At 34.2% G+C, this 123183-nt stretch overlaps 22 protein-coding genes, 1 long non-coding RNA gene and 1 pseudogene across 33 annotated transcripts; 11 read left to right on the top strand and 13 right to left on the bottom strand.

Annotated features, from left to right (window-relative positions):
• Positions 1–3552: 3552 nt before the first annotated feature.
• LOC112764056 (uncharacterized) lies at positions 3553–7373 on the bottom strand. The gene is made up of 3 exons (XM_072223055.1): positions 7235–7373; positions 5289–6959; positions 3553–4084 (listed from the first exon to the last, which is right to left on the bottom strand). The coding sequence occupies exon 2, from the start codon at positions 6938–6940 to the stop codon at positions 5291–5293; it is 1650 nt and encodes a 549-aa protein (XP_072079156.1). The 5' UTR covers positions 6941–6959; positions 7235–7373; the 3' UTR covers positions 3553–4084; positions 5289–5290.
• On the top strand, positions 3561–4715 carry LOC112764058 (glucan endo-1,3-beta-glucosidase 4-like). The gene is made up of 3 exons (XM_025809585.3): positions 3561–3743; positions 3848–4111; positions 4579–4715. The coding sequence occupies exons 1-3, from the start codon at positions 3677–3679 to the stop codon at positions 4611–4613; spliced, it is 366 nt and encodes a 121-aa protein (XP_025665370.1). The 5' UTR covers positions 3561–3676; the 3' UTR covers positions 4614–4715.
• Positions 7374–9820: 2447 nt separating the features above from the next.
• Positions 9821–10712, top strand: LOC140180985 (uncharacterized). The gene is made up of 2 exons (XR_011875405.1): positions 9821–9944; positions 10054–10712. It is a non-coding gene; the product is annotated as an uncharacterized lncRNA (long non-coding RNA).
• LOC112764053 (pentatricopeptide repeat-containing protein At2g01390-like) lies at positions 9887–13922 on the bottom strand. 3 transcript variants are annotated; one of them, XM_072223054.1, is made up of 3 exons: positions 13094–13922; positions 11489–12923; positions 9887–10305 (listed from the first exon to the last, which is right to left on the bottom strand). In XM_072223054.1, exons 1-2 carry the CDS (start codon positions 13827–13829, stop codon positions 11932–11934), a joined length of 1728 nt encoding a protein of 575 aa, XP_072079155.1. In that variant the 5' UTR covers positions 13830–13922; the 3' UTR covers positions 9887–10305; positions 11489–11931. The 3 variants fall into 3 exon arrangements, with proteins under 3 accessions (XP_072079155.1, XP_072079154.1, XP_025665365.1); XM_072223053.1 differs by having other exon boundaries at positions 9887–10281; positions 13094–13906; XM_025809580.3 differs by lacking the exon at positions 9887–10305 and having other exon boundaries at positions 11182–12923; positions 13094–13906.
• A 10717-nt stretch (positions 13923–24639) lies between these two features.
• LOC112764299 (scarecrow-like transcription factor PAT1) lies at positions 24640–28028 on the top strand. Of its 2 annotated transcripts, none has more exons than XM_025809862.3 (2): positions 24640–25290; positions 26017–28028. In XM_025809862.3, exon 2 carries the CDS (start codon positions 26181–26183, stop codon positions 27804–27806), a length of 1626 nt encoding a protein of 541 aa, XP_025665647.1. In that variant the 5' UTR covers positions 24640–25290; positions 26017–26180; the 3' UTR covers positions 27807–28028. The 2 variants fall into 2 exon arrangements, with proteins under 2 accessions (XP_025665647.1, XP_029150352.1); XM_029294519.2 differs by having other exon boundaries at positions 25129–25428.
• A 625-nt stretch (positions 28029–28653) lies between these two features.
• LOC112766106 (WRKY transcription factor 1) lies at positions 28654–32573 on the bottom strand. 3 transcript variants are annotated; one of them, XM_025811964.3, is made up of 5 exons: positions 32165–32573; positions 30524–31168; positions 30268–30439; positions 30023–30181; positions 28654–29498 (listed from the first exon to the last, which is right to left on the bottom strand). In XM_025811964.3, the coding sequence occupies exons 2-5, from the start codon at positions 31152–31154 to the stop codon at positions 28949–28951; spliced, it is 1512 nt and encodes a 503-aa protein (XP_025667749.1). In that variant the 5' UTR covers positions 31155–31168; positions 32165–32573; the 3' UTR covers positions 28654–28948. The 3 variants fall into 3 exon arrangements, with proteins under 3 accessions (XP_025667749.1, XP_025667750.1, XP_072079153.1); XM_025811965.3 differs by having other exon boundaries at positions 30524–31144; positions 32165–32569; XM_072223052.1 differs by having other exon boundaries at positions 30524–31411; positions 32165–32533.
• A 442-nt stretch (positions 32574–33015) lies between these two features.
• LOC112766105 (uncharacterized) lies at positions 33016–35558 on the top strand. Its single transcript, XM_025811962.3, has one exon. The coding sequence runs from the start codon at positions 33938–33940 to the stop codon at positions 35483–35485; it is 1548 nt and encodes a 515-aa protein (XP_025667747.1). The 5' UTR covers positions 33016–33937; the 3' UTR covers positions 35486–35558.
• A 2824-nt stretch (positions 35559–38382) lies between these two features.
• Positions 38383–44469, top strand: LOC114924009 (pentatricopeptide repeat-containing protein At4g19191, mitochondrial). 2 transcript variants are annotated; one of them, XM_072223050.1, is made up of 3 exons: positions 38387–40757; positions 42643–43172; positions 43815–44469. In XM_072223050.1, exons 1-2 carry the CDS (start codon positions 38937–38939, stop codon positions 42658–42660), a joined length of 1839 nt encoding a protein of 612 aa, XP_072079151.1. In that variant the 5' UTR covers positions 38387–38936; the 3' UTR covers positions 42661–43172; positions 43815–44469. The 2 variants fall into 2 exon arrangements, with proteins under 2 accessions (XP_072079152.1, XP_072079151.1); XM_072223051.1 differs by lacking the exons at positions 42643–43172; positions 43815–44469 and having other exon boundaries at positions 38383–39777; positions 40051–41214.
• On the top strand, positions 42663–44189 carry LOC112765138 (probable serine/threonine-protein kinase WNK11). Its single transcript, XM_025811008.3, has 2 exons — positions 42663–43172; positions 43815–44189. The coding sequence occupies exons 1-2, from the start codon at positions 42663–42665 to the stop codon at positions 44187–44189; spliced, it is 885 nt and encodes a 294-aa protein (XP_025666793.1).
• A 4226-nt stretch (positions 44470–48695) lies between the features above and the next one.
• Positions 48696–51604, top strand: LOC112767272 (BTB/POZ domain-containing protein At5g48130-like). Its single transcript, XM_025813147.3, has 4 exons — positions 48696–49082; positions 49176–49245; positions 49321–50457; positions 50560–51604. The coding sequence occupies exons 1-4, from the start codon at positions 48856–48858 to the stop codon at positions 51193–51195; spliced, it is 2070 nt and encodes a 689-aa protein (XP_025668932.1). The 5' UTR covers positions 48696–48855; the 3' UTR covers positions 51196–51604.
• Positions 51605–55420: 3816 nt separating this feature from the next.
• On the top strand, positions 55421–59676 carry LOC112764101 (heterogeneous nuclear ribonucleoprotein 1-like; annotated as a pseudogene).
• A 1196-nt stretch (positions 59677–60872) lies between these two features.
• LOC112766582 (cytochrome b561 and DOMON domain-containing protein At2g04850) lies at positions 60873–62770 on the bottom strand. The gene has a single exon (XM_025812476.3). The coding sequence runs from the start codon at positions 62421–62423 to the stop codon at positions 61227–61229; it is 1197 nt and encodes a 398-aa protein (XP_025668261.1). The 5' UTR covers positions 62424–62770; the 3' UTR covers positions 60873–61226.
• A 529-nt stretch (positions 62771–63299) lies between these two features.
• On the bottom strand, positions 63300–66251 carry LOC112765455 (large ribosomal subunit protein uL3m). Its single transcript, XM_025811351.2, has 6 exons — positions 66020–66251; positions 65578–65911; positions 65054–65263; positions 64488–64592; positions 64186–64299; positions 63300–63831 (listed from the first exon to the last, which is right to left on the bottom strand). The coding sequence occupies exons 2-6, from the start codon at positions 65902–65904 to the stop codon at positions 63658–63660; spliced, it is 930 nt and encodes a 309-aa protein (XP_025667136.1). The 5' UTR covers positions 65905–65911; positions 66020–66251; the 3' UTR covers positions 63300–63657.
• A 781-nt stretch (positions 66252–67032) lies between these two features.
• On the bottom strand, positions 67033–70767 carry LOC112767009 (putative MO25-like protein At5g47540). The gene is made up of 11 exons (XM_025812894.3): positions 70466–70767; positions 70221–70385; positions 69719–69837; positions 69552–69629; positions 69353–69446; positions 69105–69164; positions 68940–69008; positions 68714–68812; positions 68564–68608; positions 68355–68457; positions 67033–67510 (listed from the first exon to the last, which is right to left on the bottom strand). The coding sequence occupies exons 1-11, from the start codon at positions 70580–70582 to the stop codon at positions 67401–67403; spliced, it is 1059 nt and encodes a 352-aa protein (XP_025668679.1). The 5' UTR covers positions 70583–70767; the 3' UTR covers positions 67033–67400.
• Positions 70768–71024: 257 nt separating this feature from the next.
• On the top strand, positions 71025–72872 carry LOC112766393 (uncharacterized). Its single transcript, XM_025812286.2, has 2 exons — positions 71025–71163; positions 72319–72872. Exon 2 carries the CDS (start codon positions 72321–72323, stop codon positions 72663–72665), a length of 345 nt encoding a protein of 114 aa, XP_025668071.1. The 5' UTR covers positions 71025–71163; positions 72319–72320; the 3' UTR covers positions 72666–72872.
• A 1516-nt stretch (positions 72873–74388) lies between these two features.
• On the top strand, positions 74389–76403 carry LOC112766511 (polygalacturonase-like). The gene is made up of 3 exons (XM_025812402.3): positions 74389–74921; positions 75120–75638; positions 75720–76403. Exons 1-3 carry the CDS (start codon positions 74484–74486, stop codon positions 75942–75944), a joined length of 1182 nt encoding a protein of 393 aa, XP_025668187.1. The 5' UTR covers positions 74389–74483; the 3' UTR covers positions 75945–76403.
• Positions 76404–80416: 4013 nt separating this feature from the next.
• Positions 80417–84166, bottom strand: LOC112766512 (uncharacterized). Its single transcript, XM_025812403.2, has 16 exons — positions 83903–84166; positions 83640–83824; positions 83379–83458; positions 83198–83296; positions 82977–83097; positions 82721–82779; positions 82553–82618; positions 82406–82476; positions 82171–82267; positions 81815–81889; positions 81507–81605; positions 81253–81396; positions 81142–81171; positions 80984–81046; positions 80793–80870; positions 80417–80705 (listed from the first exon to the last, which is right to left on the bottom strand). Exons 1-16 carry the CDS (start codon positions 84016–84018, stop codon positions 80631–80633), a joined length of 1458 nt encoding a protein of 485 aa, XP_025668188.1. The 5' UTR covers positions 84019–84166; the 3' UTR covers positions 80417–80630.
• Positions 84167–86353: 2187 nt separating this feature from the next.
• On the top strand, positions 86354–94872 carry LOC112764641 (nuclear pore complex protein NUP96). Of its 5 annotated transcripts, none has more exons than XM_025810347.3 (7): positions 86370–86751; positions 89737–89855; positions 90349–92916; positions 93275–93398; positions 93599–93747; positions 94009–94106; positions 94479–94872. In XM_025810347.3, exons 3-7 carry the CDS (start codon positions 90409–90411, stop codon positions 94672–94674), a joined length of 3075 nt encoding a protein of 1024 aa, XP_025666132.1. In that variant the 5' UTR covers positions 86370–86751; positions 89737–89855; positions 90349–90408; the 3' UTR covers positions 94675–94872. The 5 variants fall into 5 exon arrangements, with proteins under 5 accessions (XP_025666131.1, XP_025666133.1, XP_025666132.1 ...); XM_072223049.1 differs by having other exon boundaries at positions 86413–86751; positions 90401–92916; XM_025810346.3 differs by lacking the exon at positions 89737–89855 and having other exon boundaries at positions 86354–86751.
• Positions 94873–95122: 250 nt separating this feature from the next.
• On the bottom strand, positions 95123–96794 carry LOC112764643 (NAD(P)H-dependent 6'-deoxychalcone synthase). Its single transcript, XM_025810350.3, has 4 exons — positions 96127–96794; positions 95805–96048; positions 95543–95722; positions 95123–95434 (listed from the first exon to the last, which is right to left on the bottom strand). The coding sequence occupies exons 1-4, from the start codon at positions 96447–96449 to the stop codon at positions 95225–95227; spliced, it is 957 nt and encodes a 318-aa protein (XP_025666135.1). The 5' UTR covers positions 96450–96794; the 3' UTR covers positions 95123–95224.
• A 478-nt stretch (positions 96795–97272) lies between these two features.
• Positions 97273–98862, bottom strand: LOC112764078 (NAD(P)H-dependent 6'-deoxychalcone synthase). The gene is made up of 4 exons (XM_025809602.2): positions 98355–98862; positions 98029–98275; positions 97768–97947; positions 97273–97686 (listed from the first exon to the last, which is right to left on the bottom strand). The coding sequence occupies exons 1-4, from the start codon at positions 98678–98680 to the stop codon at positions 97480–97482; spliced, it is 960 nt and encodes a 319-aa protein (XP_025665387.1). The 5' UTR covers positions 98681–98862; the 3' UTR covers positions 97273–97479.
• A 2074-nt stretch (positions 98863–100936) lies between these two features.
• LOC112764079 (NAD(P)H-dependent 6'-deoxychalcone synthase-like) lies at positions 100937–102770 on the bottom strand. Its single transcript, XM_025809603.3, has 4 exons — positions 102356–102770; positions 101756–102002; positions 101476–101655; positions 100937–101331 (listed from the first exon to the last, which is right to left on the bottom strand). Exons 1-4 carry the CDS (start codon positions 102676–102678, stop codon positions 101125–101127), a joined length of 957 nt encoding a protein of 318 aa, XP_025665388.1. The 5' UTR covers positions 102679–102770; the 3' UTR covers positions 100937–101124.
• Positions 102771–103823: 1053 nt separating this feature from the next.
• On the bottom strand, positions 103824–105065 carry LOC112765647 (probable F-box protein At4g22165). Its single transcript, XM_025811528.1, has one exon. The coding sequence runs from the start codon at positions 105063–105065 to the stop codon at positions 103824–103826; it is 1242 nt and encodes a 413-aa protein (XP_025667313.1).
• Positions 105066–108500: 3435 nt separating this feature from the next.
• On the bottom strand, positions 108501–110059 carry LOC112764077 (NAD(P)H-dependent 6'-deoxychalcone synthase). Its single transcript, XM_025809601.3, has 4 exons — positions 109703–110059; positions 109349–109592; positions 109069–109248; positions 108501–108943 (listed from the first exon to the last, which is right to left on the bottom strand). Exons 1-4 carry the CDS (start codon positions 110032–110034, stop codon positions 108737–108739), a joined length of 963 nt encoding a protein of 320 aa, XP_025665386.1. The 5' UTR covers positions 110035–110059; the 3' UTR covers positions 108501–108736.
• Positions 110060–113118: 3059 nt separating this feature from the next.
• Positions 113119–115349, bottom strand: LOC112764075 (NAD(P)H-dependent 6'-deoxychalcone synthase). The gene is made up of 4 exons (XM_025809600.2): positions 114959–115349; positions 114029–114272; positions 113746–113925; positions 113119–113624 (listed from the first exon to the last, which is right to left on the bottom strand). The coding sequence occupies exons 1-4, from the start codon at positions 115276–115278 to the stop codon at positions 113418–113420; spliced, it is 951 nt and encodes a 316-aa protein (XP_025665385.1). The 5' UTR covers positions 115279–115349; the 3' UTR covers positions 113119–113417.
• Positions 115350–123183: the final 7834 nt, after the last annotated feature.

Genomic DNA, 123183 nt, shown 5'->3' with positions numbered 1-123183 from the left:
TAGATGTTTATTACATTTAATGAGTTATTTATAGAAATTAAAAAATTAATTATTGGGGTTATAAAAATTTATTGTATTATTTATAACGATAAGATATAATAAATATAAGAATTTTGTACCCTAATTTACATATATTTCTATTACTTGTATATTTTATTTTATTTGTTTTGCTGATTTGGAAATAATAGTTTATTTGAAAAAGATTGAGTAGTTAATTCTAAAGTTTTGCTAAATAAACGATATTGTTGACATGACATTAGTACGATAAGAAAGAAGTCTTAAAAATAATGTGGGTAAATTTATCCATTTACTTGTATATATTAAGAATAGATAAATAGATAGATAGATAGATTGAAAGATGTTCCCAAAATCAAAATATTGAGCTTTAGTCATGAGCACTATACCTCACAATCTCACATCACTTGTAGTACATGTAGAACTTGAACAATACTAGCTAACGCGATGTTGTATGAATACTATAACAAGAAATGAGTAGGTTCAAAACCTTCATGTTTCTTGGATTATTTATAGATGTCACAAAATGTGCAGGCCATGTTGCACAATTAAAGCAGAATTTATCTAACAGTTGCAGAAATACCTTTTCTTTCGCAATTTCAGCAGCTTCTTCCTTGGTGACCACATTTCTTGGTGATTTACTTTTGGCAGCAATATCAACCTGCTTTTGGAGTGTGTCCAGTAGAAAGCAATCATTACCATGCCGAGCTATCAAGGACACCGAAACAGGACACTTTTGGTAAATTCCTAATGGTATTGTGACATGAAAAGACAATCAGCAGAATGTGGATGAGAAAATAATCACAAGGGTGTGTATTTTTGCAATGCTACTCACAATCCACCCAAAGTAGCTTTTATTTAGCCACCAGTGGGATGAAATGATTATGTTGCTGTTAAGCCCATAACCATAACTCTTAAAGCACCAAACACAACCATGCAAAATCCCAGCAGAAGCAAATCACTTTGCTCTCTGATTCAACACATTCAATTGTGAGAATATTAAGTTTGTTTAAATTTCTCTCCCTCATTTGTGACTTGTGAGGATAGTGTGTATTATAATGTATTTGGGATTTGGGTTTGAGTGAAGTGTTGCTATTTACCACTTTGTATCTCAATTGGAAATTTGACTCGGCTAGTGTGGTTGTCCAAATTGTCTCTCTTTTTAAGTGTCACCTATCTTCTATCCTCTTCATATTTCATTGCAAAATTCATTGTTGTTGCCTTTGTTGGTGGACGTACACCATTTGTTTTTAGACTGGAGAGCTCTTTCAAAGTAGGAACACTAGAACCTAAATAGTCCGCCAGAGAACGCAAGAAAATAACTAAGCAGGAGGAATGTCCGTTATGGAAGAAGGTAGTTTGTTCCCGTAATAATTTGAATCCAGTTGTGCCTTTGTCCACCCAAGAATTACCTGTGCGGGGGGTCTGTGGAGGGATATTTGTCAGTTACAATTCACAAATCAAATACTAAGGCAGAAGATGATCAATGGGTTATCTATGGAGGTCGGAGACGGACGAGCTACTCGCTTCTGGGAGGATGTCTGGCTCCTTGGAGGTTTATTGAAAGATCGTTTTCCTAAACTCTACTCTGTTTCAAACCAAATAGAATCAGTGATAGGAGATTGTGGATTTTGGGATAGTTTAGAGTGGATATGGAACTTCCAGTGGAGACGACAACTGTTCCAATGGGAGTTGGATCTAGTGAACCAGCTACTTGATACGTTAAGGCTGGTTAGACTTGCATATGACAGACAGGATAGAGTTGTGTGAAAATATGATAAACAAGATGTTTTTTTAACTAACTCATTTATGCAGGTAATACAGGCGGAAATGGCCCCGAAGGATATCACAAGCTATAGCTTTACTAGTACTATCTGGAAAGGACTTGTTCCACCAAGAGTGGAGGTGTTTGTTTGGTTTGCCTTGACTGGCAGAATCAGTACGGATGAGAGACTGAGTCGGCTTGGGGTTATTAACCAACAAGATACTTTATGTGTATTATGTAATAACTGTGTTGAGTCTGGTCACCACTTGTTTATAGGCTGTAGTTTCTCTTGGCAGGTTTGGTGTTCATAGTTATCATATGTTGGTAGAACATGGTCTTGTTCGGGTACGTTGAAGGAGCATTTCCTAAGTTGGATTGAGAATTCAGATAGAAAGGCGGAATGTAAGGTTTGGATGGTGAGCTTTTGCGCGATTATTTGGAATTTGTGGTTGGAAAGGAATAGAAGACTGTTTAAGAATAAAAGAAAAGGAGTGGAGGAGATTATCAACATGTTCTCTCTGAGTTACACGGAGTGGCTAGGTGCGAACCCCTTTAGTTGTTGATGGCAATGCCGGAGATGACATGGGGATATAATTTACTGCTTGATTGCTGTTTTGCTTTTTATTTTATTCCGTGTTGACTACGCTCCACTTCATGTGTTGAGCTCTACTTTCAAAAAAAAAATAACTAAGTAATATTCATTTACAAAAGAAAAGAATAATTAAAAAATACAGAAAGAAAAAGGACATGTTAACAATGACCTCAAGATGAAAAATATTGGAGTAATAGAACATACTTCCAAAGAGCTTCTCAGCAGACATTTAGTTGCTGAAAACAATCATCAGCTACGGATTGCGTTGAAATATATATGGTACTTGCATAAGTATATGCCCAAAATATTAGGATCCCTTGCAAACCAGCCTGCAAAAGCCATTTCATTGTTAAAGTTAAAAAGAACTTCAACAATATGCATTTGATGACATAATATTAGCTTCCACAGAAAAATCATGATAAAGGAACTCTGTGCCATTTGGGATAACGCTATCATCACTGATCTTTTAGACTGAAGAAGTATACTAGTCAATAAAACAAATCACTTATTGTTTGTTTAACAACCTAACCGAAAAAAGATCTCATGTAAATTTATTAAAAAAAAAACTACAAAAAGGGAATAAATAAAAAAATATTTGGCAACCGGATGGATGTTGCTCCCAAAATAACTATGGTCTCTCAGGAAAAGTAATAAAGAAAAAAAAACTAGTTGTACAACAAATTAACAACTCCATTATTTGCTCATGATCTCATTGTTGCTCGTTTACACAGCTACTATTTTTCTACATTGTATTAGGACATGTAACATCTACAAAATTACTTTTATATTAATAAATCCATATTAGGAAGAGCTAAGAATATAATAACGCTTTCTTTGCATGTTGATGAAGCACATGGCTATAGCATGTTTGGGAATATATTATTTGAGGGAAACAATAAGAACTTAATTTTACAAAAATTGTTTCTAGAAGTTTGATTCTTAGCTTAACATCTTTTAATTATTTTTGTGGCAAATCATTTCTAAATCTGAATGTGACCTGTGTAAGCAGCATAATTTGTCACTGATAATTTGATCACATGATCCTTTTCATGTAATTTTTCATCACATTTTCACACCCTTATGGTGGGGCCCACATAAAATCTGATCCTGCTTGGTGCAGAGTGTCCACTTGAAATGGAATATGAACATTCCTTCTTAGCCGTTAGAAGCACACAACACATGCCCATAACTTCCATTTCCAATTAACTTCACTATAAAATATATATGCAACTAAATTTCTAGTTTCTTGGCTATCCTATTCACTATTCAGAATTCTTATCAGCTAGGCCTGTGTCTCCTCCAAAATGGAAACATTAATGGCCAAGTTAATGGTTCTGATTCTTTTCCTATCCATGATTGCAACAAAAAGGGGTAAATACATAAGTGCTCATGAGTTGTTAAAATATCCACCAATGTTTGTATATAAATGTTCATTTTTTCGCCTAATTGCATTATATTATGATCACATGATGCAGTGTTTGCTGAATATGAGCAATGGTGCATAGGCAGCATAGCTGATCCGCAAAGCAGCGACGATGAGTTGCAGGCAGCGCTGAACTGGGCTTGTGGAAGTGGAGGTGCAGATTGTAGCAAAATCCAAGTGAACCAACCATGCTATTATCCAAACACTTTGAAAGACCATGCTTCCTATGCCTTCAACAGCTACTTTCAGAAGTTCAAGCACAGAGGTGGTTCTTGTTTCTTCAGAGGTGCTGCCATTACAACAGAAGCAGATCCTAGTAAGTTCTAAATTAAACTGATTCTAGACAAAATATACATTATAAAATATTATAATAATGCTTATTAAGTAGAACATATGCATGTTCAGATTGGCACAGAGTGCAAAAGCAGATCTAGAAGAATAGAAGGCCATGTGACATTGTAAAAAGTTTAGGAATATTAAAATTGACTAAATGCTTAGTTATATATAACATGTATGCCATCAAAAGGAGGAAAAGGCAAATTAACTTGGCAAACAAGTCAAGGAATCAATCCAAGCTATTAACTGTTACTCCCTCCATTGTTAATTAAAGTGGTATATTAAAATAACCGATGAATCATGAGACAATTTGTCTCTAGATATATCAGTTTTTTCATGTACCATTTTGTTCAAATAAACTACTATTTCAGAACAAAGTATAATGAGTCCTTCTATTGAGAAATTTGTGTAGATGATAACACAATAATATATATCCTTTGATTGCAGGTCATGGTTCTTGCCACTTTGACTTCATTCCCTAATTGGAACTGTCACTGAAGACTCAAAAATAGGTGCAGTAGAATCTACAGCTTAGATTTTATTTTTTCCTTTCTTTTTATTGAGGCTGTGTAATCCCAACAAGCATTGTGCTCTTGCCTCTATTTTTAATTTATTGAGTTTAATCTCAGTCTAAGACTGAGAAAGTTATTAAATCTTATGCAGATTAGTGTCTAATCTCAAAGAGCTTAATGATATGCTGCAAAATAACATTTGAGATTTCATAGCCAGTATGCTGCTGCATGGGAGTTTACTTTAAATATGGGGGAAATGAAAAGATTGAAAGACAATAAGAGTGCAAGGAAGCTTCACAATAACAAGGATTCCCTTTGAATGATGAAAATCAGAACCATTTCAGCTTAGGAATAAATTAACATCAATGCACATATATAATTACAAAAACACAAAAGCAAACAATGATAGATCCGACAAGCCACATATAACAGCCATCTAGTCACCGAAAATGCCGTAAAACAAGCAACGGCAAAGAAAACACTTAGGTGCGGGTAAATCAGAATAAAGAATCACAATCATGTGAATATTTAGAAGCATTAATATGAAATGGAAAGATGATCGGAAAGATGGTAACAAAACACAAGTTAAAAAGAAAGAGATACAAACGGCATTTTGTGATGTCTAACAAGAAGAATCTCACTTACTTTTATCCTTGCAATAGGCTTCTAGATATCATTTCACGAAGAAGTTTCTCCCCGTTATCATTTTCACCTTTTTCAAACAGAGCACGAATGATTATTTCATAAGTCACAGCATTCGGTAAGCAACCATTGTCTTCCATTTTCGACAAGAGAGCCAATGCTTCACGAAGCAGGCCCTCTTTGCAAAGCCCATTGATCATAATGGTGTATGTCTTCACATCTGGACGATAGCCTTTAATGGAAAGATCTTGAAATATCTCTTTTGCATTTTCAAGTCTTCCACTTTTGCACAAGCCATCTATAAGTATGTTGTATGTATATATATTTGGATCAATGCCACTCTCTTTCATTTGATTGAATAACATAAGTGCCTTGTCATGTTTCATACTGAACAAAGCATCCAGCAAGGAATTGTAAGTGAATATATCAGCATGTTGACCTCTATCATGCATCTTTTCAAGAAGCTCCACAGCACAAAGGATTCTCCCTGATTTTCCCAAGCCATCAATTAGAGTATTGTAAGTAAACATGTCGGGAACCAAGTTCTTGCAACGCATCTCTTCAAGGAGATTCAATGCATCATTGACCATTTTACTTTTGCACAAGCCATTAATCATGATATTGTAACTACAAACATCAGGAGACACACTACTTAGGGCCATTGTGTCGAATACATATTTTGCCTTGTTTACTTGATTAACCAAACAATGCCCATCCATTAAGCTGTTATAAGTAACCACATTTGGTTTCACACCATGTTTTGTCATCACAGCCAACACGTTCTTAGCATCTTTGATCTTTCCTTCCTTGCATAGCCCATCGATCAAAATACTATAGGTCCGAACACCTGGAGTAATGTTTTTGAGCATCATATGATTTAGTACATGAATGGCTTCCTTAAATTGACCCACAAGGCACAATCCATAAATCAGAGTAGTGTAAGTGATAACATCGGGAGAAATTCCCATAGCAAGCATTTCAGAGTATAAAAGAAAAGCCTCACTTACAAGTGTATCCTTACAGAGGCTATCAATAATTGCGCTGTACATGACAACATTAGGAACAATCCCATACTGTGGGATCTTTTTCAACACTTGAATAGCAGCTGCTGTGTGTCCGGTCTTACAGAGTCCATTAACCAAGGTCCCATAGGTGACTTGATCAAACTGAAATCCATGAGCCCGCACTATGTCATGGAAGTGCAGTGCTTTTTCAACATTACCACAGAGACAGAGGCCTTTCAGGATTGTTGTGAACGTTATGGTATTAGACTGAAAACCCATCCTGAAAATCTTGGCCAATACAGAGAAAGCAAGCGTCATACGACCCATGCCGCAACAACAATTGATTAAGATGTTCAAAGTAAATAAGTTGGGAGCGATTCCCCTGGCTTGCAATTGCTGAAAAAGGGAAACGGCGGCGTGGAAATGCTTCGTCTTGGCAAGGGATCCCAAAATCCTGTTAAACTGGAAGATGGGAGGAGTACGACGCATAGAGAGCATGCGAGTAAAGGAATCAACAGCATCGTCAACTTCAGCAAGGGATGGAGGCTCAGAATGAAAGTGAAGGCTTGTCCAGGAAGGAGGGAGAGTGGAGAGTGGAACAAAATTAGGGATTTGACGAACAGAAACCCTAAACCTTGTTGCATACAACATTGTTGATTCCTTCTGAATTCTGAATAAGAGAAATTTGGTACTTCGTTATGATGTCTAGATTTTTATTCGTTTATTTTGAGGGTATTATACTTTTAATAAGCTTGCTCACTAGCATAAATCAATACCTCATTAGTCATTACAACCCTACTATGGTCCATTTTCGTTTGTTTATTTCAAGTTTCAAGTTAATTTTCAAATATATCAATTCAAATGATTTTTAAATAGCATGAAATTTAATAGAGATGTCTATAAGATCAAAATTGTAAGATAAAAATTAGGAATTTGAGATCTTACCACAAGGTAGTAAGATACCTTAAGACACCAATCCAGCAGAAGCAAATCATTTTGCTCTCTGATTCAACACATTCAATTATGAGAATATTAAGTTTGTTTAAGTTTCTCTTCCTCATTTGTGACTTATGAGGATAGTGTGTATTATATTGTATTTGGGATTTGGGTTTGAGTGAAGTGTTGCTATTTAAATACACCATTTGATTTTAGACTGGAGAGCTCTTTCAAAGTAGGAACACTAGAACCTAAATAGACCGTCTAGAGAACACAAGAAAATAACCAAGTAATATTCATTTACAAAAGAAAAGAGCAATTAAAAATAAGAAAGAAAAAGGACATGTTAACAATGACCTCAAGATGACATAATGTAAATTTAGCACATAGCAACACAACATACTTCCAAAAAGCTTCTCAGCAGAGATTTAGTTGCTGAAAACAATCATCAGCTATAATAAATATATATGGTACTTGCATAAGTAAATGGCCAAAATATTAGGATCGCTTGCAAACCAACAAAAGCCATTTCATTGTTGAAGTTAAAAAGAACTTCAACAATATGCATTTTATGACATAATATTAGCTTCCACGGAAAAATCATGCCATTTGGGATAACGGTAGGGGTGTTATCGGTTCGGTTTGGTTCGGTTTTAGACCAAAAACCAATCGAACCGATCTGTTCGGTTTTCACATAATACTAATCAATTAGTTTGTTGTTTGCGCAACAACCGAATCGAACCGAACCGAACCGAATCAAAAGCAGTTTGATTCGGTCGGTTTTTTCGGTTTTTTAAATCCTAACTAATAGAAAATTAATCTTAGTAAAATGATGTTCAAAACAATCAATAAACTGAAACAATATTATATTACATTTAAATTCAACACAATTTCAACTCATTCCAACAACTAAACATAAAACAAACACATTTGTTAAGTCTAAAATTTCCATTTCAATGTATTACTAAACCACTTATGCGGTTCGGTTCGGTTTCTGTCGAGCCAATCGAAAACCGAACCGAATCGATCGGTTTATTTCGGAAAAAACCGATTTTTTTCGGTTTTTATTCGGTTGTTGTAATTTCGGTTCAGTTTTGCGGTAAATTTAGGTTTGGTTCGGTAACTTACACCCCTAGATAACGGTATCATCACTGATCTTTTAGACTGAAGAAGTATACTAGTCAATAAAACAAATCACAAATCAAATCATGCATACCAATAATGTAGAGGCTTTTTGAAACAGGTATGCTTCCAACATGAGAGACTGCCCCATATATTTTGGTTATTGATGATGTATATATATACTTGTAGTTTGGTTGATCTGGTTATGTTGTAAAGTGGCCCTGTTTATTTATTCTCAGATAACTTATTGTTTGTTCAACAACCTAAGCGAAAAAAACTCATGTAAATTTATAAAAAAGAAAAAAAAAACACTACAAAAAAGGAATAAATAGAAAAATGTTCGGCAACCGGATGGGTGTTGCTCCCAAAATAACTATGGTCTCTCAGGAAAAGTAATAAAGAAAAGAAGACTAGTTGTAGAACAAGTTAACAACTCCATTTATTTGCTCATGATCTCATTGTTGCTCGTTTACAGTTATTATTTTCTACAAACATTGTCGTTTCGAGGGTTACTTGAAACGTGGATTTGGGCCTGAACATGAGGTTCAAGTCCCTTTGAGAGGCAGTGTCCTACTTGTCGGTGACGAGGTGCTGCATGTCCGAATTCCTCGTGAAAAGGTGGGGGTGATACCTGCAAGAGACTCCGATACTTAAGTTAGCAAGATTAACGTATTTATAGTAGAGTTTGATGACCGCCTTTGTTGGAGTAGTTCCATCTTTTTTGATGGATTAGCGTTCCTTTTATCCTGAAAATTTGTTGGGATCCACCTTCTAGATGAGGTAGAGGTAGAGGTAGTAGAAGAGATTTTTCCAATCAGTTATTTGTTAAATCAACTAATCAAGTAAGGCTGGACTCTTATTGATGTCCAACCTCTTTAAAAAGGTCGGGTTTATAATAAGGTCCACCTTTTCTGGTGAACCTTTTGCTGTTTTTTAGACCTGGCCCGTTGGACCAGAATATGAATAATTGTTTTAGAACATGTAACATTTACAAAATTGCTTTTAATATTAGTAAATCCTTGTTGAGTTGGAAGAGCATTGACATTAGGAAGAGCTAAGAATATAATAACGCTTTCTTTGCCTATTGATGAAGCACATGGCTATAGCATGTTTGGGAATATATTATTTTAGGGAAACAATAAGCACTTAATTTTACAAAAATTGTTTCTAGAAGTTTGATTCTTAGCTTAACATCTTTTAATTATTTTTGTGGCAAATTATTTCTAAATCTGAATGTGACCTGTGTAAGCAGCATAATTTGTCACTGATAATTTGACCACATGATCCTTTTCATGTAATTTTTCATCACATTTTCACACCCTGATGGTGAGGCCCACATAAAATCTGATCCTGCTTGGTGCAGAGTGTCCACTTGAAATGGAATATGAACATTCCTTCTTAGCCGTTAGAAGCACACAACACATGACCATAACTTCCATTTTCCATTAACTTCATTATATAATATATATGCAACTAAATTTCTAGTTTCTTGGCTATCCTATTCACTATTCAGGGTTCTTCTCCTCCAAAATGGAAACATTAATGGCCAAGTTAATGGTTCTGATTCTTTTCCTATCCATGATTGCACCAAAAAGGGGTAATCATATACATAAGTGTTCATGTGTTGTTAAAACATCCACCAATATTTGTGTACAAATGTTCATTTTTTTTACCTAATTGCATTATATTATGATCACATGATGCAGTGTTTGCTGAATATGAGCAATGGTGCATAGCTGATCCGCAAAGCAGCGACGATGAGTTGCAGGCAGCGCTGAATTGGGCTTGTGGAAGTGGAGGTGCAGATTGTAGCAAAATCCAAGTGAACCAACCATGCTATTATCCAAACACTTTGAAAGACCATGCTTCCTATGCCTTCAACAGCTATTTTCAGAAGTTCAAGCACAGAGGTGGTTCTTGTTTCTTCAGAGGTGCTGCCATTACAACAGAAGCAGATCCTAGAAAGTTCTAAATTAAACTGATTCTAGATAACATATACATTATACAATATTATAATAATGCTTTTTAAGTAGAACATATGCATGTTCACATTGGCACAGAGTGCAAAAGCAGATCTAGAAGAATAGAAGGCCATGTGACATTGTAAAAAGTTTAGGAATATTAAAATTGACTAAATGCTTAGTTATATATAACATGTATGCCATCAAAAGGAGGAAAAGGCAAATTAACTTGGCAAACAAGTCAAGGAATCAATCCAAGCTAGTAACTGTTACTCCCTCCATTGTTAATTAAAATGGTATATTAAAATAACTGATGAATCACGAGACAATTTGTCTCTGGATATATTGGTTTTTTCATGTACCACTTTGTTCGAATAAACTACTATTTCAGAACAAAGTATAACGAGTCCTTCTATTGAGAAATTTGTGTAGATGATAAATATATATCGTTTGATTGCAGGTCATGGTTCTTGCCACTTTGACTTCATTCCCTAAATATTGGAACTGTCACTGAAGACTCAAAAATAGCTGCAGCAGAATCTACAGCTTAGATTTTATTTTTTCCTTTCTTTTTATTGAGGCTGTGTAAATTGTAATCCCCATCAAGCATTGTGCTCTTGACTCTATTCTTAATTAATTGAGTTTAATCTCAGTCTAAGACTGAGAAAGTTATTAAATCTTATGCAGATTAGTGTCCAATATCAAAGAGCTAAATGATATGCTGCAAAATCATTTGAGATTTCATAGCCAGTATGCTGCTGCATGGGAATTTACTTTAAATATGGGGGAAATGAAAAGATTGAAAGACAATAAGTGTGCAGGGAAGCTTCACAACTAACAAGGATTCCCTTTGAATGATGAAAATCAGAACCATTTCAGCTTAGGAATAAATTAACATCAATGCACATGTATAATTACAAAAACAAAAAAGGAAACAATGATAGATCCGACAAGCCACATATAACAGCCATCTAGTCACCGAAAATGCCCTAAAACAAGCAACGGCAAAGAAAACACTTAGGTGCGGGTAAATCAGAATAAAGAATCACAATCATGTGAATATTTAAAAGCATTAATATTAAATGGAAAGATGATCGGGAAGATGGTAACAAAACACAAGTTAAAAAGAAAGAGATACAAACGACATTTTGTGATGTCTGGCAAGAAGAATCTCACTTACTTTTATCCTTGCAATAGGCCTCTAGATATCATTTCACGAAGAAGTTTCTCCGCGTTATCATTTTCACCTTTTTCAAACAGAGCACCAATGATTATTTCATAAGTCACAGCATCCGGTAAGCAACCATTGTCTTCCATTTTCGACAAGAAAGCCAATGCTTCATGAAGCAGGCCCTCTTTGCAAAGCCCATTGATCATAATGGTGTATGTCTTCACATCTGGACGATAGCCTTTAATGGAAAGATCTTCAAATATCTCTTTTGCATTTTTAAGTCTTCCACTTTTGCACAAGCCATCTATAATTATGCTGTATGTATGTATATTTGGATCAATGCCACTCTCTTTCATTTGATTGAATAACATAAGTGCCTTGTCATGTTGTTTCATACTGAACAAAGCATCCAGCAAGGAATTGTAAGTGAATATATCGGAAGGTTGGCATCTCTAATGAACTAGATCCACAGCAAACAGAAGGTTGCATATCTTTTCCTCTATGCAAACCCTTTCCTCAGAACCAGCATTAGTATGAAGGCACTTCTTCTTAGCTTTTCTATAAAATTCTGCTTCAGAATTTCTACCGTTTCTTTCCAAACCAGCAACCAGTACATTGTAAGTTCCTAAAGCAGTCAGAAACCCTTTTGCGCACATACTTTTGTGTATATCAAGTGCCTTGTTAACTCTTCTAGAGGCGAAATAAGCGCTAATTAAAGCAGTATAGGTAGCAGTGCACTTATGGTTATCAGGTAACAAGTTGAAAATCGTCACAGCATAAGCAGGCTTCTTAGCGCAACCAAGCCTATAGATCAAAATTGAAGCCAGGTAGATTCCAAGAGAATGACCGGCTCTAGACATTTCCTCAACGGTTTCGACTAGCTGCGAAAACATATTTGATCTGATCAACAAGCCTATCAAGGAAAGATATCCTTGTCTCTCCATGTATATGCCCATTTTTACGCTATACGTGAATGCTAACAAAGCACCTTCAGGTCTGGAATGGGAACAATTTACCTCTATAATGGATGAGATACCCTTATGATCTAAAGGTATTTTCTTATCCATCATTCCAGCAAGTAAATGATCAATAGCAACCAGATTTCTCTTTCTCAAGAGAACAAATAGAAGCTCTTTATCTACATCAACTGTGAAACAGTCATTATCCTTTCTAATGGTGCCAGAATCAATATAAAATTGAGGATTGACTTGCCTTATGAGCGCATCACTTTCCCCAGCAACTTTAAAAGCTTTCAATGCTTCGACAAAAACAGGGTAACGAAGAACAAGGCGGTTTTCTTTCATATACCGCAGGATATGGGTCATGAACATAATCCCTCCAATTTTAGCACACCTCTCAATCAAAATATTGCATGCAGCTTTGTCAGGTTGCACCCCAGCCTCCTGCATCTTTTCAAATATTTCAAGGGCATCTTTGCATTTTCCTAAAATACAAACACACAAAAAAATAATAACCATTACTGACAAAACAGAAGGCAATAACAAATTTCTGAGAGCAATTGAATTGAACTAAGCAAAAGAGAAACGCTCTGAACTTTGAATACCCTCTTAGGCAACATAACAAACACATGGAAGGCAAGAAAGAAACACTAACCAGAGCCAACAAGGTACTCCATTAGAATGGTATAAGTGTAGCAATTAGGAGCACAACCAGATTCAATCATCTCCTTGTAAACACAAGTAGCCTCCTTAACCCTACCATGATCAAATAGAATCTTGATATAAGCAGTGTAAGAAACAACAGTAGGGTAACAACAATCCTTCGACTTCATCTCCTTCCACAACTCCATGGCTGCATCAATGTCCCCAGAATTCGAAAGCCAATGCATCATGCAAGTGTAGGTAATAGAATCAATGTTAACATCATTGTCTTGCATTTGCTTGAAAACGTGCTTCATGGAAGAGATTCTACCAGCTTCTCCAAAGATATCAATCATGGTGGTGTAAGTGTACTGATCATGCTTGAAGCCTGTGAGTTTGGAAGCCCAGTTGAAGAACAACCATGCTTTCTCCATTGGAGGGTGGGATTTTAGGACTTGGTTTACAGTGTAAGAGTCCCATGGCAATGGAAGGTTCTCGAGCTCTTTCTGAGCTGAATCCCAAGTTGAATACTTTAGAGTCTTGTATATGTTTCCAATGACGTTTCTCATGTACTCTTTGGGATCACAGTGAGAATCTTCTTCCTTCTTGTTCGTGTTCTTGTTCTTCTTCTTCTCCTTCTTGTTTTGTTGAAGCTGGTGAAGAGAGTGCATATAAATATAATTTGCGGAAGGAGCGAACTTTCTGATGAGAAATCCATGGAGATTCCATGTTCTGAGCATTGATAGCATCTCCGGTGGATGAGGAACAGACCAACGACGGCAGCTCTTCCGGCGGTGCTCACATCCACGCCTAGCAAGACAAAGGAAGCCAGGCAGAGGGTGGCCCAGTGGGCTTCGAAAATATTCACTATATTTGGGCCTAGGCCCAGTTGTTAACCAAAAAACGGAAAGAAGGTCAAGCCCAAAAAAAGGGTAAATTATTAGAAGTGAAGCTTACTACTCATGATCTGACAAAAAAAAAAAAAGGTTACTACTCATGAGAAGTTGTTTTATGAAAAGATGAAAATTAAAAATTGCTAAATAATTTAATATATTTGATTAAATTTTTATTTAATAATTTTTAATTATTATTTTTATATAAAGACAACTTTTATGTGAATAGTGATCTGAATTTGAATTTGAATTCCATTTTTTTACATGACTTAACCCCTTTTTTTAACCTCAAAAGGTAGTAATTATAAGCTTGATACAACGTTAGCATTCTTGTTTTGATTTTCTTACTTGACTTCCATTGGTTTCTCCAATAGTTTAGGAAGGAATTAAAGTTGAGAAGGCTTTGCAAGCTATAAGTTGAGTCAACTAGTACATAATTTCGTTGGCCAAGTATTCTACATACTCACTGTTTATAATTTAGAAATTACAACTAACTGAATATTTCCATCAAAGTCAAACCAATTGACTAATGAACCCAACATTCTGATTAAGACATCATATACAACCAAAAGTCTACATTAATTGAGGAGTTATTCTATTTCTAACCACATATATTGTCTCTTGATTGAGGAATTATTAATTCTAGTCTAGAACCTCAGGAGAACAAAGAAAAATTATATATTTTTTGAATTTTTTCATATTCTTTTTTTTTTTTTGTTCACGGTATCCCCAAGCCCGACAAGTTAAGGACTAATCTGTTGCGGATCAGAACTCCATTTAAGGGTCTGTCACTGACTAATGAGTTGCTGCATGTATAAGGTGGGATTCGAATCTCCAACACTTGCTTAAGCGGACGAGTGAGCTGACCACTCGACAAACCCAAGTTGGTTAATTTTTTCATATTCTATATATGGAATATAATATAAGATTATTATTATTATTTCATCTTTGAAAATAACTCTACCCACATTTGTAAGAGATCATAATTTCTTTTAGGTCAAGCGTATACCTTTGAACATTGATGAGCATAAAATATGGGACATAGACTATAAACACAGCTTGGCTTACAAGTTAAAATAATTTTGTATTATTACGTTTAAGAAGAGAGTTAACTGTTGGCCCAAATAAGTGAATAACTATAAAATTGGTAATGAAATAGTATCATATTCTAAATTTATTCTTTTCCGTAGAAAATGGTTATTATCAACCAAAGTTTTAAGCATATATACATGGTTCCAATTTTGAAAAAAATAATAATGAAGCATAGCATTACATAGCTAATGTATGTGTAAACAATATGTCACATGCAAAAACTATATATATAATATATCCCCCAAAAAGCTTGTTTGATCACAATTTTTTATCTTATTAAAGAATTGCATGCACATGTGTAACCGCATGCATCATCAACTTGCAATTATAACTTATTAAAAAATAAAATAAAATAAAAAAGAGACCACTTCAATAAAAATGTTTAAAATGTCTTTTTTTTAAAGGTATTTTTTTATTAATTAAAATTTAATATATATAATCGATTAGATTATATTATTTTTGTCAAAATTAGATGAGACAAATTAATTTGGCCAAAAAATCGGTAAACCAAACTTTAAATCGATCTAAATTAATATTTTTTTATAGAAAATGACTCTTATTATATATATTATTTAATTTTAAAAATCCTAAATTCTAACCCTATAACGACACAGAAAAAAGAAAAAAAAAAGAAAAAGATTAAAATTTAGGGTTCTCAATAAATATATATATATATATATATATATATATAATAAAAATATTTTAGTCATTCTTTATAATAGGAATATTGTAAGTATTTTTTATAAAAAAATATTAATTTAGATCGATTTAAGATATAATTTATCGATTTTTTGGCCAAATCAATTTATCTGATCTAATTTTAATAAAAATAACATAATTTAATAAATTATATATATTAAATTTTAATTATTTAAAAATACCTTTAAAAAAAGAAACGTCTTTCTCTAAGTTACTCCAAAATAAAAAACTATAGACATCAATTAGACAAATACGGATTGGCATGATATGTATGGAAATTGAAAAAAGGCAAACAATGTTATCCTTAAATCAGATATGAAACCTGAAGAGATGTAAACTCATTGTCACAGTTCCCAATTTGCATATTACCGCGTTATCAACAAATGAATACATACCCTAAAATGTTGAGCAAAGAATTTGTTCCAAAAACAAACAAAATTAAAGATGGGGCACATGTGCTAAGAGGGTCCCATATGTTACCCTAAATGCATGGCAGCACAACATGATGAAACCCTTCATTTTACAAAGTCTGAAACTTTGGTAATTGATAGGAATAAGGACAAATTCTTGTTCTCGCAGATTAAAAAGACACAACATTGTGCTATCTATCTTACCCTAAAGCCCTAACATGGGCGGTGTGGTGACATGAAAAATTTGGATACAAAAGTCAAACTTGTCATCATGGCTTTTTTTGGTTTTGTAATATGCTCTTCAGCTCCTAGGACTTGGTAACATATGTTAGAATAGATGCAATTGAACCATGCATAACCATGAAATATACAAAGGAAATTTTTTCAATTGTACCAATACACAATATATAAGAGTAAACACTCAACTCGGTCCCTGTCCATATTAAATTAGGACAACGCGATCTCTTACAAAAAAAGTAACACACGTCAGTCCTTGTTTATGTATAAAATAACTCATCGCGCTCCCTCCCATGTATTCCCGTCCATGGACAGGGACCGGCGTGGGTTACTTTTTTGGTGAGGGATCGCGTTGTCCTAATTTAAAATGGACAGGGACCGGGTTGGATGTTTACTAAAAAAATATTAAAATTAGTAGTGTCAAAAAATATTACAAATTTTTTATTTTTTATTAAGATATAATTAGTTAAAAATATGACACTTATATATGTTGAATATATTTTAAATATAATACTGCTCGATATTCATCCGATATACTAAATCAGTAAAAGTGTTCGCATGTCATAATTGATATAACATGGAAAAAAATATGTATTAAAATATTGAATCATTTGTTATATTGACACATTGTGTAATAAATACAAATAATGCAACATAAGTGTTAAAGATATAAAAGATAAGAGAAGATTGACGGAAAAGAATGACACATAAGTAAAAAAATTGATAATACACAATAAAATTAGTGAATATTACCTTGGTCATAAGATGTTTCACGTTGGCTATGTGAAAAGATGTTGGTAAAAAGAATTGGTAAAATATCTATTATACCCTTAGTAATGAACTAGTTATATTCGAAATTTCCTATTAACTTCTTTATTTTTTCACTGGCGAACAGCCACGAAGCAAAGTTAGGTTCTATACTTTCCAAAGAAAACAAAATCTGATATAAGAGAATAATAAATTTGTCAATAATAAAAAAATTAATTTTTTCATAACAAAAAAAGTATTTTTTTATGAATATTAAACTTATTTTGATATGGTGATTAATTTTTTGTGTTAAGTTAATATAATTGTATAAAATAAGTTCTATATCTACATTATTAAAATCTTTTAACTTTTTGAATTTATTGAAAAATTAATATGTTTAGGTTAATTTTTTCTAATATATTAATTTTAATAAATTGAATAAGAATTAATTTAAAAATGAAAAAATATCATGGCTTAATTTTTTTCTATAAAAAAAAATTTGGATATTTTTGTTGAAAATTGACCTTTTATTGAAAAAATTTGGATATTGCTGTAAGTGGAACAGGGCTAATATATAAGGTGGATCATAAGTCATAACTAAAACACAAAATAAGTGTTGAACACTATATGTGTGTCATGCTTGGACGAATCTTTGACGATGTTGTAGTAACATCCCTTGCGTATCCAATTATCAAATATCAATATTAGACAAAACACCACTTTTATTTCTATACTTACTAAAAATAATTTCTAAAATATCAACTGTAGTAAAATTTTAAAAATTAGTCAACTAGTCTTTATATAATTTTTTTTATAATATTAAATTTTTTTTTAGTAAACACCCAATCCGGTCCCTGTCCATTTTAAATTAGGACAACGCGATTCCTCACAAAAAAGTAACCCACACCGGTCCCTGTCCATGGACGGGAATACATGAGAGGGGGCGCGATGAGTTATTTTATGCATAGATAGGGATCGGCGTGGGTTACTTTTTTTGTGAGGGATCGTGTTGTCCTAATTTGATATGGACAGAGACCAGGTTAAGTGTTTACTCAATATATATATATATATATATGAATAATCACATTTAAATATATATGGTAGACAAATTTATTTTCTTTCCTTCAAAGATATTTGATATTATTTCTTAGTAAACCTATCTACTAATTAAGAAACAGAATGATGATAAATCTAATATTCTTGTATGTACTTATAAATGGGTAAGTCTGCATAAATATGATTTGTTTATTTTCTGGAATATAATAATGTTGGAAATTGAGGAGAGACAAAGGTGTATGAGGGAAGGCCTACATATTCACTCTATAAGGCATGCAATTTGGTTTACAAAGAGTTTGCAGTCTTTGCACCCAAAAGTACTACAATAGCTAGAAGGCATGCAAGGAGGGACAACCTTTTTGGCTTTTGCTACTCTTCAATCAAGAATATTAGAACTCCTCTAATCTTGATTATTATGCAATTAGGTTAATCATTAAGCTAAGGTTACAAATATATAGGGAATTGAACTTCATAAAGGGTTAATCAATATTATAATAAGTAAAGCACTAGCTAGGTCATTCTTTTGGAAATTATGCCTTTTTTCCAATTTTATATAGCTTAAAAAAATTAATCTCCCATCAATACAATAAATTCATGGTAGAAACTTAGGTGCAATCGACTTTACGTGAAGTTGATACCTGAAAGTCGTTAGATAATTTGACTGATTTGACTAAATTTTCATCTAACAACTCTTAGGTATCAACTTCACGTGAAGTCAACTTCATCTGAGTTTTCACCTAAATTCATAAATTAGCTTCCAGCTTATAAATTAGCACAACAACTCAAGTGATAGAAGAAATTAATTAACCTAGTTAATTAAAATTGAAGATTGGATTAGTCAATTTATAGAGAAGTGCTACGTGGAGAAATTTAATGAATTTGGAGGGTGAATGGTGTAACAAATAGGTGACGTGCCTAATGAAAAAGAAGTAAAGAACTCAACTATGTCCATTGAATTGAATCATTTGGTCGGTTTCTCATCAACTTAATTTGTCTCTTCCTTTAGCACGGTTCAATAGTTATGAAAGGACATATATCCCCTCATAATTCAGATCTCTCTATTTGTGCATATAGAATCTCTCATCATCTTTGCTTTCTATGCTTAGAGTGGTACATCCTTTTATTTTACTAATAAAAGCAATTACAAAAAAAGTTTAATTACTCTACTAGTTTCTATAGTTTTGCAAAATTTTCAATTAGGTCTCTATACTTTTTTTCTTTTAATTGAGTTCTTGCACTAATTTTTTTTTTAATTGGGTATCTACACTTTTTTTTCCTTTTATTTAGGTCTCTGTACCAATTTTATTTTTTTAATTGGGTCTCTATAAAATTAAGCTAATTATTACTAAGAGGGACTTAATTGAAAAAAAAACTTTGGTGCAGGGACCCAATTAAAAAGAAAAAAAGTATAGGGACCTAATTGAAAATTTCACGAAATTATAAGGGCTAATAGAGTAATTAAACCTTACAAAAAATATTAATTTAAAAAAAAATTAATTTCTTAATTAAAAAATATATCATGTACATAAAGTTATGCATATATCACAATTCAAAAAAAAAAAAAATTATCTGTTTTGTGTTTTAAAGATACATATCAAATTTATAAATTAAAATTTTTGTTAAAAATATAAAAAAAAAATTAAATTTTTAATACATTTATTTTATATTTGTTAAATAAAAATATTTAAAATTTTTTACTAAAAATAAACTTATTATAAGATATAATGGGATGAGTTAAATAGGTTGAAAAGGATATTTAATTAAGTTGAAGTTAAAACTTCAATTGAGGCAGGGTTAATATCTTTGCATTAGATTAAGTCACTTTATTAATATACACATACATGAAGTGCAATAATTGGAAAAAGGTTAACACGGTGGTAATGTTATACCTTTGACTCTTTCAACTGTATTATAACTTAGAAGCATGAGTCTCCATTTAAAAGTTGAAAAAACCCATAATATTCAAGTTGAAATTCAATCGGAGTCCATAAATTGAATTAATCAACGATGATAATAAAGTAGCTAGTTTATATTAGGTCCTTTTCAACTCGGTTCTATTTTTTTTTTTCCGGTCCAAGTGGCCTGGGTGGATCTTAGATGTAAATTAAAAGCTTAAAATAATTATAGTCATAGAAGCAATATTTAATCATGGAGGTCATCTTCACTAAAGTTTTTTTAAAAATAAAATGTAAAAAAATTTAAAAAAAATTGAATATCAATTATCAAAATAAGAATATATCTCCAAATTAATCTTTTATTAAACATTTATAAAAGCATTTACAAATTGTCATTGCTATTTTGACTAAATTCGTCACTAATTACATATGAAAAAAAACTGTCGCTAAAATCCATCGACAATTTAAAAGATTTTAGTAGTGATCAAAACTATATTTTTATATTAATAGCAAACTCAAATCCTTAAAAAATTGGAGCCTAACTCTTACCAAGTATATATCCCAACCTTACCTTCTTCACTTGTTGAGCTAGAAGGTAAATTAAGTACAAAATCCAAAATATTTAATATTTGCCAATCTTGAACACAATCTGTGGCGCATAGAAGAATAAACATGGAAATAGATTTTTTTAATTTTTTTAATTGTTTAATAAAATGTGATATCTCACTTTATATTATTTAAGTAGGACCAAAATATATATATATGTAAAAATATATTGAATAATAAAAAATTATACTTTACTAAATTGATTAAAAAAAATTAGAAAATTTACTTCCGGAATAAACATAATTAGGGGTGTTCAAATCTAAACCTAATTCAAATTAAACCGCTCATCCAATTCAATCCAAACCGAAAACCGATTAATACCGCACTAATTCGGATTTGATTGGATTCTATTTTTTGCAAACCGCTAGATTGGATCAGATTTCGAATCTACTTCATAACCGATCGAATCCAATCCAATCCAAACCGTACAAATTGCTATAATATTATTATTTTATTATTATATTTACAATTATACTTATAACATGTTCAATTTGTTATACATTTTTCTATTATTCATGTATTATTATTATTTAATAAATATTTTATGTTCAAAATGTTATTTATTTATTTATTTATTTTAACTAGTCTATAATTTTATTTCTATTGTTATTTATCGTTGACTTTTTAAAATATTGTTAAGACTTGTTATGTCATTATTGATTATTTAAAATTTGATATTAAGACTTGTTATATGTATTTAATTTTTTTAATTTACAAAATTATAAATCCAATTCAATCCAAACTGCTTGAAATTGAATCGATTTTTTTTTTAAATCATCCAATCCAAACTACACCGCAAATAAAATTAATTTTTGAATCAAATGAATTTTTGACTCAAAATCGATCCAAACCGCACCACGAACACCCCTAAACACGACTCCAAATTGGAGCAACTGGCGAATAAAATAAAGGCCTAAAGGGTATATTGAAGATAAGAAGTGTGGGCCATTATGTACACTCACTTGGGAGTTTTAAGAGGACAAAGTATTAACAAGATTCCCCCCTTTTTCCCCTTTAGTTTATGGTTCTTTGTTATATTTGATTCCACAAAGCATATTTAAGGGGTAAAATTACTTGCTAAATCACATCAATAGGAGGGAAATGATTTTCAATAATGGACGTGTAATAGTTTAAATTATAACATAGCAAACCCTTCAATGTTTTTTAATCTTTAATTTTAAGTTTTTTTTTTTAATAGAGAAATAATATATTAGGCTTTTGTGCAATGGATATCTTTCAAAATTTGATTCAATAAGAACATGATAATATAGCAATCTCATAAGAGCACGCGTATAAAGTTGTGATATATGGTGGACCTAAATAAATAATAATAATAATAATAGTGGTAGTAAGGCCAAGTAGCAATAATAAAAAACCATAGTCATGAGTTGATCTTTGCTTTAATTTGTCTTTTATATTTTAGTTTAATTTATATTTGTTTTCTTTAAAAACGGTCAGTTTATTTTAAGTGTGAGATTATAATAATAGTGTAAAAACGTGGATTCAAAGTCAGTTATTCAGAAAAACAATGCGTTTGTTTATTCTTTCTTTCAAAAAGTTAATATTTTTTTATTCCTATTCTAGAATGTATATATTATGTATATATATATAAAAAAATCTATTATATAGAGTTAGCTGTTTCTAAAATTTTATAGGATTAAATGATTAATCAAAATTGTATTATGGCAAATCTACTATGTTTGGCATTAACGTAAAAACAATTATTAAGAAAATGGTTGAAACATAATTATCACGGATTGTTTATTACTAATAACACTTTACCTACCTTCATGTGTTATCTACCAATCTTTTTGTGATAAGTAAAAGACGAAATTATTAAGAAAGATTTCATGTAGCTAGGAATGTGCACTCTCCAATAATGTTAGTTAGTAACTTTCCATGGACTACATCATAATTACTTGAGTGGATTAGGATAAGACATTTTGCACGTAATTATATTAGAGAAGATGTGCTAACATATACATGATATTTTTGAGATAAGTTCAATGGATTATGAAAAGAGAATAAGTGCCAAAAGCAAAATAGTGTATGATATATGTTACGGAGCAAGTCCAGTCCAATTAGCCGCTGGGTTGGGGTACCACTTTTGATCCAGGCTTAAACTATTCTCCATCAGGAAAATTTAACGGGTCGATTTTCAATATCCGACCCAGTCGACATCCGGCTTCGCCACTTGTGCAATCCAACACACTACACCCAGTAACCTGGTCGGGTCGGTTTTTTCGGGGTCACATCCGAAGTTTCGATCCGGAGTTCAGGACGACCAACTCTTCCCACATAGACAGGGACAACTCATAAGCATTCTGACCAGTAGGTTAGATCATTTTTGGGTCCGCCCATCACAGTATATAAGGGGAGAGGTCAACACTCCCTCTAAGGTACACATAATCTTATCCAATTTGACTATCCTCTCGTATGGACACTGACTTGATCGTCGGAGTATCCTTGCAGGTGGCCATTCCCCCTCGTTCGTTCTACCACCGCTCCCGTCGACCTTCGACCCTGAACCAAAGGTCCGCTCCGAGTTACTTCAGGGTCTCGCCATCTCATCCCTTCACCGTCACCCGACCTATCAGATACCCGAAAACCCCAGATAACGAACAATATAACATAATAAAATAAATATGCAAGTTTATCATAAAGATTATTAACTAGAATTACAATATAATTTAGAATAAAAAAATGTTCAAGTGCATGTTGATGTTAGCTGAAGTGTAAGACACTACTTCCTAGTTCCTACGTCATAGTATATATATATATAAGGTTCTCTCTCTTCTAAGATCTAACTCAACTCAACTGAACCCAATTCAAGCGTGTGGGTCATTATCTCAGATTACAACACCCCACCTTTTCATAAATTCAATCACAACCTTTTGTACAGGATTTTTTTTCCCAAATAAATAAATTAAATGTTTTATTTATTTAAATATGTAATTTAGATAGTATTTATCAATTCGTATCGTATTATTTATTTTGTTTACAATATAAATAAGATAAGTCAATTTTTTTTAAGCCATATCTTAGATGTAAATATGTGTAAAAATTTTAATTAGACTTATGTTATTTGCAGTAAAAATAAGATACATGTATATTATACAATAAACGAGATATAAGAGAGTGGTCGAATAATAATAATTTAAAGAATAAAGTATATTTTTTGTTCCTAAAATTTGGCAAAAATTTTAAAAATACTCATAAATTTTATTTTATTTCAATTTTGTCTCAAAAATTTTCGATTTGCATCAAATATATTTTCGACAGCTAAATTTTCAAAAAATTTAGGACCAATCTAACAATAATACATGAAAATTATGCTTGATTTACTTGTGTTGAGGGGTTGTTTTTATGAAATTGTTGTTGAATCGGTCTTAAATTTTTTGAAAAATTAGCTGTCAGAGATATATTTGATACAAATCAAAAACTTTTGGGACAAAATTGAAATAAAATAAAACTTGGGAATATTTTTAAAACTTTTGTCAAATTTTAGGGACAAAAAATATACTTTACCCTAATTTAAAAATTATTACTAAACACGGTTAAGGTATTTTAATTCATTCATAGATTGCATGTTTCTGACCTTCTAGTATTAGTAAAATTTGGCAAAACTTATTCATGTTAGATACATTCTTTTTCTTTAATCACAAAAGGCCAATTTAGAGGTAGATAAAGTGTGGTGCATACATATAATTGTTATTATATACACTCAAATTTTAAATTTATCAATGGTTAGGGGTCAAATGACAAAGCAATTTCCTAGTCAGCTTTCAAATGAAGATTAAGACTTAAATAAAACTAGAGTTACACACTTACATCACACATGTTTTTACACAAAACAATATACATTTAATTATTAAAACACATAATCTTGCATATAAGATTATGACATCTTTAGTCACTAAAATTGGCATCATGATTAAAGCAATCCTTTTAGCACTTGTGTTACTACAAAATACTCCTTAACTAAGGTTTGTACATCCAACTCAAAATCTTACGGTGTCATTTTAATGAATTTCTCATCTTATAAACTCCTCACTCTTTTTTATTTTCTTTGATGTGGGACTAACTTCAACACTCCTCACACTTGCAACTCTAACAGTATGTTTGTCTTATACATGGAGAAATTAAATAACTAGAAGGGTCCATAACCATAAGGGCTGTAACAATAGATAAGAAAAATAGGACTGAAAAATAATTAAGGGAAATTGACATGAATCTGCTCATGATTGTGACACATGAGTCACAGAAATGTAAAGCTGCATTAATGTATGTATTTGACCAAAGTTACACCATTATTAAGAAGGGGTATTTTGGTCATAACAGTGAAACAAATTTGCCAGATGAGCATGATATCTATGGAGCAAATGGTTGATATGTAGTTTCTATAAAAATGGATGGGCAATTTCCCATACATTATTTTTATATTGCCACTGCTAAATTCCTAAGCCTTTTTTTCTTCATTGTAATAGGAAATAGTCTTCTTTCTCTCTCTTGAGCCTATGCTTTGAGATTCTACTCCACTCTGGTTTTCCAACCTTGGAATTTCTTCAAAGCAAGGTAAGAAACAAACAAACAAACAAACTGGTTTAATGTTCAACAATTAAAACAGTTTGTTTCCCTCATTTAGAGTATGTTAAGTTCATTATTCTTGCTTGTGGATTTTCTAAGTTCTAAATTTTTGGCATTTACTGAAATGTAAGTGTCTGTGTTCTTGTATTTAGCTTTTTTCTTCACCAGTTCATGCAATGAGGTGTTTGGATTTGAGTTTTAACATGCATTTTGTATTGAATCTATTATTTACTGGTCAAATTTTTCAATGATATTGCATTTGAGTACTGTTATAGGAGAGGTTTATATGATTACCTTTGTTATTCCCATTTCCTTTCTATTTGTCTCTTATCTTTGCTTAATTCTGGAAATAACTTAATATTTCCTATATCTTTTTTATTTTCTTTTTCTGGCCAAGGAAAACCAATCATTTGCACAATTGGTTTAATTTTTGCAGTTTCTTTGAAACTTTCACAGATTGATTCCATTTAATTCTTTATCTGTTATTAAGAAAGAGAAGGAAAAAACTTAGGAAAAGACAAGTGATTGACTTGGTAAGAGAGTCAAGTTGCTGGTAATACACGGTAGTTGAAGAACAAAATTGACTAATCTTTTCCAAAAGGATGAATATTTCAATTTCAGCTGTGGATTTTCTGTCTCTTTCTATGCATTGATGTTGAATGAAATTCGAAAGATAGCACTGATGCTGTGAATTGTTCTGCTTGTTCAATGCAGACAACAGGTTATGTAAATTATGTGGTTTACCTCCTCTTGGAAGACTTATCCTTAATCAATTCCAGGACTAAATACAATTGATTCTGCGAAAGGAAATTCGATTACTCTCGAAGTATAACCTTCTAGAAGTGGCAAACTGAAGCTAGTCTGTTATCAATTCTGGAATGCAGGCATCAGAGCATCATAGAAGTTCAAGTATGTACTATCAACCAATGCAGCAGGTTGAGGCATACTGCATGCCGCAATATCAAGCTCTGAATCATCATCAGTATTACAATGATGGAGGCCATGGTATTGGAAGCAGATTCTCTAATCAAAGTTCTTCTGAAATTTACTGCACATTGGAGTCATCATCTGCAACCGGCAGTTTTAATGTTTACAATTCTCCTTCAACTGTTAGTTTCTCACCAAATGGTAGCCCGGTTTCTCTTCAAGATTCTCAATCTCAGTCATATCCACCTGACAATAACTATGGATCTCCTATGAGTGGTTCGTGCATAACTGACGATTTAAGTACCTTCAAGCACAAGCTGAGAGAGTTGGAGAGTGTGATGTTTGGTCCTGATTGTGATAATCTTGATAGTTATGACAGTTCATTCAAGGATGCAACTGATTTCATGTCATCCGAGATGGACAGCTGGAGACAAACAATGGTGGCAATTTCTTGCAAGAACTTAAAGCATGTACTCGTCGTGTGTGCGAAAGCAATTGCAGAGAATGATCTGCTAATGGCACAAAGGTTGATGGATGAACTGAGGCAGATGGTGTCTGTATCTGGCGAACCGATTCAAAGGTTGGGAGCATACATGTTGGAAGGCCTAGTTGCACGGCTGTCTTCCTCCGGGAGTTCAATCTACAGAGCCTTGAGATGCAAGGAACCAGAAAGTGCTGAGCTCCTCTCCTATATGCACATACTCTATGAGGTTTGCCCCTACTTCAAATTCGGATACATGTCTGCGAATGGAGCAATCGCAGAAGCTATGAAGGATGAAGACAGAGTTCACATAATTGATTTTCAAATTTCTCAAGGGAGCCAGTGGATCACTTTGATTCAAGCTTTTGCAGCTAGGCCTGGAGGACCACCACACATCCGAATTACAGGTATTGATGATTCAACATCGGCTTATGCGCGCGGTGGTGGGCTGCACATTGTGGGAAAGAGGTTGTCCAAGCTTGCAGAGCATTTTAAAGTGCCATTTGAATTTCATGCTGCAGCTATATCTGGTTGTGATGTTCAGCTGCATAATCTTGGTGTTCGACCGGGCGAGGCATTAGCTGTGAATTTTGCATTCATGCTACATCACATGCCAGATGAAAGTGTCAGCACCCTGAATCATAGGGATAGGCTCTTGAGGCTGGTCAAGAGCCTATCCCCGAAAGTGGTGACATTGGTGGAGCAGGAATCCAACACCAACACAGCTGCATTCTTTCCACGTTTCCTCGAAACTATGGACTACTACACAGCCATGTTCGAGTCGATAGACGTGACTCTTCCGAGGGAACATAAAGAGAGGATCAATGTGGAGCAGCATTGCTTGGCAAGGGATTTGGTTAACATCATAGCATGTGAAGGGGTTGAGAGAGTGGAAAGACATGAAGTGCTTGGGAAATGGAGGTCAAGGTTTGCAATGGCTGGTTTCAGTCCTTACCCTTTGAGTTCATTGGTGAATGGTACCATCAAGAAACTGCTTGATAACTACAGTGATAGATATAGGCTTGAAGAGAGAGATGGAGCATTGTATCTTGGTTGGATGAATAGAGATTTGGTTGCCTCTTGTGCATGGAAATGAGAACTGGGAATTGTGTGTTGGGGGAGGACAAAGCAGAACCTCCTTGTTCTTGTTCTTGTTCTTATTCTGTTCTTATTCTAGTTCCATTAGGTTGTAGAAGCTAAATGGGAAAAGGGTATACTTGAATCCAATCTGAATCTGCACTTTCTTTGTTCAAGAATTTTAACAAGAAATGTTGCTATAGCATTTTCTTATCAGCAATATTGATCTTCCTTTTCATAATCTTTTCTATTCTCCTTATCTCCCATCACAACAATGATTTACTTGAAATCTGATTAACTTTTTATGTTCCTGTTGTTCATAAGATAGAATTACAATTGGTGTGCGTACTTAAGGGGTTGTACTGATGTTACTTCTAGTGATGGAACAAGTTGACTAGCTGGAACTTGACTTGTTTCGGTTGACTTTGACAAAAGAATACTAGTGACAGAATTCGGAAGATGCATATATGACACTGTTAAAAAAAGCTAGCATGAATGTTGTTCCAATTAAACCAAAAACCAAAAACCAGTTATTAAATTAGTCGCTGTATAAAATATATATTGGAGTATAAATACACATTAAAAATATATCAAACAAAATATGTGAATATACTAAAATATGTAGTGATTAATTTGATAACTGATTTTTAGTGTGCGCATGATAAATTTTTTATAAACAATTCTATACCACTTCCAATGATTATTTATTTTCCTCTATTAATATGAACAATGTGGTTTATCATGTACTTGAACAATACATAAGAGAAGCAGCACAGAATCATTGTTTTATCCAAAGGCCACAATTCTGCAAGTCATTGTACAAACCACTACTTACATTAAGAAAGAAAGGGCAATAAGAAAGCACAAAACAAGAATTACTTCTGAGGAGTATATTACAAGCATAGAACGTTTTATACATGTATATGAAAATGTACAGTTTCCTTATTTTACTAACAAAATAGTATACAAGTGATGATAATTGATATCTAATCCGGTAAGAATCATTATTTGCATATTTAGTCAGTCTGCAAATACCCAAATATGAAAGGAGAAGTTAGAGTAGAAATAGGAAACATATTCCCATAAATATTTGTGTGTAACCTATGTCATTGCCTACTCGCTTCAGTCACTAGCTGCAAAAATAACACTGCAAATTTAGCTCTAGACAGCTTCTGCATCAGATGCTGATTGCTTCTTGAGTTGACCTTCTTGACCAGGAGTATCATGAACAACAACCACATTAGGGGATCCGTTCTTTCCTTCTGATTTAGTTTCTACGTCATCTTTCGGCTGTTCGTTTGATTTTGATCGACATGGATCTTCAGAATTTGATTGGCATGTGATGTTAGCACCAACATAATCCTGTTTGGCAACTGCATTTTCATTTTTTTGTTGTTGTTGCCCATTTAATTTACTTTCAGGACTCTTACCAGCCTCTGATTTAGTAATTGAGTTGCCATTTACTTTCTCATTTGATCTGCTTCCTCTTGTATCTGTAGAAACAGGATTTGATACAGAATTGGTTCCTGGCTTGCCATTAATGGTTGTTGTTTGAGCATTTGTAGCTGCATTATGAGTGACAGTCCTTCCAGGCGGGATTTCATGATCATGTTGTCCCTCATAGGTAGTTATTACAACTTTTGAATCATGAGAGGCCCTTTCCACATGCTTTTTGACAGGGCATCCGGGACTAGAGCATCGATAATAACTTCTGGTGAAGTGGAGAAAAATGGAGAACACATTAAATTAAAACCTACTGGATGAATGCATGCATACTTCCGAAGTTCAAACAGAATCGAAGAGACAGAAATCAAACAAGCGTTAAAAACATTTGTGGCCAACAGGTAGTAAAGATGAAAAGTCTAACCATTATGAACATACTCAAAGGAGAAGACGAAGCAGCTAGATTAACTTGGCCATGAATCCACAAACATAGCAATTCAGAACAATAGGATTATTGGCAAAAAATTGTAATTGAACATGTTCTAGCATAAAGTGCAGGTAGAACACAATTTGAAAAGCTATTAAACGAACTACCATAACCGGATTCTGTTGCTTTCAAGAAAGGAAATAGACAGCAACTGCAATCAATTTATTGTGATGAGCTTTCACCTTTCAGGCTGGCCCATAGCTATAAACGCATTTACCATATTCAACTAAACTTCAAAATGCCTATAACAACACAGGTAAAAATGGATGTACAGTTACATCATAGACATGAAAGCTAACTTGTACCTGGGATTTGCATTTCCTTTAACTAGTTTCTGACCATATTTGCGCCAACGGTACCCATCATTTACAAAATCAACCTCACTTGAAGTTTGAACGACAACACGAGACGCACAAGTTGACTTGTCAGCTACACTGACTTCAATATTACTATCGTCTATCCTCCTATTACAAATCGGCAGATAAAATAAAAGGTTAGCTATCACACATATTACAAGCCAAGCATTTTTCACAATGGTCAAATAACGTACTGCCGTTTTGAGTCAGGATAGTCATTGTTGTGAACCTCGTCATTTGCTGTGGTCAGTTGTGAATGTGCAGCTTTCATCAGATCAGCTGCAGGAACATTTGTAATCTGAAGCGAGTGTGAAAACTTCATCTGTTGAGGTACACTTGCATGCTCATTCAATGATTTGTCTTCAACTGTGACGCCATAAATATATTTATAAATAACCTTTTTGTGGAAGGACATTAATGACTAAAACACTAAATAAATCGAAGTCTCACCTTCTACATTGGCAACACGGGGCTTGTCTAGTCCTTCTTCAAGAACAGGAAGAACAGGACCAACAGGCTTTGTGATGTTGGATTGAGGCCTAGGATGATTATGCTGACCAATGCAAATGGAATCTGTGATCTGGCCATCGTTTGACTGCTCTAGCTGTTTCTTTGCCTGGCAGTTCGGATGCGTACACTTGTAATAGCTCCTTATAAATTCATTCCCTTTAACATTTTTCTGGCCATATTTTCGCCAGTTATACCCATCTTTTGATACCCTTTCACGTATTATTGAGGGACTGTCATGACCAGATTGTGATGGATGACGTTTTTCACGGAAAGGTGTATCAGGGCTCTGCACAAGTTTTTCAACTGATGCTGCAATGTGTGTGCTTCGTTGTCGATCTGATTGCAATGCAGAAGCAGTAACATCAGAATCCTTCACTTTGTTTTGAGCCACAGCAGAAGGAATACTTGTTTCTTCCTTTTGCTTGGACGAAGAGGTTTCAGCTCCATGAATCCCTTGTGATTCTGTAATATCACTATGAGGACTTGCTCTCTGCAGTGGTATAGCATAAGGAACATTGTGATCTGCAGTTTCTTCTGAGGAAACCATGGGAACAACTGTCACTGCTTCCATGAATGTATTGAAATCTATTAGCAAATAAATATTCAATAGCCTATTGTCAAGTGCATAAATTTGGGTGCACTGGTATCAGAAATAAGAAATACTATTAAACCAGCTATCATATGGAAAAGGAGGAAAAATTCTAGATACATATATCACAATATGCTAGTGGGGTTGATAAATAACTTGTTTTTCATAAACTATTGAAACTTGGTCACTCGCCACCACACGCTAGCTGCAAAATCATTGATAATAATGCTCCCAGAATCCTGTGTCAAGTTAAATTGTAATGTGTTTTTTGCTTTTTGGCAAAAAAAGCTAAATGTTATGTTATGAGTTAAAATTATTGGAGTGACCAAATTATTGGCTGTGTGATTGAGATTCACTATTAAATAGAAATAATAATAGTCCTGTGATGGTGGGGAAATGAGATAGCTTTTTCCCCCATCAAGTGTATCAGATATGTTGAAAAACAAAGGGGTGAGTGGGGTAGAGCTGAAATTTTGTCCCTTTTTGATGAATCAACGATAATTGACATTAAACAGGAGAGGAGATAGTCCTTAAGGACAAGATTAGAAGAGACGGCGATTATTATTTATCATTTACTATTTATATTATTCTTATGATTATTATATGTGTGTTACACTAAACAGTAAACAGAAACTCACTATAAACATCTGAAATCATTATCACTCTAAACTAGGTCAAATAGCAGAGCTGCTAGCTGCTGCTGCTACATATTGTAAGCGTTAAAAGGAGTTATGAAGTCTGAATTCCAGATTTCAATAGATGAAGGTCCAAGTTTGATGTATGAATTTTGAATGATTTCAGTAAAATTTAACATTGTAAGGTGGGAATCAACTAAGGAAGAAAGATTCCATCTGGTTTGGTAAAAGGCAGCAAAGTGAAGACTTTAGTAATTTAGATTAGATTAGATGCGTAGTAATTAATTAATCCTGTTCTGAATAAGGAAAGAAATAGTGAAATTGAAAGGAAGATTAAGAGAGGGAGGGAGACATTACCCGGAGAGGAGAGAGCAGAGTGTGTGGAGAGTGGTGACGGGAGCTGAAAGAAAGAAAGAAAGAAGGAAAGAGGAGCTGAGATGAATGGGTTGGTTTGGTTGGTTGGTTGGTTGAATTGAATGCGCAAAAATGAGAGTGAGAGAGAGAGAGAGAGAGAGAGTCCAATCCAAGTATCCAAGCAACTAAGAATGGTTCTCTTATTTAATTTGACCGCAAAAAACAAAGCAAATGGGGAAGAAAAGAAACCAAAAGTCCACTCTTTTTTCTCTCTATTCTCTATTCTCTATTTCTCTCTCACAAGCCTGGCTTCTCAGACACACACGAGTGAGAGAGAGAATAGCAGAATATGCCTCTCTCCCTCCTTTCCCTGTCAGGACTTGTCCTTTCACCAGTTTTAGTACTCTCTCTTATTTTTTTAGTCGGAACAGTGTTAACTCAGTTGTGTTGTTGCTTTTTTTTTTTACTTTCTACTGGGCTTGGACTCTTTTGGGCTTGGACCTTTTTGGGCTTAGACTTGCATCCATTTTTTCTTTTATTATTCGGCCTCTGGCCTTCCCGACATTTGGGCTCTAAAACAAAACAAATCTATGACTAAATGCTTTAAATTTGAGGCTTTTTGGGCAGACCATGTTGATTATGGTAATGTCATAAGGAGAGGATGGCACAGTGTTTGTAATACTTCCCAATCTCTATCATTAGCAGTGCTGATCTGAGATTTAATAAAGTTTTCACACCAAACATAAACATTAATATGTATATTACTTTTCCAAAAAAGACACAGCTCCTGGACAACTCCCGAAATTTCACACAAAACATATTGTCAAACCTAACTTTCTCCTAATCCTAACATAAGTAAGATTGCTAACTTTAGTTTCCATAAAGAACAAAACGGACGGCTTGAGGGATTTACAAATATTTCTTAGTTCAGATACTGTCGAAGGGGCCGCCATCCCCGACAGTTCCAGCTAACAACAATCATGGCTGCTGGTAGGGCATGATAAGGCCCGCCTCTTCAACCATAACTGTTCCAGCTTCATCTTTAAGCTTCTTACCTGGTTTCTCCATTCTTAGCTGTTTGTCATCCTCCGCCTTGTCTACATATGTCCCTTTTTCTTTGAGTTCAGATCTAACCCCATATCAAAAGCCAGCTCCAACACACATTGATTGTCATTCCTCTGTTCTGACACAGCAGCAAGCTCCTCATCCATGTCTTGCTTCTCCTAAGCTAGTTCGACGTAATATTCCTCCCCATTCTCCATGAGTTGAATCATGGTTCTACCAGCTGCAGTAATGACTCTCTTCATTTTTTGTTTTTCCCTGTAGCTCCACAACTGACCTGAGCCATGCTTAACGATTCGTGTCTCCATCTCTAAGTGCTTATTGATTGCCATATTTCCATGTTGATTAGTCTGGGCCTCTTTCTTGCCAAAAAGCTTCTCCAATTCTTCCCTAATTGTTATGTGCAGGGTTGATTTTTTGTTGGGCTGGGCTTCTGTTTTTGGGTCTGGGCCTTTTTGGCCTGGATCCCTGACCAAAAAAAAAAGCTTTAAAATTATATATGAAATAATTTTTTTTAGATACATATAAATCTATTATAACGTGTTCAAAATCTGAAAATCCGCGTTGTGTTTTTCTTCTAGTTCCTGGAAAACTCCTACAAATCAATTTTCCTAGCTCCTGATCTGGATTGAGGATTTTAATTTCACCTTTCCTTTCATCAATTTCAATTTCCATTGTTCCCTCTTCTTCATCTCTTCACGCAATTAAGAAAACATGCTTCAATCACCAGGCCACTCGCCCCTCCACCTCTCTTCCCCATCCCCTTCTCCCTCTCTGCAAAACCCTAACCCTAACACTTCAACTTCGTCATCTTCTGCAGCAATCGCACCCAGACTCCCTCCCAAGAACCCCACAGTACTCGATGAAGATACGTACGTTGAAGCCCTCGAGAAGATCATCGAACGCGACTACTTTCCCGACATCTCCAAGCTCCGAGATCGCCTCGATTGGCTCGAAGCCATCAAGACCGGTGATCCAGTCCAAATCCGTGACGCCCAGCTCAAGATCATCGAGCGCCGCCGTGGTGGCTCCGACGTTCCTAAGGTAACCGGTTCTGAATTTAGATCCACTGTCACCCCTGGCTCCACTTTCATGAGAAATTTCACACCTTTTGATGAATTCGATGGTAAAACACCCAAGACCCAACGTTTTGATATTGGTGATGAAGAGAATAATAAGAGCGATGGTGGTGGTGGTGGTGGGGTTGATACTTCTTTGGGGCTTGATCAGTTTTTGTGGAGGTATACGAGTGAGGATAATCACAGCTTCTCGAAGATTCTGGAGAAGGTGAATAGGAAGAGGAAAGAGAGGGTTGGGTATTTGACGGAAGGTGAGAACAAAGACGATGTGGAAGGTATCGAGGATGCTAAGAGAGAGAGGATAACTGACGGGTATGGAACATCTTATCAGCCTCCTAGTACATTGGAGGGATGGAACTATACGGCAAAGAATCTGTTGATGTATCATCCTGCTGATAAGGGTGAGGTTCCATTGACTGAAGAGGAAAGAGCTGTTAGAATTAAGGGCATGACAAAGGAGATAAGTCGTGCAAATACTAGGTTCCATGGTAAAACATTGGATTCTAGGCCAAGAGATGATGGAACTGTTGAGGTGTTGTATACACCTGTTGCCGGTGCTACTCCTGCCCCAATGTCTCTTAGGGAAGGGGACAAGTTAAAGAAGTATGATCTTGAAGATTTGAGGAAGACTCCTAACCCGTTCTATATGGAATCTGCAAAGAAGGCTGAGAATGGCTATAGCTTTGTTAAGACTCCTTCTCCTGCGCCGGGTGTTGATGAATCCCCGTTTATCACTTGGGGAGAGATAGAAGGGACACCGTTGAGGTTGGACCCAGAGGAAACTCCAATTGATATTGGTGGTAGTGCAGATGGACCACATTATAAGATTCCTTCAGCGCCTGCTAGAGATGCAAAAGCGCATTCCCTTTCTAGGGAGGCTGCAAGGAAGATTAGGGAGAGGTCGAAGATGTTTCAAAAACCGCCATTGGCTTCGCCTGTTAGAGGTGGAAGTGCTAGTCCAAGCATGCGGACGCTTTCTCCCGCCGCTCAGAAGTTTGTAAGGAATGCAATTGCAAAGTCCTCAACCTCAGTTGATGAATCGCTTCGCGCAAGTTATCGTGGTTCCAGTCCTGCCTTGGCTACTCCTAGAAGTGTTAGTAGAAGTGTGTCAAGGTTTGGTAGGGATGGGAGTACTGTTTCTAGGTCTCCATCTGTTAGAGAGGGTTCTAATCCTCCTTGGTAATAATGTTGTAACATAGTTTGTTAAAATTTGAAGATAAAGAGCAATATGAGAATGACAGATTTTGCATTATAAAGATTTTGTGTCTTCTTCCTGATTAATTGATACTGGTTATCTAATGTCTATCTGTTGTGATAACTGTGAAGTACTATGTCTGCCTTATGCCTTCTGTGTTACTGTAGTTTTTGCTCGTATTGAAAGTTCATGTTTGTGTGTGTGCTTAAAATAAGTAGGTAGTTTCTGGGTTAAGATGCGTTTATACAGTAATATATAGCTAAAACCCTAAAATTACAAAAACAGATTTTATAAGCCCTACTGGCCCTAATTAAGGCCCCCCAAAAAAACTTTATAAGAAAAGTTTCAAGTGTACTGAGAACAGCTGAGTTTCAGTTATTTTAATCGTTAATTTGAATTATAAAAAAATATATATTAATCAGAGGTGAATTTCTTCTTTTTCTGTCCCTCTCTTAGAGTTTCTACTTTCTACTTTGCTTGTTTCTTCTCTCCTTCTGTGATTTCAAAATGGGATTTTTCAAAATGGTTGAACTGTGAACTTGTTTCTTCAATTGTAATTGCAAGCTTCAGTATTTTCCCCTGTAATATAAATTAACTAACATTATGTTTAATATTGCTTAATTTCAATTAACTGAGTATACGTTATAGCAAAGATAGATAAATTCTAATGAAATCCAAAACTAGGAATGGAAATTAAATGGAAACCTGTGAAAAAGTTTGCTCCGAGATATAAGTTTACTAATGATGTGCAGTTGCCAATAGACTTTGGAATGGTGCCACCAACATTGTTATTTAATATAGAAATATGTTGTAAGGAATGAGCTTGATCACACATCTCTTCAGGAAGTTGACCACCAAAGAAGTTGTTCCGAAGGTTTATTAGTCTTAAAGTGGAGATGTTGAAAGGAGACTGTGGAAGTGAACCTGTCACAAAGCTTCTTGTCTTTTACCATTTTGTTGTTCCATTTCTTTTTTGGGGTTTTTTCTTTTGGTGCTGTAATGTATGTAATGTGTGCAATAGAAGATCTGAAACTGAAAACAGTGTCTTTAATGCTACTCCAAGGAACCCCTGAACCTGGCAGTTGTGGTTGTAGAGTGGAAACTACCTTTTCTTTCCTGTTCATACACTCTTATCTCTTCTCACATTTAATAATTTTGAAGACAAACTTAATGCATGGACATAACACTGTTTATTGTTATTATTATTATTGTTATTATTTATTTTTTCCCACACTTTTTGTAATCAAATAACATGACATGCTCTAAGAGATTAAAATCTTTTTTTCTGGGATTGAATTTGAAGTTGGATTAGATAAGCTCCTTTTTTGTGTTTTAGGTGCAATCTTAATAGTGCCTGTAAAAGTATTTTCTGATGGAAGTTCATGTTCTTTCTCATAATATTCTTATCCAATTCATTTTCTAGCATTCATTTGATTTGGAAGATTGTTTTTTAACTGATTGATTTTAGATTGTTTTTTAATTGATTGATTTTAGATGATGACATTGGTGAAATTCATGAAGAAGAAGTGTCAACGGAGTCGATGCATCCCCCTCTACATTCATGATTTTAGGTGATTTATTTTTGTGTAAACTTTATTTTGAGTGGTGAGTTTGCACTTTTAGTTCATAATTTAAATTTGGTTGGTGTTTTGATTTTCTACTAGAGACATTATTGAAGAGCAAAATAGTGATGAAGGTATTTTCTAGTTTGTATAGAGTTTGATATTTATTTTTCAATTTCGTTATTTCTATATATAAAAAATGATAAAGGGATAGAAGAAGCCAATAACTTTTAATAGGTTTATTGAAAGAGTAAAAAAAAAGGATTTGGTGGCCCGTGGGCTGGCCCTATAAAGTAGGGCCAAGGCCCTATAGGGTCAAGCATATTGACACCACTAGTAAATTGGCTTAAAAGATTGGAGGCTTTGGAGGATGCCATTGAAAGCATTGAAATTATCTTGACAACTTATTTAGGAGATTTTTGAGAACCAAAGTCTCTCTTTTAAACATTATGACTCAATAGATCCTACTTACTCATTCTTATCTCTCTAAATCCTACAAAAGCATTCAAATTTTAAGGATTTTTTGAGGGTTAAAAATTTTGATCTCTTTGATTTGTGCATTTCCAATTAAGTTGGGTGTTGTTCATTTGCTGCATTTTTTATGCCTTCTGTGTTACTGTAGTTTTTTGTTCCTATTGAAAGTTCATGTTTGTGTGTGTGCTTAAAATAAGTAGGCAGTTTCTGGCTTAAGATGCGTATATACAGTAATATATAGCTAAAATCCCACATGTAGTTTTTTTTTTTCGGTTATTCTAATATTCTATATTAATTTTTAGAGTAAAGTAACTATTAGGTCCCTGAAAATTTTGACTTCGGACAAATTAGTCCTTAAAAAAAAAGTACCAATTTGATCCTCAAGGATAGCAAACGGTGGACACATGATGTCCTTCTATCAATTCATCAACTAAAATCTAACGGTGATGCTTATATATACTGTTAATTACTCTGGCATGTCTATCTATGAAAGATAGTCATGTAGATAACTTTTGGAGTGAAACTTCACTTATTTTGATAGAATTTGTGATAAATAGAGAACAGTTGATAAATGAAAACTCAAAAGATAAGTCCAAAACTACATAGTTTTTCTACTCATGTAATAGTAACAAGACATGCACCACTGTAAACCTTCATTGTACACATTGTACGCTTAGGTCATTGGCTCCCTATACTTTCTCTAACGAAATATATAGACAATTCAATTTCGTTTCGCATTATTTATTAACAGAAGGACATAGATGTCCACCGTTTGCTATCTTTGAGGACTTAATTGGTACTTTTTTTTCTTTTGGGATAAATTAGTCCAAAGTCAATATCTTCGAGGATCTAATTGTCACTTCACTCTAATTTTTAATAGTTGATTCATAGATGTGATTTCTGTTATTTTTATTGTTGTTTGATTAATGAATCTGATTAGAATATGACAGAGATTGAACTTGAAATGTTGAAATATTTTTGTTGTTAATTTTATTGTTGAATTGGTTTATGAATTGGGTTTGCTGACTATGAATATGCAGTGATTTTGTTGAATGTTGAATTGGTTTATGAATTGATTTTGCTGATTATGAATATGAAGTGGTTTTGTTCATTGTTGATTGTTGCTGCTGTAATGATGTTGAATTTTTTTAGATGCTCAGACTTTGAAATTACTCGCTTGGGACCCTAGCCAAGTTCTTGCACCTGTAGAATTTTCGGATTCTTTTTTTATTAAATTTTTTCTGCCTTCTTTACTGAATTAATCCCTACTCTCTATGTTAGCAGCAATGAGCGCAGCTGGTTCTGCTTGCAACAAGACCCAATTGACTTCAGTTCAGTTCAGTTCCGTTTTCTTGTTTCTACTCATTGCTTCAAAAGAACAAGTTCAACTTCAAAGATGAGAAATGATCACCTATCCTGTTGCTGTTACTGTTACACCATTTATGAATCGTTTCTCGAATTTCTCAATTCTTTCCTTCTGGAACTCCAATATAAGAGAAGCTGTGAATGGAGGCCATGCACAAAAAGCCCTACTTCTTTTCCGCCAAATGAAGCAAACTGGGGTTACACCCAACGGTTCTACCTTTCCTTTTGTTGCAAAAGCCTGTGCCAGAATTTCCTGTCTCTGGAACTCCCAAATGATCCATGCACATATTGCCAAATCCTGCTTTCAGTCCAATGTTTTTGTGCAAACCGCAATGGTTGATATGTACATGAAATGTGGTCATTTGGAAGATGCACACCATGTGTTTGTTGGAATGCCCACTAGGGATATTGCTTCTTGGAATGCAATGCTTGCAGGTTTTTCTCACAGGAGTTTTGTTGACAGGTTTTTCTGTCTACTGCGTGAGATGAGGTATAGTGGGATGCATCCTGATTCGGTCACTGTCTTGCTCTTGATTCAGTCTGTTTTGGAATTGAAAAACCCAAATTTTGTGAATGCAGTGCATTGTTTTGCGATTCGAATTGGAGTTCATATCGATGTTTCTGTGGCTAACACTTTGATTGCTGTGTATGCTAAATGTGGTGACTTGTGCTCAGCAGAGATAGTATTTGATGAAATTGGCAGTGATGTTAGGTCTGTTATCTCATGGAATTCTATGATTGCAGCATATGCGAATTTTGAAAAGTATGACAAGGCTGTTGACTGTTATACAGGGATGCTTGATTGTGGGCTTTTGCCTGATATTAGTACAATCCTCAATTTGCTTTCAGCATGTGTGCAACCCAAAGCACTATTTCAAGGTCTGCTAATTCATTCTCATGGGATTCAGTTAGGTTGTGATGCTGATTTGTGTGTGGTGAATACTCTTATTTCTATGTATTCCAAGTGTGGGGATGTTCATTCTGCAAGATTATTGTTTGATGGCATGTCTATCAGAACTTGTGTTTCATGGACTGTAATGATTAGTGGGTATGCGGAGAAAGGATATATGGATGAGGCGTTAACCTTGTTTAATACAATGGAAGCAACAGGTGAAAATCCAGATTTAGTTACTGTGCTTGCTTTGATTTCAGGTTGTGGTCAAACAGGATCTCTTGAACTTGGAAAATGGATTGATAATTACTCTATTAACAAAGGGTTGAAAGAAAATATTGTAGTTTGTAATGCACTAATTGACATGTATGCAAAGTGTGGAAGTCTAAACAATGCTAAGGAGCTTTTCTATTCTATGGCTAACAAAACTATCGTCACCTGGACAACCCTGATTACTGCTTGTGCTTTGAATGGAGATGTTAAGGATGCTTTGGACCTGTTTCTTGTGATGGTGCAGATGGGAATGAAACCAAACCACATAACATTTCTTGCTGTTCTCCAAGCTTGTGCTCATGGAGGTTTACTTGAAAGAGGATTGGAGTGCTTCAACATGATGACACAAAAGTATGGTATAAGACCCGGTATAGACCATTATTCATGTATGGTTGATCTCCTTGGTCGTAAAGGACAACTGAGAGAAGCTTTAGGAATTATTGAATGTATGCCGGTTGAACCTGATGCTGGCATATGGAGTGCATTGCTGTCTGCATGCAAACTACATGCTAAGATGGAGATGGGCAAATACGTCTCAGAGCGGCTATTTCAATTGGAGCCCAATGTGGCAGTTCCTTACGTGGAGTTGGCTAACATATATGCATCAGCTGGGATGTGGGATGGAGTTGCAGCTATAAGAAGAAAGATGAAATATCTTCAAGTGAGAAAATGTCCTGGACAAAGCATTATCCAAGTGAGTGGCAAAACTCATATCTTTACAGTTGAAGATAGACATCACCCTGAAACCTTGTATATATATGACATGCTAGATGGCTTGACTTCTCATTCTAGACAAGCCCAACTAACAAATTCATGTCTTAAAATAAGTAGGTAGTTTCTGGCTTAAAATGCGTGTATACAGTAATATATAATTATATAGCTAAAATCCCACATGAAAATGGTGAATGGGTGTTATGGAACCATGAATGTGATGTGCCTGGATATGGAAATAGAATGTGCTAGACCAAATTGTGGGACAGCTTTATGTGAGTGGCAGGAGTTGGAACTCGGATCCTGCGAGTTCTATGTTGGCAAAAATTGCTTAACAAATCGGAGGGTCCGATTTGGCAGGGGCTGAAATTTGAATTTCACAGCATGCAAATCGGACGGTGCGTTTTGTATATATATATATATATGAATTTTTGTATGAATTCGTATTCTTAGCTACAACTTGGACCGTCCGACAAGCTATGAAGAACTCGCATGGTTCGATTTGTGGTGTTCTGACACCACACACAGGTCAAGCACCTCTCTTCTCCATAACCGCGTCCAACCCAACCTTTGCCTCCATATTGAAATTAAAAAGCGGCGCAAGAACACTAGTGCATCATTGAAAAAGCTGGTGAAAAGATTAATTTAACTCTTATCAGATGTATTTTTACTCCAAAATTGGTAATAATCGGACCACAAACATCACCACTCAAGCACCATAGTTTCTGAATAGAGCTCCTCTATTCACCCAAAAATAGTCATGAACCACTTTTTTAGCAACATGCATCCTCCTTTTTTACTACTACTAAATGGTATTATTTGGAAGTTTCCTGAATATATGAGCAATTGATGGATGCAAAGGTGGAAGATTCAGGGTCAAAATTAGGCATTAGAGCACGGGTGTTACCTGAAAACTTTTTGTGTTATATGATGAGTGTAATAATATTTATATTTAATAATGCATCATCCCCCATTCTTCTCGTGAAGTTCAGAATCAGATACACTGCTTCTCATTACATAATTTGATTCATACATTTCGATCCCGCATCAATTATCAAACAGAGGAAACAACACGAAAAAGGGATTGTGACACATGAAAAATCTGCCACGTCACGCAACTCACTCTCCCTTTACCTCTCAACTCTCCACTTCTCTACCAACAAATCAGCGGTAAATAAATGAATCTACGAAACGAAACACACAAAAAAAGAAAGAAAAAAACAGAAAACAAAAAAAGAAAACTAAAGTAACTAATTAGCGCGTCTGTGAAACGACGTCGTTTAGTGAGCTGCCCCGAGATTTGGGAGCACTATAAGAAGCGCAGTCATCGTCTCGATTCATTTGCTGATTTTGCATGCTATGCTCTCATCTTTCCTTCTTACTTATCTCTCAGCTTTGTAAGGCAGGGTTTTCGATTCTCAACTTGAAGTTTCAAAAAAACTCTTAATTTAGCAACCATTCTCCTTTCCCTAGCTGGTAATTAATGCTCTTGTTTTTGCACCTTTCATTCGAATTCCAATTGAAATGATTCACATACTTTCGTGCATGATTGAATACTTCATTTTGATTTTCCTTCGACATTTCCTTCATTTTGATTGAATACTTCTCTTGTTATTGCTTCAGAATTATAATTGCTTATATTGACTCAGCTACATTCGATTGCGTTCGAGATCAGAATTGATTCTCTCCTATAGTTAGCTCAGTATTAAATTGATTTTCTACAGATTCTTAGGTTTCATGACCAGAACAGAGAAAATAAAAGGGCAAAAAGAGTATTCTTTTTATTCCATTCGCAATTTCACTTTTTTCTTTCTTTTTTTATAAAAAAACTAACTTCATTAACAATTATTGTTTATTGCATTGTGTAGCAAACTTTTGGCTATTGAAAATGCCTGCTAGTGCTGGGAACTCAAACACCTATGATAGAGAAGGGGAACCGTTTGTTGAAGTTGATCCAACTGGCCGGTTCGGCCGTTACGAAGATCTGCTTGGTTATGGCGCCGTGAAGAAGGTTTATAGGGCCTTTGATCAAGAAGAAGGCATTGAGGTTGCTTGGAATCAAGTTCGACTGCGGAATTTCAGTGACGATCTTGTTTTGATAAACAGGCTTCACTCTGAGGTTGAGTTGCTTAGAAACTTGAGCAACAAGTATATCATTGTTTGTTATAGTGTTTGGAAAGACAATGATCGCCAGAACATCAATTTCATCACTGAGGTTTGCACTTCTGGCAATTTGAGGGAATACCGGAAGAAGCACCGCCATGTTTCCATTAAGGCGTTGAAGAAGTGGTCGAAACAAGTCCTTGAAGGGCTGGAGTATCTTCATACTCATGATCCCTGCATTATACACAGAGATCTCAATTGTAGCAACATCTTTGTCAATGGGAACATTGGACAGGTAAACAGCACACTTGCTAGTTTGAATTGTGGTAAACTCCCCCTACTTTAACATTGGCATATTTATTGTGATGAAGTTGATGAAGAGAAGAGGAGAGGCCAAATAAAAGCATTACCAATCATCTTTTGTTTCTAGATAGAGCATTAATAACTTAGATTTATCACAATCTGCTAGCAATGCTTGTTTTAGACTTTTTAGCTCATTATGATTAGATAATTGTTGTAACTTTAGAATGCTTTAATTATGCTCCTAAATAATATGACATGATTAGTCATCATCTCTGAATAGACAAGTAGGAAATGGATTCTCTCAATTTTTTTGTGAAGTGTGATCTCTTGCCATATACTCTTTAAGTGGGACCAAGAGAAAACATGTAAGAGAAGATGTTGAATGATGAGAGATTATACTTTACAAAAAAATTTGAGAGAAAAAAATTGAGAGGATCCATTTCCGACAAGTAGACCTTACCATTAAAAATCACTATGATTTTTATAAAGAAATTCTTGTTACAACCTTTTGAAACATAACAAATAACAATGTCATTATTATTATTATTTGTTTTCATATTTAGTTGGTTTTATGTGCCTGGTTATTGTGCCAAACTAAATTCTAAAACAATTTTGCTCTTGTGGCTTTCTATAGGTGAAAATTGGTGATCTAGGATTGGCGGCGATAGTGGGGCGGAGCCATGCAGCGCATTCAATTTTAGGGACACCAGAGTATATGGCACCGGAGCTGTATGAGGAAGATTACACTGAGATGGTGGACATATACTCTTTTGGGCTGTGTGTACTTGAGATGGTTACAATGGAGATACCCTATTGTGAATGTGACAGTGTAGCCAAGATTTACAAAAAGGTTACAATGGGAATTAAGCCTCAATCCTTGAACAAAGTCACAGACCCAGAGATGAAGGCATTCATTGAAAAGTGCATAGCACAGCCAAGGGCAAGGCCTTCAGCCACTGATCTCCTTAAGGACCCTTTCTTTTCTGAACTCAACAATGATGAAGAATAATATACCTATTAACTTTTTTTATTGTTTTTCTCTTTTCCTTCAACTCTTTGCTTCCAAGTGTAATTGCACCTAAGACTAATTGTTATAGCACATGCATTTTCCAATCCAGTTTCACTATACCATTGATGTACTTGTGACTTCAATAGTAGAACGAGACTGAACTAGAGAGTAGAGACAATAATGTTGAAATGAAACTCAACATGATATCCCTTACCCTTCTAATCAAGAAGCATCCCATGCTTACATTTTATTATTTATAATTCATTTTTCATTGTATTTATACACAAGTGTTAATATGTAATTACATATTAGGTGTATATCAAAATCAGCTACCAAAATTAGTCACTAGTATAAAATACATATTGAAATATAATTACACATTGAAAATGAATTAAATAGCAGATGTATTTATACACAAATATATTAGTAGGTTAATTTTAGTGTACAAATAGCATTTTTGTAGATATATTATTAGTGATCTTTTGCCTAAAACATAAATGAACAAATAGACATGCGTTTGCATTCTTGCTAAAACATATTGCTTTGTATGTTTCTAATCGATTGATGATTGGCTAAATATAATTTTTGTCTAATTGTGTTTTTATTTCATGGTATATCCAAGCAAAAAAAGCGTTTATATTTCATTGTATATCCAAACAAAAAAGAGGAGCTCTCATATGGTCTGAACCAAAACAAATGTTTGATTTGTTTGTAATTATGAAATGCAAATTTAAAAAGTTATGCTGTAAATTTAAGCTGTTTTATCATGTTATTAATCATAAAAATTCGTCATACATATTTACAAATTTTGGGAGAAATAAACAAAGAAAATGTTCTCATTTAAGTATTGACAAAAATAATTTTAAAATATCAACACAGCAAAAATTATTCCGAAAATTAAAACGTGACAAAAAAAAAAAAAAAACGAACATATCAAAATGAGTTTTACATGTAACTCATGTTATGAAATTTTGCTAATTGTTTAAAGAGCTTGTCAGCTTGTTGTGATAAACATCATCAACTTATATAACTGAGTTTTCAAGAGTGTATACAATGAAAAATCTTAGATTAGAAAAACATTTAATTTATCTTATGAGATTAGAAAATACTGAACTTATAATATAAACAAGAAAAAATTATATGAAAACAAAAGTTTTCAATAAGTAGTTTTTTTTTTTTTTTCCAAAATGTTTGGAGGCCAAAGATAGTCATAATTTATTTCTTTTGCCTTTGGTTTGTAACTTTGTATTCATTCATTATCGTTAGAATAAATTCATAATATTAAATATAATAAATATGTAATTATAAATTTTTTCTAGTATGTTGTAAGTTTGTTTTTCATATGCGAGAGAAAATTCTTATTTTCAAGTAGTTCAACATATTAAACAAGTTTCTACTGTATAGCCAAAATAATACCTCCTTTTGCCAACAAACTATAACTTAAATGATATAGTCTCCTCATACTTATTTAGAAGTCACGAATTCGAATCTTACTCCTAACTTAAAAAAAAAAAATGATGCCTCCTTTTGAGATCAGAAATAGAATATCTCTGCTTCTGAGATCTTGTTTAGAGATGCAATAACTCAGTTGTGGAGCCAAAGTAAGTTGGAAATTTCGTGTTGATGAGAGCAGATTAAGGTCTTAATTGTCGAAAATGTTTGTAGTGGGCTTTCTATTAATGGTCGAATTATGTTTATACATATATTATAATTGGAATTGAGTTAAAATTGTTTAATTATTTAAACATTTACCTTTTAATCCCACGGGAACTTTGTTGAATACTTTAATGTAAATCTGTTTGAAAAATCGGTGGGTCATGGTTTAAAAGAAAAGAAAGTAAATAATGGTAATATTTTTATTCTTGTTCCTTGATACTTTGTTACTTGCTAAATGGTAATACTTATCTAAGGCAAAGAGTCAACAATGGACACCCTAATATTATGCTCTAATATGTGTATATAGAATTGTAGATGTGCATATGTATATATGTTTATCCCCTTTATTAGTCGTTGCTTGAATTCTAAGAATAGAAAGCTATATAATATAGGAAACATTTCAAGTGCACCGGAGAGTATCGGTGCACCAGTTATTTTAATCGTTGATTTCAATTAATATATATTATATATATTTTTTATAATTCAGATTAACGGTTAAAACAACTGGTGCACCGGTACTCCCGGTACACTTAAAATGTTTCCTATAATATAATCCTGTAGGAATTTGGCTCCGGAGCCAAATCCAATATGTAGCATCTATTTCCAAGCTTACCAACTTTTTTATAATTTTATGTATGACTTAATTATAATAAAAAAACAAAGCCATTAGAGGATTAGAAAAAAGAAAAGCGTATATGTACATGCATGATATATGTGTGTTCTAGTTTCATAAATTTCTCTATATATAGACAAATGCAATTTTTTTTTTTTTGAAAAATGCAAATATACTGATTAAACGATATATGATACATAATATAATATAAATATAATACAGATAAAAAATGTGTTTATTTAAACATATTTTGATATTTTTTTATTTATCCAACAACCAAATATAACAGCTAATGAACTATAACTCAAATAACAGTTTTTTTTATCTTTGGTTAAAAAAAAATAACCACCAAATACAATTTAAAAGAAGAAGGAAAAAAGTCGAAAATTTTATTGAAAAAAATTGTTCATCTAATATTGTTGAATTGAGAGAGATAAAATTTTATAATTTTTTATTTATTGAAAAATAAAGAAAATAAAAAAGATAATTTTTTTGTTAGTATTTATTTTTGTAAGACACTTTAGTTTTTCATAGTAGGTAAAAACTCAGATAAAGTCGACTTCACGTGAAGTTGATACCTGAGAGTCGTTAGATGAAAATTTAGTCAAATCAGTCAAATCATTTAACGGCTCTCAAGTATCAACTTCACGTGAAGTCGACTGCACCTGAGTTTCCACCTTCATAGTATCTTTCAATTTGCCAACTCAAGGATTAATTGGTCATAGATCGGAATTTTATTTAAGGGTTTGTTGGTGGTCAATGTGTTGATACATGCATGTATAAGACAAAATTTAAATTTTTAATATTTACTTAAGTGGATTAATAAGTTAACTACTACACTAACCGATCTCGGTTTTTTTTTGGTTTAAGACACTTAGCAAGGAAAGCGGAAAAGTAAATATTGGGATTGATAGTTGGTGCTGGTTGAAAGCAAGCACAACCCAATAACCAAAGCAACCCCCCCAAAATTTGAGTAGCCGTGCCGTCTTGGGCGTTACCATTTGCTAAAAAAAAAAAAAAAAAGATGCCACAAAACTTCACATGCACTTCATGTTTCCTCTCTTTACCCTATTTTAATCCCCTACCATTTCCTTCTATTGTTTATTTATTACCATGCAATGCATTCCCTATTTCCCAATACACATTTCCTCTTTTTATTTTATTCTATGAAAAATCTAGATCAAATCAAGCGTAACGTCTACTGTAAACTGCTTCTTTGGTCTCTTCATTTTCCCCAAATGCCTCATCAACCATGCATTATGCACTTCACATTCACACATTCAAATTTCAAGATTTGAGCCATAGCTCCAATTTATATCGGTTAAATATTTCAATGCAAGTAATCAACTTGGTTGGTGGAACAATTAGCTCACTTGTCTTTTTAATAAAATGTTAAAAATTCGAATCAAATCGACAATAAATTTTTAAATAGAACTCTCATCTACTGTAAATTAAATATTAATATAAGAGTATCAATATTTTAATTATTATTATTCTCGCATAAAGATATTTGAGTTAATATTCAATTTGGCCTCTGAAATTACACGCGAGTCTTAATTTAGTCCCCGAAATTTTAATTGCCTCTATTTAGTTTCCAAATTTTGTGAACATAACTCATGTTAGTCCTTGAAACAATTTTCAACGTACAAACCTTAACAAAACACCGTCGTGACAGCCGGATGCCACCTAAACTTTGTAAAATGATGTTATTTTGGTTTTGGCAATCAAATAACCTAAAAACAACATCCTAAATGGTGTTTATTAAAATTTTACCTAACAAAATAAGTAATACGATGTCGTTTTTGAGCTATTTAAATATCAAAACCAAAACTGCATCATTTTACAAGTTTTAACGTGACATATAATAGTCTACAACAGCGCTCTATTAATGTTTTTATACTAAAAATGGTCTCAGGGACTAATATGAGCCACGTTTATAAACTTCGGGGACTAAATAGAGGCAATTAAAACCTCAGAGACTAAATTGAGACTCACGTGTAAATTCAGGATCAAATTAAGTATTACTATTATCTCAAGATATTTTAAGTAGACATCGATTATACATATTTTGAAAACAAGTATTAAATATTAAATATGATTCAAATTACATACAAATTTTCTTGTTCTTAAACGTTAGAAATAGTATTATCATGTGCATCATAGAAATTAGAAAATGTGAAGAAATGGGATTTTTATATATACGTGAAGAAACTGTGTTAGGGTGCATGAGAATTGTATATTGTATTCTATTGGCTGAAACCTGAAACCGCCAAGTTGTATGGCAAAGAATTCAACTTCCCAACATTCAAGAAACGTTATTGAAGCCTTAAAACTTGGAGTTCGAGTTTCACTCGTGTGCATGTTGACTTTGACTAAACCAAGGATGAATATACACCAATGTGTTTTGGGGACAAACCTCACCAAATTCAACTTCTTCCAATGCTCCTACTTTCTGCTCTATATACTCCTACAATAATTCAGATTATTCACTTCAGTGACTCAACATTCACATTGATTCTAAGCATGGAAATTGCAAGTTCAAAAGATTGCTCCTCATCAGTGGCTTCTAGTCCTTACTCTTCACCCAACATTGGTGCCTTGCTCAAGATCAAGGTCATTACATGGTGAGAATATGGACCATTCAGTGTTCTTCTATTTCTCTTCTTCTGTAATCAAATCTGTATTTTTGTCCTGAATTGTGAACCTTTTTGTCTTAGGAGCCAAGAAACTGGTTTACCTGTCTCTGTCCGAGTTTGGGTCAAAGATAAGATGTTCAACCTACACAAGGTAAGATCAAAGAATGTTCAACAAAGTTTGTTATTCTTAGTTTAAATGTTATGTTATGTTTTGAAATGGCTGCAGTTTCCTCTGGCTTCAAAGAGTGGATACTTAAAGAGAAGGCTAAAGGATACACATGAGGTTGAGCTGCCAGAGAATTTTCCTGGAGGGCCAGAAACCTTTGAGATGATTGCATTGTTCATTTATGGAACCTCAACACTGATTGACCCTTTTAATGTGGCGGCTCTGCGCTGCGCAGCTGAGTTTCTTGAGATGACTGAGGACTATTGTACAGGAAACCTCTGTGAGAGGTTGGATCTATATCTGAATCAAGTTGTGCTGCAAAGTTGGGATGACACACTGATTTCACTCCAAAGGTGCCAGATTCTGCTTCCTTGGTCTGAAGATCTGCTTATAGTGAGTCGCTGCATCGAGGCTCTGGCCTTTATGGCATGCATGGAGATTCTTGACCCTGAAAGAAGGCGCGACACGCCAGTTGTCACTTTGGATGAATTGGCCTCACAATCCTGGAGCTGTGAGATTGTGAGCCAACAAGATCTATGGATGAAGGATCTGATTGCATTGCCTTTTGATTTCTTCAAAAGGGTCATTGGATCTTTGAGGAGACAAGGGATGAAGGAGAAGTATGTGAGTCCAATCCTTGTTTTCTATGCAAATAAATGGTTGCTATCTAACAAGTCACTTCCATTTTCTGGTGAGAAAAGTAGTGATGATAATGACATTAACAGAACTTCAATGATTCTACAAGGCATCATTGATCTTCTTCCAATGGGGGATAAAGCTAGCAAAGTGATTCCAGTTGGTTTCTATTTTGCTTTGCTTTCAAGATCTCTTGAATATGGTTTGAGGAATGGAAGTAAGGCAAAGTTGCAATCACAGATTACAGCATTGTTGCACTTTGCACAAGTTGAGGATTTTCTTGTTCCTGAAAGTGGAACAACAGCAATGTCCTCTAGTATTGAGTTGGCAACAATGGAAAACATGGTTTCAGCATATGTAGCAGCATCTAACTCACACATGAACCGTCCTCCAGATGCTAGAAATTTCGCAGTTGCAGAACTTTGGGATGCATATCTGTCTAATGTAGCTCCAGATCCTGAAATGGATCCTAAGAGATTCATGGAACTCATTGAAAGGGTGCCACCTTCTTATAGACAGAACCATTACCAACTCTATAGAGCAATCAACACCTTTCTCAAGGTATGCAAAACTAACTTGTTGTATGCAACTTCTTTTAGCTAAGTAACTTGTTGGATTGGTTTTAACAATGATTACTCACTCACATTGTTTTTCTTCATATAGACGCATCCGGATACATCCCAAGATGATAAGGGATTGGTGTGCAAGTACCTTGATTGCCAGAGGCTATCACAAGAGGCATGCATTGAAGCAGTTCAGAATGAACTGATGCCGCTTCGCCTAATTGTGCAAGCTCTATTTGTTCAGCAACTCAACACACACAGAGCCTTCAAAGAATGTTCAGATTCGTTCCGGTATGCGCAGTGTGGAGACTTATCTGGAAGCCTATCAAGCCAGAATCTTGTGGAAAGCCCTTACACAGATGGACCAGAATTGCATAGCAGCAGGCCTTTGAGCATTGTGATGAGGAATTTCAAGTTCTCAACTGCTGAATATGAGTCCACAAGCTTCAGGATTCAGAACCTTGAACAAGAACTCATGTCATTGAAGAGAAGCCTTCAGCTGCACAACATTGTAACAACAAAGAAAGCAGAAGAAACATCACAGAAGCTGAAGCCATGTGGGTTGGAAACAAGATCATTCAGCAAAAAAAGGAACCATATTGGACAAGCAACTAGTTGCATCGGTTCCTTAAACTTTGCTTCACAGAGAAGGTATGCTAGCCGGTTGCTGAAGCTATTTCGCCGCATAACTTTGTTTGGAACTCGGAAGCTCAAGAAAAAACCAGGGAATTCCTAATCAATCTACTTAGAACATAGTTACCTGCAACTCAATATATTCCATTACAGAATGTAAAATATTTTATGTAAAAAGTATACTTATGACTTTCTGGTATGCAGATGAATTTACATGGCAATTAGTGAAAAATTCATGTAACTATGGAACTAATATTATTGTTAGTGTTGCAAGTGTGAGGAGTGTTGAAGTTAGTCTCACATCAAAGAAAGCAAGGAAGAGTGAGGAGTTTATAAGATGAGAGACACGTTAATTTGATATCTTAAGATTTTGAGTTGAATGTGTTAACTTCTCTCTGAAATTCAAGAACTCTCCAATATGAAACAGTGCATCACTACATCACCCAACTCTATCCAAAGTGTTTCTTTGAATAAGCATTTACTTTTTCTATTATTTATTGGACCTTAAGCATTTTCTTTTGTATTATTTGTTATGAAAAGCAAATTTGATACTGTCCTTAAGTTGCAGCATGTATACCGTAGATTTTAGTCAGTAGTTGTTAAGAGCATATTATATAACCTTTTCAATGAATTATTCCTTTTTCGGTTTTTCCAACTTGGTCCACGATTGGCATAAAAAACACCAACTCACATTCCACATGCAACTTTTTTTTCCCCCTTTATGCTTAATGCTTCTGCGACCTGCTAAAATTGGGCCTTATTATCAATCATAATCTCAAATTACGGAAACCAAAAATTATTATAAAAAATGAGTCATGACATGTAATTTAGCCGCTATGAAATGAAACGAATATCATCCATCATTCACAATGCAAGCTAAGGAAGTCAACGGCACTTTCTTTTTTTTTTTCCCTTATAAGCATCATCGACGTATATATTATTCTCAGATTTATTCACAAGATAAACAAATCCAAAATTTATGACACTTCAACTAATTAAAGTTGAGTCTAGTAAAGTCTGTCTATACCCTTGATTATATTTAGAACATGAACATCATACCCTTTTCTCCAATTTACGTTGATAAGTACATGGGAATGTTTTTGAAGAAGTGTAATAAACTAGAGCATAAACAATAACCATAACCAAAAGACAATAGTATAAATTATAAGGAATTTAGATCTCTAAACTGAAGAAATTGAAAAGGTGATAAAATGAGAAGTTAATAATCATTAATTTTGTAATTTTTATGAAATATGCACCTCATTATTTTAATTTAACAGTATTTAACTCCTCATTTTATCACTTTATCAAATTTTTAGCTTTAGAAGATCTTATCCAATTATAAGTTATAAACATGTAAAATATGATGTTCATTTAATTACAATTGAGAAGGGTTAGCTAATATAAATATATAATAGATGATTAATTGTGAACCATTAAATTATACACATCTGGTTAAAGATTAAAATTAAAATAAAGTTATACCAATTTAGATTTTTTTTTTCACTTTATTATATGCAATCACTTATATCACTTAGCAACATTTCTTCTTAGAACTCTAAAAGAGTGAATATTAATATTATCATATTTATTATGCGTTTTTGCAAGAAGATGAAAATGAAAAAGAGGTTTTTTTTTCATCTATACATGTGACACAAGATAATGCCCCTCCCATCCATTGGTCAACTCAAAAGTCACTATATATGTCAATATCTGCCATCTTTTTGGGCTAGTTTCTCACACTATATCTAACTTTGTATACATATGTGTATCAATCTTATCTACCTCCTCCATTAATTAATTAGGAGTAACAAACAGCACTAATGTTTTAGCAGAGTTTTTTCTTTAATCCTACACTATCTATTCCAATATCTATCTTTTCCTATAGTTGTCCACATCTCCTCTATAACATAGGGTTAAGCTTTATGTATATGTAACTGCTCTGTGGAGATCGTTTTAGGAAAATAGATTCTCTCAATTGTTAAAAAAAAATTGAGAGTGTAAAGTATGATTTATAATCTTTATTGCTCTCTCTCATATTTATTTTTTGTCTCACTTATAAAATTAACGGTATGAGATCACATTTTACTCTCTCAATTGTTAAAAAAAAATTGAAAGGATCTATCTTCACCATTTCAAAGGTTGAAGATCAATCCAAATATCATATATTGCACAAATGATTGCAAATATAATTCATCAAAAGCAGTTGTTTCTTTATATATAGTTGGCATGAATTATTTATTATATAACTTTTTAAGCTTTAAATGAGATTTTATAAGAAAATAAATGTGTATGATTTTTATCTAATAACAGAAGAAATAAAATATTCATGAAATGATCGATGTTTCCAAAACATGACCATTATACCGGCCTCAACCAACTTAACACTCATAAAATATATATGCAATATACAAATACTATGAACACTCAAAACCATAAGCTACTCACTCATCAGAAATAGACCTTTGTTGTTTCACTTTTGCATTATTCATCCTTTATAATCCTTCATAAATATTACCTTTAGGAAAAGGAAAGGATTATCAAATATATATCATCAGAGATACAGTAATAATGTTAAAATCACAAACTCTTCTCATGCTTGGGACTAATATTGTTTTATGAATTTCAGTGCTCAACAATGGTTACTCTGCTAACGAATCTGAATTATGTTCCACTTTCAATGGATGTTTTTTTATGTGTCTTGGGCTTGGTCTTATGTTATCTTTAATTAAGAGTTGTCATTGTTGACTTGTAATAGACTCTTAATTTTGTAATCTCTAAAATTAAGAGGAGAGAAGATTGCCCTACGCACTATATATTTGGCACATTTTACGTTGTCCCACTGAATATTAGTAAGGCTTAAATGGTATAATTTGAGTTGTATTAAGTAAACATTAGTCAAATAGTTCAAATGTGTAAAGAAATTACACTTGTTATTATTTTTTAAATTAACAATAAAACAAGCCGATTATTAAGTACTTCTTTATTAAGTGGTATTGTTTTGTTTTGAGAATTCAATGCTACCTTATTTGTTGAGACGTTTTCATTTTTAATATAGCAATATCATTTTTTTTATTTTATTTACAACGGTGAGTGTTTGATGATTTTATATTAAATTATTAATCGATATAAATTATCTTAAAAAATATTGTTATACATATATTAACTATTATAATTCACTTCATTAATGAATAAATGATTTACATTAATATAAATATAAATATGCAACAGATATTTCGAAAAAGGAAAATTCATTTTCATTAATATATATATATATAGACCAAACATGTTCATAATTTATTTTTAAAAATATTGAAATCAAATCTTAACAATTATAATACTGAACAAGCGTCACCAAAAATAATACTGAACAAACATATATTTTATAATATTCATTATGATATTTCAAAAAATACATATTTTTAACTTTAAAATAAGATTTTGATTTTGATACATGATGAATATAAAAAAAATTATGCATTCATAGATTTGTAGGAAAAAAACAAATAAAAAAGAGTGAAATATATGATTGCATAAATATTTTTATAAAAATACAATTTACATATTAAAATCAGCTACTAAAATTAATCATTATATATTTATGTACGAATATATGTGTAGTTTGACTTATTTTTAATTTATATTTTATATTTTAATATATATTTTATATTAATAACTAATTTTAATAGTTAATTCTATTATTTTAATATACACTTAACATGATTAATATTTTTATAGTCATCAAAATTAAAGTTCCAAAACAAATGCCTACTATAAATTAGGAAATCACTTACATATGAGCTTAATTATTATGCTGAGGTCAAAATAATTAATTTAACAATTTTTATTTATATACTAACAATATAAAATTAAAGGTGTGTATAATTTTTTTTCTACTAACAATACCCATAAATTAAATCCTAAACATATTAACTATACCATGTAATGTAGTGATACTTATGTCATCCGTTAATTAACAGTGTGATAGTTAATTGATTTAGAGCTCTATGACAATAAGATTAGTCACTATTATGTATTATCCTAAACAAAAGGTTTTTTTTTAATTAATTAAAAATAGAGCTTAAAAATTTTATGAAAATTAAACCCTTAAAAAAAAAACATGCGGACGAGAAAAGGAAAAAAAAAAAATCTTATGATTTCCGGATTTACTTCCTCCCTATTTTATTACACACCAAAATTTGAAATGAAAGATGTTTTATTTTGTTTTTCCATTTTGTTGAAAGTAAAATAATAAGAAAAAAGGAAATGAAAATCATTTCTACCATTTGCAGAGTCCCCTATATATTGCTCACGCCAGAGATCTCGCAGCTTCTCTCTCGGCTTTCTCCTTACAAAGTTTTATACTTTTATCGGTTTTTTTTTTCATTTTTTTCATTTTTTTTTTGGTGGTGGTTTCTGTGTCTCTGTAGTTTCATATACCAAGAAACATTCGCAATCGGTTTTGGTAACTGGGAATTCGCATTTGGTAAAATCTAATAAACACAAATTGGAAAGAGAAGAAAGCAAGAAAGAGGGTGTTGGGGAGGCATAGAGCAAGATAATGAACCTTGTCCTCTGATTCCTAATCTCATTGTGCCTCCCCTCAGATCTTAAGATTTGCCCATCTGGGTACTATTCAATCGGTGCGTTTCCGCTGAATCTTGATTGAAGTTTTGATCTTTCTTCAATTGGGTCTCCCTTTGGATCTTTGATGATTGAGATTTTTTTTTTAATTTTATTTTTTTATGGGTTTTTCCAGGAGAGTGCTTAGTTTCTGCCTTTGATTTCCACTGCCTGATGAAGGATCCGATGTTTCTTTACTGAATCCGACACAATATTTTGTATTTGCGTCGTTAAGACAGTTTCTCAGTTTTGTTATAATTAAAGGTATTCTTTGTAATGTTTTTTTTTTTTGGCTGTCTCATACATACTTGGGACTATATTGTATTTGAACAATCTGATAAATGATAATGCTGTAAAATTTGATTGTATCCTAGCTGTATTTGCTTGCATTCTATCTGAGACTAGGATTTTTTTTATGTTGTTTTGTGTGGCTCATGTTTTTCTTATTGCAATTAGTTATCTGTAATCAATTGGATCCGCTAGGAAGACACTTATTCGGCTACCTTTCAATTTAGATGCTAGTTTATCCTAAGAAGCTTTGAAAAATCTTTCCCCTTCGTTAAGTTTCTAACTTTCTATTGATGATGGCACTAGCATTTGAAAGTTTTCAAGCTTAATGAATGGATTGTACCTCTTGGTTGTAGATAAAATGCAATCAGATAATGGCAAGTTATTCATTGGGGGATATCATGGGACACGAATGAAGAGCGACTCAGAGAGTATTTCGGTACTTATGGGAGGTTGTGGAAGCAGTGATAATGAAGGATCGCACCACCGGTCGAGCCCGTGGATTTGGTTTTGTTGTTTTTTCGGACCCAGCTGTGGCAGACTTAGTCATAAAAGAGAAGCACAATATAGATGGAAGGATGGTAATTTTCTTTTGTCTCATTTTAATTCTAAGACTTAGTTTTGACATTTAGTTTGTGTTTTTGAATTACATGGCATCGAAATCCTCAGTTCTGAAACAACAGGTTCTGATAATGAATTGTACTTCAGTTTGCAAATCTAGTACGGGTTGGATGGATTGATAGGTCTTTATCATTGTTTTCCTTGATTGTTAGTCAATAATGTTTCATGTTTCACTAGGTGGAGGCAAAGAAGGCTGTTCCCAGGGATGATCAGAATATACTGAGTAGAAACAGTGGCAGCGTCCATGGTTCTCCCGGTCCAGGTCGCACAAGAAAGATATTTGTTGGAGGTTTAGCATCTACGGTGACAGAGAGCGATTTCAAGAAGTACTTTGATCAGTTTGGGACTATAACGGATGTTGTAGTAATGTATGATCACAACACTCAAAGGCCAAGAGGCTTTGGATTTATCACTTATGATTCTGAGGAGGCTGTTGACAAGGTTTTGTTTAAGAATTTCCATGAATTGAATGGTAAAATGGTTGAAGTGAAGCGAGCAGTACCTAAGGAGTTATCGCCAGGACCGAATCGCAGTCCACTTCCTGGATTCAACTATGGTTTGAGTAGGGTCAATAACTTCTTAAATGGATTCACTCAGGGATATACTCCAAGTGCTGTTGGAGGCTATGGACTTCAGGTGGACGGTAGATTCAGTCCAGTTGCGAGTGCTCGAACTGGATTTGCTCCATTTGGATCTGGTTATGGAATGAGCATGAATTTTGAACCTAATTTGGGTGCTGGATTTGGGAGGAGTGCAAATTTCAATAGTAATCTTAGCTATGGTCGGGGTTTAAATCCTCCTTACATTGGCAGCTCCAATAGGCTTGGAAGCCCTATGGGGTATGACAGTGGTAATGGAGGAAGCAATTCTTTTTTCAGCTCCGCTACACGGAATTTGTGGGGGAATGGTGGCCTTAGTTATGGAACTGGTTCTGCAAATTCCAGTGCATACGTTGGATCCGGGAGTGGAAGCGTTGGAGGAAACGCCTTTGGCAATGCTGGTGTCAACTGGGGTACTTCAGCGGTTTCTGCGCAAGGCGGTGGTAACAATGTGCTACAGAATAGTGGCAACCTTGGTTATGGAGGTGGTGACAACACTTATAATTTGGGGACTGGTGGGTATGGAAGAAGCAGTGGTTCTGCTATTGCCCCAACATCTTCATACACTGCTTCAAATGGCGCCGTTGATGGTGCTTTTGCTGATTTTTACAATAATAATAATTCGGTTTATGGGGACGCCACATGGCGTTCTTCAAATTCCGAGCGAGATGGATCTGGTCCCTTCAGTTATGGACTTGGTGGTTCGGCTACAGATGTTTCAGGAAAAAGTTCTCCGGGTTATGTTGGTGGTTATACTATTAATAAGAGGCAGCCAAATAGGGGTAAGAACTAAGTACCAATTCATATTTATCTCAAGGTTTCAATTTCAGTTAGTCTATTCTGCTCCCTGCTTAATAAAATAGTGTGACTTAAGTGATGAGAGCTGGATAAGTATAATTACAAACCTTAAGAATGAGTTCAAATGAAGTTTGATTGTCACAATTTTTGTTGGGACTTTTATGCAATGGATAGATGAATGTTTGTTACCAATGTCGTATCCGTAAGTTTGCTGTTAATATGGAATACTTGTCACTGGTTCTAGTCATGTTCTCAGCTCTTTATTTTTTTTTTTATTTTTAATTGTTTGCTAAGAAGATTTCATTGGATAAGGTCTTAAGTAAATATTTGAGTCCTTAGGTGAAGTTATCCAGGCATATTTTGAAAAGTTTTATTATCTCATCATTGTACAATTTCTTGCCAAAGTTTTATATACTTTTGCTCAAAATTCTTTAACCCCACTTACAAGCCTTTAATAAGAATAACCAAATAGTTTTCATTTATTTTTAAGATTAATTATAAAGATGTCAGATTGTTTTCATTGCATTTCCCCGTTTCATGATTTTAGAAGAGTGATACAACTTACAAGATTTTCTTATTTCATTGTTTCCTTTAGAAAAATCTAAAACCATTTAGCTAAATGAAAACAAGTTGGCATTCTTTAGTAAGAGTGCATATAAGAGAGATATCATTCAATTCAGGTCCTAGAATTCGAAGTACATTACAGTGAATGGTTTTCCTCACATTTATGTGACCTTTCTATCTGATCTTGTATGAAATAATCTAGTTGTGGCTGCGAAAGCTGAGGAAGTCACATATGTACTTAAAACTTAAAAGTAACTTGCATACTTCATTCATGAATATAAACTTAACTTCATGTTATGATTTAAGGGAAATCTCAATGATTATTCAATTATTTGTTGGTGATATGAAATGAGTTGCCTTGCATGCCAAGCTGACAAACTTAAAACTTTGTTTCAGGAATTGCTACATAGGAAGATCGTTATGATGACACGAACTTGTAGGCGAGGATAATCCGGTGAAGCAGGTGAATTGTGAATTTTGCGCACCGCTGCTGTTGTTACTGTATTTCGGTTTAAGACATAAGATGTTTGGTTTATCTAGAGCTAACTGGAGTGCCTGTTTTGAGGATTCAGTCAGATATAGAGATAGAAGTTACATGGGGGAATGTTGAGGTTTGAGTTTTTTGGTCACTGTTTTAGGTTTTGGGGTTTGAAATTTGAGTGAGATGTAAAATCTGATTGCGGGATATAGCGGAAGTGTATCAAATGCATCACATGTGAGGCAGCAATATAAACAAAAAAAAAAGGATGGACAGCATTTCCTTTTTCTTTTTTCCCCTTCTTCTCTTTGTGGGTAGATTTTTTGGCTGTAATGTCTTTGCAAAGCTGTGGGGTTCTGCTCAGGAATTGTTTGTTTCTTCTTTTTTCTTCTTCATCTTCTTCTTCTTCTTGATCATCATGATCCATCATTTTGGTTTGTTCTTTAGCAGAATGTATTTGAGGTTTTTGTTGATTACTAGTGTGAAACATTGAAGGGATACCCATCTAGGGTCCCCATGAATAAGTTACAAATATATTTTGATTCTTTTCGGTAGGGGAATACTATGCTCCACAAATTCAAACTTGTGTTGATAAATGGAATTCTTTCCCCAACTTGCTCTTATTTTATTTCCTTTCAAAATATATGTCCTTTTTGGTATTCATATGTAACTTTATAGTATTTAATTTTAGAGTGTATTATTATTTAAGATTGTTAGGACCTTTGGACCAATGTATTATAAATAAATTAATTTCTCAAAAAGAAAAATACAAATGATTTTTTCATTTAGCAAACATTTGATCTAGCAGTTAGATGATGTTTGACATGACAAAGGCTCATAATAGAGTGCTGCCAAAGCGTTGTTGTCTCCAAAGTTAGACAGCAACCGTTGGCTGGTCTTGTTGGTACGTAGGTTCTGATGTTCTGTCAATAGTTTGGTGGAGTTAGTAAACCAATTACAAGTATGCTTCAGACAGCTAAGTTGAATATCCTTATCTGTTTAATACATAAATCTTGTACTGAGTTTTCTTTTAAAATTAAGATCTGGGGATTATTGATTTGATATTGTTTGGTAGGACTTGTATATAATGCAATAATGCATCTCAATTTTTTCAACAATGTTTCCAAAGATTTTTTTTTTAGAAGTAATCTCAGTTCACGTTACTACTTTAGTTTTAATAATGAAACTGAAGTCAACAGTCAACTGTTCCAAGTGGGCAGAGCGAAGAGAGTAGGGGTAACAATGGATAGGGTAAGGTAGGGTTTGGATCTAATCCTAACCCTACCCGCGGGTTGAGAATATTTCAACTCTAATCTTACCCGTTCTTAACCCGCGGGTACTCGATCCTACCTGCGGATTATATAAAAGATACATTATTATTATATAACTTGATGATAATTCAAAATAAAACTGATTTTTATGTATAAAAAAAATTAAATTATTAATTAATAATTTTTTTTAGTGGCTAAAGATCTTTTGTATTTAGTGAGAGGTTTTTGATTCAACATCCACTTAATACATATTTTTATATAAGTATATAACATATACATATCTAGAATGCGGGTTGGTCGGGTAGGGTTGAGACTCAACCTGCACCCTATCCTACCCGCACGAGAATCCTACTCGCACTCTACCCTATTCGCTGCGGATTGGGTTGGCAACCCTATCCGACCGGGTGGGGTCGGATTGGATACCCGCGGGTAGGGTACATATTGATTATTGCCACCCCTAGAAGAGAGTACAAACTACAGAGAGTTTGAAACCGAAGACAATAAAGCGCAAAACTACAAGGACCCAAAAATGGGGTAATTGCATTTAACACCCTTAAATGTTTATGTTTTATTTGTTGATGGCACGTAAATTTTAAAAATTGCAAACGCATCCTCCTCCAGTCCTCCTCCTTCACATTAATATAGTTCAAGACTTGATGCTTCATTGTATGCATCATTCTTCTATGAATTGAACAATTAGAAGCTAGCCCATGTTCCAAAAACCATTTAAAATTGCACGCAAGCTTTTTCTAATGCATGCACAGCTAGAATAAAAATGAATTAACAGAATATTTGACAGAAATTTCTAACACAGTAGCATTTTTCATGTAAAACCCATTGCTGTATATATTATATGCTTCCAAAATCAAAATCAAAGTTGTGTTATTTGCACTTAATGATGGATGGCACTGCTCCCTTTGTCTGAAACCCCAATGAGGCCTTCCCTTCTCAGCTTCTCTTCCTTGGATTTTCTACAAAACACAACCCAAGAATTCACCTCCAAGGCTATGCAAATTCCAATGAGAGTAGAGAGTCCCAAGCAATAACACAACTTAGCATAAGACCTACTTGCCCCCATCACTTCAAAACCTTGAAACACATTCACAAACCCAAGAACCACACAAGAGTACCCTACAAAATGGTGATAGGACTTCCAATACTTCCTGAACTTGTTCCTTGCATTTGGCCTGAAAAACAATGCAAGTGTCTGCAATGCCCCTAAGCAGAACACAGCGATTCCAAGCTTCCTATGAAGCCCATATTCCACTCCTGGAGAAAGCTGCCCAAGGCGTATTCCAAGTGCAAAACCAGCAGTTCCAAGTGTGAAGGCAAAGAGTTGAATCCCTGCATGTGCATAGAACCATGTAGTTCCTAATGCTTGAATGTGCCTAAGGTAACGAGCACTTATGGCCCCCATTGGCAAAAGAAGACCCCATGAGATTGCATTCAAGGTTCCATGGATGACTCTTAATCCTGTCAGATCACGGTGCTGAGATGCTGAAGATCCTGATAGAACATCAAAGGTTGCAATGGAAGACAAGTCACTAGAAGTTGTTGGGTGAATGGTGGGTGAGTAGCCCTGGACATAGAGTCCACGGTTCCAAACAAGGTGGATTTTCGTTTTGTTCGGTTTGAGTTTGATCGAGGCATAGATTTGGATGGCTGCGCCGTTGTGGACAGTGGCTAATTTTCCGCCATACATTGTGGCAGTGGAGGAGAGGAGGTGGAGGTCAAGGGGCCGAGATAGGAGTGGCGATTTTTGGAGCTTAACGGTTGGATCAAGAATGTAAGGTAGAAGGACTATTTGGCCTGAGTTTGGGTCGGGGAATGCTATTAAGGCGCGTGTCCCTGTCATCTCAGGTGAAGTTGGGTTGATTCCGCAACCAACCCAACCGGAAGGGGAGATGAAGGTTCCGAAGAAGGCTAGTTCCAAGGTGGAGTTGTAAGGGTGGAAAGTCCATGCTATGGAGGCTTGTTGTGTTGGGAGGTTCATGCATTTTTGGAAGGTTTTTGTGTTGGTTTGTGTGGTGCAGTGTGATGAGAATGCTGTGTGTGGAAGGAGGAGTAAAAAGAGGTAAAGAAGCAGCATTGTGATTGTTGTGGAAAGGTTGAGAGTTGTAGATCAGACAAGTGAAGAGATATGAGAAGAGGAAGGATTCAATGGAAAGGTATAGGTTTTGTTGTTGACACTTTGTGTTATGTAATGATGGAATAAGGCATTATGGATGTTGAACATGTAAGTTAAAGAATGAATATGAATATAGTGAGTGCTTAACTTTGAAGGGAAGACAATGGTATGCTTTTGGTGTGTATTAGAAACATTGTGAATATTATTGGTTCAATACATTTAAGATATTGTTGTGCCTAGTGTTGGGTGTGGCTACTCCCTTTTTATGGTATATTGTGATTTATTATTCATGAGATACGGAAGATTGCGCTTGGCTTTGAAGCTATGTCATAATAATTTCAATTCAGATTTTAGAATTTGAGCATCAATTTTAAATTTGAATGAATGATTTATATATACTCACTTTATGTTGGCACACTGAATATTTTGAGAGAGAATAATAATTATTTGGTGCTGGATTAGTGATTCGTCATCCATCAAGAAACAACATTATTAGTACTTATTATTAGTAATAATAACATGCAAAACCACTTTCACCCATTTTCACCTAATTCTTTTATATATATTCGTAGTGGTCTTACCTAATTCTAAGTACTAATGTGAAACTCAACTAAAGATAAACGGCACAACCTTGTTTAACAAAAACGAACCACTTTTAACAAAGGAAAAAAAAAAAAACACTAACCTACCTGTGCTTTGCATATTTACAAAAAGAAACAAGCATGACCACCAAAAAAAAAAAAAAAAAAAAACACAGAAGAAAACTGAAATAATTTTAGATTACAATTTCGAAACATGCACAAAAAAAAATGGAATTAAAAAAAAAATAGAGAAACATTTGTAATAGCAAACAACTCCCGCGAAAAGAAGATTGTATAGCATGTGAAACGTAGAATACTTCACCCGTAATGCTTACACGCTTAATAGTGCATATTCAAATATTTTCTAGAATTTCAAAATCATTTAATTCCAAGTTTCCATACTTATTTGTAGGATTTGCAATCTCAACTTATAGAGTTGATGAATGAACCTAAAACTACGGTAAAAGCCTCAAAACAAGTGAAGAATCTTCCTCGGATGGTTTCCCCAAAATCACTTCTCTTTTCTTTTTGTTTCCCATCTATATTCAAAGAAAACAACATGATTGCAGAAAGTGAGCCTAACATGAACAGAGCAGTTTCTGAATTGCCGCTCTTTAATCTGTAATCATAAATGGATCCACATCCCCAAGATCAGCTACCAAAGGCTTCAAATTTTCTGTATCTTCATCTTCCGGGGGAAAGAAAGTTGGGAATGGAAGTATAGATATGTCCGGTTTTTCATAGACAGCATCTTTTATAAAAACGAAGTTCCCTGTAGCTCCTGGAACCTAATTTTGCACATCATAACAAGGGGGGAAATGAGTCAATGACAAAGCTCAAATTTTAAAATTCGGGTGAAGATCAAGGAAAATTATGAACCAAGAAGTTGCAAATCAATCACCAAAACAAATACCACCCTTGATTTTTGTCAGAGATGGCACTTGTTGCAAGAATGCTTTTGGCTCATATTAAAAATTCCATGATAGTCTATACTATGAATGTGATGTGGATTGGAGGACACCAACTCTAAAAAATTTAGAGCAATCATGCACAAGTGACAGATGTGTACATCAGATATTTTATGCTATTTAGCTCCAATTCACACTTCACTGTGAATAACCAAAAAAGTATTAAGAATCTACCTGGCCTTTCACCCACATCAAATTCCTTGCTGGACAAATTTTGTAGACCCACACATTTTTAACTGTTCTTTGCTCCCCACCCATGCGTCCAGGCATCTTTTTACCTTTAAACACCTGAAATGTGATGGTAAAAACAATTATTTAGAATGATAAATTAATAACAATAAGCAAACAACATTCTTCCAAATAAAATCAGTTTATTCATGGAATAAAAAAAATATTATCACATATGAACATGAAAATACAGAAAGTTGTGTAGTAAGAAAGCATAAAAATGACCAGTTTACAGAATTCTGACTTACCTTTCCAGGAGCGTCCCTTTGACCTGTAGAACCAATGCTTCGATGTGATAATGATGCACCATGGGATGCAGGCATTCCCTTAAATCCATGCCGCTTCATTCCACCCTGGTAAAAAATGAAAAATGGAAATTGAAAATCATATAACTGAGAGATTAAGGTCTATAAGACCAGTAGCAAACAACTGTCCCCTTTGAGTACAAAGAAGGATTCAACACACAAAGGACTATGCACATACATATCCAATGCATAAATAATATTAAAACAGAAAAAGAAGAACTACAAAGACCCTTGATTCGAGATTTGTTGGATTTATTAACTTATTCTTGCAAGTTCAGGACTTAGACAATTGGTAGCATCAAAATCAATATTTGAGCTTAATTGCAATTTGCTATAAGAACTTTCACCATTTTTTAACCAATTGACAATTGGAGGAATGGTAAAAGCATTACTAAAAACAAAAAACAATAAAAAAAAGATGCCATGCACTGTCCTATCATTGTATGAGAATAAATCCAATCACACTATACATATGAGCAGTATTTAACATTAAGATAAGAGATAATCACCTGAAAACCTTTTCCTTTTGTGATTCCCGTTATATCAACATACTGGCCTGGCACAAAATGACGAACATTAAGCGAAGTACCAACAGGAAGAAGTGCATCCTCTGTCACCGGAAACTCCCTTAGCTTCCTCTTCATCGGAACTCCTTGAGCCCGAAAATGACCCACTTCAGGCTTGGTCAAATGCTTCTCCTTCTTCTGCCCACAACCAATCTAACTAGAAACAAAGCAGCAAAAAACTTTATAATTAGATAACACAAACTTAACCCTCATGCAACTTGCCAAGACAAAAGAATACTACTCCAGTGAGAAAAATAAAATTATACATTGAATTTCTGCGAGTTTGAGCTAAATTAACAATAAGGACATCGTCCTTTATTTACACTCTACTCTTCCCTTTGGTGTAAATGACTCTAACCTCAAAATCAAGAACAAAATAATATATGATCTAAACTTTTTACAAGCAGAAACCACCAAAGGAATGCAATTTTGTTTTTAACACACAAAAAAATGACAATGCTACGCACCTGGAGGGCAAAGATTCCTTCCTTCTCAGGAGTCTTAACCTGAGAAACGATATTATCATCGACCCAAAGTACGGTTATTGGAATTCTAGCGCCCCATTTATCCCAGAGTGCACTCATACCACACTTGAGGGCTATAATCCCGGTTCGTTTGGAATTTGGGGTCATCACCCCTGGCTTCGCATCGATAATCCGAGTCTCAGCCGCAACGGCGGCATTGGAGCTGAATCCCCTCAGAAATCGAACAGGGAATGGTGTCGCCGCCACCGCCGCCGCATCGGTTGCGAAGAATTGAAGACGAGAAACGAGGCCTCTCGAAAGGGCCAGCATCGCAGAACTACATAGGAAAAATAGAGAAAAACCAAATTCAGAAAAATCGGAAAATGCGGCATTGGTTCAACATTGAAATAGAAGTTTAGCTTAGCTCAGTTCAGCTGTTACTTACTCACTGAGTTGAAGGTGGAAATGGAAATGGAGATCGCAGTTTCTCACTTCACAGAAATAACGAATTGAAGCGGCAAAGTTTGCGAAGATTGATGATTTTCAGATCGGAACTGCGAAATTTGAGAACCCTAACCCCTTCTGCGGACGTGGCACTACGGAAGTAGCAGAAGGAAGAAGGGGGAGTGAGTCATGGGGTTTAGGGTTTTGATGACACACTCTTTCTCAAATTGAATAATATTTTATTAATTCATTCTTTATTTCGACAAAATGGATTTGTCTCTCTTTCAAGTAATGGTAAAAATAATTTAATTTCAATTTTATTTTACTTTTTACGGTATCTACTAAATTCAATTTACATACATTTATATATTTTAATATTAATAGATTATTTTACACTATTAATATATAAAACTTAAATCAATAATTTATATTGATTCTATTTTTATTGTCGAAATGTATTAATCTAAAATTGCTTAAATTAATTCATTATATTCTATTGTAATTGAAATTCTGAAAATGCTTTATATTTTTTTTACAGGTAAAGATGATTTATTTTGCAATTTTTAGTTTTAAAATAATTGTGAGCGAACAAATATAAAATTTGTTTTTATACTTTGCTTAAAATGGTTGTCATATTTCTTTAACCAAATCAAACTATATTATATTTAATCACAAAAAAAGACTAAATTAAATTTGGATGTTGATCGTTCAATTGATACAAGAAAAAATGGTTTTATCTTATTAACTTAGACAGAATTAATCAATAAGACAAATATATTGAAAATCAACTTTTGAAAAGAAAGAATATGAAAACTGAAAAACCCCTATCTCTTTTATGAGATTTTATTACAGTCAAATTGAATTAGCTAGATTTTTAATAATAAGACCCGTATGCTTGTTATTCTACAAACCCAACTCAATTAAGCTAATTTGGCCGAACTTCCACATTTATTTTTTCTTTTAGTTTGCAATGTAATTCAATAATTATGACATAGTGAAATCTTCAAACTTAAATTTAAGGAATAGAAAATAAATTTTTTATAGCACCAATGGAAACATAATATAACAAAAATTCGTTATATTTACATAGTAAGAAGAGTTGTAATTAATTAACTATTCTCAAAAGTCATCATGACATGTCTCAAAGAAAAAAACCCCATAAGACAACAAAACATGTACCTAAAGAATTTGGATCTTCTTACGTTCAAAATGAATATGATATTCTCATATTCACATCTCCACCATCAATTTGATTATTTAAAAAAAGTACATCCAAAAATAAACAACTAACAATAGAAATGTAAACATGATAATAATGTTTTGTTGGTTTTGAATATGAGAAGATTTTTATCCTATATGTATGTAATGTGTGTAATGAAGTTTCAACATTGAACTTCACAATTGTCCATAGATGTGCCATGGGGATCCTTGTGTCCAAGACTAATTATCTCACTAATTACTTGTTGTTTATCTGCTTGAAATTGCTCATCCGCTACAAAACAAAACAAACCAAATTACCTAAACAAATTAACTTCAAAATGGAAAACATACATATAATATTTGAAAGAAAAATCTTTTATATAAAGTTCATCTTTTATGCAGATATCAGACAATCTTTTATATAGAGTTCATCTTTTATATAAGAGTAAAGTATCGTTTTTGTCCCCAACGTTTTGGGTAAATTCTATTTGTGTCCATAACGTTTAAATCGTCCTATTTGTATCCTTAACGTTTGTAAAAGTGATTCAATGTTATACTGCCGTCAATTACACATCATGAGTGCTTTAGTTTGAGTTTTAAAAACCTCTTCTTGAAGTTAGAATACAAATGTCTGGGAAAGAATCGATGATCTACTCCGAAAAATAGCTCATCAAATGTTGAAACTAATTCCTACAACATTTACATAATTCACTTTTCTAGGAACATAATTGAATCTAAAGACAAATAGTGGGTATAATATTAAAATCGAACACATCCAAGTGAGACTTAATTGAGAATGAATACATCCAAGTGAGAATAATTGAAAAATATAATCTGATTTGTTAGTATAATTGATAGTAGGATAACATTGAATCACTTTTATAAACGTTAAGGATACAAATAGGACGATTTAAACGTTAGGGACACAAATAGGACTTACCCCAAACGTTGGGAACAAAAACGATACTTTATTCTTTATATAATGTTCACAAAAGTATATCACAAAATTCATCACACTCTTTTCTTTTTTCTTTTAAATTGGCATTTGCTGAGCCACAAAAAAATGGTTCAAAAACATTTATCACTATATATATATATATATATATATATATATATATATATATATATATGCATACCTTTCTCAAAGTTGAAGTCACCAAGAAAGTTCAGAAGCTTATTCCTGTTTGTAACAAGTATATTGACAACTTCAGGAGGCTTGTTCTGGTTTGCAACGAACAACTGTCAATGCCAACATTTGAAATAAGCAACATAATATTTTATCAGAATAATGAATCCATAAAAGAAGTTAGACTGAAATAGAGGAATTATATTCATTCATTCCAACCTTAAAAACATGGAAGCTTTCGTACTGAATTGTTTTATTAGAATCCTGCGATTAGAAAACATAAAAGGAGAGCTAGGTGGGTAAACAAAAAAAGTATTTGGTCAAATGTTATGCAAGTCATAAAATAATGTGAGATAATAGAAAGCATACCCTTAGGAGGTTCATGAGGATGACCATGTTACTTACTGAGCTCACATACCGAACCATTGTAGCAGAATTGGAGCGATCCAATAACATATCCGCCAATAACTGATAGCATGTAAAGTTTTAACTATGATCAAGATTAAGAAGATGGCCTTCCAAACATTATATACAGGATTTAATGAATCAACAAAGGTAGATTGTATTCATTCTAGGCAGAAATTTCAGTGTGTACCTTAATGGCAAGTCGTCTAGTGAAATAACTGTTAGATTCTAGCAATCGAGTATTGTACTCTTCAAAAAACTGAAATGAGATAGATAGTAGCATGTTTTAGCTAATGATATGTTAATACATTGATTAAAAGGATAACTTTGCTTTCGTATTCATTGATTCACTTACCCAATCATAATTCTTGGAAAGAAATTCAGAGACGGTGGATTTGTGCCTTGTTAATAGCTCCTGTAATAGATAACAAAACTTCAAGATCTTGGATTCATTGTCAATAATGGATGAATAAAAGATGCAGAGCACTTGAAAACAGATAATACATGACATATTTGTATCCTTTGTTATAATAACATCCACAACATTAAGTTGTAAGGATTTATAAATGGAAATTAAATAGAGGAATGGAATCATGAGTATACTTTAAAAGTTGAAAGAGCATCTGAGGCGATTTCAAAATTCGGCAGTTGAATATAGTCAAAGAACTTCTTCATGTGATCTGATCCCAAGACATGTCTGAAAAACATAAATTAAGCCGGTTGAGATTGTGAGAATGCTTAAGTATGTCAAAAAAAAAATTTATTCTAATTAATCAAGAAACAGATCATTGTAGATGCTTACCTAGCAACACACTGATGGCGTATGCACTCTCTTGCAACCGCACCATAAGTCAAAGCAATGTCACCATCTTGTTCATAACTAATAAAATTAAATCAGCTTGTTAACCAAATGTGTGAAAATGATCAAGCACTTCAAATTTCAACAAACATTCGTCTAAACAGTTTTACCCATTAATTAGCATATCCACGAGATCCAAATTTTTTTCCAGGTATTGGGAAGCTATTATCTGTGAATTGATTCGCTGTCTTTGCAAGTTTGCAATCACATGAGTAGCATCTTGGCGAGCCTACAAAGGAATAAAAATAATGGTTATATTTCTATCACGCTCAAGAGTCTTCTGTATGAATTTTGCAAAGACATTTTTCTCTTTGAGGAGTGCTAGGGGCCAGCAACTTTTGTGTTTTTAATGGTGCGAGATTACATTTAATGGTGGGAGATCACTCACTTTTCTTTTAATGGTTAAATCCTGGCCACAAATACAAAAGTTGCTGGTCCCTAGACTTTCTCTTTCTCTTTTTCATTTGCCTTATATCTTGAAAGCTTTTTAGGATCAACAAAAAACGAATTCTAGACTTTTTCATTGTAGAAATTTTGATGTATCTCATAAAAATGCGTGTTCCAAAAAGTTAAGCCGATATGTAGAAAAATTGTAACAGAATGATTGGTTACCCCAAGCGGTAGATTTAGAAGAAAGAGGACAAGAAGGCGAAATGTGTCCTCCTTGAAGAACTCGTTAGTGACTTGAGAACACGCATCTGGAATTGGCTCTGATTCACCGTTTCCATATAGAACAGTTCTTATGTCCAATATCGTCCTGCTTAGATCTGCAAGATACTGTATATGTATGCATACAAATATAATTAATGAAACTAATATAATTTAGGTAGCTAGGTTGATTGAAGAAATTAAGTAACCTTTTCTTCACGCTTTTGATCGATGTCAGATTTGGAGCTGAGAAGGAGAAGGAGGTGGTGGACATGGCGGACGAGCTCCGCAGGGGTGCGAGGCTTGTTCTTGAAAAGGCCCTTCATGATGATATCATATCCATTGTGGCAATGCAATGCGATTTGAATTGCATGGAGACGGAGAACATCACTGCCAATTAATGATGCTCTTGCTGCACGTAATTAATGCCTTTTTTTGGAAAATCCACAAAACTAATCTGACTTGTTCGCACATCATTGCTTCTATTTTCCCAAACCTGCCGCATCCATTCATTCTTTCCTAATTTTTTCTTCTATGCTTTTAACCAAAAAAAATTAAATATTAGTCTAGTGCAGATTTATTATTTTACTATATTAACTTTGATTATTTTATAGCTAATTATTAAGTTAATAAATAAATAAAAATATATCAATGAGTTATAATTCAAATTGCATAGTCTCTCCATATTCAATTAAGAAGTTGCGGGTTCGAATCTCTTATCTTTGAAATAAATAAATAAATAAATAAAAATATAATTTAAATAACACATACATCGATTTAGTACCCTTTTCCCTATTATTAATTAGCACCTGTTTGAAGAGAGTGAGTGAGTGGGTCTGAGTCTTAGAGAGTGGTATACGCGCTCTTATCGAAGCTCTGCACCTTCTTCTTCTTCTTCAATCTTCAGGTAATGCTATGCTCTCTCCATTCACCTCTTCTTCTTCTTCTTCTTAGAGGTGTTCTATGTGCAATGTATCAATCAATTGTTTCATTTATATTCGATTACTTGTTCCCTGTTTTTTCACTTGCTTTCTTTCCTCTTGCCCCACCCACTAATCCACCTTCTCATCTACTTGTGCGTAATCGAATTGGGGCATCGCACAATCTTAGATTCTGCGTATTATACTTATTGCTGCGTTCGTTTATGTATTGTTTGTTTCGTTGTTTACTGCTTGCACACCACCTGTTTGATGCAATTCCCCAACCACAATTTGAATTTTCAACAACCCCTTTTTCATTATTTTTAGCTCCTCTCTCTCTTTTCTTTTTCTCTTTGGGTTTCGCGTGCATTGATCCTCAATGTTTTTAGATGCAGTGGTTGCAAAAGTTACTTTCTTTTTTGCTTAATTACGCTCTCCGCATTTGCCACTTTCTTTCTCTGTATACTCTGCTTAATTGCTGCCTTGTGCCTGAGTTATCGTGCCCTTATTGGTGTCTTGGGAACAAAGGAAGTTACTAGCTGCTGCTACTACAGTGCATTAAAGTGAAGAAAAAATGAAAAAAGTAAAACCGAAAAGGACCCAATATGGTGCACGAATAAGTTAGCAATTTTAGAGAGTTAGCAAAACTTAATCTCTTGTGAATCAAGTTTCTTTTTTGCTTGTGTTACTTGTTCTCCTTAATGTTGATATTAGGCAGTTAAAGTTTAACTTCCCCCTAAATTTGCTGTTGCATGCTTATAAAATCAAACACCAGCTTTGATTACCTCTTTTTTGCATATAGCAAATTTTTGGGACTGTTACCAACTTTGCTCATAGATTTCTCCTGAGCTTTTGCTAATAAGTTTTATCGAAATCTTAAAGATATATGCTACATGGCCCATATCCTTGATTAATTTTGCATAAGGTAATCCATGTAGGAATGTTGAAAGGGGAAAAGTTTATATTTTGCAGATAGATTGAAATGCTAGCCTTCTTTTGTTCAATATTCAGTTCTCTGATGTGGCGGAATGAATGAGGGAGAAATAGTTGTTGTGACTGTTGATAGATAACTGAGTTTTGTGTGATATGCCTAAAATTTATCTGATACTGACAAATGAAGTTTCCTTTGCACCACAAAACAGACATGGTTATCCCTCCTCCAGTAAGGCCTCCAAGGATCACACAATTTCTAAAACCCTATGTTCTGAGAATGCATTTTACCAATAAGTATGTGAGTGCCCAGGTGATCCACACGCCAACTGCTACGGTGGCCTCTTCTGCTAGCTCACAGGAGAAAGCATTGAGATCAAGCTTGGAAATTAAGCGTGATGTGGCCGCGGCTGCAAAGATCGGGAAGTTACTAGCCGAACGCCTCTTGCTTAAGGACATTGCTGCTGTTTCTGTTCATTTGAAGAGAGAACAGAAGTATCATGGGAAGGTTAAGGCAGTTATTGATTCTCTCAGGGATGCTGGCGTTAAGCTTCTTTGAGTTTAAGGTGGTTGTGTGTTTTAGTTGTACCCGAGTGAGTGGCATCATCCTTGTTGGAACTTGTCTTTAAGGAGAAAAGAAAGATGGTTGGAAATTTCTGGTACTTCTGTATTATTTTAGTAGAAAATAATAACTAAAAAAAGTTAAACCAATGTAATATCTTTTATGTTTGTATTACCCTCATATCAAGAAGGTTCACATTTTTTATGGTGGTTTGTTTGCTCTACAATCTACATCTTTTGCGTATGAACATAACTTGCTTCAAGGGATAGTTATTAAAAGGTATGAAAGGATTACAAATCTTGCTTACGGATTATAACGTCAACACTGCGAAGAGTGTCTTCCATGATTAATAATGAAATGAAAATTATGATTAATCAGTAATGGATATGAAATATTCTTAAAGTCAATATTTACAATATTAAATTCTAATCTAAATTAAGAAAGCAAAACCGACGGCTAGGTTAGCATGCTTGCAGCTTAGTGAAGAGACATAACATGTCAGAATGCCGCTGTATTGAGTCACAACCAAGTCATTCATATCTTTTTAGCATCCTTGTTTTTTGATTTGTTCTCACCAAGAAAATAAATTCTTGTGTAAGTAAGATTATTAAGCTCTCCTTTATTATAAGAGTACAAATATTATAACCAATGAGCTATAACTCAAATGACATAATCTTTTTATCCTTACTTAAAAATTTTGGATTCAAATCTCACTCTTAACTTTTGTTCACGGTTAACAATTCTTAAGACACCAAAAAATGATCATTTAATAAAAAATATATGTCTGATTACGCTCTTTTTATTGAGCATATATTTTCTATGTCTTATATCGATAATTTAGATTTATAAAAATAATTTATTTGTTTAGTTGTCTAATTTATCATGGTATAATATGATATAGAGTTTAAATATTAATTTGAAGTATATATCTTTTTAAAATAGTCATAATTTTCAATTTAAAATAACTATTAGGATAATAATATTGTCACTATTATTTTTGATAATGTCACTTCATATATACTTTTCCTATATTATATATTTACATGAATTTATAAAAATGGGTGACTATCAAAATAAAAGTGATGATATCTATTTTCTAACTGTTGTATTCTATTGTTTAAAGAATATCACTCTATTTTTCTTAAAGTGCATTAACATTAGTCATTGCTATCAGTACTTAGAAGTCACAATGTTGCTATTTTTTATTGATATTGTAGAAATAAAATATCTAATATTAAATTAGTTATGTTACAAAAATAAAAAGTGGGTAAATAAAAATAAAATATGAATATTTAAAAATAAAAAATTACACATGTTAAAATAAGTAAATAACCATCCTTACCAATTTATTATTTTTTTAATAAAAAGAGAAATAGAGTAGACCTATGTTGAATAGTTTTGCTTTTCTTTTGGTCATGGGACCTATTATTAAAAAATACAGCTTTTTTTGGAAATAAATTCTAATTATCTTTTTTATAGAAAAATTTATTAATAGTGACAATACCTAAATTAAAGACTGGTTTACAAATAGCTTACATCATGGCTAAATTTAAAATGCTGACAGCAAAAAATTACAGAGAACATTCCATTAATTAATCATATATAGTTAAATTTCTAAAAATGATTATATGAGATAAATAAGTCAGATGTCTCTGCTGGTGCCAGCCTCCTGAACCCACAAACAAAGGCTGCCACAATAATTTCCCAAATAAATATCGTTCCCAACACATTTGGAAAGCAACTTTTTAGAAGTTCAACAAATACATTAGTTTCTTTCTTTGAAAAAGAAAGGACAAAGTTTCAACAATAATAAACATGGATATGGAGTTGAGCACCACAACGCTTGTTTTATTCATATTGCTGGCTGCGTGTGGCATAGCTCAATCTCTTGTCGTTCCTATTTCAAAATATGGTGGGGTACCTAATTCAGATATAACTCAGGCTCTTACAAATGCATGGAGAGAAGCATGTGCATCACCAATAGCAAGCAAGATTGTGATACCTCGTGGGAATTTTAGAATGAGGGCAGTGGATTTGAAAGGTCCTTGTAAGGCTCCTATTGAGCTTTATGTTGATGGAACAATTATAGCACCAATGAACCCTCGTGGTGTTGGCGACGAATGGCAATGGGTTAAGGTTCAATATGTTGATTACTTCACCCTATCTGGCAATGGTGTTTTTGATGGTCAAGGTGCAATTGCTTGGCAACAAAATGATTGTGGAACCAACCTCAATTGTGCTAGGACTCCAATGGTGAATAATATTTTTCTTTTTGCGATTTCTTAACATTTTACAATCATGTTACGCGTACATAAAAAATCAGCTACTAAATCAGACATTTGTATATAATATTGTCTAGATAGTATATAAACTGTTTTTGTGTTTCTTATTTTCAAACCAGATTTATATATATTGATGTCTAAAAGATGAATGAATTGTGTTTGATGACAGAATTTCGGTTTCAACTTCATGAAACATGCAGTTGTTAGGACAATAACATCAAAGGATAGCAAGAACTTTAATGTGAATGTACTGGGGTGCCAAAACTTCACCTTTGATGGGTTCAAGGTCATTGCACCAGGGAACAGCCTAAACACAGATGGTATCCACTTGGGAAGATCAAATGGAGTCAGGATTCTGAACACAGACATAAAGGCCGGAGACGATTGCATCTCGATCGGCGACGGAAGCGTGAACACATACATCTACAATGTGAAGTGTGGACCTGGCCATGGCATCAGTGTTGGAAGCCTTGGCAAGTACACCACTGAGGCTCCTGTGGATGGTCTTATTCTCAAGAAGGTCACTCTCACAAACACTGACAATGGTTTGAGGATCAAGACTTGGCCTAGTGCTCCTGGAACTTCTCCTATCTCTAATCTCTTTTATGAAGACGTTACCATGATTAATGTCAGGAACCCTATTATCATTGACCAGGAGTATTGCCCTTGGAACCAGTGCAATAAACGGGTATATATTATTCATCACTATACATATATACATACATTATTAATTGTTACTAATTGTTTCTGTTTCTGTGCACTTGTTTAGAATCCATCGAAAATAAGGATAAGAAATGTTTCATTCAAGAACATTAGGGGTACCTCATTAACCAGGGAAGGGGTGAACCTCATATGCAGCAGTGCTTTGCCATGTCAGCAGGTCACGCTACGTGATATTGATCTCAAATTCAACGGAGCTCCGGCAGTCGCCGTATGTCGTAACGTCAGGCCAACCGTTGCAGGAAGAGCTCTTCCATTCGTAGCTGCTAATTAGAGCCTTTGCTTAACACATGCATATATACAATGCAACCATGGCTCTTATAACAGATTTATTTATTTATTTATTCATTTAGCTTCTACGAAGGTGACGAAGGTGCATAAGTCGTCGTCCTAAGGAGAGTTGTAGTGCTCTTTATGAGTTACAGTACATGCTCCTTCCTACAAGTTGGTTCAAAGATCAATAGTACTTGATTAATTTGAGATGTTTCAAACAACAGCAGAAGAGGCCCGTGCATTGGCAATAGAACCGACATGGCTGGTGAAAGAGCCAAATTATGTGTACATATGAAAGAGATGTTATTGTTTTATTTATGAGTTCTCTTCTTTATTATTTATTATTTTTATTTTTTTTGTTAATTTTTGTTTGAGTTGAAATTGTACACTTTTATAATCTTGTGTATTATATTTATTATTATTTTTTTATAATATAATTTATTAATTTTAGTTTGACAAACGATAATTCAAAAACACACATAGTATTTCAAAATCAATTTTACTATTCTAATTTATCATTGTAATAAACAGTTGAGAATGCGGAATAACGTTGGCAGTTTGGCACACAAGTTCGATTACAGAAGACGCTGCAACTCGTTATTCACAAGCGCATGACTGCAATTATATTACAAAGGCAAAAAATTGAAACACTCAATGATCCAAGCTGTAGAACAAATGTTCATTCAAAACTTATAAGGATGCTAAATACATGAATTATGAGAGAGAACATGCTATCAAACTCTATATATCAAACTCTCTATCGGATGGTAATGTCGTAATGAAAATAAAATAAAGATTACTTCTCTTTGATGAAATCTCAAATCAGTTTTCTTTTTAAAGCCGTTTCCATAAAGATGGCAAATAATATCATATTTTTGGTGATGTAACTTCGTATGGCGCACCATTTTCATTTTGTTTTGAAAAGTATCATCACAAAATATTATATAAAATGACTAAAATAGTTCTGTGATTTCAAATTTTTTACATCAAATATAAATTAATTTAATAAAAAATGAGAGTACATAAAGAGTACAGACGAAACTTAAAAAAAATATTTGAAGAGAAAAAAATTTTAATAAAAAAATATATTAATATTTATATTAAAATAAAATTTATAAATATAATTATTTTATTTTTAAATTTATTATTAATATGTAGATTGAGATTTTTTTTGTCTGAAAAAGATTACTGCAGAAACAACACAGAACCTTGTACTCATGGTGCTTTTGTTGAGCATGGTCTTCTAAATCATTCGGATGATTGAAGACACCTCCCTTGCAGTGAACACATATGAAGCGTTCTTGCACTGGCCTAGAGCGAGCCTCTTCTATATAAATGCACCGACAAAAGATCAAAGAAGAAAAGGGATATATTATAATAATTTTCGGATGGTAATGTCGTAATGAAAATAAAATAAAGATTCCCTCTCTTTGATGAAATCTCAAATCCCTTTTCTTTTTAAAGCCGTTTCCGCAAAGATGGCAAATAATATCACATTTTTGGTGATGTAACTTCGTATGGCGCACCATTTTCATTTTGTTTTGAGAAGCATCATCACAAAATATTATATAAAATGATTAAAATAGTCCTCTGATTTCAAATTTTTTACATCAAATATAAATTAATTTAATAAAAAATGAGAGTACATAAGGAGTACAGACGAAACTTTAAAAAAATATTTGAAGAGAAAAAAAATTTTAATAAAAAAATATATTAATATTTATATTAAAATAAAATTTATAAATATAATTATTTTATTTTTAAATTTATTATTAATATGTAGATTGAGATTCTTTTTTGTCTGAAAAAGATTACTGCAGAAACAACACAGAACCTTGTACTCATGGTGCTTTTGTTGAGCATGGTCTTCTAAATCATTCGGATGATTGAAGATACCTCCCTTGCAGTGAACACATATGAAGCGTTCTTGCACTGGCCTAGAGCGAGCCTCTTCCATATAAATGCACCAACAAAAGATCAAAGAAGAAAAGGGATATATTATAATAATTTTCGGATGGTAATGTCGTAATGAAATAAAATAAAGATTCCCTCTCTTCGATGAAATCTCAAATCCCTTTTCTTTTTAAAGCCGTTTTCGCAAAGATGGCAAATAATATCACATTTTTGGTGATATAACATCGTATGGCGCGCTATTTCTATTCTCTTTTGAGAAGCATCATCACAAAATATTATATAAAATGATTAAAATAGTCCTCTGATTTCAAATTTTTTACATCAAATATAAATTAATTTAATAAAAAATGAGAATACATAAAGAGCACAGACGAAACTTAAAAAAAATATTTGAAGAGAAAAAAAATTTTAATAAAAAAATATATTAATATTTATATTAAAATAAAATTTATAAATATAATTATTTTATTTTTAAATTTATTATTAATATGTAGATTGAGATTTTTTTTGTCTGAAAAAGATTACTGCAGAAACAACACAGAACCTTGTACTCATGGTGCTTTTGTTGAGCATGGTCTTCTAAATCATTCGGATGATTGAAGACACCTCCCTTGCAGTGAACACATATGAAGCGTTCTTGCACTGGCCTAGAGCGAGTCTCTCCCATATAAATGCACCGACAAAAGATCAAAGAAGAAAAGGGATATATTATAATAATTTTCGGATGGTAATGTCGTAATGAAAATAAAATAAAGATTATCTCTCTTTGATGAAATCTCAAATCCCTTTTCTTTTTAAATTCGTTTCCGCAAAGATGGCAAATAATATCACATTTTTGGTGATATAACATCGTATGGCGCGCTATTTTTATTCTCTTTTGAGAAGCATCATCACAAAATATTATATAAAATGATTAAAATAGTCCTCTGATTTCAAATTTTTTACATCAAATATAAATTAATTTAATAAAAAATGAGAGTACATAAAGAGTACAGACGAAACTTAAAAAAAATATTTGAAGAGACAAAAAATTTTAATAAAAAAATATATTAGTATTTATATTAAAATAAAATTATAATTATAATTATTTTATTTTTAAATTTATTATTAATATGTAGATTGAGATTCTTTTTCGTCTGAAAAAGATTACCGCAGAAACAGCACAGAACTTTGTACTCCTGATCCTCTAAGTCATTCGAATGATTGAAGACAGTTCCATTGCAGTGAACACATGTAAACTGTTCTTTCACTGGCCTAGAGCGAACCTCTCCCACATAAATGCACCCACAAAAGATCAAAGAAGAGAAGGGTTATATTATAATAATTTTCGGATGGTAATGTCGTAATGAAAATAAAATAAAGATTACCTCTCTTTGATGAAATCTCAAATTCCTTTTCTTTTTAAAGCCATTCCCGCAAAGATGGCAAATAATATCACATTTTTTGTGATGTAACTTCGTATGGCGCGTCATTTCCATTCTTTTTGAAAAGCATTATTACAAAATATTATATGAAATGACTAAAATAGTCTTGTAATTCCAAATTTTTTACATCAAATACAAATTAATTTAATAAAAAATGAGAGTATGTAGGAGTACAGAAGAAACTTGAAAAAAATATTTGAAGAGGCAAAATATTTTAATAAAAAAATATATTAATATTTATATTAAAATAAAATTTATAAATATAATTATTTTATTTTTAAATTTATTATTAATATGTAGATTAAGATTACCAAAAAAAATAAATCTGAATTTGATTAATAAAAAAACTCTATACATACATACATGCATACATTATTAATTGTTACTAATTGTTTCTGTTTCTGTGCACTTGTTTAGAATCCATCAAAAATAAGGATAAGAAATGTTTCATTCAAGAACATTAGGGGCGCCTCATTAACCAGGGAACCTCATATGCAGCAGTGCTTTGCCATGTCAGCAGGTTACGCTACGTGATATTGATCTCAAATTCAACGGAGCTCCGGCAGTCGCCGTATGTCATAAGTCATAACGTCAGGCCAACCGTTGCAGGAAGAGCTCTTCCATTCGTAGCTGCTAATTAGAGCCTTTGCTTAACACATGCATATATACAATGCAACCATGGCTCTTATAACAGATTTATTTATTTATTTATTCATTTAGCTTCTACGAAGGTGACGAAGGTGCATAAGTCGTCGTCCTAAGGAGAGTTGTAGTGCTCTTTATGAGTTACAGTACATGCTCCTTCGTACAAGTTGGTTCAAAGATCAATAGTACTTATTAATTTGAGATGTTTCAAACTGTGTATTATATTTATTATTATTATTTTGTAATATAATTTATTAATTTTGATTTGACAACCGATAATTCAAACACCCACGTAGTATTTCAAAATCAATTTTAAGAAAATTAAAACAAACAACTCGTTTGCTTAACCAATCTAATTTACCATTGTAAAAACAAGTTTGAGAACAACGTTGGCAGTTTGGCACACAAGTTCGATTACAGAAGACGCTGCAACTCGTTATTCACAAGCGCATGACCGCAATTATATTACAAAGGCAAAAAATTGAAACAATGATCCAAGCTGTAGAACAAATGTTCATTCAAAACTTATAAGGATGCTAAATACATGAATTATGAGAGAGAACATGCTATCAAACTCTATATATCTACCATCCTTAATATATTGCTTTCAACCTGTTTCACAACAACTGTATCTAACTTAAATACTTCTAGCCTACCAGTAACATATGAAGGGGAGACCAGGAAGGCTATTATGCTCAATTATATCACGACCGAGTTCTATTCTTGTTGTAATTTTCATAACGCCGAGAGACAGCAGACTCAGATAAAGTGTCCCAAACCTACAAGGTATGAGTGACAACAGTAAATTTCACAGAAAAAATCTATCAAGAACACAAATTTGAATTTCTGTGGCCCTTTTCACTCACTTGCAATTTTCCCTCTGAGCCTCCTATAGCCAACACAAAGGGGTTGTCCTCTGAGAACGAAATAGAAAATACAGCTCCCTGAACAGCCGCATCCAAAAACAGAAGTCAACCATGCTACTTGTATCATGATTCAGACTAGAGAATACCTTTTTTCCCGTTAAAATCTCAACAAATAAAAGAAGCAAACTTACAGCATTGGAGTTTTTAGATGCCACAACAGATGGTTGGTTATTCGATAAATCCCAAAGCTTTACCTGCAACAAATAACAGTACTCGAATGAGATGATTTCCAATTCTGCAAGATATAGTATATAGGAATACGAACACAACAAATTGACTTCACAATTACCGTTTTGTCCATCGATCCAGTAGCAAGTAGCTGCAAGAAGGCAACAAGGTACGGTTAAACTAGAGTACATAAAAACTTGGTATTTCTCACCAAAACATTGAAAATACATACATTAGGTGCTGACGCATTATAGGATACTGAGGTAACAGCTTTGTCATGTGCATGAAGAGTAAATGTAGAACTTAGATCAGATGTGGATTCAGACTTTGCTGTCCGAACATCAAAACACTTGACAGTACCATCCTCGAGACTCACCTAGAAGCACAATTTAATTATTATTAGTGAAGCTAAAACTGTGCATCCATAAAAAATACAATTACCAATTCAATCACTGAAACGAGAAATCAAAATTAACCATAACACACCACAAAATAGTGGTTAGTGTGTGGATCCCAGGCCAAGCTCTCGACATCAGCTGTGACTGACCACTTATAACCAGGATGGGATGACATCCTTACATCCCTCTGCAAAGTGTAAAAGCATTGAAAGCATTAGAATATTAGATAACTAAGAAAAAAGGCAGACAGAAATTCCAATGTAATCATTTTTAAAGAGAAAGTCTGTTTTGGCACATGAATATTATACAACCAAAATCTACAGTGTAATAAGTATCCATTCCAGATAAAAAAGAAATGCAAAAATATAGAGTATATAAGAAACATTCTGTCACTACCAGGACCACAGTATGATCAAACGAACCACTAAGAAGAATTTCTTGTTCATGATGATGCCAAGCAACTGCTTGAACCTGTCAAGATAGATGAACAAAGGCATCAGACAACATATTGACTCAAGCAACCTAAATTAATGTTGGTAAGACAAAATATACAATATTAAATGACTTAATTAAGGAAAAAAGTGAAAATCTTTCCTACCAACGTATAAGTAATATTTCTGAGCTTGTACACTATTTAGAAGCAAGGGAAAAAAGAAAAGAAAAGATGATGGACATAAAGAGGGAAAGTCCTCTTTATCAATAAAAGAAGCTCATATTTGTAATAATTGATTGCACTTTAGCATACTACTTGCCTTGTCCGTGTGATGCTCCATTGTACTCTCACACTTCCCAGTAGCCACATCCCAAATCTTGACTCGCTTGTCAGCACTGGCACTAGCAAGTACATTCCTGAATGTTTTAAGAATGACTGTCATCAGAGGTGCAAAAGAATAGAGTTTCAAAATAAGTAATAAATGAAACCTTTATGTCCCAAAAGGTTCCCAGCAGATGAAATAATACAAAAATCCAGTTTTAAATTTAACAAACCTGCACGCTTTGTTCCAGGAAAGACCAAGTACAGAGTCAGTGTGACTGTCATCTTTGTATTTGATTGATTTCTACAAAACCAATTAACAGAATCAGTAACTGGGTCTATACTCAGAATTGCACTTCAACACAAAAAGATGTACAAACCTTCTTCCCCTTCTTCTTTTTCTCTGAAATGCCACCTAAAACCATGCATGGCTGCACTGCATCAATCTGGGAACAAAGGAAGCTTAGAAGGTATTCAATGAAAGTGGCTTTATATTCTGAATGATGTTTCCAACTTTTCAGTGAAATTTATTAACCATATTCACTTACAACATCAAGGTCCCAAATTTCTATTGACGGTTCCATTGAACCAACAGCTAAGAAGTTTCCTGCAATGATAATGAAATAATAATGCGATAGAAAGTAGAGGAAGCATAAGGGGATCAAGTCAAATTTTGAGCATGCAAATGAAGGCTAGAATTTAGAACTTATTTACTAAAACAGACAAGAGCACAAAAAACCAACATATTTAATTAAAAAAAGGAGTAAACATGCGAGATGCATTGACAAAGGCAATATTCCCCACCTTTCTCTCTTCCTTGAAGGCAGTCAAGCCAAGCTGTGGATAGTGGAAATGCAGGAATTATGATATCATGATGGACATACATGTTCATCTCACTAGTACCGACGTCCTCAAGTATATGAACCTTGTAGTAGAAAAAGACGCAGCTCATATAAGTCTACCATTGCATCACATAACAAACATCAAAGAAAAATACATCAGCCAATAAGTGAGGATTTGTTTACCTCGAGAAGACTGAGATCGTCCTCAGTACGAGCACAAACAATGACGGAATCAGTTGGATTAATGATCATGTCTTCGAGTTCCTCAGAGTCATCATCATCCTTCACAATGTAAAACAATATGATGTTGTAGAGTCACAAATGAAGGTCAACAGCAGAATGCAGACAAAGTATTGGAACTTACGTTCTTATCTTTGATATAAGGATCCAGGTCGTTACTTGGATAATAAAGATCACCAATCCCGGAACTAAATACCTCAACTCCTAAGGTCAATAAAAAGATGCAAATTAACACAGACAACACAAGGAGACAGAGCTAGCTAGCTAACCATAGCCATGGCTGATATCATGCTAAGTGATTCGATAGCTAACTCTAACTAAAACCGCTAACTAACTAACTAACTAACTAAACAGATAGATAACTCCCTGAGATGTTAGTGTATACCTTCATCTTCATCATCGTAATGTTCCATGTCAAGCTCCTTCAAACCGAGGGCAATATCGTCCAATTTATCAGCCTTCCCGAGAGCATCAGCAACATTGAGTGCTCGCGCAACTTCATCGACGGCACCACCGGCATCATCCATGCGTTCATCACTTGCTTCTTCCTCATTTTCACTGTCTGCTCCACTGCATAACATACATGTATTGTTAAGTATTTGATAAAATTTTATAATTGGCTAAGTGAGTTTTGAAGTAGAGAAAGACCTTGCGGCGGCGGCGGCGGTGATTATATCTTGAATTTCTTCCTTGGAAGGAGGTTCAACTACGGTGGGTTCCGCCTTCGAAGCACCTATCGGTATCCACGAAATAGCTGAAATCATTCTGAGACTCGAAATCAAACGAAAGAAGAAAGTGGTGTGTGTGTGTAGAATGGTGGTGGCAGCAGCTAGCCGCAGTAGCAGAGAGTAACAAGGAGGAGGAGGAGAACCCTTTTTTTTTTTTGGCCTTTAGGAGAACCCTTAATGGTCCAGTTCGGTGATGGCTTAACGGGCCTTAAAACAAACTCAACCCAGCCCAATAAAGGTCCAAATATTTGGAAGCCCAAATTGATTCGGCACGGAAAATTTCTTTTCTCTTTTCACTTTTGAGATAACTCTCAAAGTGGTCACTGAAGTTGCACTCGAATCTCATAATAGTCTCTGAACTTAATAGTTACTCTTATTCGTCCTTGAAATTGCACTCCAGGACTCAAATTCGTCGTTCCAGCACATTTCGTTCACCTGGCACTACCGGAAAACTGATCAGGACTCTTTCGTGACACGCTGGCTGGGTAACGGCTAATTGACGTGGATTAATAAATTTTTATGGTGCAATTTAGTCCCTAAATCAAAATTAAAAATTTTAATCCCAAAATTTAATTATTATTCTCTTCTCTATAATAGTAACCCCTCTATTTTCTTTTCTTCTCTTCTCTTCTCCATATGGATGTGAAAGAGACTACAAATTACAACTTCATTGAAAGCACGCATATGTTTTGTTAATTAAAAGTCACATATTATGTCTTTGTATTTAACATTTTATGCACTCATTTAACTCTAGTTTAATTAAAATGTTTTACAAAATTCAATTTTATATTTTTATATGATTTTACAAAAATCTATCTCTTGTATTTACGAAATTAAAATGTTACATAGTTATTATTATATATTACATTATATTTCCTTTTGAATCCTGTTCCAAAATAATCATGTATCATCCTAATTTAACTGTTATTCATATAGTATTAATATAAAGTGTTATATTATGGTATTTCAAATCATATGACATCTCCATTAAAATGGCGTGTCTAAGATTTTATTATAATTAAATAGGTATTTCAAATTAATTAAGGGTAATATTAGAGAAACAAAAAATAGTAAAAATTTACCTAATTTAATACTTATTATTTTAGTCTCTAATTAATAAAAAACTAATTAAGCAAAATAAATATAATTAACTAATTTAAGACACTAATTTGATCATATTAAAATATTAATCATATCATCTTTTTGTTTGCAAATGTCATGCTAACATTTTAACATTTTATATTAGTATTAGAGATGAGTTGAGATTCACAATTTATGAATTTAGGAATCAATTTAATCATTTTTTAAAGTCAACAAATTTGTATGAACCTTCACAATTTTAGAAACTAAACTTTGCATTATTTATTTAATTATATATATCACATAACTTTTTTTATGTTATAATTTTACCATCTTTTTTACAAAAAAAATGGGATAAAAGCGGTTAAACTTGTTCAAATAATGGTTGTTAAGAAGACTCTAGTTGTTGTTATTGTTATAAGATACTTCAACTAAAAATAAACAAAAAGAAAAATATTGTGAATTTGGGATATGAAGATCTATGCCTATAGAGAAAAGAGGGATTACTGTAGAGAAGGGAATGATGATTAAATTTGGGGATTAAAATTTTTAATTTTGATTTAGGAACCAAATTGCACCATAAAAAGTTTACTAATCCACGTCAGCTAGTCGTTACCTGGCCAGCGTGTCACAAAGGAGTCCATATCAGCTTTCCGGTGTTGCCAGGTGGACGGAATGTGCCGGAAGGACGAATCTGAGTCTCGAAGTGCAACTTCAGGGACGAATATGGGTAACTTTTAAGCCCAGGGACTACTATGAGACTCGAGTGCAACTTCAGGGACCACTTTGAGGCTTATCTTTTTCACTTTTCGTTCCCCGCTCCTTCCTCCCTCTTCCCTCTGTTGTTCAGTCTCAGTAGCTGCGACCTCTTCCGTTCTATTATTCTGAAAATCAGACTGGACTGGCCGGTTCAACCGAATTAACCGGAAACCGATCATTTGTCTGGTCTAGTTGACCTTCAGAACCATTTTATAAAAAACCGGTTTAAAAACCGGCTAAACCGGTAGTTAACCGGCAAACCGAGCAAACCGGCCAGGTTTTTTCAAGCCTCGATTCGCTGATCCAACAATCAAAATAGTGTCGTTTTGATTCTAGCAAGGTTCTGAAATCTGGTTCGAATTGGCCGGTCAAACCGGTTGAACCGTCAACCGATGCCAAATGCGATTCGATTAGAAGCAAAAACCGCCCAATTCAAAAACCGATATTAGACCGCTGAACTGGCCGGGAATTGGTCAATCGAACCGAACCGTGAACCGGCCGGTTTTTGAAATGGGAAATGAAAATTAAAAAACGGTGCGTTGAACCCCAATGCCTAACATTTGCAAGCACCCCTCTCGGCCTCTCCTCTCCAGCACACAGAAGCAGAACGCAGAAGCAGAAGTGCACAACGCGAAGCAGCAGTGCAACAGTTGGAGCTTCTGGCGCAACTTCTGTCAGGCACCGCCGCCGCCGTGCAGTCCGTGAAGCTAACGTCAGTCACCTCTGTTGGCGGCTTCGTGCAGCCACTTTCCGTCGCGCAGTGAGCTCGAAAATCGGAACCACCGCCAGCGCCGCTTTCCGTCGCGCAGTGTCTTCCCGCCGGCACCAGGTCTGTTTCCCCCTTCCACGCATCAGCCACTGTCTTGCCTGTTGCCAGCCACTGTCCCCGCCAGCTCTGCATTTTTTCAGGCTTCCAGCTTCTAACCCTAGGTATAATTTTTGTTCTTTGTAATAATAATAGTTGAAGCATTGATTAATTGTTCTAAATCTTGCTGTTGAAGGCTTGAAGCATGATTAATTGTTGGGTGCTAATTGCTAAACCTTAATCCCTTCCTTAGCTTATTCTTACTATTGTTGTTCTTGTCCTCATCATTGTCTTTGCCACATACCTGAGACTTCCTCATCATTATTAATTATTGATCAATCAGATTAAATGTTAGTATTCCTCTCCACTCCCTTACTCATGGAAGAATTTTTCTTACTTTTCATAGTCCAATTTCGTTTCATGTTATTTTTACTAAATGCAGTAAGATGTATACTAACATCTTTCTTAAAATGTATGTTTGGTCGTTTGGATTACTTTAGATTGATTTATAGTTTAAAGTTTATTAATAAGCACAGAATGAGTTAATCATGAAAAACACACTTTCATGAGTTAATTATCTTCAATATCAGTATCACTCACATAAACCACTCATATAACATAGTTATCACACACGCTACAAAAACAGAGGAATAGAGTTTCTTTACTAAATAATTCAATTAATTTCATTCTTGGCATGCATAACAAGGCTTTTCATTTCATTGCAAGAGTGGTGGTACATCTTGATAAAGCTATAATGATGTAAGCATGAATAAATCACAAGCTTGATATCTAACACACTTTATTCCACAAACAGAAAATTCACATGACAAAAGAATAAAAAAAAGAAAGAAAACACATGAAGCTTTACATAGCCTCTGATCTCCTCTGGTTGTTCTATTAGGCATATCCATAAACAAGTCTCGCAAGCCACAAGGGTTTAGATAAGTAAGGGATTAATTTATATATAGAGGTATTAGAAAGAAGCTTGATTTGGAGGCAATTAATTAATAATGACTAGCGATGATGTATTACATGATGATAATAATGATGGTGGTGGGTTTGCTTACAATACAGGAAATGAAGAGTAGTAAGATCAAAGGGGGTTAGTTGATAAGTCTAGTACTAATAATAAACAGTTTTGAGAAGGACCTCAGAGATAATAGATACTTTCATCTCTTTTTTTCCTTTGCCCACAAGTTGTATGTTGTTGCTGGTAGAGTATGAGTAGTCGTATTTGCACAATAAAAATTAAATCTAATTGTATATTTATAGATGATATTAATGGTGATTTAGATGAAAGTGGTGGTGGTGGTAGTAGTACATGTTATGCTGCACCACTTAATTTTTCTGGTTCAAGTATTTGATGATATCAACGAAGCAAATCTGCAGCAAGTTATGGCGGATTTTGATGATTGAGGATAAACTTGGATGTTGGCATTTTATGTTTGGTTGGTTATTTTTGTTATTTGACTTTTAAGTTTGTATTTGAATGAGATTATAACATTATGGTTTATGTAGTATTTTTAATTTGGATGATATTTTAAAGTTTATATTAGACTATAATTATATTTTAGTGTGTTTATTTATATTTTATTTATTATTTTATTATAAAACGGTTTTTTCGGTTCAATCACGGTCGAACCAGTTGAACCTATAAATCAGTGAACCAGTAATTAGAGCGGTTCGATGACTGGTTCGGTTTTTAGAACCTTGGATTCCAGAGAAACACGAGTTCAGTGCTGAATGACACCCCCTCCCCTTTCTCTCTCACAAACACAGCCTCACCAACCCTAGATTCTCCTAAACCCTATCAGAGCCACCATCACCATCTCCCCTTTCTTGCATTCTGCTCTTTTCCTCGCGTCGCCAGAAGCTAAGGTCGGTTCGGGGCTGTTGTTGGCGTTGCCGTTTCCCTGTCCGAACTCTCTCTGTCGCTGCTTTTCTGCTCCTTCACCGTTGGTCGTCACCGCTTCTCTGCTCCTCGCCGTGAGTCGTCGCTACTTGTCCCCTCGTTGCCGTGCGTCGTTTCTGCTTATCCCATCCTCGCCATTTTTGGCTGTGGCCCCTTCTCTACTTCCTGCCAATCTTGTCGTCGCTGCTTCTCTGCTCCACACCGTGTCTCACCGTCATTGCTTCCCTATTTCACGTTACTGAAGTTCCGAATTCGAATTTCTCTGTCTCTCTGCTCTCTGGCTCTATGCTGTCTTTTCCTCCCCTTTGCTGCCAATCCAGATAACGTAAAAACCTCCCCTTTATCCTCTTCAATAATGTTCAATTTGTTGTAATTGTATTATATTGTTTTCTTCTTCGTTTTGTTCTGAATATACATATGATGTATTATTGATGTTTCTGCTGAGTTTTGAGATATTAATTTTCTTAAGTTTTATTTGAATTCAGTCAGTTGATGTTGAATTAATTCTGCTGAGATGGAGTTATAAATTAAATTTGTTTTAAGTTTAATTTATTAATTATGCTGAGAATGATTTTTGCTGAGATTGATATGAATTAATTCTGCTGAGATTGAGTTATAAATCCAATCTGTTTTACTTGTTATTTTGCTGTTATTGATTCAAAAGAGAAACATGGCTACAATTCTGCATTGGATTTACTATATGCCTTCAAAATAAGGGTTGGGTGAAGTTCAGACAAGGAGATGGTTTACTCATAGGAAAAGAGAATGAAGTTAAGAAGCAAAGAACAAAAAGATTACCTAATTTATGAAAATGGAAAATTCAGGAATGGAAACCTAATTTATAAAGGTTATTTATGCTTCTTTATTGTGTTTTTGTCTTGTTTAGTTAATTTAATTGTTCAGTTTTTTTTGTGTTCTGGGCTTCTTACTGTGCTGTGGAATTGCTTCTTCCAGCTCAAATTGTAGACTATACTGATTTCTTTTCCACCTTACACCATACTAAAATTTGTGGCCTCAAATTTTGCTTGCCTATTATATCTGAAAATGATATTGTTTGACCAAGTTTAGAAGTCCTATTGCTAATATGTTATATATACATGAAGATTAAGAAACTGATATTGTTTAATTCATACAATGCTTTAATTATTCTGCACCCTATCTCACAATATATGTCACTTTGAATTTTTAATAATTTTAGGTTATATTTAATTAAACCGGTTCAACCACGGTTCGACTTCGGTTGAACCGTTGAATCATTAAACCAGTTACTTGACCGGTTCATTGACCGGTCCGGTTCTCGCAACCTTGATTATTCATGTGAGTATCTTTTTACTCATTCAGCTTCCAGTTTCCAACCGCTGTTACTTCATATTTAGTTACTCTGCAATTTTACTGCCAACTATTTTCTTTTTGCCCTCTTAAATTGATGTTGCGTTACTTCACTGTGCTGCGATTCAGCTCAATGTCTTTGTAAATCTGGTTTTATTGTTCGTTTCTTTCTTTCTTTATTTTTATTTCCTTCTATTTCTACCACTGTTAATATATAATTGTGTAAGAATTATTTATTCATGGGATTCGTTTGATAAAGATCAGGTGCTTTGTTGTGTAGTTTTACAAATTTAATTTTTATAGTACAAACCTTATATAATCCCTGTTTTGTTAGTATTATTAGTTTGATATGCACCATACTTTATATGTATTGTAGGGATGTCTTTTTTTTTTTTCTTTTACTTTTACTTTTCTGTCCTAGAGATTGTTTTGTAGGTGCTTTCTTTTGCAATTCCAATCTGATATGCTTTTTGTATATCAGGGAATTGTGTTGGATTTGTAATTTTTGAAGAGCAACATGTCACTTTGAACAGGCCGTGTGATGGAATTTGATGCAGGAAGCTTCTTTGATGTGTGCACTGTGCATAACTGCAAAAAAAGAAGGGCTTTAAAAGGCTTAATTACTCCACTGAATGAGAGCATGAGAGAAACGGAAGCTTCCTTGCCAATCTTGCACTCCCCTGGATACTATACCAAACCATCTCTGGAGGAGTTAGTGGCCCAGGAACTCCTTGACCCCGGTTATTGTACCCGAGTTCCTAATTTCACTGTTGGGAGGCTTGGTTATGGATCTGTCAGGTTTCTTGAGAAAACAGATGTCAGGGGGTTGGATCTAGATCAAATTGTGAAGTTTTATAAACATGAGATAGTTGTATACAGCGACGAAAATGATAAACCTGCAGTTGGTCAAGGCCTTAACAAGGCAGCTGAAGTAGTTTTAGTTCTAGATACTGAACTACTGAAGTCTAAAGACAGGAAAGATGATTTTCTTGTGAAAAAAGTAAAACAAAGTACTGAGAGGCAAGGAGCAAGATTTATTTCGTTCGACCTAACAACTGGTGAATGGAAATTCTTGGTAGATCACTTCAGTAGATTTGGGTTTGGCGAAGATGACGAGGAAGACATTGTCATGGATGATGCTGATGGTGAGATGTATGATGATGATAAAGAACCTTCCACAAATATGAACGGGATTGAACTTTCTCACTCTCTTCCAGCTCATCTAAGGCTTGACCCTGTTAAAATGAGAGAAATGAGATTATTGATGTTCCCACATGAAGAAGAGCCTGAGGAATTGAGTCATAAAGCATCCATCAGTAAGGAATATGCAAGGCCTTTGCAAAATTCTGCTCAGGCAATGCCCCATAGATCCACTCCACCAATTGCAAGGAAAACTCCATTTCCTTTACTTGAATATAAACATGGGAGTTTTGATGCAAATTCTCCTGGGTCTATTTTGATGGTTCAGCAACATAAGGGAATGCCTCTGAAGACAATAAAAGCGGAAGGTTTTAAGTTAGACCTCAAGCATGAAACTCCAGTGTCAACAAACTATGCTTGCAATATTGTAGATGCAGGTCTATTTATGGGGAAGTCATTCCGAGTTGGATGGGGACCTAATGGCATTCTTGTACATTCTGGTGCACCTATAGGAAGTGGTAGTGAATACAAGGTATTATCATCTGTTGTCAGTTTGGAGAAAGTTGCTTTTGACAATTTTGTTAGGGATGAAAATAACAAAGTGAGTGAGGAACTTGTTGAATCTGCCTTGATATCTCCATTAAATTTTCACAAAGAAATAAACCATGTGAAGGAAGAGGTTAGAATTGGTCCTTGCAAATTGAAACTTCTAAAGCTTGAAGCGAATTGTTCAATGTTGTCAGATATTTCACATGGCTACTGTGATATTATTGAGAGGCAATTGACTGTACCAGGGTTGTCTTCCACTACACGTTTGGGTTTAACACATCAAGTAATGACCTGGGAATTAATTAGAGTTCTTTTCTTCGATAGAAAACAAAAAGGTCAAGTAGAATCTTTGGGTGCTGACAATGAGGAAGATATGATGCAGGATATGAAGGAAGTTTATCAAGATGTTGACCAAGAAGCACTCCCACTTATGAGGAGGGCAGAGTTCAGTTATTGGTTGCGAGAGAGTGTTTCTTATCATGTTCAAAACCAAATAAGCTCTCTAAATGACTCTGATTATCTACAACATGTTTTTGTATTCCTCACTGGGCGGCAACTAGATGAAGCAGTGCAACTGGCAGCTTCCAAAGGAGATGTGAGGCTGGCTTGTTTGTTAAGTCAGGCGGGTGGTTCTACTGTGAATCGCTCTGACATTTCAAAGCAACTTGATATTTGGAGAAAGAAAGGTCTGGATTTTAGTTTCATTGAAAACGACAGAGTGAGGCTATATGAATTGCTTGCAGGAAATATTCATGATGCATTGCACGAGGTCGATATTGATTGGAGGAGGTTCTTAGGTTTATTGATGTGGTACAAACTGCCGCCTGACACATCATTGCCCATTGCTTTTCAGACATATAAGCATTTTCTTGATGAGGGAAGGGCTCCATATCCTGTTCCACTTTTTATTGATGAAGGACCATCAGAAGAGGCTATCAGCTGGAATGCAGATAAACACTTTGACATTTCATTCTATCTTATGCTTCTTCATTCTAGTGAAGAGAGAGAATTTAGCTTTTTGAAGGCTATGTTTAGTGCATTCTCTTCAACCCCTGATCCACTTGATTATCACATGATATGGCATCAACGAGCAGTCTTGGAAGCAGTGGGTGTTATCAAATCTAATGATCTTCATGTTCTAGACATGGGGTTCGTGTCTCAGCTTTTGAGCCTAGGGAAATGCCATTGGGCCATATATGTGGTCCTTCATTTACCCTTTCGAGAAGACTGTCAATTTCTTCATGTGAATTTGATTCGGGAGATATTGTTCCAGTACTGCGAAATTTGGAGTTCAGATGAATCTCAGCAACAGTTCATTGAGGATTTAGGCATTCCTTCAGAATGGATTCATGAGGCTCTGGTATGCATCATATGTCCTTCCTTATTTTATTTATTTATGAAGGAGTGTCCACAATGTGCATAATTTGTTTGAGTACCCTTTCAACCCTATCTTTCTCTTACAATCATCTTCTGGTACAGATGCTTTTACTTGTTGAGTTTCAAATTAATGATATTGACAGAAAAACCACGTGCACTTACAACACACCCACTCTTTAGACATACATAGAGGCGCTCATTATAGCCATCTTTTGTGTAAAACTGCATTAATTTGTTTTCTTGATCTTCCTGGCTGGTCATTGAATTCAATAATGCTTGAAGAATTTTGAAAGCTCTGGTGAATGATATTTTAGTAATACAAGCTCTTTGTTGTGATGCAGGCAATTTACTATAATTATAATGGTGATCTGCCAAAAGCTCTTGAGCACTTTCTTCAGTGTGCAAATTGGCAGAAAGCTCATACCATTTTCGTAACATCAGTTGCTCATAGTTTATTCTTGCAAGGTAATTCTTGTATACGCCTGTTACTTGAAAAAAATACTGATTAATTCTTATAAAAGACCTGTGCATTGTCACCTATAATTTTGGTGTGCTATTGTTTTGACCCATTATATTGTTTTGCATAGCTGAAAATTGCGAGAATTTTTCTCCTTAAATCCAAGCAAGTGCATCATCATAAGTAACTACTTTGATATCTTGTGCAGCCAAACACTCAGAGATATGGAGGATTGCAACATCCATGGAGGACCATAAATCTGAAATTGAGAATTGGGAGTTGGGAGGTGGAATATATATTTCATATTATTTGATGAGAAACTCACTTCAGGGAGACACCAATGCGATGACTCAATTGGTATGCCAATTTATAAAAGGAGGTCCCCCCCCCCCCCCCCCCCTTTTTTTTTTTAATTATCATTCATGTACACATTGATTATTCTAGAAGTGCAAATTTACCACACCATAGGATGGTATTTGGGGTACATACAATTAGGAGTTGTGAAAGTATGATTTGTTAAGTTTACAGTCAAATAAAAATAAAGGTGTGTCCTTAGCTTGAGCCTTCCTATTTCCTTTTATTTTTATGTTCTCAAAATCATAAACTTTCCTTTTTCAGGATTCTCTTCAAAGTAAAAATGCTGCCTGTCAGGAATTTGTCAGTCAGCTTAATGCATCATTGGCTGTTTGGGACCGCAAATTACCTGTTGATGCAAGGTATACGTTGCCCTCCAACTGCTTTTTGACCTATTTTAAGGTTGCATTATAGCTCGAATGCTGATCTTGTGGGTTGGTCAAAATACATGTATAGAGCCCTTTTCTCTTTGGAGATGCACTATTTTTGTGAAGAGGACCCGAAAAACATGATAAAGAATAAGGGAATATAGTAATTGATAAAATAATTTACATTTTAATTTAATAATTGGTATTTTGGCTTTTTGTTTTTGTAATATCTTCGTATACACACAACTTTAGTTCAGTAAATTCAGGACCGGTATCTTTTGCCATGTATATGCATGTTTTGAGCTATGCTGTGAGAAAGGTCATCTGTTCAATTGTTGTATCGATGCTTACTACTTTCTGTTGCAGATTGGTGTATTCAAAAATGGGGGGTGAGATATGTGATTTGCTGCTATCTGCTGTGGGCGAGGGTGCTAGCCGAGATGAACAGTTTAGCTGCTTTGACACTGCTTTCAGTGCACCGGTTCCAGAAGATGTTCGCTCTGGTCACTTGCAGGACGCAGTGTATCTGTTTACCAGCTTTCTCTCTGAGATTGCTACTTAATTCCAGAAGATATGTGATTTGCCTATTGCTTGTGATTTTTGAAATCAGAAAAGAAATGCGTGTTACAGGGGAGGGATTTTGATCTGCAATTGAGCCATGACCATGAATTTTGTGCCTTTTTGTGTTAATTGGTCTTGCAGGATTATGAAATGATGCTAAATGTGATTATAATATCATATTCATCCATTTTTTTTGGGAGCCCGTAGCTGTAACTTCCAAATTTCATTTTGCATGTGCTAGATCGTAGAATTATTGAACTTTATCAGAAGTGGGAACGTGTTACAAATAAAAATACTTTTTTTTTCTTAAACCTTACAAGGATATAGATTGTCGATAAATTTACGACATAATAACCTTCTATTTCTAAAATTATTTGAGTTCTTTAATTCTATATTAACACAAAAAATACGCTGGAACTGTGGTATGTAAAGGCAGAAATCACAGATACTTTGGGAGATTAGTCGTCCCTCTATTAAACATATAAAGGCTTTTCACAAGGACTATCCAAATAAGTCATTAACATGGAACTCAAAAAGAAATATATAAACTACTAATTTTCTCCATCCCATAGATGATCTATGACATCGAATCCTGCAGGGCCGTTCTTCACCTTGCGCTCCTGCTGGATTTGCCTAATCTTTTGGTAATCATCATTTGTAAGTGAAAAATCAAATATGTCTAAATTTTGTTTTATTCTTTCTTTATTGTAACTCTTCACCACAACAGTCACACCTTGCTCGTATAACCATCTTAGACTTACCTATAACCAATTCAAAAAGGATTATTAGTGCTTTAACGGAGAGTTAGAGAAATAATAATAATAATAATAATAATAATAATAATAATAAAGGACCTAATGCAATTATACCTGAGCCACAGTTTTTGCATGAGTTTGTGCAATGTTGTTGAGCAATTCACTGTCCATAACATCATTACTACCCCAACGGGTTCCTTGGGCTCCCAAAGGAGAATATGCAGTTATAATTATAGCCTTGGCTTTGCAGTATTCTGTTAGATTCTTTTGTTGCCAGGAAGCATTCATCTCAACCTGTTTGTGTTTGTGGTGATGCCATTAATTAGTAGTGATCTAACATAAACACATGACTAAAATCATTAAGAGAGTGTAGTACTTGATTAACAGAAGGAGGAATTGTTGCAAAAGAGAGGAGATCTTCAAGTTTCTTGGTAGAAAAGTTGCTGACTCCAATTGATTTTGTAAGACCCATGTTCTGACATTCTTCCATTGAAGTCCATACACCCTTTAAGTCAAATGGTACCAAATCCTCTTCTTCAAAAGGAACTTTCCATATTCCAGGCTTGGCACTCATGGGCCAGTGGACCAAGTACAGATCTAAGTAATCTAATCTAAGAGTCCTGCATGCATCAACCAGTAATGTATATATAAGTAGAAATTAAATACTTGTGAATTTTAAGCAATAAAGAGTTGCATACTCAAGTGATTTTTGTAGAGCAGGAAGAACAAGGTGGGGATGGTTATCAGGTAACCATAACTTGGAAGTGATAAAAAGCTCATCTCTTGAGCCAATTAGACCAAGTTTAAGGGCTTCAGCGATGGCTTCTCCCACAGCCTGCTCAGACTCATAAAGAGAAGCAGTGTCAAAGTGCCTGTAACCGACCTTGATGGCCTCTATCACCGCCTGTTTGATGGCTTCGCCGTCGTTGGATTCGGCCGCAGTTCCTAGGCCTATCACGGGCATGCTGAATGATGATTGCAGAACAACATTTGGGACCGCTACTTTTGTTGTTGAGGACATGCTTCTTCTTCTTGCCTTGCTCTCTCTCAACTTACAATTCCTTTGTTTTTGTGTTTCATCAGCTCTGTCTGGTGACAATTTTTACCAATTTTTAATTGGTTGGTGATGATTCATTCATCTTATCCAAGAAGTTTGAAATTAAGCTTGTGAGCTTTCATGCATCAACTCTTTGGCATTATTCCACGCTTTGATTCTTAATATGTGATAGTTATCTATCCTTTAAATTATTCTCTTCTTTTTTTAACTAAAGTTGATAGCGGTGATCAGAATAATTTAAATGTGTAATTACCAGAATGGGCTTATCTAAAATATATAAAGTTGAGAATTATTGAACTTTATAAAAACAGGCTAATTTTTTTTATATTGATTAAATATATGTGTAATACATTGTTATTGAAAAATTAGGTGTTTTTTTATATAGTGTTTTTTTTTTATTGGTAATCGGAGGATCCAATTTGTTTAAAGAAAAAAATAAACTACAAATCGGAGGGTCCGATTTGTATTTTTTATTTTTTTTATTTTTAAAAATAAAAATCGGACGGTCCGATTTTAACATTAAAAATTTTTTTATTTTCGAAAACACAAATTGGACCGTCCGATTTATGATTATTTGTTTAAAAAATAAAACAAATTGGAGCCTCCGATTTGTCTTATCCATAATAAAGTAAAGCACTTCTCTTCTCACATCATTTTGAGATACACTCTTTTCTATCACACGAAAAAGAATTCGCGATAAAAACATACGCTAAGGGACAAATTTAAGGTAACAGAACGCACTATATATTTGAGTAATTGACCCTCAATGCAAAGGCAAAAGCAGATAAAATCATCAAAATAATTATTTCAATTTCAGTTATTTAATCTCACAAGTACAACAAAAACTAATAAAGCATCATCCCCAAACTAGTACAAGCCTTTGAAATTGGATGAGATGGTAGATTTATTGTAACAATAAAAATACCGAAACTTAAAGAAAATTAAAAGACATCAAAGACAAACTAAAACAAGATGCCTTCTTGTGAATAAATATCTAATTTTCTCCATCAAATAGGTCAGCAACAACAAAGGTAGTTGGATTGTTAACTGACTTGCGCGTCTGTTTGATTTGATTAATCTTTTGATAGTCATCATTTGTAAGTGAAAAATCAAATATTTCTAAGTTTTCTTTCATTCTCTCCTTGTTGTAGCTCTTCACAGCAAAGGTCACGCCCTGCTCGTACAACCATCTAAGACTCACCTATAACAAATTCAAAAGAATTACATAATTAATGGAGCGTTATATGTAGAATTGATTCATAGCTTGGATTTTTTATTCTACCTGAGCAACAGTTTTTCCATGAGCTTGTGCCACCTCTTTAAGCAATTCACTATCCATAACATCGTTACTGCCCCAAGAGGTTCCTTTGGCTCCCAAAGGAGAATATGCAGTTACAATTATACTCTTGGCTTTGCAATATTCTGTTAGATTCTTTTGTTGCCAAGAAGCATTCATCTCAACCTGTTGTGTATAGTGATCCAACATATGTTAATATAAATATAAATACATATAAATTAAAAATTTTATGGAGAAAATATATACTTGGTTAACTGCAGGAGGAATTGTAGCGAAAGAAAGGAGATGTTCAAGTTTGTTGATAGAAAAATTGCTGACTCCAATTGATTTTGCAAGACCTAATTTGTGACATTGTTCCAGTGAAGTCCAGACTCCCTTTAAGTCAAATGGCACCAAGTCATTTTCGTCATCATAAGAGGCTTTAAATAATCCGGGCTTGGCACTCATTGGCCAATGAATCAAGTAGAGATCTAAGTATTCTAATCCAAGATTCCTGCATATGAATTACAACAAGTCCATAAGTTATTCATTCGTATTATTGAACTTAATTAAAGTAATTAAGTAGGTCTTACTGAAGTGATTTGCGTAGAGCAGGAAGAACAAGATCGGGATGGTTATCAGATAACCATAGCTTGGAAGTGATGAAAAGTTCATCCCTGGAGCTTATGAGACCAAGTTTAAGAGCTTCAGCAATGGCTTCTCCCAGAGCCTGTTCGGAGCCATATATAGAAGCAGTGTCGAAGTGCCTGTAACCGAGCTTGATGGCCTCAATCACTGCCTGTTTGTGGACGTCGCCGTCATCGGTTTCGAAGGCGGCAGTTCCAAAGCCTATGACCGGCATGCTGAAGGATGATTGCAGGACAACATTTGGGATCGCTACTTGCGTTGTTGAAGACATTTCGAATATGAAGATCGGAATTAATTAATTAATAATAATAATTAGTTTGTTGATGATATATGGTGCTTGTAAATAAGTATTAATCATATATATATGGTGCAAGATCTAGAATACGTCTCTGCTTGCATCATCATTTGACAAGTTTAATAATTTGATATAGTGGTCATGGATGGTCATAGCTCTTTGGCTTTAAGAAAAAGTGTCAATTTAAATTGAATATTGTCCAACCGCCTCTGTTGACTCGCTGCAGGGCTAAAAGATAATTATATCATTACGGTTGGAATTTAGAAGTGACTCAAATAAGTTGCTCAATTTCTCAAAATAAGTTGAGCTCATATTTGAATTTCAATTTGAATTCATATGTTAAATTAGTTAAATTTGAGATTGAATAAGTTCATTTTATTATATAATTATATTATATTAATACACATATTATATATTTTGTACTTTTAATTTTTAATAATATATAATTTTAAATTATAAATTATATCATGAATAGAGTACTAAAACTCAATTTTCATGAGATAATTTTGAATTTAACCTGATTTAACTCATTTTCACTGACTTCCTAACAAGTTTTGTTCATACCTTTGTCAAGGATACGAGCTTGAGAGATCGGAAAAGTTAGAGATTCTAATTCCTAACTTCAAAAATGCTAGAATTAAGTCGTGACAATAATTTGTAAGACACTCCAAAGTTTAAGTTAGCAATGTATTAAATAATATGGTTTTTTTGTCATGGCTTACCTGTTAAATTTCCTTTTCTTTGATTGTAGTTTACACTTTACAGGGCAGAATTTTGATCTGCAATTGAGCCATGAACATGAATTTTGTGCCTTTTTCTTTCTTTTTAAGTGGTCTTGCAGGATTGTGAAATGATGCTAAATGTGATTAATTATAAAATTAAAATCATATTCACCCAAACTTCTTAAAATTTTTATCTTTCAATCCAAATTAATTTTGAATTCATCGTAATAAAATTGTAATCCTTTTTAAAAGTTCATGTCTTTTTTTAATTTAAACCAAAATTAAAGCGATAGTTATCTATCTTTTAAATTATTCTCTCTTTGAAAAAAGCTAAAGTGGTAGTTTTCTATTTTTTTTTTTACTTCTGTTTTTTTTCTCGGGAAAAAAAACACCTAAACGATAAATGTATAATAGTATTTGGATAGTATAGTGATCAAAACTAATTTTTAACGTATAATTACAAAAAAATGATAATATTTGGATAGTGGTGATTAAAAATAATTTAAATGTGTAATTACCAGACTGAATTTACTTAAAATATATAAAGTTAAGAAAACTTTATAAAAACATACGTTAAGGGACAGAAATTTAAGGTGTTATAATGTGTGAGAATCGAATGCAATCTGTTAAGGGACAGAAATTTAATGTGTGAGAATCGAGTGGGTTTGGCACTTTCAATGGAGGAGGGAATTCTGTCAATGAAAGACTGATATTTTAGATCAGCTGCTTCACATCTTGCAATCTGTTAGATTAGTTGCAGATGTATAAGACAGAGTGGTGTGAAAATTTGGTAAGGAAGGAGTTTATTTTATTAACTCATTTGTGCAGATTTTGCAAGAAGAGACCATGAATGAGAAGCTTGTGAGCTATACTTTCACGAAGAAAATTTAGAAAGGTCTAATCCCATCGCGGGTTGAGTTGTTCGTTTGGTTTGTATTGATAGGCAGGGTCAACACAAAGGATCGGCTAAGTAGACTGAGAATCCTACAGCAGAATGATAATGTGTGCGTGTTGTGTAAAAAAGGTGTTGAAAACATACAACACTTATTTGTTACGTGTGAGCACTTGGCAGGTGTGGTGTGCATGGATATCGGCGTTTGGACAAGAGTGGACTGCTCCCGGTACTTTGAAAGACTACTTTGAGAGTTGGCGAGCTATGCCGATGAAAAGTGAGCAGCGCAAGTTTTGGCTAGTTGGGTTCTTCTCAGTAATATGGATTATTTGGTTACGACGGAATGAAGTCATATTTCAGAGCAAGACAACAGAAGTTGTAGAGTGTGTGGATCAATCGTTTTCATGTGCTACAGAGTGGTATAGAAAATAACTCATATGGTCGATGGCTATGCCGGAGATAACATAAGAATTATTTATCTTTTATGATTTGTGTCTTTTGTTCCACTATGAGTGTTGAGCTCTTTTTTTTTTTAAAAAAAAACTTATGTTGAATTCACAACAGAACGCACTAATTGATAAACATACATTTGACCCTCATTGCAAAGGCAAAAGCAGATAAAATCATCAAAATAATTATTTCAATTTCAGTTATTTAATTTTACTAGTACAACAAAAACTAATAAAGCACCATGCATCCCAAAACTAGTACAAGTCTTTGAAACTGGATGAGAAGGTGGATTTATTGTAGCAATAAAAATGCTGAAACTTAAACTAAAGTACGAATGATTTGTTGTGAATACATATCTAATTTTCTCCATCAAATAGGTCAACTATAACAAGTGTAGTTGGACCATTACTTCCTTTCCGCGTCTGTTTGATTTGATTAATCTTTTGATAGTCATCATTGGTAAGTGAAAAATCAAATATTTCTAAGTTTTCTTTCATTCTCTCTTTATTATAGCTCTTCACCGCAAAAGTTACATCCTGTTCGTACAACCACCTAAGGCTCACCTGTAACAAATTCAAAAGAATTACATTAGTTAACTGAGTTCTTTAATAAAATGATTAATGGAGAGTTATATGTAGTGATGCCAAACAAATAAACAAGCTTAGAACTAGAATAATTGATGCATATCTTTGTTTATTTTTTTTTACCTGAGCAACAGTTTTCCCATGAGCTTGTGCAACGTCCTTGAGCAATTCACTACCCATAACATCGTTACTATCCCAAAAGGTTCCTCTTGCTCCCAAAGGAGAATATGCAGTTACAATTATACCCTTGGATTTGCAGTATTCTGTTAGATTCTTTTGTTGCCAGGAAGCATTCATCCCAACCTGTTGTTTTGTTTGTGGTGTTTCCAATTATAAGTAGTGATCCAACATTTATGAATATAAACACATAAATAAAAATTTTTATGGAGAATATATTATGTACTTGATTAACCGCAGGAGGAATTGTAGCAAAAGAAAGGACGTGTTGAAGTTTTTTGATAGAAAAGTTGCTGACTCCAATTGATTTTGCAAGACCCAATTTGTGACATTGTTCCATTGAAGTCCAGACCCCTTTTAAGTCAAATGGCACCAAGTCATTTTCGTCATCATAAGAGGCTTTAAATAATCCGGGCTTGGCACTCAATGGCCAATGAATCAAGTAGAGATCTAAGTATTCTAATCCAAGATTCCTGCATATGAATTATCAGAAGTCCATAAGTTATTCATTCGTATTATTGAACTTAATTAAAGTAAAAATAAATGACCATCTGTACCCAGAAAAGATGAAAACGCTAACATATATATCTATATTAGATCGAAACTAAATTTGTACCTATGCAAGATGCCAAGATGCCCTTCGTGTGACAAAAGTATCCTGTCTTTGGAGGGTTGGAGTGTCATATAGGATATTTTTGTCACACGAAGGACATCTTGCATGGGTATAAGTTTAGTTTTAATCTAGTGTGGATACGTATGTCAGCATTTTCATTTTTCATGGATACAAATGGTCATTTATTCATTAAAGTAATTATGTAGGTCTTACTGAAGTGATTTGCGTAGAGCAGGAAGAACAAGATCGGGATGGTTATCAGATAACCATAGCTTGGAAGTGATGAAAAGTTCATCCCTGGAGCTTATGAGACCAAGTTTAAGAGCTTCAGCAATGGCTTCTCCCAGAGCCTGTTCGGAGCCATATATAGAAGCAGTGTCGAAGTGCCTGTAACCGAGCTTGATGGCCTCAATCACTGCCTGTTTGTGGACGTCGCCGTCATCGGTTAAGGCAGCAGTTCCAAAGCCTATGACCGGCATGCTGAAGGATGATTGCAGGACAATATTTGGGATCGCTACTTGCTTTGTTGAAGACATTTGGAATATGAAGATGGGAATTAATTAATGGATGCTAAGTTATGAGTATATGGAATAATAATCAATTTCTTGATGATATATGGTGCAATGTACATGTATCCCTCTTTATATATATGGTGCAAGATCTAGATATACGTCTCTGCTTGCATCACCATTCCAAGGAAAATCCAATCCAATAATAATAAGAGAAACGTTGATTTAAATAGAATCAAGTTTATTCCATTCTCCAGCCGTCTCTGTTGTTGACTCACTGCAAGGCTTAATGTTGATGATACAATTACTGTTGGAATTTCCAAGTAACTCAAATCAGTTTCAACTTCGTTTCTCAAAATAAGTTGAGCTCATTTGTTTTTTTAACTAAATTTAAATTTGAATTTATATTAAATGAATTTAATTAAAAATTAAATAAGTTTATCTTGTTATATAATTATATTTATATAAATAAATATATTATAGATTTTATACTTTTAATTTATAATAATAATATATAATTTTATACATATATTAATAAAAAATATAAATTATCATTAATAAACAAACATTATATATAATTGATAATTTTTTATGGCAGCCACTCGCCCACTCGTATACACACGTCATAAACGTTCCTTTTTACGGATGATAAAGTGGATAAGTTAGCTTACTAACATATGTTCATTGTCCATTCATCAGCGTTTACGGATGTAAGGAATCAAGGACAAAATTCTAATTGATTAAAATTATCAAAATATTTATTATAATTAATGAAATATCTAATTTATTATTATTTTTATTTTTTATTATTAATAAATATGATAAATGAATAATAAAATAATAATTTATAAAATAAAAAATAAATTTTATAATTAAATAATATATAAAAAATTAATTTGTAGTTAAAATTAAATAAAAATTATTTAATGTTTATTAAAAAACTTAAAAAACATATTTTGTTTATGAAACCACGGTATAAAACTATCGAATCCGATACCTGATCTTTCAATATTTTTACTAAAATAAACTATAAAGTGAAGAGAGAGAAATTACAAGTCTAAATAGCACTACTGAATAATAACAAAATGGAGATAAACATGTTTTCATTAAAATTTTACTATAAGGAAGAACAAACACACTACAAATAATCTTTTAAAATAATAATAAAAACACTAAAGAAATGAGCTAGAATAACACCAGACGGGAGGACACGTGAACTTTTCTTCGTCTAATAGTGTTTGACAACTTCCATCGTCCAAGTTGAAGATGCCAATATCTTGATATTCGGCACAGTCCAGCGATTTCAATTCTATTAGGTTATCTGTAAAGTAGATTTGATTTCCTTTGGTTTGAAGACTTGCAGGCAGCATTTGAACAGAAGAGTTGAATCCAATCATCAGTGCGTAATTTTTCAAACTATCTAGTCTGGACCATTCTTTTGCATTCTTCTTTAATTCATAGATATCAAATTTGTAAGTCCAGTGACTTACAGGCATAAAATGTCTCGCCAACATCAATAAACTTCCATTAGCACACCCAACCAAATATTTAAGCTGGTAAGGACCCAGCGCAGCATCAGAGGGAGGTTTGGCTTCATGAATACCACCTACAGGCCCTGATTTTGTGTTTGTATCAAATTCGTATAGCTGGCCACCTTCGTCTACTGCATATATCTTCTCTCCAAAAAATATGACATCATGAAACGATATGACATCATGAAACGACGGTTTTCTAGTTAAAAGATCTAACCATCTCTTATCATTTGGTTTGTAAAAGGCTAATGTACAACGAGGTCCATATATGGCCACTGCCAAAAAATCTTCATTGTCATTGCTAGGACATGAATTTATAATAACCTTCCAAACCTGGCCACTATTTATGAAACTACTCGATATCCGCAAATTATCCCCATTGTCATCATCCCAATCCCAAACAGTATATTCAAAGCCATAATTGTTAGGATTGTAGTCAACTATATCCGGAAAAGTTGATATTGGAGGAAGATCTAAACGGACCTTTGTAAATGCATTTAACATATACATCGAACCTTGGTATATATCTAGGACGATCAACCATCCACCAAAAGAACCACGGATCAATTTGTTCTGCATCTCTGGTAGCTTGAGATGGTGGATCTCGTCTTCATCAAGAGACTGAATATCAAGCGGTACTTCACCAGCAATAGGTAAGTTCATGAGATGGTAGATCTCCTCGTCTTCATAAATATGAGTACTGGAAGATTCTTCAGGTACCAGCAGCCACAAAATCTTGCTGGAGATCTCTGGAAGTTTCAAGCTCCATTGCTTGCAAACTAAACGAAGTTGGATGAAATCATCGTACGAATAGAAGTGCTCTACAATTTCCTTCAAGATGTCATCATGAATGTTTGCCCATCCATCAATGTCGTCACCCATATCTCAGACTCGAGCTATGTTATTCCCAGATGAGACGCAAACTGCAGAAGCCAGGATTTGTTTGAAGTTCGCTGTGTTTGGTACGTATATATAGGATTTGTTTGAGCCTCTTAAAAAATATTAATTTTTTTTTTAAAGGATCTTTAAAAAAATATTTTATATTTAGAATTTGGGTAAATTTTTAAGAAAAGATCTTTTTTTGAGTTATCTTTTTTTAAAAGATTTTATGAAAAAGTAAAAGTAATTTTATATTTGGATATTTAATGCAAAAAAATCTTTTTATCTATCAATTATGTTTGAGTATAACAATATAAAAGTACTCTTTTGTTTATTTATTATATGAAAGACATATTTTTTTAAGGAAAAAAAATCTTTTAAAAAAAGATGTAAATTACAGCTTCTCAAAAAAGATTTTTTTTTTATTTTTCTAATATTTTTATTTTTACTATTAGAAATTTGCAAACACACTAAAAAATAAAAAAAAATCTTTTTTTATCAAAATAATGGCGCTCAAACAAGCACTTAAATATCTGATATAAAAATATTTTTTACTTAATAATTATATTTAGATATAATAATATAATTTTTTTTAATTTATTATGTTAATAATATATTTTTTAAATAAAGAAATTTTAAAAATATATAAATTATAATTTTTTTAAAAAATATTTTTTTATTTTGCTAATATTTTTACTTTTATTATTAAAATTTTGTTAAGCACACTAATTTTTTTTCTAATAATTGAATAATACCTAAACAAATTCAGTGTGTCTTGTTTGTTGCATATCTCTGTCTATTTATTTTGGGTAGATTTTATCCCGTCTTATTTAATTTTAAATTTCAAATTTTGTTGAAAAATTAAAATTAAATTGAGGAAGATATATAACTAGTTTTTCTTGGGGACGCTATCAAATATGAGTTTGGAATCTATCTATTTAATACAGTAATAGTGTGATACCTCACATGATCATATTGGAAATTTGGGATCTGTATCATTAATAATTTATTGTTCAAAACTTTTATTTAACTTTTTAGAGGAAAAATCTAATTTACTAATCTTTCTGTTTCTTCCTTTATTAACTTCTCTTGCAATGAAGTGCAATTCCTTCTTATTTCCGAAATAATTGAATTCAGTTCTTCTTCCTTGATTTAGTGTTAATCCACGTTGATGGTTACCCAAACAACAAAGAATCTTGGTTCCATCTTTGGTCTCAAACTCAAATAATTAACCGAAACAAGCATTGATGCCAACACATAACATACCAACTCAAGGAGCTTAAAACAACATCTTAACTAACCTTATAATTGAATCTGTCTTTCCTTTTGGACTTTTCATTTAGCAAGGCTTCAATATCCTCTCTAGTGAACTCTATAACACCATAATCCGACCCAGCATTGCTAGGTGGATAGGGCCATATTGTTGATCATTTCCACCATTTACAACTGCAAAAGATGGCCTTACTCTTCCATTAATAGGAGTTCCCACCATTTTTCTTGAACCCTTTTCAGCTCTACTAGCTCCTCTTGGTCTTTGTCTATGAGGATTTCGTCACCCACTAACTAAACAAAGTCACAACAAACAAAAAAATCAACAAAAATCATGAAATCAATAAATTATCAACAAGAATTAAAAAATTGCAGAGCCAGAAATTCAAAAATAGCAGCGGTATCCATGCTTGCACCTTCAGAAATCAAAACAGAAAATAAAAAGAAAAACACAAAGCAGCAACCAGAGCCAGAACCCAGAAATCAAATAATTATTTAACAAAAAATAAAAAACACAACATAGCAGCAAACCAAAGCGAGCAAATCAATTATTTCAACAAAAACACAAAATTCCTATAATCATTTAAAACTACGTATTTATAAACGTTATAATATTTTTGTAAATTTAAAACTGCATGTATTATTATAAAAAAAAATATTACAAAAAAAATACGTGTATTATTATAAAAAAAATTATGATTAAAACAATATCAATTTAATTTTTATTTTTAAATTAACCCAATTTTTAAAAGTTATATCTTATCCTACGTATTTAAAATTAGTGATTCGAAATTGATTAGTACATCATTTTTTTTTAAATTAACCCATTTGAATTTGTATTTAAAGAGAGTACATAAAAAAAATAGATCAAATTAGATTGATTTAAATTAAAAAAAAAATTGTACGTGTTCAGTTATACGATGAGAAAAAAAAAATGTCAAAAACCTTTAATACATGCTCAGTTATTGTATTAAAACAAACGTGGAATTGATGGAACAGATAAAACAGAAAAAAATAAAAAAAATAATTCCGTTTCTTCTCATTATGAAATCAGACCACGTAATTTTTCATCTTGATCACATCACTTTTAATCCCTAATATTCTCTCACATAATTAATGTTTCAAATGTTTACACGTAACTTTTAATTCCTCGTAAAACCTTATTTCAAGTTTAAATCAATCCAATTCTATCTATTTTTTATGTACTTTTTTTAGTTCTAATTTAAATATGTTAATTTTTAAGAAAATAATGTTTTGCATGTTGATATATATGTTTTTTTACGAAAATATCGTAACATTATATATAAAAATTATTTTGCTCGCACGCATTATGGGTGCATCCGATATATGACAAGAAATACATTTTAATAAATACTTCCACGTTTATTTAAATAGTAAATATTATATTTATTTAATTTAAATAAAAAATTTCAGCATTCATTCAGAGCACGCATTTTTTTTTTCAAAACGCCACGCCGCATTAAGCAAACTGGTCGCGATTTTTAGTGGTGAACCGAATCACTTGTAATGCTAATTTTTGGTTGGACCGGTTCAACCAACTGATCTAATCCAATTTTGAAAACCATGGGTCAAATAGGAGGCCAGGGGTAGATCTAATACAAGAATTGTGTATATAAACTGGCTGACCCTATATCCCTCTTTAGCGGTTATTAGGCTTGTGAAAAATGGATCGGGTCATGTACCTTTCTTATTAGAAAACACCCCACAAATGGAGGCTATAAAGAGAAGGTTTAAATTCTAAGTAAGATGGTGCGAGAACAAAAAAGCTAGAGAAGTCATTAAAGAAGCTTGGAGCATTAATTTTAGTAGATCAACAATGTATATACTGGCCCAGAAAATCAAGACATGCAGACACGAATTGGTTTAATGACAATGCTCTAGTAAATATAATTCAAAGAAGGTTATAGAAGAATTGCAACAGGAATTAGAATTGCTGAGAGAAGTTGAGAGTATTGGGGTGGTTCTTCTCTGCCTCGCCTCTGGTCCTTGTCCTTGTCTCTATTCTTCGTCAATCTCATTATCATCGTCTCTTTTCCTTATGTTTATATACATCTTCATAGCTTGTCATTTTATTTTCGTTTCTTTTGATCAGCAGGTAATAATATTTGTGCATATCAAGTTATATAGGTCTCTTCCGACTGTATCATATGTCATTAAATACATCCATTATATTACGCGAAACTTATACAAAAGAATTACAATAAATTAAATCACTGATTGAAGAATGCTTCATTCCATCTATAAACTCATTAACAACAAATCAACTACAATCACTCAAATATGTAGACAATAATTTAAAACTAAAGCTAAATATTTAAAACATCAATCAAATATACTTATCCAATCTGGCACATAACACAAAACCTGATGAATGAGTGTGGTATCTAATTTTCTCCATCAAATAGGTCAGGAAGATCGAAAGCAGCAGGACCGTTCTTCAGTTTGCGCTCCTGTTTCATGTGATTAATCTTTTGGTAGTCATCATTTGTAAGTGAAAAATCAAATATATCTAGATTTTGTTTCATTCTCTCTTTGTTGTAGCTCTTCACTGCAAAAGTCACACCTTGCTCGTACAACCATCTAAGACTTACCTATAACCAATTTAAATGAATTACATCATTAGATAGGTGAGTTACGTTGTAAATGGTTCTCTATACATAATGTAAACTCAAAATTGATGCACAACTTTAATTATTTTTCATTTTTTTTTGTTTACCTGAGCAACAGTTTTACCATGAGCATGTGCAATTTGCTTGAGCAATTCACTGTTCATAACATCATTACTACCCCAACTGGCTCCTTTGGCTCCCAAAGGAGAATATGCAGTTATCACAATATTCTTGGTTTTGCAATATTCTCTTAGATTCTTTTGCTGCCAGGATGGATTCAACTCCACCTATTTATTGTGTGATTAGTGTGGAACGGTATTTAATTTAGTGATCCAATGAATAAAATCAATGTTTATGTGTATAATTAATATGAATAAAAAAAATTACTTGATTAACTGCAGGAGGAATAGTAGCAAAAGAGAGGAGATGTTCAAGTTTCTTGGTAGAGAAGTTGCTAACTCCAATTGATTTTGTGAGGCCCAAGCTGTGGCATTTCTCCATTGAAGTCCAAACACCCTTCAAGTCAAATGGCAGCAATTCGTCTTCATTATAAGGAAATTTTCTTATTTCAGGCTTTGCACTCATTGGACAGTGGACCAAGTAAAGATCCAAGTATTCTAATCCAAGATTCCTGCATGCATGAATCAATCAGAGTTTATTATATATTCATCAATCATGCCTTCTCAACATTTACTTTAATAATATCTGATCTGATTAATTATGAAAATAAAATGATCTTACTGAAGTGAGTTTTGTAAAGCAGAGAGAACAAGATGGGGATGATTATCGGAGAGCCATAACTTGGAAGTGATGAAAAGTTCATCTCTGGAATTTATGAGGCCAAGTTGAAGGGCTTCAGCAAAGGCTTCTCCGAGAGGCTGTTCGGAATCATAGATGGAAGCGGTGTCAAAGTGCCTGTAACCGAGCTTGATGGCCTCAATGGCCGCTGCTTTGATGGTGTCGTTGTCGTTTGCTTCGGAGCCAGTTCCAAAGGCGATCACCGGCATGCTGAATGATGGTTGTAGGACCACATTTGGGACAGGAACCGATGCTGGTTTTTCTGTTGAAGACATTGTATATGCAATGTGGAAATGCTAAGATTCTTTCATTATATAGTCCAATGAAGCCGCCCTTAAGGTAAAAAATATGGTATTTAATTACCTGTTACGTCTATGCATGCATCATCAGCACGCACCTTTCGTTTTTTATTTGTTTCGTATCCAAGCTTAACTCATGTAGATAACTACACCAGGAATATTTATTATACTATCTCATGCATTATATATATTTTCTTTTCTTTTATTAAGTTAACGTGTATTCTAATATGTAACACTTAGGCTGCATTTATTTATAGATATAGGACATTACACAGAGACACAAAATCATGTTTGATAGAGGAGATATGAACAGAGATAATGTATCTAGGAACACTGAATTAATGTATTTTATATCCATCCTAATAGGAAGGATACGAAGACACTAATATGGAATACAATTTATTTTTCATTAATTTTATTAATTTTTTATAATTATATTTTTTTATTATTATATTTTTCGTCTCAAATTTTTTGAATAAAAAAAAATGAGAATAAATTAGATTTTCATAATTTGTTCTAGTTTATTACCCAACAGAATATAAGAACACAAAATTTTATATTTCTGTCCTTTTATGTCTTGTTGTTAATGTTTTGTCTTATCCTGTTCACAAAAACAAACACAGTCTTAATGTATTCTAATTATAAGTTTTAAATGAGTCTCAAATATGTTTTAAGAAAAAAGTTATATAAATATTTTAACTTAAATAGGATTAACTTTTCATTTTTCATTTTATAGCTATATGTATGTATTTACTATGTTAGATAACATTCAAACTATTTAATTACCTTTTATCTTTTCAGATATTAATTGTCTACATTTAAAATATCATCCGTATTTACGAGCGTCTCCCCTTCTTTAATAATTCTATTAAGAAATGTCCTTAGTTTAGGCTTTGCACTCATTGGGCAATGGACTAAGTAAAGGTCCAAGGATTCTAATCCAAGACTCCTGCTGTATGTAATCATCCGAAGTTTAATTTATTATTATTCAACCGAGTCAATTACAGCACTGTGTGGTTACCCTTATCATCCTACTAGAGGGAATACCTCGGTCCAGCCAAATATTTCAAAAGGACAACGAGATTTTTAAGAAAAAAAAAAATACTTAATTCGGTTCTTGATTCTTTTTAGTGATTAATTAGTCTTTGTGCTAAAAAAAATAACATTGACTTTTTTTTGTCACAAGAGTTTCGTTGTGCTTTCGAGGTAATTTTCATGGGCTGAGTTGGATTTTTTTTGTCAAATACCTCATTGTCTTTCGAGGTAATTGTCAGAGCTGTTTTAGGTTTTTCTCTTCTTTTAATAATAATTATTAACCAAATGAGCAATTCGGTTATAATAAGTGTACAACTTATAAAATATGGATAATGCTAGGGAGACAAAAAAAAAAAACAGCTTACTTTATTTAACATTCATTAATTGTCGCGATAATTAATGAATACTAAATAAAAAAAATTATGACTGTTTTTGCCTAATGTTTTTTTGTTACCAAACATTTCTGATAAAATATATCCTCTAACATAATTTTCAGAAGCTTATTTATCTTGTCCTTAATTTCTGCCTCGTGTTCTATCTCTCGAAAAAGGATTATTGTCCGAAGAATGCTGCACTTTTATGAAATTAGCAACTATTTTAATATTCATGAAATTCGAATAGAACTGACATTCTTGTTGACCAAGACAATATTAATATCAAACAAAAACTTCAAAAAGCATGACTTGAGACTTGACAATAGAATATTGCTCGATTAAGTTTATTAAAAATTTAACAACATATTTCTTAGATGCATAATCTCTAACCGTTTTCAATCCCAATTGAAACCATTAACACAAATTAAACAACTAAAAATGGTACAAAAATTCTCTAATTCCTCTCAAATAAATTTTAATTTAGTGAAATAAATAATAACAGTAGAATCATCTTGACGAATAGTACGAATAGAATAAAACTCCTCCTTCAACTCACCAACTCTAAACACATCTCCATGCAAGTAGCGAACGTTAAAATTGTTCCACAAACCTAAAACAGAAGTGATCCACATCATATTCTTAGTAATTTCTGGGCTGAGAGAGAGATTGATCCAAAAAAAGAGAAAGCTATTGCATCGATCTTAAGTTTCGAAGGTAGCTAGCTTCATGCTCAGCAGGTTTTATAATTGATCCATCTAAGAATTTCATCTTATTCTTAGATCTGAGAGCCTCATCATCAAAGAGATTATCTTAAAATGTCCTTCAAATTCCTCCGGGTAATTAATTAATTCTGAAAACCCTTAAAGCGTAGTTCCTAATTCCTACCAAGTCCCTAACTTCCTCGAGTGCTACACTACAAATCTTTTTTCCAAGTCTAAATTACGTAGGCTTTAAAGTAAGTAAGAGTGAAGCAATTAATCTTTTTGTGGATCTTAGATTTGAGAGCACGTCATATATCATGTGACCACTGATAGTAATTTTGAGGTGTGAGCTGAAAAGGTATCAACAGAGTGCCAAGACTTTCACCATGATGAAGAAAATAAGAACTAATAAAGTCAGAAATGAAGGAAGAACCAGATCTCATAAATTGATTTTAGAATTATAAAAATTAGGTCATAAAAACAGTGAATCGCTCAAAATTCGCAACAAAATTAGCAAAATTGGCAGCATTCATGTCATCAAGTACTATTGAAGGATCGTTTGAAACTCTAATACCATATAAAATGATACTAGTCTATAGAGTGTTGCAAGAGAGAAGAAAAAAAAGGTAAGAACTAAAGCTTTAGCAGATCGGAAATTGAAGAAGAGAGTTGAAGAAGATTCGAAGAAGTCAGAAAAAAATTTGGATGATGAATATTCTTTGTACATTGAATAAAGGAAGCATCACATTTTTACACTATAAATATACACCTTATATATTTGTACAAAAAAAAAAGATAAACAATTAATTTTCAGCTAATTTTAACAAACTCACTTGCTGTATAAAACTAAAAGCTTTCTAACAATTTTCTGTATTTAGATGTATTTCAATTTAATTTTAATTTTATTTTCAGATTCTCACATATTATATTACAAAATCAGAGAGAAGAGATCGAAGTTAAAGACATCCATTACACGAAACTTAATTATACAAGAAGAATTACATTTAATTACTCACTGATTGAACGATACTTTATTCGACTTATAACTCAATAACAACACAAATAAACAATAGTTACAATAACTCAAGACATAAACAATAATTAGCTCTAAACAATAACAATATATACTTATCCAATATACTTTTCAATCTGAGAATAAATCCTTTTATTTGAAGACTATTGATTCTTCTATTAGACGGCCATACACGCACAAAACACAAAAGTGACAAAACATGAATGAGTCTGGTATCTAATTTTCTCCATCCCATAGAATATCAGAAAGATCGAATGTAGCAGGCCCGTTCATTTTGCGCGTCTGTTTGATTTGATTAATCTTTTGGTAATCATCATTTGTAAGCGAAAAATCAAATATTTCTAAGTTCTGTTTCATTCTCTCCTTGGTGTAGCTCTTTACTGCAAAAGTCACACCTTGCTCGTACAACCATCTAAGACTTACCTATAACCAATTCAAATACATTACATCAATTAGATACACCAAGTTACGTTAAAAATGGTTCTATATATATAATCTAAACTCAAAATTGATACACAACTTTAATTGTTTTTCTTTTTTTTACCTGAGCAACAGTTTTTCCATGAGCATGTCCAATTTGCTTGAGCAATTCACTGTCCATAACATCGTTACTACCCCAACTGGTTCCTTTAGCTCCCAAAGGAGAATATGCAGTTATCACAATATTCTTGGTTTTGCAATATTCTCTTAGATTCTTTTGCTGCCAAGAAGGATTCAACTCCACCTATTTATTGTGTGATTGGTACGGTGTGGAACGGTATTTAGTTTAGTGATCCAATGAATAAAATTAATATTTGTGTATAATTAATATGAATAAAAAAAATTACTTGATTAACGGCAGGAGGAATAGTAGCAAATGAGAGGAGTTGTTCAAGTTTCTTGGTAGAGAAGTTGCTAACTCCAATTGATTTTGTGAGACCCAAGCTGTGGCATTTCTCTATTGAAGTCCAAACACCCTTCATGTCAAATGGCAGCAATTCATCTTCGTTATAAGGAAATTTTCTTATTTCAGGCTTTGCACTCATTGGACAGTGGACCAAGTAAAGGTCCAAGTATTCTAATCCAAGATTCCTGCATGCATGTGAAAGAGTTTTCAATGAAACAAAAAACTAAAATGATTTGATGATTGAGTAATTGGATCCTGTTACATAGATGAGGCAACTCTGCTATATATATATATATATAGCAAGCTGCCACAGAATTTTGTTGTTAGCAGAGAAAACAGAAATAAGGTAGCATTTGGTGGAGAGACAGAAAGACTAACTGAGAGATAGAGATTGAAATAAATCTCAGTATTCTGTTTAGTGTAAAATAGGAGACAGAAATTGAAAAAAGAATGAAACTCTAATTTAATTTGCACAAAGGATAAAATTGGAATTAATTAATTGAAATAAAAGTATTTTAGGTATAAAATGTTATTAAAGTTTCAGTCTCCATCTCTAAAATTTTCAGTCCCTGTGTCCTTACTTTTTGAAAATACTGAAATACTGAAATTTTAGAGACTGAGACAAAAATTTTAGTACCAGTCTCTGAACTAACAAACACGATACTGAATTTTAGTCTCTCAAACAAATGCTACCTAACAGATTTGACAACAAACTAGGCTTGACTATCTCTTAACAACTGTAACTTTATTTTCTTGATCTTGATCTGTTATATTACATACTCTATCTCTATTAGCATGCATCCATCAGAGTTTATTATTCAACATATACTTTAATAATATCTGATTAATTATAAAAATAAAATGATCTTACTGGAGTGATTTTTGTAAAGCAGGGAGAACAAGATGGGGATGATTATCGGAGAGCCATAACTTGGAAGTGATGAAAAGTTCATCTCTGGAATTTATGAGGCCAAGTTGAAGGGCTTCAGCAAAGGCTTCTCCGAGAGGCTGTTCGGAGTCATAAAAAGAAGCGGTGTCAAAGTGCCTGTAACCGAGCTTGATGGCCTCAACGGCCGCCGCTTTGATGGTGTCGTTGTCGTTTGCTTCGGAGCCAGTTCCAAAGGCGATCACCGGCATGCTGAATGATGATTGTAGGACCACATTTGGGACAGGGACCGCTGTTGAAGACATTGTATATGTCACAAATTGGATGTAGTAAATGTTTGCTAATAATAAGAGTATACAATATAATGTTGTGGTGCTAATTAATAACTAAGTGCTATATATATACTCCAATGAAGCCGCCGCCAACGTAATTTAATTACCTGTTACGTGTATGCTTGCATCAGCTAGCTAGCACGCACTTTGGTCTCCGATTAAGTTTTGTAGATAATTAAATGGAATATGCTATATGTATTTACTATATATGTTAGATTACATTTTAGAGGAGTGTTAAGGATTAGTAATTTTTGTGATTTGTAGTCATTAAATAGTTATTAATAATGATTTTAATAGTGTAAAATTGGTGTAAAATTTTATTTAATGACTCACTTTTTTTTATTAATTACATATTAGATAAAATTTGATAAAGTTGCTCATCCTCTAAATTTTTTTTACATTTTATTAGTTTAGGCGACTTTGCTATCATTGGGCAATGGACTAAGTAAAAGTCCAAGTATTCTAATCCTAGACTCCTGCTCTATGAATCAATTGCCAAAGTTTGTTAGTATTCAACCCAGTCAATGACAGCATAGTGTACGTGTTTGTTTCACGGTTGACACGTGTCACAAAAGGAAATTGCACATACAAATTTTAAATTTGACAAATAAAGGGATGTACGGACTACTCTCTTATATAAAAATGCAATTTCATTATATTATTCGTTATTAAATTCGTTTCACTGGTTAAAAAGACGACATTAAAGACAAACTTTTTAAAACGCCTTCAAATTTAAAACACATTAATACTCCTAGGCTTTTTTTTTTTTTTTTTTTGGAAATAGATTAGAGAATTCCCAATCTTAGACATTATATCACAAATTCACATCCACCTATACTCCTAGCTTATGAATTGGCGCATTGCTATTTAATATTTGTTTTTTATTTTTTTTATTTGTCATGGTATGGGCTAGGAAGTCTGACCCACACCCAAACACTAGCCCACCCAAAGCAGCTGGCTGAAAAAAAAAAGAACGCTCCAAATTATATACTGAAGAGAGAAGAATTTCAATAAGAATGTGTTAGTAGCTGCAGATTTGAAAGGTCGTGGTCAGCATTGGCTAGTAGAGAGAAAGTTGGGTGCTTCGTTCCTTTGTTGCAGGTTGATAGCCGCTGGTCACCGAAACCCTCCCTCTCTTCAAGTCCATTAATACCAAAAATAAATTTTTGTATATAAATATATATATTATTCAATTTATTTTTAATATTTATTTATATTTTATATATTAATGACTCATGATAATAGTTGATTTTAATGTATATTTATCATGATCAGATTACTATCCTATCATCTATTATTCTATCTCGTGACCACCATTCCGGAGGAAAATCCAATCCAATACTAATAAGAGAAGTGTGGATTTAAATAGAATCAAGTTTATTTCATTTTTCACCCGCCTCTGTTTTCTCATCGCAAGGCTTAAAGTTAATGATACCATTACTGTTGGAATTTCCAAGTAACTCAAATCGGTTCCAACTTCATTTCTCAAAATAAGTTGAGCTCATTTGTTTTTTTAGCTAAATTTAAATTTGAATTAAAATTTATATTAAATGAATTCAATTAAAAATTAAATATGTTTATCTTATTATATAATTATATTTATATAAATAAATATATTAGATTCTATACTTTAATTTATAATAATAATAATAATAATAATAATAATAATAATAATATATAATTTTATACACATATATTTTATATATAATTATTATAAAAAATATAAATTATAATTAATAAACAAATATTATATATAATTGATAGTTTTTTAAACTTTATAAATATAGTCGGTTGTTATTGAATTGTGATCTTAACTTGAATTTAAATTTGACATGGTTTGTTTGACACAACTTCCTTAACTTCCAATCCTATAATAATAATAATAATAATAATAATAATAATAATAATATAACAGCAATTAAATTCCTTAGCTTCTCTGTACTCTGTGTATGTGAAGTTTCGAAACCTGAATTATTAGAGCATAAAGCTTAATTTTAAAGAAAATAATATAATATTTGATCATATTAAAAAATTTTCTTGAGCTGACTCTCTCAGATTAAGACTTAATTTTGACTTAGGCATAAAAATCAATTAAATAATTAACTCTTCATAGTAACTGTTCATACCCTGGACCAATAAATAGGGTCCAGGATCCAAGCAAAGAAGCCTAACCCAAAGGGTTGGCTCTCCCCCAGTACCAGCCTTCATTCCAAGAAGTCGGTACTGAACATGACATGTTCCAAAGAAGTCGGATACGAGGGTTAGCTGGCAGATAACCCTCATTCGAATGAGTAACTGCCCCTAGAAACTCTCTAACCACTTCATAGAGCCATATCTTAACCTCCCTAAGATATGGGAACGGTTATCCACCTAAAAAGGTGGCACTACTTCAGCGGAGTCCACTACTGCTCTAACCTGCTCACACTCTTGCTAACTTAGGCATCGAAGTGTCTTTGCAGGTACCACCCCCATTCTTTCACACATACAAGTCGGACGGAGGAACACCGAGTAACAGATCCACTCGAAAGCCGCCTCCTTCATACGTTTGGGCCAACCAACGCCATCCAACCCATTAATCTCCGGTTACCCACCGTAACATTGGCGCCGTTGCCGGGGACCCGAGAGATCAACCAGTGATGGCGGATAGATCCCCTGAAGAGGGTCATGTGGAGACAGATTCTGAACAAGAGAATCTGAACATTGGAAACAATGAGGCAGACCAGACCCTTCACCAGGAAGCCAATGATCAACACAGGGAAGGCACCTCCGGAATCAAAAACCCGAAGGTAAATTCCTCGGAGGGGCGCGAATCAGAAAAAGAAGGACCATCCCACGCAATTGAGCTCATGGGATTAGTCCACAGTCGCCTCGAGCAGCTAGAACAGGAACGGAAACGACAAAAGAAAATCGAAAAGAACCTAAAAGAGGAGATGGAGCGACGAAAAGAGTTAGAAAGAAAACTCTTAAAGTTAGAATCCTCCCTCAAAGGTCAGAACTCCCACGACGGTAGAGAAGATTCGCCCTTAGGGGAGAAAGATCCTTTTAGCGAGGACATAATGAGGGCAAAAGTTCCGAGAAACTTTAGAAGCCCCGATATGGACCTCTACGATGGAACCACTGATCCAAAGCATCATCTGAGCAACTTTAAAAGTCGGATGTATCTGGCTGACGCTTCTGACGCTACGCGATGCAAAGCTTTTCCGACAACCTTGTCAAAAGCAGCGATGAAGTGGTTCGACAGCCTCCCTCCGAGGTCAATTACCAGTTTTGAAGACCTCTCAAGAAAGTTCTTGATGGGGTTCTCCATCCAGAAAGACAAAGTAAAACATGCACCAAGTCTCCTGGGAATAAAACAGGAGGTCGGGGAGTCCTTACGGGCCTATATGGAAAGGTTCAACAAAGCATGTTTGGAGATTCAAGACCTGCCCACCGAAGCAGTCATCATGGGGCTAGTCAATGGTCTTAGAGAAGGTCCCTTCTCACAGTCCATATCAAAAAGACACCCCGCCTCTTTAAGTGATGTACAGGAAAGAGCTGAAAAGTACATCAATATGGAAGAAAATGCTAGGCTAAGAGACCCGAATTGGCGACCTGGTCACCCTCCCTCAACGAAAGAGAGGGAGAGGGAAGCTAAGAAGAAGGAAGAACTCGACCTCGATAGGCCAAGAAAATATCACTCTTATACTCCACTGAAAGTTCCTGTAGTGGATGTATACAGAGAAATTTGCAATACCGAAAGGCTGCCTCCTCCCAGGCCCATTAAAAATAAAAGAGGGGGAGCCGCGGTGATTACTGTGAGTACCATAAGATATATGGGCACTCCACAAACGACTGTTACGACCTTAAAAATGTGATAGAAAAACTGGCCAGAGAAGGTCGGCTTGACAGATACCTCATAGAAAGGTCGGACAGTCATGGAAAAAGAAAGCGAGATGATATGGATAAAAGAGACCCACCACCACAAACTCCGGAGAGACATATCCATATGATCTCAGGAGGGTTTGCGGGAGGGGGACTCACAAAATCTTCTCGTAAAAGACATCTCAAGAGAGTTTACCAGGTCGGAGAGGGGTCCTCCGACCTTCCAACCATTTCATTCACAAAGGAAGATGCGCAAGGAATAATCCCTAGGTACGACGACCCAGTGGTAATTACCATGATCCTGGCAAATGCCCATCTACACAGAACACTAGTAGACCAAGGAAGCTCAGCGGACATCCTCTTTAAGCCCGCTTTCGACAAACTAGGGTTAGATGAGAAAGAGTTAAGAGCCTACCCCGACACCTTGTACGGATTAGGCGACACGCCAATAAAGCCACTAGGATTTTTGCCCCTCCACACCACTTTTGGAAAGGGGGAGAAATCAAAGACTCTGAGTATAGACTTCATAGTCATCGACGTAGGGTCGGCCTATAATGCTTTAATCGGTAGAGCTACCCTTAATCAACTCGGAGCGGTGGTATCGACACCCCACCTCTGCATGAAATTCCCGACCTCAGCGGGGATAGCAACGGTGAGGGGAGATCAGAAGCTGGTAAGGAAATGCTACAATGAAATCCTAAACCTGAGAGAAAAAGGCAAAGAAGTTCACACAATAGAGCTCGGTGGAGCAAGGATTAAAGAAGAGCTGCGACCACGACCCGGAGGAAAAACCGAGGAGATTCAGGTCGGAGAAGAGGAAGGAAAAAACACTCACATAGGAACCAACCTGGGGGAAACCCTAAGACAAGAATTGACTAAGCTCCCAAGAGATAATTCCGATCTCTTCGCCTGGAAGGCCTCCGACATGCCTGGGATAGATCCAGAACTCATGTCCCACAAGCTCTCGGTCTACTCGGGATCTCGACCTGTACAACAACGAAGACGCAAGCTCGGCCCAGAGCGAGCTCTAATAGTAGAGGAGCAAGTACAAGCGCTCCTAGAAGCCGGTTTCATCAGAGAAGTCAAGTATCCAACATGGCTAGCCAATGTAGTGCTAGTCAAAAAATAAAATGGTAAATGGAGAACGTGCGTCGACTATACCGACTTAAATAAGGCATGTCCCAAGGACCCTTATCCACTACCAAGCATTGACGCCCTAGTAGACTCTAGCTCGGGGTATCAATACTTGTCGTTCATGGACGCCTACTCAGGGTATAACCAAATCCCGATGTATGAACCAGACCAGGAAAAAATATCATTCATCACGCCCAGAGCTAACTTTTGCTACGTGGTCATGCCATTTGGATTGAAAAATGCAGGGGCCACATATCAGAGGCTGATGAATAAGGTGTTTGCCCCTCACCTAGGGAGCTTAATGGAAGTGTACGTCGACGATATGCTGGTAAAGACCAAGAAAGAAGTCGACCTCTTGTCCGACCTTTCACAAGTCTTTGACACCATAAGGTTGCACGGGATGAGACTAAATCCTGCAAAGTGCGCCTTCGCGGTGGAGGCAGGAAAATTTCTAGGATTCATGCTAACACAAAGAGGGATCGAAGCCAATCCCGACAAGTGTAGAGCTATCCTAGAAATGAAAAGCCCTACTTGTTTGAGAGAGGTCCAACAGCTGAATGGCCGACTAGCAGCTCTCTCCAGATTTTTGGCAGGATCAGCACTAAGATCCCTTCCACTGTTCTCCCTATTGAGAAAGGGACACCAGTTTGAATGGACTCCCGAATGCGAGGAGGCGTTCCAGGAGTTCAAAAAGTTTTTTGAGCCAACCTCCTATTTTGACCCGACCTGTAGCCGGAAAAGACCTCGTCTTATACCTATCCGTGGCAGACAAGGCTGTCTCAGCAGCCTTGATAAGAGAAGACGAGGACGGTCAACACCCAATCTATTTCATCAGTAAAGTTCTACAGGGCCCTGAGCTAAGGTATCACAAATTAGAGAAATTTGCCTACTCCTTAGTGGTAGCCTCTCGAAGGCTACGGCCTTACTTTCAAGCTCACACAATAAGAGTCCGCACGAACCAACCCATGAAGCAAATCCTCCAAAAGACGGATGTTGCAGGAAGAATGGTTCAATGGGCAATAGAGCTCTCCGAGTTCGACTTGAAATACGAAACTCGGACGGCGATTAAAGCCCAGTGCCTCGCCGACTTCATTGCAGAATATGCAGGGGATCAAGAGGATAAACCAACTACATGGGAACTCTATGTAGATGGATCCTCCAATAAAACAGGAAGCGGCGCAGGCATAATATTGGTAGATGAAAGGGGAACCCAGATAGAGGTTTCCCTCAAGTTTGAATTCCCAGCTTCAAATAATCACGCAGAATATGAAGCCTTGATTGCAGGATTGAAGCTCGCAGAAGAAGTCGGTGCTACGAAGGTGATGATATACAGTGACTCTCAAGTGGTGACCTCCCAAATAAGTGGAGAGTATCAGGCAAAAGACCCAAATATGAAGAGATACTTGGAAAAAACTCTGGAACACCTTGGGCGCTTTGCAGAAATCGAGGTCACGCACATAACTCGGGACCTAAATAGCAGAGCAGACGCCCTATCCAAGTTAGCAAGTACCAAGCCAGGAGGAAATAACAGAAGCCTGATCCAAGAAACTCTCCAGGAACCTTCAGTGGTAAAAATGGAAGACAAACAAGAAGTCTTTGAAGTGGTCGGATTAAACCTCGGATGGATGAACCCCTTAGTCGAATACCTGAAATTCGACATCCTCCCCAAGGAGGAAAAGGAGGCCAAGAAAATCCGAAGGGAAGCACAACACTATACCTTGGTGAAAAATATTCTCTATAGAAGAGGGATATCAACACCATTGTTAAAGTGTGTACCGACCTCAAGAGCCACTGAGGTATTAGAGGAGGTACATAGTGGAATCTGCGGGAACCATCTCGGAGCAAGGTCATTAGCCAGAAAGGTGATCCGAGCTGGATTCTACTGGCCAACCTTGCCGAAAGATGCCACAGACTTTGTGAAAAAGTGCCAACCGTGTCAAATGCATGCAAATTTCCACGTGGCCCCCCCGAGGAGCTCATTAGTATCACCTCCCCATGGCCCTTTGCAAAAAAATGGGGAATGAATTTGTTAGGTCCTTTTCCCCAGGCGCCAGGACAAGTCAAATACCTAATAGTGGGAATAGATTATTTCACAAATTGGATAGAAGCAGAACCACTGGCCACCATCACTGCACAAAGAAGTCGGAGGTTCCTCTACAAAAATATAATCACAAGGTATGGGATACCTTATTCCATTACCACAGATAACGGAACCCAGTTCACCGACTCCACCTTTAGAAGCCTAGTAGCCAGTATGAACATCAAACACCAGTTCACCTCAGTGGAACACCCACAAGCCAATGGGCAAGCCGAAGCAGCCAACAAAGTCATACTGGCAGGGCTGAAGAAAAGATTACAAGATGCGAAAGGAGCTTGGGCTGAAGAGCTCCCACAAGTACTATGGGCTTACAGAACAACCCCCAATCCGCCACTGGAGAAACACCCTTCCGACTAGTTTACGGCGTAGAAGCCATGATTCCAATAGAGGTCAATGAGCAAAGCCCAAGAGTGATTTTCCACGACGAGATCGGGAATATACAGGGGCACAAAGAGGAGCTTGACTTGCTCCCCGAAATCCGAGAAGAAGCCCAGATAAGAGAAGCAGCGTTGAAGCAAAGGATGACCGCGAGATACAACAAAAAAGTCATTCGAAGGAGTTTCACCCCAGATGACTTGGTCCTAATCAGAAACGATATTGGAGTCAACAAATCGGGGGAAGGAAAGCTCGCTGCTAATTGGAAAGGACCATACAAGATCAACGAGGTCTTAGGAAAAGGCTATTATAGGGTAATCGACTTCGACGGCAACGAGTTACCAAGATCATGGCATGCTTGTAATATGAAAAGGTACTACAGCTAAAAGCGAACCCTACTCCCTGATGTA

This window comes from Arachis hypogaea, chromosome 17 (assembly GCF_003086295.3).
Source record: "Arachis hypogaea cultivar Tifrunner chromosome 17, arahy.Tifrunner.gnm2.J5K5, whole genome shotgun sequence".
Taxonomy (NCBI): Eukaryota; Viridiplantae; Streptophyta; class Magnoliopsida; order Fabales; family Fabaceae; genus Arachis; species Arachis hypogaea.
Note: the sequence above shows the minus strand (reverse complement) of the source record. Positions and strands in the feature narration are given on the sequence as shown.

Coding starts and splice junctions, on each gene's coding strand:
- LOC112764058 (XM_025809585.3), top strand. CDS start 3,677: ATGGAAACATTAATGGCCAAGTTAATGGTTCTGATTCTTTTCCTATCC. Junction 3,744..3,847: donor CATGATTGCAACAAAAAGGG/GTAAATACATAA, acceptor CACATGATGCAG/TGTTTGCTGAATATGAGCAA. Junction 4,112..4,578: donor TACAACAGAAGCAGATCCTA/GTAAGTTCTAAA, acceptor CTTTGATTGCAG/GTCATGGTTCTTGCCACTTT.
- LOC112764056 (XM_072223055.1), bottom strand. CDS start 6,940: ATGTTGTATGCAACAAGGTTTAGGGTTTCTGTTCGTCAAATCCCTAAT.
- LOC112764053 (XM_072223054.1), bottom strand. CDS start 13,829: ATGCTATCAATGCTCAGAACATGGAATCTCCATGGATTTCTCATCAGA. Junction 12,924..13,093: donor GGAGTACCTTGTTGGCTCTG/GTTAGTGTTTCT, acceptor TTTGTATTTTAG/GAAAATGCAAAGATGCCCTT.
- LOC112764299 (XM_025809862.3), top strand. CDS start 26,181: ATGCAGGCATCAGAGCATCATAGAAGTTCAAGTATGTACTATCAACCA.
- LOC112766106 (XM_025811964.3), bottom strand. CDS start 31,154: ATGGAAGCAGTGACAGTTGTTCCCATGGTTTCCTCAGAAGAAACTGCA. Junction 30,440..30,523: donor CCGTGTTGCCAATGTAGAAG/GTGAGACTTCGA, acceptor ATGGCGTCACAG/TTGAAGACAAATCATTGAAT. Junction 30,182..30,267: donor TATCCTGACTCAAAACGGCA/GTACGTTATTTG, acceptor GATTTGTAATAG/GAGGATAGACGATAGTAATA.
- LOC112766105 (XM_025811962.3), top strand. CDS start 33,938: ATGCTTCAATCACCAGGCCACTCGCCCCTCCACCTCTCTTCCCCATCC.
- LOC114924009 (XM_072223050.1), top strand. CDS start 38,937: ATGATCACCTATCCTGTTGCTGTTACTGTTACACCATTTATGAATCGT.
- LOC112765138 (XM_025811008.3), top strand. CDS start 42,663: ATGCCTGCTAGTGCTGGGAACTCAAACACCTATGATAGAGAAGGGGAA. Junction 43,173..43,814: donor TCAATGGGAACATTGGACAG/GTAAACAGCACA, acceptor GGCTTTCTATAG/GTGAAAATTGGTGATCTAGG.
- LOC112767272 (XM_025813147.3), top strand. CDS start 48,856: ATGTGTTTTGGGGACAAACCTCACCAAATTCAACTTCTTCCAATGCTC. Junction 49,083..49,175: donor AAGATCAAGGTCATTACATG/GTGAGAATATGG, acceptor TTTTTGTCTTAG/GAGCCAAGAAACTGGTTTAC. Junction 49,246..49,320: donor AGATGTTCAACCTACACAAG/GTAAGATCAAAG, acceptor AAATGGCTGCAG/TTTCCTCTGGCTTCAAAGAG.
- LOC112766582 (XM_025812476.3), bottom strand. CDS start 62,423: ATGCTGCTTCTTTACCTCTTTTTACTCCTCCTTCCACACACAGCATTC.
- LOC112765455 (XM_025811351.2), bottom strand. CDS start 65,904: ATGCTGGCCCTTTCGAGAGGCCTCGTTTCTCGTCTTCAATTCTTCGCA. Junction 64,300..64,487: donor AAAGGGACGCTCCTGGAAAG/GTAAGTCAGAAT, acceptor ATCACATTTCAG/GTGTTTAAAGGTAAAAAGAT. Junction 63,832..64,185: donor TGATGTGGGTGAAAGGCCAG/GTAGATTCTTAA, acceptor GTGCAAAATTAG/GTTCCAGGAGCTACAGGGAA.
- LOC112767009 (XM_025812894.3), bottom strand. CDS start 70,582: ATGAAGGGCCTTTTCAAGAACAAGCCTCGCACCCCTGCGGAGCTCGTC. Junction 69,630..69,718: donor GTGGATATGCTAATTAATGG/GTAAAACTGTTT, acceptor TAATTTTATTAG/TTATGAACAAGATGGTGACA. Junction 69,009..69,104: donor TTTCCAAGAATTATGATTGG/GTAAGTGAATCA, acceptor ATCTCATTTCAG/TTTTTTGAAGAGTACAATAC.
- LOC112766393 (XM_025812286.2), top strand. CDS start 72,321: ATGGTTATCCCTCCTCCAGTAAGGCCTCCAAGGATCACACAATTTCTA.
- LOC112766511 (XM_025812402.3), top strand. CDS start 74,484: ATGGATATGGAGTTGAGCACCACAACGCTTGTTTTATTCATATTGCTG. Junction 74,922..75,119: donor ATTGTGCTAGGACTCCAATG/GTGAATAATATT, acceptor GTTTGATGACAG/AATTTCGGTTTCAACTTCAT. Junction 75,639..75,719: donor GGAACCAGTGCAATAAACGG/GTATATATTATT, acceptor GCACTTGTTTAG/AATCCATCGAAAATAAGGAT.
- LOC112766512 (XM_025812403.2), bottom strand. CDS start 84,018: ATGATTTCAGCTATTTCGTGGATACCGATAGGTGCTTCGAAGGCGGAA. Junction 83,825..83,902: donor ACCGCCGCCGCCGCCGCAAG/GTCTTTCTCTAC, acceptor TATGTTATGCAG/TGGAGCAGACAGTGAAAATG. Junction 82,780..82,976: donor CCTTCAAGGAAGAGAGAAAG/GTGGGGAATATT, acceptor TTATCATTGCAG/GAAACTTCTTAGCTGTTGGT.
- LOC112764641 (XM_025810346.3), top strand. CDS start 90,409: ATGGAATTTGATGCAGGAAGCTTCTTTGATGTGTGCACTGTGCATAAC. Junction 93,399..93,598: donor TCATAGTTTATTCTTGCAAG/GTAATTCTTGTA, acceptor TATCTTGTGCAG/CCAAACACTCAGAGATATGG. Junction 93,748..94,008: donor CCAATGCGATGACTCAATTG/GTATGCCAATTT, acceptor TTCCTTTTTCAG/GATTCTCTTCAAAGTAAAAA.
- LOC112764643 (XM_025810350.3), bottom strand. CDS start 96,449: ATGTCCTCAACAACAAAAGTAGCGGTCCCAAATGTTGTTCTGCAATCA. Junction 96,049..96,126: donor GCTCTACAAAAATCACTTGA/GTATGCAACTCT, acceptor TGATGCATGCAG/GACTCTTAGATTAGATTACT. Junction 95,435..95,542: donor ATGCAAAAACTGTGGCTCAG/GTATAATTGCAT, acceptor AATTGGTTATAG/GTAAGTCTAAGATGGTTATA.
- LOC112764078 (XM_025809602.2), bottom strand. CDS start 98,680: ATGTCTTCAACAACGCAAGTAGCGATCCCAAATGTTGTCCTGCAATCA. Junction 97,948..98,028: donor TTCCTCCTGCAGTTAACCAA/GTATATATTTTC, acceptor TATACACAACAG/GTTGAGATGAATGCTTCTTG. Junction 97,687..97,767: donor ATGGAAAAACTGTTGCTCAG/GTAGAATAAAAA, acceptor AATTTGTTATAG/GTGAGTCTTAGATGGTTGTA.
- LOC112764079 (XM_025809603.3), bottom strand. CDS start 102,678: ATGTCTTCAACAAAGCAAGTAGCGATCCCAAATATTGTCCTGCAATCA. Junction 102,003..102,355: donor GCTCTACGCAAATCACTTCA/GTAAGACCTACA, acceptor ATTCATATGCAG/GAATCTTGGATTAGAATACT. Junction 101,332..101,475: donor ATGGGAAAACTGTTGCTCAG/GTAAAAAAAAAT, acceptor AATTTGTTACAG/GTGAGCCTTAGGTGGTTGTA.
- LOC112765647 (XM_025811528.1), bottom strand. CDS start 105,065: ATGGGTGACGACATTGATGGATGGGCAAACATTCATGATGACATCTTG.
- LOC112764077 (XM_025809601.3), bottom strand. CDS start 110,034: ATGTCTTCAACAGAAAAACCAGCATCGGTTCCTGTCCCAAATGTGGTC. Junction 109,593..109,702: donor GCTTTACAAAACTCACTTCA/GTAAGATCATTT, acceptor TCATGCATGCAG/GAATCTTGGATTAGAATACT. Junction 109,249..109,348: donor TTCCTCCTGCAGTTAATCAA/GTAATTTTTTTT, acceptor CACAATAAATAG/GTGGAGTTGAATCCATCCTG.
- LOC112764075 (XM_025809600.2), bottom strand. CDS start 115,278: ATGTCTTCAACAGCGGTCCCTGTCCCAAATGTGGTCCTACAATCATCA. Junction 114,273..114,958: donor GCTTTACAAAAATCACTCCA/GTAAGATCATTT, acceptor ACATGCATGCAG/GAATCTTGGATTAGAATACT. Junction 113,625..113,745: donor ATGGAAAAACTGTTGCTCAG/GTAAAAAAAAGA, acceptor AATTGGTTATAG/GTAAGTCTTAGATGGTTGTA.